We start from the raw sequence: 144,179 nt of genomic DNA, 5'->3' as shown, positions 1-144,179 counted from the left end.
AGAGAGAGAGAGAGAGAGAGAGAGAGAGAGAGAGAGAGAGAGAGAGAGAGAGAGAGAGAGAGAGAGAGGGGGGTTATCCTTATTTAAGACTGAAATGGATAGATTATTGTACTCTTTAAAATACTATCACATATGAATTTTGAAATTAGTTATATTACTATTATTATTATGCAAAAATATTAATAAACATACACATGTACCATAGAAATTCTCTCAATCAGTAAAAGAGAGAGATGAGAGAGAGAGAGAGAGAGAGAGAGAGAGAGAGAGAGAGAGAGAGAGAGAGAGAGAGAGAGAGAGAGAGAGAATTTACATGATCCTAAGAGGGCAACACAGTTGTTGGACCCCAGCCAATTCAGCTTGGCTACTTGGAGTTCAAAGAACAAGACACGGGGTAAAATGCAATGTCTTTCATTCTTACATAATTTTTTTTTTATTTATAAACTAAAATCTTGCTAATTCACCCTAGTATTTTTTTTAATGAATTTATATTATTGCTGTTTACATTAATATTGATATTTGAAAATTAGTAAATCATTTATCATCCAAAAAACATACATCTCTGTAAGAGAGAGAGAGAGAGAGAGAGAGAGAGAGAGACGGAGAAGAGAGAGACGAGAGAGAGAGAGAGAGAGAGAGAGATTATCGTAGAATTTGTAAAATACTTTCACATATGATTTTTCTAATTACAGTTGTTATTATTATTATTATTATTATTATTATTATTACTATTAGTATTATTATTATCATATGAAAATATTAGTAAACATATTATACATATGTGTACCATAAAAATCTCTCATCTCAGTAAAGAGAGAGAGAGAGAGAGAGACCTGGAGTTTGAAAGAAAGATGTGTGAAGACTTTGATTTCCTTCATTCTTATATAATTTTTAAAATTTATAAACTAAAATCTTACTAATTCACTGTAGTATTCTTTATTGAAGTGATTGCTCTTTACATTAATATTAATATTTGAAAATTAGTAAATCATTTATCATACAAAAAGCATACATCTCTGTAAGAGAGAGAGAGAGAGAGAGAGAGAGAGAGAGAATTATTATTATTATGTGATATCATTTAATCTTATTAAACTTACTAATACAGATTTGATCAATATTAGTATTTTGAAATTAGTAAATCATTTTTGTATCATAAAAATGTATTTAGGCATGAAAATAACATCAAAATACACTAATTAGTGATTATTTATCATCGGAAAATCCCACGATTAGGCAAATTCACCGCAAATGATGGGTAGATATGGTCCAGAGAAAAATCCGCTAAACAGTGAGTCCGCGAATACGGGGGGCCCACTGTATTTGATTCTTGATAATTCCGCTGCTGAGACTGTGCAGGCTAGAGCATGAGACTTCAGGGGTATTGGTCCCTCTCTGGCTTTCCAGAAAAATTTGGCTGTTCATAGAGTTAGGAGCGCTGGTACTTGTTTACGCCAGACCACGTTCACCTCTTTCTATCTTAAGGATGTTGCCCACAGATCTATGGACACTTTCCTTGGGTCCTGTAGTGGCTGCCCAACAGATCATGTAAACTCATTGTTGCCCTTAACCAGGCACATTTGTATCTTACCTAAGATGATTGTGTGGAAGAGAGCATGAGTGAGTTGGCTGGTCTCTTTCTTTCTCTTGTTCCTTTCCTTCCTCCTGCGGGCGGGTTGAAGAATAGACACATCATTTGCTGGACTGGTCTGGTACGGGTGAGTAATGTAGTCATACTGGTAGTTTTGTTTTGTGTTAAAATAGTCAAACCCTTTGTTCAGTAGCAGGCAGTCCCCAGGTTATGATGGTCTCGCCTTACGATGTTCCGAGGTTAAGGCGCTTTTCAATTATATTAATCAGAAATTATTTCCAGGGTTACGACGCCCACAACAGTGATCTGGCAGATGAAATATGACACCAAAAATGCAAAATAATCAATATTTGAAGTTTTTTTGATGAAAAATGCAATAAGAATGCAGTTTACATAGTTTTCAATGCACCCAAAGCATTAAAAGTAAGGTTTTCTTAGGATTTTTGACGATGTTCCGGCTTACAACGATTTTCGGGTTATGACGCGTCTCAAGAACAGAACCCCCGTCGTAACCCGGGGACTGCCTGTACTCCACTCTCTAGCAAGGGGGAGTGGAGAGTGATAACGAATCCTGATGCATTGGTGTGTTATCGAACAGTTGGAATTTCTCTGTAGTTCCCCACTGCAATGAATCTTCTCATATATCATTGTATGTGACTCAGTTGGCTGAGTTGGTGTATATCAGTTTATCTAGCTTCTCATGGGCATTAGTCCCTCTCCTGTAGATATTTCTTTTGGAGTTGGATTGGTAGGTTGGCCCCAGCCAGTTTAGGATGTCTGTACATCCCACCAAGTATAAGTCTATCCTATTGTTAGGACCGAAAGTTTGTTCGCATATGGCAAATGAGAGATTTTGTAAGACAATTTGTATTTTTCATAGCTACAAACCTGAGGTCTTAATGTTTACTGCCCACCTCTAGCCGCTCCTCTGTCATCTTCTGACATCCTGGGTTGGGAAAGACTAAACGTGATAGTATGGGTGCGTGGTCTTTGACCAGTTTTCACCCAATATACGCACGCGTTGCCAAATTTCACAGATTCCTTGCTTTTTAATCTCTGATTGTTTAACCGGATGCAGCTAGGTGCTAGAAAATTATCCTATTGTTAAGACCTCAGGTTTGTAGCTATGAAAAATAGAAATTGTCTTAGAAAATGGCATTTTTCAATCCCTTGTAGGGTCTCTTTTACAAGACAATCGTAAATTTTACTAATTTATACATGTTTTTTCTAATAAATAAATTTATTTTATTTTGTAAAATTATAATTACATCTCATACAGTATCAAAACATGTAAGAACTAAAATCAGTAACAAATTCTGAATATATTTGTTGTAAAATATTTACATAAATTTACTGAAGTTGAAGCTGCAGCTGGACTTTTTATCAAAGGCGAGGCCCACCATCAATAATAACTGGGTTTGATGACAGCAAGGGCATGCGGTTGTAAAACCCCCTTTGCCAAACAATAAACCATGCTTAATGTTTTAAGGCACATCAGGCAACCGAACCCTTAATGTAAGGATAACAGTGGGGAAGAAGATGCCGTAGTAATTTTGGGTTATATATGTCTTTTATATTTCTTTGCACATTTCATTGCAAAATTACAGTTGTAACTGACATACTATGATAAAAGATAAGAACTAAAACGAACAGCAACCCCTGGGTATATTTATGAGCAATTATATAATAAAACGTCATGTGAGAGAGAGGCAGTATTTACTCCCTTGAAGTCAAGACCACAACTAGCTCATGAGCCACCTGCTTCTTGATTTTAGCCAGTCTTAAAAGTTGCCAATATATAGTGAATTTATGGGCTATAGAAATAATGGGAACTCTTAACTGCCTGATTCCTTCAAGTCGATGGTGCTTAAGGTTGATGCTCACCATGAGTGGATCCATCCACCACCCAAAACCTGTTATTGCTACTCATATAACGGGATCCATCCATTAAGGGTTAACAGACATCATTGGCTCTGAAGGATAGAAAACCCTTTGTCCAGCTGCAGCTTTCGGGTTTTACCTGAACAGGGTCGGATTAAGATCATTCTCTGAGAGGGGTTATTTTTGGTATGCTCAAGAACATTTGCTTTTTATGGGAAAGCTAAGGACATCAGGCCAGCCTCTTCTTTAGCTTTCAGGCTTAATGTCTTACTTCCATTCTGAATCATCTTGTGGCACCCAACTCGTCTGGAGCCAACTAAATTCTGGCTTCCAGTGATAGGGCTTTACAGTGCCTTTAGGTTCTAACTTGTCTGATAACCAGTTCTCTGGGCAAGAGCTACAATCTGGTGTCGGCTACTGTCTGACACCAGCTATAGAGCTTCCAGAGCCACAAGCCTCGAGCTTGCTCTGAGTTCCTGCTAGCTCTCACGAGTGCCCTCTAGCCCTGAGCTCCTAACACGAGTAGAGTACAGCACTTCTGGCAATAGCTACAGCCTGACACCAGATCGTTGTCTGAGTGTCCAAAGTGCTCTCCAGCTCTGTGGGAGAATAGGGAGGTCACTGTTAATTTGGAGATTACATATAGCAATGTGGCAAGATCCATTTCATTCACTGGCTAGAACATATAACCCTTATTGACTTTTACCTTGAGGAACACTCAGAATTAGGAGGGCAGTTTGCCTTCTAAGTAAAGCTAAGGATGACAGAATAACCTCTACCCCTTTAGCTTATAATTTTGCCTCATACGTCCATTCTGCCTTCAAACTACTACTTGGAATGTAGTCGTTCTTAGTTTCTCAATGATTTTATGGAAGTTAAGTGTTCAGACCATTTCTAGTGACTGGCATGGTATAGCAGAGGGAAGCATAGGATTTTTTCCTACTATCTTTTCACCTAGTAATAAGGTATCAAGTTTGTGGAGCTTGGGCGTGTAATGCATCTGAAGCACCCGCCACTCTCGGTGGATGGGTTGTGGTTTATCTCGGTGTAGTTGACAATATTGTATGGTTGTTTTAATTTGGTGCTGCACCCAGGGCAAGGGCAGACACCTATCATGCTTTACCAGCATATGTACGTGAATTTTGCTGTAAAGCTGCCTCTTATGTAGTAGGTGACACTTGGCAATACCGCCACACCTTTACAGGTTAAGATGACCAACTAGAGGCAGTATCCCAGTAGCTTTCTGAACTGATAAGGAAACAACAAGCATTGTATTCAGTGTTGGCAACTTTTTTTATTACTATTTATTATATGTAATATTTTGGAGTAGTATATGTCCATGTCTCCCACCTTCTATCAATGTGGGAATCAGCTATGTAATTACTTGGTAAGTTACTTATATACAAAAGATGTTTTTATAAAAAATAATGTTTAATATATATACTTACCAAGTAATTATTTCATTGGAGCCCACCCTACTCCCTGCTGATGGACATTAGGCATGAACAAACAGTTTTCTGCTTACTGTCGTTCCTATTTTCCTGCTAGTTGAAATATGAACCCATACAGTTGTTTGAAGTATTACATGCAAAATTTTGAATTCCAGCTGTTTTATAAGTGGAACTTGTGTAGTTATTTGGTAAGTATATATAAAACTTAATTATGCAAATGTCATGTTTCACAAGATTGCTTGTTAAAGAAAATGTTGAAAATCTACCATGTAAATACGTTTAGTAAAGAATACCCCCACTTTTTCACTCTTTACTTTGGTGCAAATTTTTGTGGAACACATCTTTCAGTTTCACCAATTTGCAAATTTTTCAATGGACTGTATACTATCTCTAAAATTATTACTGATTGTTTTTTTTTTTTTTTTTTTTTTTTTTTTTTTTTTTTTTTGGGGGGGGGGGGGGGGGGTGGATCTTAACAGTTTGCTTAAGCTTTCTCTTCCATATTCTGCTTCTGTACAGGTATTTGATGCGTGTGGAAGAGATGCGTCAGTCACTCCATATCGTTGAGCAATGCTTGAACCAAATGCCCCCAGGAGAGGTGCGTGTTGACGATGCCAAGGTGACCCCTCCCAACAGAAGTGAAATGAAGGTCAGTATGAACAGATTTATAATAGAATTGAAGTGGTCAGTATAAGCAGATATATATGAGAATGATAAAATTATATTTCTGGGCTCAGCTCGTGTCGGCCTATGAAAGGATCCTTAATATCATTCTTTCTAGGTAAAATTAATTCTAAAAATTACCAGAGAAAAACAAAATTAAGGAAAAATGGTCAGTGAAAAACTGACTCGCTCACTCTTAAAAAGAAGTGTCGGTATGGCAATAGGGGCGAGTGGGAACACTACCACGAGACATTCACCAATTAGACCTTCCAATCAGAATACTAGAGGATGCCACGGACAGCAGCGCCCCTAGCGGTCATCCTTAATTATTAGCGCCAGCGTTCGTACGCATTTTCTTGCTTGTGCTCTTTTCTCGGGATTTATCTCATCATCCGTCATGGAACGTGCTGCCATCGCAACGGCTAAGTTAAGTGCCTCATAAGTAGTGTTTTACTGTATTTTAGTCTTCCAGGAACCAGTATTTTCCTTCTAATAGGTCATATACGGTTTCCCGGTCGACTCGTGGCGGCTCCATGCTGCCTCGTTAAGAATTCCCACGGTCTTACCAGACTGGGACTTTCTTTATAACTTATGGGGCTTACTATATCACGTTGCATCGTTTTTTACATCGCTCCTTTAGCTAGGTTAGCCCTATTTACCATTTCTCTTTGTTTGGTATTTTAGGGCATATTCCCCCCTGTTGTTTTCTAGCCCAGCATCCCGGCTCTTGCTCTTTCATCGGCTATCGCTGGCTCCGAGTAGGCTTCTGTTCCTCGGAACAGTTTGCTCCTCCTGGGCTTCTTTTCCTTCTACCTAAAAGTGTCTTTTCATCTTTACGATGTAATTTTAGTTCTATTTAGGGTGTTAGGCTAGCCTAGGGGGTGCATTGTCCCATGTATTGGTACAGCCTGGTTCACGTGGCCCTTCCACGGTTGTGTTGCTATCGCGGCTTAGGCCACTTGCGGTCACGTGTTCCATCGCACCTTACCCTTCCCCTTCCCTCCCTACCAGGTATAGGGAGGGGTCTGGGGGACCCCTTGGTTGCCATGACAACCTCAGTTGCCTTCCTCCCTCCCTCTCTGAGGATGGCCAGGGGTTCTCACCCCAGCGGGGGGGGGGGTATAGGGCGACCACTCATCGGGTACGGCGTCACCGACGCGGGTAGTTGTTGGGACGGAGAGTAGGCCACCCCCCCCCTCTCTCTCTCCCGCCGTGTTACGCCGAGACACTCCTCCCCCCCCCCCCCCCCCATCCCCAGTTGCTCAGCCACCTTCCCTCTCTGTAACGAACGGAGCCTTCCGTTCCGCAGCTGGGGCACTTTGGTTATAGATTACTGGCTCCGCCAGCGGGCGGGGTGGTCCACTACTAGTGGTCGATTGCTTGCCTACTATATCCTTACCTTTCTCCCCGCTACCGGAAGGGAGCTTGCTTCTTACCGGGCACTCTTCTAGTAGACGGGAGGGGAAAGGTTTGATAATTATTGTTATTTTTAAGGATATACCCTAGTTTTACGATGATTTCTATAATTTTATTTATTTTATATGTATACCATCTCCGCCGTTATCCGTCGTGGTTTCATTTCACCACCACACCTGGTTGGATTCTATCTCTTGTCTCCGGCGTAGCCTAGGACAACCAACCATATTACTACCACACGTATTATGGCGGGGCTCTGGTTTAATCTAACTTTCTCGCTCCGGCACCAGCGGAGCAAAATGTTAGGCTGTAAGTGTTCTCCTGATACTTATGTATCTTTCCACTTACAGGCTACCAACTGTCAGGTCCTTGGATGCAACGCGACGTTGTACGACCCCTGCGCCCACGATGAGTGCAGGTCTCACGCTCCGTGTGCCACGCCTTACAACGATATGATCGTCTGGCACCCGGAAGCCTGCGCCATCTGTTACGACCTGGCCAGTCAGCTGGTGGAGGGGGTAAGTCGATTATAGACTTTTTTATCGTCTTACTAACAACTCTTAGACATAAGCTTGTTAACCCCGTCCCGCCATTAGAAGCTCATTTCGCCTTTTCTTTCAGGCTGCTGGTGTGAGGGAGGTCGCTCTAGCAACCCTGAAAGCGTGGGTGGGCGGCTTCGGGAAGAATGCCGCCAAAGGCCAGCCTTACATTTTAGACAAGAAGCTCCGGTCCAGTTCAGATTCATTTTCCCCGGTGGCAAGTCAACAGGGTATGTGACCCCATAGCCGCAGCCCTCTCATAGCCTCCATCCAGCAGGAGATGCAGCAGTCTTCGGGGTCGTGGCCACGCAAGAGTCGGTCCCGGACGTCGCAACCTTGGACCTTAACATTGAGCCTATGGCGGTAGGTGCTGAGGATTTGTTGGTTGAGGTAGTGTGTCGGGTGCCCAAGGTCTTTCCTTGGGCGCTCCTGGATCTTCTCCTGTCCCTTCTTCTACTGCTTCTTTCCAAGGCTTTGTGGGATCTGAGATCCCTACCCGCTCTCCCGCTCTCTCTGTACCCCCAAAGGTGAAGGGACAGAGAGAACCGAAGACCCTGGTTAAGACGACTTCTAAAAAGTCGTCGTCGTCTTCTTCAGCTAAGAAGTCTTCGACTTCCTATGCTGAACGCGGTGAAGGCCAAGCCGAGCTCTTCATACTCAAAGAGCTCTAGAAGCAAGTCTTCTAAGGAGAAGGCTCGCGCTCCCGCCAGAGCCAATGCCTTCTCCGGCCGATCCACCGCATCCACTCCGGTAACGCCGGTTGGAGTAGCGGGACCAATAGCACCTTTGATCCCACTGCTTATCAGCAGTGGTGATGCAACAGTGGGTGAGATGGTTGGCTCTCAAGTCTCCGCCCTAGGAACAAGTTCGAGCAGAAAAATGTTTTCCGCGAACCAACTGTCGGAGCAACAATCCTGTTTCTCAGATTCGGGGCCAGGTCCATCCAAGATCTCTCTAACAGAGTTAGAGAGAATGAGGACCGAGTAGCGGGCTCTCTCAGGTCCCTCTTCCAGTCTCCCCAGTAACAAGTGCTGGTATTTTCCAGCTTCCACCATATGAGTCACTACCAGCTTTCTCCATGGAGAACCCATGGAGAGTGGCCGCTTACGCTCCGTTTAAGGATGTATGATCTCTATCCCGGAAACACCTAATAACATATAGGAGTGGGGAAGATTCCCCCAGATAGACTATTTCTTGTATAAAAGGATAAATCTGGTGGAGGTCAAGAACTGCAAAGTTATTCCAGGCGACCATGTAGCCCCCCAAACACAGGCTGCTATGTATGGACTTGAAGTTGAAAAGGGAAAGAAAAACCAAAGCTAAAGGGATAAGGAAAATTAAATGGTACGAATTACAGAAGGAAGGGGATAAGAAGAGAGAGTTTAAGAGGAGGGTTTTGGAGGATATTGATATAGGGATGAAGATGTTCAAGAATGGTGGCACGAAATGCAGCAGTAATAAGAAGCATGGAAAGGAGCTGCTAGGAGAGACATCTGGTATCATATGGGAAGAAAAAAGGATAGTTGGTGGTGGGATGAAGACATTGAGAAAGTAGTAAAAGATAAGAAGGAGGCAAGAAAAGATGGGAAGAAGTCACAGTCCGTGGAAGACAGAAATAGGTACAGAAGAGAAAAACAAGGTGGTGAAAAAGGTGGTAGCCCAAGCTAAAGCAAGTCGTATGATGATGTGTATAATGAGCTGGGACAAAGGAAGGATTAAAGAAGATGATGAAGCTATCAAAGGCTAGAAATAAGAGCACCAAAGATATAACACACATCAAACAAATAAAGAATCAAGAGTGTAGTGCTAGAAAGGAGGAAGACATTGTGAAGAGATGGAAAGAATATTTCGAACAGTTGTTAAATGAAGAAAATAATAGACTAATAAGAGAGGATGGGCAAGTGAACATTGGCATGGTAATGAGGTTTTCTAGGCAAGAGGTATAAATGCACGAAGAAGATGAAGAATGGGAAGGCAACCGGACCAGACATGATCCCGGTGGAGGCATGGAAAGCATTAGGAGATGAAGGAGTGGATATACTGTACGATCTTATGATAAAGATCCTTGAACAGGAAAAGATACCAAATGAGTGGCGTGGGAGTATATTGATCCCAATTTTTAAAGGGAAAGGCGATGTCCAAGAGTGTGGTAATTATAGGGGCATTAAATTGATGTCCCACACTTGAAGATACTGGAAAGGATGATAGATGCTAGACTGAGAGAAGAAGTACAAATAGGTAAAGAGCAGATGGGATTTATGAAGGGAAGGGGAACAACAGATGGATATTTGTCTGAGGAAACAAAATAATGGAGAAATTCGGGGGAAAGACAAAGGGACCTACATATGGTATTCATTGACCTTGAAAAGGCTTATGACAGAGTCCCGAGACAAGAGGTATGGAGGAGCCTGAGGGAGAAGATGGTGCCAGAGAAGTATGTGCGATTGATACAAGAGATGTACCGGAATGTATTTACCAGAGTGAGGAGCAGTGTTGGGGAGACAGAAGGTTTTGAGGTGAGAGTAGGATTACACCAGGGTCGGCTCTGAGCCCATTTATCTTTAACATAGTGATGGATGTTATAATAGAGGAAGTAAGGGAGGACAGTACCATGGAACATATTGTATGCGGATGATATTGTTCTGTGTGCAGAGAGCAGGGAAGATCTGGAAGTGAAATTGGAAAGATGGAGACAAGTACTGGAGGACAGAGGAATGAGAATAAGTAGATCCAAGACAGAATATATGTGTACCACCACTGAGGGGGGATGATAGAGAAAGTATTCAGCTTGGTGGAGAGCAAATAAAGAGAGTTGATAAGTTTAAGTATTTGGGATCTTTGTTAACGATGGAGGAAGTATGGAAGAAGAAGTAAAAAACATCGGGTACAGGCAGGCTGGAACAACTGGTGGAGAGCGGCCTCGGGAGTTCTTTGTGACAAAAGAGTGCCGCTTAGGTTAAAGGAAAATTTCACAAGGACGGTGGTAAGAACAGCAATGCTGTATGGTACGGAAACAGCAAGCATGAGAAAAGCAGAGCAGAAGAAGATGGATGTGGCAGAAATGAGAATGCTTAGGTGGATGTCTGGGGTAACAAGAGTGGATAGGATCAGAAATGACTACATAAGGGGGTCAAACTAAGGTGGTGAAGTATCAAAGAAAGTGCAGGAGGGGAGGCTGAGATGGTATGGACACTGTTGAGGAGAGATGAGGACCACGCTGGGAGGACATATATGGGAGTGGAGGTGCAAGAAGAAGAAAGAGAGGGAGACCAAGAAAGAGATGGAAGGACTGTGTGAGAGGAGATTTACATGAGAAGGGAATTGATGAGGCAGAAGTGCAAGATAGAAATAGATGGAAACGGCTCATCCGAAACGGCGACCCATATAAAAATGGGTGGGAAAAAGCTAAGAAGAAGAAGAAGAAGATCTCTATCCCGGAGTGTGGAACTCGAAGGATTGAGGACTTCGAGTTTTATCCTCCGGGATTGACGCAGCCTTTTTTCATTGGCTATGCTAGGCTGACCGTAGCGGCGCTTACTAGGGAGGACAAGATCTCAGGGAGAACGTTCTCTACAGTAGAGATCATGCTCAACGCGAATGGGTTCACTGCCTTGAGGACTGGAGTGTACCAACACCAAGCTCCAGGCTTTCAAGAGGTCCTTCAATATTTTTGCGACGGAGGAGGAGGCTTCTCTTTACCGTTCGCTACAAAAAATAGTAGAAACGACTCTTCAGGCAGTCCTCAAGGATGAGCCCATGCCACAGCTAAGGGAAAGCAGAGTCTACTTCTCCGCTCTTCCCAGCTTTCGGAGAATTGTGGGAGAACTTGCCAGCCACGTTCACGCTTGGTAAGCTCAAACCGGACTGCGCCATGGACCAGTTCGGCGGAAAAGCTCCCAAGGCTGCCTGATTCCTTGATTCAGGCGGAGTTCGACGCTCGAACTAGGTTGGCAGGTCCCTCAATTCTCTGATTATCACAGAGATGGCTGCTCTCTCGTATGGCACGGAACCTTTGTTTAAGATTTTGGCCAAGTCCCAGCTTCAGACGGTTCAGAACGGATGCTTTCGACTTCTTCCAAGCTAGGAGGAATTGCCGAAGAAAGCACGTTCTGCAGGAGTGCACTATTAGGCACGAACCTAATAGACTCCTGGCTTCCAGCATGTGGGGAGGCGGATCTCTTCCCAGAGTCCGCTGTAATGAGGTGGGGGGGGAGGCACCACGAGGCTGCTAGGCTCAACCAGAGCCTTAGAGCTAGGTGGGGTATCTCATCTAAGAGGAAAGCAAGAATCCGTCCCCACTGCTGGTAAGAAACCAAAGAAGTCTGGTAAAAGGTTCCAGCCTTACCAGAAACACCAGCAACAGCAGCAATTCGTTCAGGCCGTCCCGGTTACCCAACAGGGACAACCTTCTACATCAAAGCAGAACCAGCCATCCTCCTGCTGTCTCCTCAGTCACAACCTTCGACTCCTACGCACTCTCGCGGCCTTCAACCCTATGTATGAAGGTCAGGCCTACCCTCCCTTTAATAGACAATCGAGAGGTAGGGCGAGAGGCTACTTTCGCCAGCGTGGGCGCAGGGAGGGCGACAAGAGTAAGCAGTTCAGAGGAGGGCGTGGTGGTCAACCCGCCCATCAACAATGATGCTCCCCAGGTAGGAGGGAGGCTGTTCCTCTTCCGTCACAGGTGGGGGTTCAGCAATTGGGCACAGAGCATAGTGTCCAAAGGATTGGGTTGGAGTTGGATCAAAGATCCCCCTCCAATCAAATCATTCCGCCAAGTACCATCAAAGGAATTGACAGATTATGCGGAGGAACTCCTTCAGAAAGGAGCTATTGCGAGAGTCAAGGCATCTAAAATTTCAAGGTCGCTTATTCAGCGCCTGCAAAGAAAGGCTCAACAAAAAGAAGGGTAATCTTAGACTTGTCAAGGCTAAACTCTTCATTCGTTGCGACAAGTTCAAGATGCTTACCCTCTCGCAAGTAAGGACCTTACTTCCTCGTGGAGCCGTCACATGCTCCATCGATCTTACAGACGCATACTATCATATCCCTATAGCCAGACACTTCTGCCCATTCCTAGGATTCAGGCTAGGAAATCAGACATTCTCATTCAAAGTGATGCCCTTCGGTCTGAATGTAGCCCCCAGGGTATTCACGAAAATAGCAGAAGTAGTTGTGCAGCAATTGAGAGCTCAGGGAATAATGATAGCAGCATACCTCGACGATTGGTTGATCTGGGCACCAACAGTCGAGGAATGCCTCAAAGCCACCAAAAAGGTAGTTCACTTTCTGGAAACATCTGGGGTTCCAGATAAACAAAACGAAATCCAGACTTACTCCGGAGTCTCGTTTTCAGTGGCTAGGAATCCAATGGGATTTGTCTTCCCACAATCTGTCAATTCCAGTGGCCAAACGGAAAGAAATAGCAAAGTCTGTCAGACATTTTCTCAAATGCAAGCAAACATCAAGGAGAAGCCAGGAAAGAATCCTAGGGTCCCTTCAGTTTGCTTCAGTGACAGATATCCTCCTGAAAGCAAGGCTAAAAGATATAAATAGAGTTTGGCGATCGAGAGCAAACGCCAAATCTCGAGACAAGTTGTCAGTAATTCCACAGATCCTTCGCAATCAACTCCGTCCATGGTCAAAAGTAAAGAACTTAGCCAAGCGGGTACCCCTTCAATATCCCCTTCCAGTGTTAACCATTCACACGGATGCCTCCCTGTCCGGGTGGGGGGGATATTCTCAGTTCAAACAGGTTCAGGGGACTTGGTCAGTTCAATTACGCCAGCTCCACATAAATGTTCTGGAAGCAATGGCAGTATTTCTTACCTTGAAGAGACTGCTTCCCCCGAAAAAGTCTCATCTAAGACTAGTTTTGGACAGTGCAGTGGTAGTTCATTGCATCAACAGAGGAGGGAGGGTCCAAATCCAAGCATGTGAACCATGTCATGATAGCCATCTTTGCCCTAGCTAACAAACACAAATGGCATCTGTCCGCCACTCACCTGGCGGGGGTAAGAAATGTGATAGCAGACGCTTTGTCCCGGTCAGTCCCTCGGAATCAGAATTGTCCCTAGACGACGGGTCATTCCGGTGGATATGCTGGAGAGTCCCAGGTCTCCAAGTAGATCTCTTCGCCTCACAAGCGAACCACAAGCTCCCTTGCTATGTGGCCCCCAACCTGGACCCTCTGGCTTATGCCACGGACGCCCTGTCGTTAGATTGGGATCAGTGGAGAAAAATTTATGCTTTTCCTCCAGTGAATCTCCTCTTGAAAGTCTTGAGCAAGCTGAGGACTTTCAAGGGAATAGTAGCTCTGATTGCTCCGGACTGGCCCAAGAGCAACTGGTATCCTCTGCTTCTGGAATTGGGTCTCCGACCTCAACGGATTCCCAATCCCAAGCTGTCACAATCAGTACAAATGAGGACTGTGTTCGCTTCCTCAGGAATTCTTCAGACCCTAACTTTATGGACTTCATGAAGTTTGCGGCTAATAAAGATGCTAACATTGATCCACAAAATATCCTCTTCCTAGAATCAGATAAGAGAGAGTCAACTATTAGACCAATATGACTCAGCTGTTAAAAAATTAGCATCCTTCCTGAAAGAATCAAACACTACAACAATGACAGTTAATTTAGCTATATCCTTTTCAGATCCTTGTTTGAAAAAGGTTTTAGCAGCTAGCACTATTACTACTCATAAATCGGCTTTGAAGAAGATCTTTCAGTTAGGTTTCCAGATAGATCTGACTGAATCTTATTTCACGTCTATCCCTAAAGCCTGTGCTAGACTTAGACCTTCTCAAAGGCCTACTGCAGTTTCATGGTTCTTAAATGATGTCCTCAAACTAGCTTCAGATACTGACAACTCGTCTTGTACATTCATAATGCTTCTTAGAAAGACATTATTCTTATTAAGCCTAGCTTCAGGAGCTAGAATTTCAGAACTGTCGGCTCTATCCAGAGATGCGGGTCATGTGGAATTCCTCCCCTCAGGAGAAGTTCTGCTTGCTCCGGATCGTAGTTTTTTGGCTAAAAATGAGGATCCTCTTGCAAGGTGGGCCCCTTGGAAAGTCATCCCACTTCCGCAAGACCCTTCTCTCTGCCCAGTATCAACTTTAAGAGCCTTTCTATCTCGTACATCCTCAAGATCCTCAGGTTCTCTCTCATGAGAGAAAAGGTGGTACTTTTATCAGTAAAAGGTATTAGACAACAAATCCTTTACTTCATTAAACAAGCCAATCCTGATTCATTTCCAAAAGCACATGACATCAGGGGAGTAGCCACCTCAATTAATTACTTTCAACATATGAACTTTGAGGATCTTAAAAAGTATACTGGATGGAAATCTCCGACAGTCTTTAAACGTCATTATCTAAAATCCTTGGAATCTTTAAAATTTCTGCAGTAGCAGCGGGAAACATTGTTTCTCCTGATACTGTATAGTAGTCGTAGTATAGATCCAGGTCTCCTCTCTACCTACCTCATCCAAACATGCCTCACCCTATCGCCATGCTACTCGGATATCCTAGCCCTTAGCCGCTGAGATCAATATTAGTGGATTGTCCCTTATTTTTTTGCTAGGGACATCCACACTATGTACTGATAATGTACTTCAGTGTACCTACCCTTATTTTTATGCTAGGGTAGGACACAATGTGTTTGTATATTTTGTAAATAAGTTCTAAGTAAATCCATTTTGTTAAAATTACACTGCATTATTGTAATTTACTATGTTTACTGTAATTTTAAGTACTTTACATTACTAACTTTCTTTTATGTCATTGTTTAAAATAAGTTAGCCTTAAGTACTTAGTTTATATGCTGTAATAACTGATTTACTTATATTATATCCCTCATTTTACAACTGATTTTCATTTGTCCTTTTTTCCCATCTTGTCTGTTTCTCTGGTACTCTTTCATAGGCCGACACGAGCTGAGCCCAGAAAAGGGATTTTGACGAAGGAAAAATCTATTTCTGGGTGATTGGCTCGTGTCGCCCTATGAAACCCACCCTGTATTGATTGCCCCCCCCCTGCAGGACAAGATGTTCTTAGATTAAGGATGACCGCTAGGGGCGCTGCTGTCCGTGGCGTCCTCTAGTAGTAGTAGTAGCGGCCGCATCGCCCGTTGGTATCAGCTCTCTCTTGTGGGGATTCTGATTGGAAGGTCTAATTGGTGAATGTCTCGTGGTAGTGTTCCCACTCGCCCCTATTGCCATACCGACACTTCTTTTTAAGAGTGAACGAGTCAGTTTTACTGACATTTTCTTAATTTTGTTTTTCTCTGGTAATTTTAGATTAATTTTACCTAGAAAGAATGATATTAAGGATCCTTTCATAGGGCGACACAAGCCAATCACCCAGAAATAGATTTTTCCTTCGTCAAAATCCCTTTTTTGTCTGATATCATGTTGTTGGATACAGGCGGCCCTCGGTTAGCGGCAGGGGTTCCGTTCCTGGCCGCTGACGCTAAGTGATTTTCAATGCTAAGCGATTTTAAAGCCTACGGCCGCTGCACACCCTCTTTCAAAACTCTAGGCCAGTCAAAGGCGCCGTTATCCCACAATGGCGCAATAAGTAAAATTGTATTTATGCAGTATAGTACTATAGAATTTACTGTAAGTAGTACTGTACAGTACATTATAGCATTATAAATACTGTAAAGTGAAAAAAAGCAGAGCTTTAATCCTTTGGGTGCCTAGAGTATGTAAAGATATACTAATAAGGTTTATACAGTGTACAAGTAGCTGTAGTGTTCAAGTTACGATAATTCGTCTTATGATAGTCCAATTTTATGAGAGACCAAATTATACAATAGCCTAACTTTATCCATCTTCTAGTAACATAAGTTCAATAACAGCAAAAGAGAATGATGAAAGTATTGTTTTAACGTTATACTCGTTGCGTGAACGTGTACAGCCATGAACAACCGAACGAGAACCGAACGAGAAACGACCTTTTTTTTTTCCAAGTACAACCGAATTGGATAACATCCGTTTGGCTTGTATTTCAAACATCGTACTACAGTACACTATTACCGTTGGTGTTATAAAAAGCATTATGTATAGAATAGAACCGAGATATCTTAATGTATTAACTATTCGCTATAGATCAAAGATCAATCGGGAAATATATTGTTAAATTTAAACCTAGTTATAACTGAAGCTGAGAAAACTGTTCAAGCTGCTAATGACTATTATCGTACATCGGCACCAAGGATAAAACTCCAGTAAACGTATGCCATCAAACACAACCGTAGATAAAATTGAGATAAAATAATTTTAATCACAACTACTGTGCTTGAAAGAAAACATTTTACTGTGGGTTTCACGCTGATATAAGATAAATAACGTAAAGTTTGTATTATGATAATATAAAGAATTGCGAACGGAATCACAATTTTTTTACACAATAAACATGGCGCCAACGTAATCTGTTAACAAAAAAAAAAGTTAGTTCACATTCACAACGAGACACATTCAATTCATATTTCCACCTAAACACACGTTGTATAAGGAAAAATAACCTTGTCTCATATAAGTCAAGTATCTAGATATTCGTTTATGCTAACCAGAAGCAAGAGAATTCGCTCAGAATTGTGTCATGGCAAAACAAACTCGTATTCGCCATCAGCTGATTTCAGACCACATTGGCCGCTTCCGTGGAATACTGGCTTAGATTTGCTGTAGTATTTTATAATACAATAATGTGAGAATACATACAATGTTATTAGATACAGCGAAGTAATGTATAACTTTTTAAAGGATTTATGGAAAAGATGCATAATTAATAAAATAACACCATGCATTTTTTGGAAGTGGCGGACAAGAACGAACATGAAAAAACATCCCCTGACAACATGGAGCGTAGTTACAAAGGCTGCCTTAATTTGTATCATATTTATGTACAAAAATAAGAATACCCTATACTTAATATATTTTCATACACATTTTAAACATAAAAGCATAAACATTTAAAAAATTGACACATCGATTGCTAAATTTGCACTCTTTTTAACTATATTTTCGGAAGAGTGGCAGACGGCGGCTTACAAGAACGAACATGAAAAAACATCGTATTTGATAACGTGAAGGACAGTTTCAAAAGCTGCCTTTTTATCATATTTCTGCACAGAAATAAAAATACCCTATACGTAATACATTTTCATACACATTTTAATCATAAAAGCATGAACATTTATAAAATCGACACATTGATCGCTAATTTGCACTTTTTTTTAACTATATTTTCGGAAGTGCGGCAGGTGGCAGCTCACAAGAAAGAACGAAAAAACATCGCATTTGATAACGTGAAGGACAGTTTCAAAAGCTGCCTTTGTATCATATTTCTGTGCAGAAATAAAAATACCCTTTACGTAATACATTTTCATACACATTTTAAACATAAAAGCATGAACATTTATAAATCGACACATCCATAGCTAAATTTGCACTTGCGTAACTCAATATTTTCGGTATAGAACAGCATCAGAGGCATATATTTTACCCTAATACGTATGTAGTAACTCTCCATAAAATTTGTTAATATAATTTGCATAACCTTTATGGTCTGAACGGCATTTCTACAAATGTATGAACTCGTTAGACAACGACACTGTTAACTGAAAATTGTGCCGCAAAAATACCTTAAAATGCCTTATTTTTTATGAATATTTGTAATGACAGCCGTAAAACCGATTCGCCGTTGAGCGATTGCTCCGTTAACCGCTGGCCTCCTGTATTCTTGAAATCTATATTTTCCTAAAATAAAAAATTCAATATGAAAAAATCTTGTTGAAATGGATTATGTATAGCAACTTTATCTTAGAATTGAATGTGTACCCACTTGGTGGGCGGTGCTTATGCCTCTACCATTGATAGCTATTGCCATAACCACCTTGCAAAAGTTTAATGGCTGTGTTTCCAGCTCACTGAAAGTTTATCCTATTTATAAAGACCTCAGGTTTTTATGTTAGCAAAAATACAAATTACTTTTAAAAATTGTTGTTTTACATTGCATCCAAGATTGTGGACAATAGATGAAGAGTCATGTAACATCACATTTGAGCATGACTGTACATTACCATCTAAGGCACATACTGCCTCACCATTTCAGTCCATGGATTTGCTACTAGTTTTTATTGGCCAGGTTATTCCTTTAGACATGACAGATTTTGACCCTGGTTATGATGATTCTCCATTGGTTTTTAAGCTCTTGATAGATTGTGCTGCTTAGCTTTACCTGCCTCTATTACCAAGGATGATCCTGTTCATGAGGGCTGTTTCCTGTCTGCTTTTACCTTGCCTGCTCTTCAGGCAAGTAAGATGTTGAAGTGATCTGATACTGTTAAGATGCATTTTGAGGCAATCGCAAAAGTGTTATCCCTTAAAGCAGAATCTGACTGCTTTAGTGTCCATTTTCATGGAACTGCATAGAGCTTCAAGTTATGTAATGGGTACTATGCCACATCTTTATCCTGCTCCAATTCAAGATGCAAGTTTTTTTCAAGCTGTTTGATTAGTGAAGCAGAGAGCTCTTAAAACCTTGGTCTTATGTGAGGTGAAAGTGCTTACGAAGTCATATATAATTATACTGAATTTCTTTCTTTTGCAGAACTTTCTCTTAGCACACCTGCTTATTTACTGCACCTGGTGAAATGTCAGTTCTGAACAGGTGATGGTTTTTGATGAGGCAGAATATTTACCTTGCCTTGATAGAGCTATTTCCAGCACATCTTATGTTCTTACCAACTCAGTTGTAAAGAAACAGAAGCAGTAGAGTTCATTTTTGTCTGAAGTAACTCCAGCTGTTTTTGATGTGCCTCATCAATGTCTGATTAACCTCAAAGTGTTGAAAACCATCACTGAAGGTGTCTCACATCAGGAGAATAGGGAACTTTCAGCACAAACTTTGAAGTCTTCCTTCCGTCATAGTGTGCCTGCACCTGCAGTCAGTCCTGCACCTAAGTCTGCTTGGAATATTGATCCAAACAATCTTCAAGTTCTTCTGCTTATAGTAAGTCCTTTTAGGGTGATAGGGTTCACATTTCAAGGGAATGAATTGCAGAGGCAAGTGTAACAGATGTTACACAAGGAGGTGATCGAGTATTATTTTTTTAACAAGGCACCAGGGTTTTACAATTAACCTTTTCTTGTTCCGGGGGGGAGGGGGGGTGGGGGGGAGACTTGTATTGGATATTTCTATTATCAACAAGTTCATTCATCTGACTTCCTTTATGGTGAATCTATCCAGTTCAGTCTGGCGCCCATCCAGACAGGCGACTGAGTGATTTCTATCAATATGCAGGATGCATACCGCCATGTCTTGGTGTATCTTCAGTCAAGGAAGTATCTTTGAAGGGAAGGTCTTGCAATTCAGAAATCTGTGTTTTGGTCCTAGCATGTTGCCACATTTATTCACCTATGTTTAGCTGCTATTAGCATGATGGAGTCATATGCTAGGAATCTGAGTTCTCAAATTACTTGGCTGATTGGTTAGTTTTTACCATCTTGTTTCAGCCAATTTTGAAGGCAATGGATTGTCCTCTGAATCTTACTTTGATGCTAGGCATGTTGATCATGTTGACAAGTCTGTGTTTCTTCTAAAAGAAGTCAATAGTTTATTTGAGCATGAAGAACAACTCCCTCTTTTTGGGCTTTTGTGGCAGAGAGATTTGTTGTCAATTTTCTATTACTAGTGAGATAGAATTTTCACCTATAGGAAAGCCTCCAGCTAGGAAGTGGCTGTCTCTTGTGGGTTATATGGCCTTGTTATAAAATTTTGTCAACATGGCCTGTCCAAGGAGGAGACTAATTCAGTTTTACTTCAAGGCCTTAGGACAGGTCTTATATTCTGGACTCAACTCTAGTGGTAATTCTTTCAGGTCTTTTGGATTCTTTTCTGTTGGTGGGAAGATCAGTCAAGGCTAATGAAGGGTCTGCCTCTAGACTAAAAGAGTCCAGAGCTGATGTCCTCTGGTGCACTGGGGTCAGGTTGGGAGCCATTTTGGGGATAATTAAAATGTTAAGGAGTTGGACTGTAGAGGAACACAAGATGCACATTGAAGTAACAAGATGCCTTATACGTAATACTGCTGCCTAGTTCCTACAGGTTCTTCTGGTCACAGCATACTTGTCACAGTTTTCAGTTTTCTGGGCACCAGCTTGAAGAGCCCCAATATTTTGGGTTAGATTTTGGGATTAAACTGGCCCAAGAGTCCCCTAGAGTTTTTGGTATGATCATAAACAGTAGTTTTGGTAAAATATGGTCTGTTATTTTGTTATCCATATCCCATGAAAACCAGAGTGGAAAAGTAATTTATTTTCTCTAAACAAAAAAACAAAAACTAAAAAGGACTTCTTTTAAATTAAGGAGAGTATTACTATACAAGTGAAATCCTTCTGTATAAAAATATTTCTTTATTAAACAAAGAAAACAACACTCAATAAGTTCCAATAATCAACAAAAAGGAACACTGGTGCACAATATCTATACAAACATTACTTTCCCAAGAGCTTTCATCCAAAACATTTGAAATTAAATGACTCTGGTCAATTTCATATCAAATTAAACAAAATATTCAGTGTCCAAGTTTCAAGTTTGTAGCTCTTGAATGGGAAGTTCACCTGAATGGCAAGCTTCTACACCTGTGGGGAAGAATCAATTGACAGTTAGAAGTGGAATGAAATACTGACACACATCAAGTACAACAAAACCAAAATTTTAAACACAATTAATTAACAAAATAAAAAAAAAATCAGATAACTTTTGAGTCTCACTTTTTAGTCAATACAACATTAGCAACCTAGAACCTTCAGCAGTTTGGAAGTCTTTTGCAAGCAGAACGTTTTAGGTAGAGACAAAATAATTGCAGTCTACTCCAATAATTAAAACCTCCTTCCTACACAAGGAGGGAAGGATGCACACAATCAAAAGATCTGCTCAGGCTAGTAGAGAAACTTCTTAAAACAGTCCAAAACATCATTCTTCTACCATAGTTCATTCCAGGAAGAAAGAGTCGTATTGCAGATGAGGTTAGCAGGAAAGGGCAAAGTCTTTATCAGAATGGTCTCTTATCTGCTTTTTGGTCAGGTGTTGTGGAACTTTCTGGGGACTCAAACATTCATCTGTTCACAACTGTCCAATATGAAGAACTCCTAGTTTACTGCTGTTGCCATGGGCAGTCAATGCTTTTCATAGAATGGTTGAATCAAGACCTTTATGATTTTCCTTTATTTGCAATTGTTGGAGAACTCAAAGATAACATTGATACCTCTGATGGTCTTTTAAGGGAATGGAGTAGATGTTCCTTGCCTTTTGCCATTCAAGAAAGATCTCGGAGGGCCTCATTTGAGGAGATTCAATCAAAGCCTCAACAGGCTTATACTAACCATGTGGAGACTATAAACCATATTTTATAAGCCAGAGGCTTTTTGAGATTGGCTAAGGAATCAATCCTTAAGTCTTGAAGACTCTACACTCTTTGATTGTATTACCAACTGCGGTCTGTTTATTAGGTTTGGTGCTTTCTGTTACAGTGATTCCAGGTTATCGCATGTCTTAATTTCTGTGACATGCTAACTTGAATGTTGCTCATGACTTAAATGTGAAAGAGGTTTTCCAGTCTATTGAGCTGGAATTCCTAAAATATTCATGTTTTAGTGTAGGATCAAATTTGTAAGTAGCCCTAAATTTTTTTTGTTACCTCAGTTTGAGCTTTGGATAAAGTTTCCCTTGAGAACTTTACTTTAGTTTTTCTTTTATTATGCCTTGATCTTGAGTTGCTAGATGTCCTACAATGAGATCTCCAAAAAAAGCTTGAAAAATAACCTGCCAAAGTCAGTATGAGGTAGAATACATTGAAACAAAGGTTCCGGCAACTTGTGAAAAACAGCCGAGAAAGAGAATGGCATTATGGCTGTAGCAGGACAGAAAAAGTTATTCTATGGTGTTTAATGGATGATAGTGGTGCGACAATGAAATCTAGGACAAAGGAAACAGTTGACCTGACATGGAATGGAACAATGAAGATTGCAAAGTGAGTCGACTTATCCATACACAAGTCTAAGTGCAGTCATTGCAGAAAATGGTCCTGGAGTATAGAGATACCCTCTTGTTGAACTTGGTCTGGCAGGGTCTTCTGAATTAATGGTCTTCATCAAGTAAACGGTAAACCCTTAGTGGACGGGTAAAAAAAAATCAATATGCAGCTACTCAGGCCGGGTAAACTTTGAGGTCGGCCAATTTATGAAAAAAGACCTCATTGGAAAGAAGATATGCAAATGCACTTGGTGAAAGAAAATTTTATTTTTAAATTGTCCCCACCTTCCACAAGAATTTGAAAATGACTATTTACAAACCCTTGTGGGGCCTCTTTTACAAGGCAGTTGTAAATTTTACCAGCTTCTATATGTTTTTTCTAATAAATAATTTTTTATTTTATTTTGCAAAATTATAATTACAGTTCACACAATATCAAAACATAAGAAATAAAATCAGTAACAAATTCTTAGCATTTTTGTTGAAAATTATTTGCGTAAATTGATATTTCTCTGCACTTTTCTTTGCAAAGTTACATTTACAACTGACATACTATCGTAAAAGACAAGAACTAAAACCAACAGCAGCCCTTTGGTATATTTATGAGCAAATTTATAAATAGACAGAGAAGCAGTACATTCCCCCTGGAAGTCAAAATCAATACTAAGTTTGCATGAGCTACCAAATCTTGATTTTGGCCAGTGTAAAAGTTGCCATTAGTGAATTTATGGGCTATAGAAGTATTGGCTCCTCTCCCCCCCTCCCATTTTTTTCAAATCAATGGCGCTTAATACAGGCAGCCCTCAGTTAATGACAGGGGTTCCATTCCTGGGGGCCTGATGCTAAGCAAAAATTGATGCTAACCAAAATTCAAAAGTCTACAGGTGCCATAATCCCCCTTGCAGTGCCCTAGACTTGTTAATGATGCCTTGGCAGTGTCACGGCCACATATTTATATGCCCGAATAGGTAATAACTAATGAAAATGTGGAATTTTATTTGCCTAATCATTTACCATGGTCAGGTTCATGAACTTACTGGTAAATCTTGGCCTCGTATGAGAGAAAAAGTCACCTTTTCATACTGCCAACGTTTCCTCCATCTCTTCATTTATCATATCTTCTAGTTAAGTTAAAAAAGCAAAAGAGAATGATAAAAGTATCGTTAGTAGCATTATAATCATTGCTTAAATGCTACAGCCATACACAACTGAATAAAATCACCTCAGTGGCGTGGTCGGTATGGTTTTGGCGTACCACCTCGGTAGCCACGAGTTCAATTCTTGGGCATTACATTGAGTTGTGTGAGATGTATATTTCTGGTGACAGAAGTTAACTCTAACCATGGTTCGGAAGTCACATAAAGCCGTTGGTCCCTTGGCTGAATAACCACTGGTTCCATGCAACGTAAAAACACTATACAAACAAACACAACTGAATGAAAACAGTTGTTTTGCTACAACAACCAAACTGAATTTGATAACGGTTTGCTTGCATTTCAGCTATCATATGATAGTTAAAAATTACCGTAGTTATGTTACAAATGACGTTAAGTAGAACAGGACTTGAATATTTTTGCATTATACATTTATTTGCTGTGGAGAAAATATTGGCAAGCAAAATATAGTACAGTGCTGTACTGCTAAATTTAAGCTGCAGTTGTAGCTGAACCTGGAGAAAAAAAAAAATGCTGGCAATTACTATAAATTATCATGCATCAGCAACATGGATGCAACTCTCCGCAAATAATAGGAGGAAAAAGTATTTTAAAAAAATACTGGTCATCAAAGAACACATTTTACTGCTTTCACGCTGATATAAGATAAATACGTAAATCTCGTATTATTATAAAAATAGTAGAACAAGAGTAACAAACGGAATCTGTTTTTCACACAAAAAAATGCTCCTGACACTGCCTAGGATTAATGAAAAAATACAGTCGAATTCACAAAAAGAAGTATTTAAGTCATAGTTCAACTTGAAAGCACTTTGGTAACTAAAAATAACAAACCCAGAGAGACATAAAAATACTACTACAAAGGCAAGAAACACACAAAGGAAATATAAACTATTGCAAAGTAATAAGGCTAGCAAGCTATTCATCCCAAAATGTAACAAGCATACAGAGAAGTGTGTGGGCACCTGCTGTCTTTCTGGCAGCCCAAGAAGTGAGCAACAAGGTAGGGCAGGTAAGGGGTGTACTCATTCTTTTCTCCAACATCCACCAGTTAACTGAAGGAGACTCCTCAGTGTACAAGGTCATGGTTGTATGCACATAGAAACAAATTATGAATGTTAGGTGAATTATTCAAGAGAAACTTTTCTTAAAAACATTGTTTTCATTTCAGTCTTCTATGGAGGCGTTGATTCATCATTTCAAAGTATTTACCCAAGGATATCAGGTTCCCCCAGGTGCTACATATACAGCAGTGGAGGCTCCTAAAGGAGAGTTTGGTGTTTACTTGGTGTCTGATGGAACTTCAAAACCTTACAGGTAATGTTTTCTTTCCAAAGTGTTTATCCTCATAACCCAAAATTTTGCATGAAATATTGGAAATACCTTTAAAACTGAAGTGTTAAGAGATTGTGATAGAGGTATAGTTGAATTACAATGCTATATGCAATTTAGGCATAATTTACCCTTGGAAACAGTATATCATTGCACAACCATCCCTTTTTTGAGTTTTTGTCATTCATCAGAGATTAGCAAAACTACAAAATGATAAGAGCTCAGCACTCAGGTTTTGCAGACTTTAGTGTAATGATACCTTGTGGGTATGGGTCTGATTCACCTCTTCTTTTCAGATGTAAGATCAAGGCCCCAGGATTTGCTCATTTGGCAGCTACAGATTTGGTTGGCAAAAACCATATGTTGGCAGATATTGTAGCTATTATTGGTACCCTGGATATTGTGTTCGGAGAAGTTGATCGTTAACTTTTAGCAGGAGACTATTCTGTAGTTTATGATGCACTATAATGGTGAAAGAAGTGTTTATGTCAACATGAAAGTAATTTTATTTTTAGAAGTGCATGCAAAATGAAAATGTCTAGGAAGTGACAAGTGTATCAGATCTATGCAGGGAACCAGTGTAGTTTTCTTGGAAAACACTATTGGTTGTGTAGAAATCATTGTCACTTCATTATTTGTTAAATTTCTCTCTAAGCGTGTTGTATATATAATATTTAATATGCTTTATTGTTAATAAAGCAAGTTTTTTAATGCGTATATTTGTTTACTTACCTTCAAAATAACTTACTTTTTTCCTGGATTGTATCACTGTCGTTTTACCGGGTATATTTTTATCTGCTCAAAATGATGAAAAGTTTTGTGTATTAATCAAGAACAATACACAGCCTGGATTGTGTGAAACCGGACACTTTGTAATTGCAAAATTGTGATTGTTAACAACTATAAGGTGTAATTATTAACCATTAAACGCCGAGCCGCTATTTACCAGTGTCTCTCGTATGCCGGAGGCGTTCGGCATGCTTAGTTTTTAAGATTAAGAGTTCATTTTTGGCTCCTTATTTTGTCATTGCCTGAAGTTTAGTATGCAACCATCAGAAATGAAAAAAATGTAATTATATATAAATATTGGAATATATGACAGCGCGAAAAAAAAAATTTCATATATAGTTGTATACAATCGCGCTGTGAGCAAAACGGTTAAAGTTAGTTAATTTTTTTCGTTGTATTGTACACTAAATTGCGATGATTTTGGTATATAACAAATTGTAAAACGATCAAAGCAACACGGAAAATATCACAAAATGATGTACGAATTCGTAACGAGCGGACTTAAAAAAAGTTTTTATAAAAAATTTACCCTAAATCGAAATATTTTGCTAGATTTTTCTAGTTTGCTGCAAAATGAAGTTAATTGATTGAATATTACTAGACTGTAAGTGTTTTAGCTTACAACTGTAGTTTTCGACCATTGCGGTAGTTAAAGCTGACCGAAGGTCAAATTTTTTCTATTTGTCGTGATTTATGTATTCCACATGAAATTGTGCACATTTTCATATATAAAACTTTATGTAACAGCTAATATAAAATGGTGCAAACATTACGACAAAGTGACGAAAGAATTTCTATTGAGATTTTCGGCAGTTACCCGCACGGATGTAAGGAGTGTTTTTCAAAAATTCACCATAAATCGAAATATTGTGCTAGAGACTTCCAATTTGTTGCAAAATGAAGGTAAATGATTGAGTATTACTAGAATGTAAGAGTTTTAGCTTACAATTGCGTGGTCGAGTCAAAGTTGACAGAAGGTTGAAATTTTGGCACTTATCGTGATTTATATGAAAATATTTCAAAACTGATAAAAGCTACAACCATGGGTTGTTTTTCGTTGTATTCTACATGAAATTACACACATTTTTATTCAAAACTCTATAACGGTTAATATAAAACGGTGCAAAAATTACAACAAAGTGACAAAAGAATTTCTGAGATGCGTCGCTGGTGCTTTTTAGTGCAAGAAGAAAGAAATTCGCGCATGGATAACGCTTGTAAACAAAACAACTTGATCCGTGAACTCCCAGCATCCATCAAGGCGTGTGATTTCAAATTTTTCGCAAACTAGGCCTAAAACTTTTTCCGTGAATATTTAAAAAAACTTTTTGTGGTCGACGTACCGTACGTCCGATTAGCACCCGACAGACAATTTTAGTCAACGTATAATAGGTGTTTAAGGATTAATGAAAAGGAAAGTGGAAACCTTAAAATTACAAATGCAACTCTCAGGAATAAAAAAAAACTACTAATATTTCTTGTGTATTATTTACAAGATCATAAATACATCACTTATATACAATAATTCAATAGCTGAATAAGTTTAGGTAGGCAATTTCTTTTCATATGGAATCCACTGGTTCAAGTGCATATCATAACTGTGCAACAGGTAACCATGTAAATCTTTTACTATAAAACTGGAAAAAAAAAATACATATAAGCTAAATTTCTCGAACTAGAAGGCCCTCAATTCTAAGTCTTTGAGAAAAAATGTTATTGATTTGTTGAGAAAAATAAGAAATCTTGTATATGAAATGTAATACTAAGAACTGTACATATTTCAACTCCTTGCAAAACTAAGAGAAACACTATTATCAAAAGTAACCTAGTGAGTAACAGACAGCCACCAGGGCTGCAAAATGAAGGGAGAATACTAGAGCTGAAATAGGGAACCCTATCAAACACTGTAACAACTGAACTTCCCTACCTTCTAGTGAGATCACAAGCTCCTTCAAAAAAAAAGCTTATAAATTTACCTTTTATAAAAAAATATATGGTTACATCAATAACCTCATTCCTGCCAAGAAAACTGTAATTACTACCACTTCCCACATTTAGATAACTCAACAAAGAAATTATTTCTAAGTTTTAAACTTTTATTGCCCTAAATTTACTACCAGTAGTACTACTTTCTCAATATTTTTATGACAGTGGTTAAAAAAATTACGCAATCCACATTACTCGGAATGGGCTTCAATTTTTTTACAAATTTCATCTGTAAATTCAGAGCATTTTGCTTTGCCTCCTAGATCTCCTGTGCGATAAATACCTTCCTTTATTGTGTCAAAACAAGCTTTTTCAATAACCTCTGCATGCTTGTAGAGATTCATATAACGAAGCATCATAACGGCAGACAGGAGAAGTGCTGTTGGATTAGCCTTGTCTTGGCCAGCAATATCAGGGGCAGTGCCATGGACTGACTCAAAGACCGCTCCCCCTTCACCAATGTTTCCTGATGGAGTTAAACCTAGGCCGCCAACTAAACCTGCACACAAATCTGACAGAATATCACCATACAGATTTGGCATAACTAAAACATCATACTGGGAAGGATCTTGTACCATATTTAGACAGACAGTATCCAGATACTTCTCTTCAAACCTGATGTCAGGATTCTTCTCCGCAGCTTCACGGCAGCAACGTAAAAACAAGCCGTCTGACATTCTCATAATATTTGCTTTGTGTACAGCCGTGACTTTAGACCTGAGGTAAAGAAAGGAATTACTTTAAAGCAGTGTACTATGGTATTATAGGTATTCCTAAAAAATAATAAAATAAATTTTTAAGTACTTACCCTCTTATTAATTGCTTTATCTGCGACTACAGTACATACTTGGTGCGGGTTTGACAAGTGCTAAAATTGAAATGTTGACAAATGCTCCCAATTGTTACCCCGAATCTTTGAAGGATAGGGTTTTAAGACAGCAACTGATTTGGTTTTCATTCTTCTCTGAATCTCTTAGGCTCTTGGGGGAAGGGGGAGGTATGTCAATGATAGAGGGTTAGTACCTAAATTATTTTATCATAGTCACAACTTTTTATTTGATACTTGCCCTATTATTATTTGTGAACTCCAATATTTGTGTGCTGGAGGTGGTAAGAGATTTTCCTATAACCAAATTATCAGATATGCTAGAAATATACCCATCACTGCTTACCTGATGAATACGATCCCTTGACAAGTACTTGTCAGATGAGGATCTTCATCAGATTAGGTTCACTACTATAAGAGGTGGAACGTGGACACTAAATATGAAAAATTTGTAATCAATTTGTATTTTTCATAGCTAACAAACCTGAGGTGTTAACAATAGGATAATCTTCTGGGGCCAGCTGGAAACCGGTTAAAAACAGATTGTAAAGCAACAAATCTGTGGCATCTGGCAACTCGTGCGTATATGAGGTGGATGCTGGTCACCAACCGGGCTTGGAACCTTGTGAACGCACCAGTCTTTCTTCCAACCCAGGATATGAGAGGGGCAGATAGAGGTGGGCAGTTAGCGTTAAGACCTCAGGTTTGTTTGCTATAAAAAATATAAATTGATTAAAACTTTGTCATTTGTTCATATGCACAACAAACCTTTGGCCTTAACAATAGGATACACTTATAATTAGAAGGAGGTACAAGTACCCCTGAACTGGCCGGGGGTTAAGCCCACCTGACCACCCTTCCTAAAAGATCGAGTTCTAAACAAGGGGGTCTGAGCCTTTGAGAGAATAGATATGCGAGTATCTAAAAACTCAACCTGCTGGGATTAAACACAATGAGACATATCCAGATTCACTGTATTTGTGCAAGGTAAAGACAGCTGGTGCAAGAAGATTATCCTTTTGTCAAGACCAAAGGTTTCTTCCACGTATGAACATGAACAACTCTACTTGCATTTCACTTGCTCTTTTGTCCAAGACCACCAGAAAAATTTTTCCAAAGAAAGAACCTTGAGAGAAACCTCTCATGGGTTTGAATGGGAGGACTCTAAGGTGTTTTGAGACAATGTCCAGGTTTCATAAAAGTGGCGCTTCAGCAGTGCCTTCAACTTTTCAGCTGAAATGAGTGAATAGCTTCACACCATTCAATCTCTTTTGAAATAATCAATCAAGAATGATAAGAGCATAGATATATATATAACCTTTGATAGAGGACAAAAGACAAAACTGAGGCATCTTTAAAGAAGTGCAGAAACTTTATTAGTATATTGTTAATGTTGTGCAAAGCTCCTGCTGTTCTGATCAAGCAATTAGTTGACTTCCCTCTTGTCATTAGGATATAGAGTTCCTAGACAACTTAGAAAAGTCTCCAGACCTGAGGAGCTTGTCAACAGTTCCCATGTAGTTAGACAAAGCATGTTGATTGATCCATGAAGCTTACCTGTCACCACCTAGCACATCAGTGGTGTGATCGGTATGGTCTTGGCCTGTCACCTCGGTGGCTGTGAGTTCAAGTCTTAGGCATTCCACTGAGGGGTCAGAGATGTGTATTTCTGGTGATAGAAGTCACTCTCAACGTGGTTTAAAGTCACGTAAAGCTGTTGGTTCCCATTGCTGAATAACCACTGGTTCCATGCAACATAAAAACACCATACAAAGAAACCAACCTGTCACTACCTGACAACAGAGGATTCAAGATCAATCGTGGGAGAGTACTTGCCCTGGAGAACTTAACATGTCAGCCAGACATTCAGTCAACCAGGCACAACTGGGGCATCAAGACAATATTCCTCTCACTATCCAGAGGCTAAATCCCTGGTGATGGCTACCAAGGTTTCCAACTTTATGCCTTTGATTTCTTAGATAAGCTTGAGGCATCGCATCTGATAAGATGGCTTAGTTCTTGGCTCCACAGCACCAACTCATGGTCTGGCTGACTTTCTGTGACAGTGCTTCTCAACTACAAATGAAGCGGTATCATCCACAGTCGAGCACTCAGAATCAGCTTTCCCAGAGATGTGGCCCAAGATACAGCCAGCATTGGCAGGCATGCTCCCTGAGGCAGCAAATTCTCTCGTGATTAACAGATTATCTACGCGAGTTACATCTGAAAAACCTTAAAAAATAAACGAATCAATCACCATGACCAGGTAGGTCACTCTTTATGTATGTTTCAGAGATGACTTTGCAACATTTATTAATATGACCATGTGTAATGTATTGAGAAACACTACTCTCTCATTCTACTATGTTGAACCTTCTGGGAGTTGTTGGGCGATCTCCCACCATCCACGAACCGTGACGTCAGCAGAAGCATGGGTCTGCATACTTGTAACTGATATACCAGAATAAAGTACGTGAATTACCAACCTGTCTTCTTGGGACCTAAGTACTAAAAGTCGAGGATGCAACAGTGGCGATGAGGCCCAGTGTACAAAGAGGTATGTCATATTGAAAGAGAGTTAGTGTACCAACGACAGCCGGCCGTATCTAGCCTAGCATACTAGTTTAGGCCTGGTCAACGTCCAGACTCCAGTAATCGAGTAGCCTGAGTTCAACTGTATTTGTTGGGGACTACCGAAGTTCCATACGCTGTCAGGAAGGATGGCAGCAGCAAGGAGACCGACAATTCCCGAGTTTAACCCAGATAAGTCGGAATTATCTTGTTGGCTGGATCTATTTTCCATGAATTGTGAAGTAAATGAAGTAACAGGCGACAGCAAAAAGGGCTTGTTGCTTTCTTCAGTTGGAGTAGAGACATTTTCCACGATCTGTAAGTTAACAGCACCGAAATTGCCGTCTGCAGTTCCATTTGATGACCTAGTGAATCAACTAGTCTCATTTCATCCAAACCTAGTTATCATAGAGCATTATGTGATTTACTACAGAGAAAGAAGAAAAGTAGTGAGTCACTGAGGGAATATAGTGCAGAACTAAAATTGTTAGCTCAGCAGTGTGAATTTAATAGTGATTTTGACCGAAGGTTGAAGGAACAACTATTAGCTGGTATTGATAATGAAGTTTATCTTAAGGTTTTATTAGCTGATCCTTTGAGTTTAAATCAATCTCCTCTCGTGAATTACTTGCCAAGGTTACCAATTTAGAAACTGCCTATGTTACTGAATGTAGTCCTACTTCAAGTTCTTTTACAGATAATAAGCCTACAGGTACTGTTAACAAGGTTAGGCATAAGGTAACTAGGCCTAGGTCTAATTCTAGTGCAGACTCTAAAGGGAGAGGTAATAAGTGATTATTGTAAAGCTAGAAGTAAATGCATTCATTTTAGGCGTGATAACCATTTAGTTAATAGTTGTAAATTTAAGAATGCTAAATGTTATTCCTGTGGCAAAGAAGGCCAAGTGAATACAGTGTTCTAATAAAAAGGCTAGAAATAAATCTAGAAATGTTAATACAGTGCATGATGTAGACGAGTCTACTAGTAAGCATATTACTATTAATGAAAATTTCCATGATTCTTATGATTTATTGAAACTTTTTGATGTGAATTCTATTGATTTTGTCGATGATTATGAGAAACTATAAAGAGAAATTTTAATGTTAAATGGGTTTCCCCCAGAATTAGAATTAGACACTGGCAGTGGTGCATCCACTATTTCACGCATGATGCTAATAAATTGAATTTAACACCATTACCAACAAGGAAATGCTTAGCAAATTATGATAAAGCTGAAATGCAAGTGTACAGTGAAATAAATTGTGATGTTTCTTTTAAAAGCCAAATGGTCAAGGGACAAAAGTTTTTTGTTGTAGATAATGATTTAAATTTGGCTGGCAGGTCTTTGATGAAGAAATTGAAATATCAGTGGGTACAAATTGATAATGTGTGTGATGATAAATTTAAAGGTCCTCTTATTACCCCCAAGTAGTGCATCTAGGCCCAAGCTTGATTGTGTAAAATTGTTCAATGAGTATCAGGTGGTGGAAGGATCACCCATTACAATTTATGAATGTCAATTAATGTTAAAAGAAAATGCAGTGTCCAAGTATTTTAAAGCTAGATCTGTTCCTTATCATTATAAATGTAAAATTGAGAATAGTTTGAAAGAACTAGAAAGTAAAAATATAGTGAGCAAGGTTGAGCATGCTGGAGATTGGGCCAGTCCTATTGTTCCTGTAATGAAGCCTAATGGTGAAATAAGGATTTGTGTAGATTTTAAGTATCTCAATACCCAAACCAGTGTTAATACCTTTCCATTACCCAGATTGGATGATATTTTGGCAAATGTAAGTTCTTGTCAGTATTTTTCAAAATTGGATTTGAAAAATGCATATTTACAGGTATCTGTGAGTGAAAATTCTCAACAATATTTAATTATAAGTTTCATAGATTGCCTTTTGGGTTGTTGTCAGCACCAGGTATATTTCAGAGGTTTATCTATGAATTATTAGCAAATACTGAGGGTGTTCATGTATTTTTAGATGACATATTGATTGTCAGAGCTACCAAGGAGGAACATGACAAGAGTTTATTTAAGGTTTTACCAATTTTGCAACAGAGAAATGTTAAACTGAATAAGGATAAATGTATTATTGGTTCTAGGGAAGTACCTTATTTAGGATACATTTTAAGTTGTGATGGAATTAAACCTGACCCAAAGAAAATAGAGGCAATTTTGGAAGCTCCAACCCCTCAGTCTGTTCAGTCTTTAATATCATTTTGGGGGTTATGCACTTATTACAATAGGTTTGTACCTCAGTTCAGCTCTATTTTATGTACTTTATATAATTTAACCCAAAAGAATGTGGAGTTTCATTGGTCAGTAGTTCATGAGGAAGCTTTTCAGAGTAACAAGGAAACTTTGGGAAGAGCTGATATTTTGGATAATTTTAACCCCATGCTACCATGATTTTAGAGGTTGATGCTAGCCCTGTAGGAGTGGGAGCTATTCTTAAGCAAGAAATAAAGATAGAATTTCTACCATTTCTTGCAAAAGTAGAAAATTATCTAATGTTGAATGTAATTATTCTCAAATTGATAGAGAGAGTCTATCCATTATTTTTGGAGTCAAGAAGTTTTCTGATTTCCTTTTAGGTAGGAAGTTTGTTATCAGGACGGACCATCATAAACCCTTGACTCTTCTATTTAATCCTAGTAAGAGTATCCCACAATTATCTAATGCTCGTATTCAAAGGTGGGCATTATTTCTATCAGGTCTTGATTTTAAAATTGAGCATATTAAGGCATATTAAGGGAGTACATAATACAGTGGCAGATGCTCTTAGTAGGCTACCATTGTGTAGAGATGATGCTGATTTTCATGTACCAGGAGAATATGTAAATTTGATTAATATTTTGGATAAGAATTCTTTTGATGTTACAATGGTAAAAGAATGTATATAAGAGACAATGTTTTATGCAGAGTAAGAGATTATGTAAGGAAGGGGTTCCCCAAGGAAAATGTGATGGAAAATAGTATGTTACCTTTCTATAAATTGAGAAATGATCTTTCTTTGCATGCAAATGTATTACTGTATAGAAATCATATTTTGGTTCCTGAGATGTTGAGAAAGCGTGTTATGGAAATACAAACCCAATTTTCATAGCACTAGTCCACACAACTGGCTGGTTTCATCAAGACAAGAATGACAACCAAAACTGTCATTGATTAGCCCCATCCCCCAAAGAGTGGAGGTAACTACCAGGAATGTTAATTAACAACTATTTCAATTTCAACAATTGTTGAACCCCTGCTAATTAGTCACAAATAATGGAGGGTAAATTTTACCTAAAAAATATATGTAGTGGAAATGAAAGAAAAATAGTTTACAACTGAACATATACAAAAGAACTAATGTATATATGTACACCTGAACTGGAATGTTTAAAAACAATAAAAATGCCTTTTCCCAATACTTAACTGAGAATTATATGCCAAAAACTTGGATACAATGCTCAGGATAAGTTCCAGTCTAATGTCCTATGATCAGGTCACAAAGCCAGGGCCTAACAACTATACTATGCAAAACCATCTACTTATCCACAATTTTAAAAGTTTACAAATGAGACATGATAATTATCTCCTGATGGAAACATTAAAAAGTATACTTTAAAATGTTTCTGGCACAAATATCTTTCTTTATACAATAACTTGAAAAAAATATTCAAAACCTACCTTCCATTGTTGCGAGCATACTGGAAGGCATATTCTGCCACACGACGAGACGCTGGTTCTGTGATCAGCTTAATACTTTGAACAACACCGTCCACAATTTCGTGTTCTATCCCAGAGTATTCTCCTTCGGTGTTTTCACGAATAGTTACAACATCTACATCATTATACAACGTCTCATACCCTTCAATACTCCTGCATGGACGAACATTGGCATAAAGGCTGAATTCTTTACGAATAGCTAAATTGAGAGAGCGATGGCCTTTGCCAACGGGAGTCATGAGTGGCCCTTTCAGTCCAATTCCATTGCGATTAACAGATTCAATTGCAGCAGGAGGAATTCCAAATTTACCATCTGGTCCCTTGACTGGGGTTACATCGACTTCTTCCCACTGAATTGGAACCTAGAAGGAAAAGAATTAATGAAGAGTCTCAAGAAAAAGAAATAACACTTTGTTAAGATCTAGTATATTTGCAATCAATGAAGCATGATAATTACTGTTATGCAATTGTGAACTCACAAAGAAGTGACAAGATGAAAAAAATAGGAGACAACTAAAGAACAAAAGTCTATAAAGTTACATCAGACAAAACATAACATTTTGTTTTAGTAGATTTTGGAGTAGAAACTGTCCCAACAAAATACTACTCTAGTGTTATTACTTACTGGAAAGTATAACATTCATAAAGACAAACCATATTTTACTTTGCCACATGAAAGATTTCATTACATAACTTCTCTGTCACTGTGATCAGTCTGTTACAAAATCTTTAACAGTGCATACAGTAACATATTACCAAAACCATACTAATGCACTCAACCCTACTATAACAACTATTAAGTATATATACAAACCCTCAACAAAGTTTTATCAAAATCTTTATACAATCTTACATACACTAAGATCTCATTTAGGAGTCGATAGAGACAATAATTGCTGCTAAAAAGATATGCTGAATCATTAATCAACAATAGTTACATGACTTGCATGCATGTAGTATCACTTGGAAAATGCTCAGAACTGAGCAGCCATTATGAGGATATATGTGTGGCAATACTACTCCAATCTTTTTCTATATAACACTTTTGGTGACTAGTTGAGCCATTTAAGAAATTTATGCATGGGAATAAACAATTCTGAACCACATATGTGATTGTATTCAAATTACTCAAAGTGATGTGCAAGATATCGGGAGTTTTGTTCAATGATCTGTGAAACAACAGGTATTCATTCAGTTGCTGTATATGGAAAAACTTTGTGTATAGGCTACTGGGACAAACTGGTTACTATTCCTTGGAACTTGAACCTTTTTATATACCTTCTAAACAAAGCCCATAAAAATGCCAAAATGCAGAAATGGAATTTTTATAATAAAATTAGTATTAATAATACTTTGTATAATTTATCTACCCCTAAAACCCCTAAAAATTGTGCCAAAATTTAACCACACTGGCAACCCTGTTACCTCCTATTTTGTTTGCCAGTTGGCAACACTATTGTTTGACAGGTGCAAAACCTTCCCTTGAAAATCAGTTGTGTTAGGCAGATTGTGAGGTAGGATGGGTGGGACTAGATACATTATACAGGTAAGTATAAATAATATTAATTTTATTATAAAACTTCCATACGTATTAATAAACATTGCCTTAATATAAGTCATCTAGCCTGATTAACCAAATTGAAAAGGAGGCAATCTGAATAAAATTTCCCTTTCAGACAGAATAGAAGGAATCAACATAATCCAATTAATCGAATAGAAAAATGGACATAAAACAACAAAGAAATATAAATCTTATGCCGAGTTAATAACTTCCCCCAAAGTCTAAGATACTAATAACTCTTTAAGTCTTCTACTGTAATGCCAGTGAACTGTGGTAAGTAAAGGACAAGGAGTAAGTGCATAGTCAGTCAGTCAGTACAAAAGTCAGGTGACCAACCAGGTGACAAGTCATATGACATTGGAGAAAGAAAGAAAAACTGCATCCCGATGACTTCATAAAACACTAAAACCACCAGGCGACAACCGCTCTCTCACGAATGTCTGGCACAGAGAGAGAGAGAGAGAGAGAGAGAGAGAGAGAGAGAGAGAGAGAGAGAGAGAGAGAGAGAGGAGCACGGGGAAATTGACGACTCTGTCCCAAAAGATGAGCGCTTGAGTCGTCCGAGAGCTTCAACACTAAGCGACCATTGGGAATGTAACAACACAACCCAACATCAGTGACTGAAAAGGCATAAGCAAGTCCTTACTCGCACTGTCTGGTGCAGAGAGAGAAGAGAGTGGGTCTATTGGTGACTCTTTCTCGAAGGATGAGCGCCTGCACTGTCTGAGCGATTCAATGCTAAGCGAACATTGGGAGTGTATCAATGCAACCCAACATTGCCGCCAGCAGCGATATTGTCTCATGAGCAACTCCTAACTCAGCTTTTCTGGCACCAAGAGAAAGGAGCGCGGAGCAAAAGGCGACTCGGTCCCGGAGGATGAGTGTCTGACAGTCCAAACTGGTCTCATGTTAAGCTATCATCGGAGGATGTAACAAAACAACCGATGTTGTCACCAAAAACCTCAGTGCTACTGAATTTTGCCTGATCTCGTGTGAGTGTCTGATTCCAAGAAAACAGGTGGGACAAAAAGTAGATGGAGAACGAGTCGCCAGATGACAGCAGATGACCCATTGACTAATTCCATGTCCAGGCAGACATTGGGAGAAGCGTGAGTCGTCAGGACAGGCGAACCAGTGGCTAGTTCCAAGTCAGAATTGACTTTGGGAATAGCATAGTCGCCAGCACCGACGACCCAGCGACTAGTCTAATGTCAGGAATGACAATGGAAACAGCGTGAGTCGTCAAAGCGGCCAGTCCCTATGCCATCAACAAAACTTATAACTGCCCAACTGCCTAATTCCCATTATAACTAAACCAAACACAGCCCACAAAAGTTATAATGCAAAAAACAAAATACAAATGCAAAAAAAAAATAAGATATGGGTAGCGACTAAACGTAACACAGGAAGACTACCTAATTCTTATGTCTGACGACCTGTCCTGTCGTCACCAATGGGCCCAAAGAACGAAGGTTGCTTAGAACTAGAGATACATCCCTCAAATAAAAAGATGCAAAAACAGAATTAGAACGTCAAGTCGCCGCCTCAAGCACCTTGGTAACAGAGACGTTTTTCATAAAAGCCACTATGTAGCAACCACTCTAATACTGTACACTCTCAGTCCCTGGCCTTCACGGGCAACCGAACCGCCAGTTTTAAACATAAGATATCTGAGGAAAAAGGATACACCATTCTTTGACATAGGTCTCTTGACATTTCGGGGTGAAACAAACAGATGACAGGGATGACCCTGGACGTTCTTTGTGCGATGTAAGAACTAATTCCTCAATCAAATTACCGACAAAGTCAACTAGCGACTTCAGAATGAAAGATCTGGGAATGGGATTATCAGACGATTCGGTCTTTGCAACAAATTCGGGAAGGTATGATAAAATCACTCTTGGCTGTTGCCCAAGAGACAAGGAAAAGTGTCTTTGAAGAGAGGTCTTCAAAATTGGCTGTATTCAAAGGCTCAAACGGAGGAAACCTCAAGACCTGAAGGACTTTATTCACGTCCCATGTCGGAGGAGACAACCGCGGACTGGGTTGAGACCAAGAAAAAGATAGAATTAAATCTCTAATGACATAAGAAGAAGAGATTTCAGGGAGCCTCACCTTAACCCTGGATAGGTTTCGCTATTGTGGTGCCCCTTTAAAGGTTTGTGGGGTCAAGCTCGACCTGAGCGCCCAGAAAAATTTGTGAAAATTCAAAAACTGTAGCTATGCTGTACATTTTAATTTATAAAATCAATTTCATCATTGCCGAACACTACTAGAAGATAAATCATACCCATCTGCAAATCAAATATTAATTACAAATATATTTAAAAAATAAGTATGTACAAAAAAATAATTTACGAAAATTAAAAAAAAATACAAAATATGCTATATACACAAAAAAATTGAGGGAATCCTTCCTAAGACTATTATTTACAATATGTGATGGCCAGAAAAGGTGTCAGACCCACAGAGGTCAAAATATAAAAAGAGAAAAAAAGGGCGAGTTGTTTTGGCAAAAAAAAAAAAAAAAAAAAAAAAAAAAAAAAAAAAAAAAAAAAAAAAAAAATCCACAAATTTTTTTGGTACCTAAATGAAATAGGAAGTGGCTAATTTTTTTAAAAGAATAAACTCATATTATCCTAGAACTGAACTATGTAAAATGATCTGCACTAAGATGTAATTTACTGTTATATCATAAATGTTTCTCTCTCTCTCTCTGTCTCTCAATCAATAATTTACAAAAATATTTACAAAAAAATACAAAATACACTATGTATATACACACAAAAATTGAGGGAATCCTTCCTGAAACTATTTACAATATGTGACTGCCAGAAAAGGTGTCAGACCCATAGAGGTCAAAGTCAGAAAAGAGAAAAAAATATCTGACATATCAGAAATGCTATTCTCTCTCTCTCTCTCTCTCTACACTGTGTCATGATTTATTGACATAAGCTCATGTAATCTGTCACCACAAAAGGCAGAGACCCACTACTTCCCACCCCTTCTCTCCCCCTCGTGTCATAATCATTTCAAGGTCATCACTCTCACCTACAACCCTTCGTTACACAAACTTGGCTTCTTGCCATATAGTTGGCAGCAACCTCTAAATTATCATCAACAAGACTTTATAATTCCATTAGAAGTAAGTTGATGACATCCATGCCCAGAGAATACTGCCTGCTGGCCATTGTTGATGGAAAAAAAAAAAAAAAAAAAAAAAAAAAAAAAAAAAAAAAAAAAAAAAAAAAAAAAAAAAAAAAAAAAAAAAATTGGCATTCAAAGGAAATTGGACCAAATAGGAATATAAGGCACCTCAGCCACAACCAATGGCAAGCATAAGCTACCTACAGTTTCCAACAATATAAAACTATCCCAGAGTCAACAGTGTTAAACAGACCTTCTGTCTGGCCAGTTCCTCTGTCTTTTAGAAAAGTCATTTCCTCCTCCCTGCACTATGACTGCACTTTTTCTATTATTTACCTTGATTTTTTTTACTGCCTCAGCTATCTTCTTTGCCCCTGCACCTGGGTAAGAATTAACTTTTCTCTTACTTCTTAAGCCCCGCTCATTTACTAATGAGTCTCCGATTGAGATCGTTCCCTATTTTGCTTCTGAGAGAACAGCAAATCTATTCATTGTGTTGATTCCTTTTGGGGGACAATTGTGTTTTCTGGCTGCTTTCACTTTTCTACCAACAGCTCTCTTGAATTTATCATTTTTATTATTGTAAGCTCCTTTCTTTGTAAGTAGTTTAGTGCTTGTTTCTGTTCCATTTCTGATTCTGGTCTTAAGAAATTGTTTTCAAATCTCCACTACATATACTCTCTCTGTTTTCTACTGTGTCGCTGTTCACTTCCTGTTTTTCTTTCTTAAGGTTTGTAACTCCTCTTCGTAGGTCTCCAATTTACTTTTCCATCCTGTCTTCTCTTCTCTTACCTTTGAGTTTGTCCTTTGTCAACTCCTTTTGTTCCTTTGCTATTTCTACTTCTCTCCTCAATTTAGCTATCTCTTGTTCTTGTTGACAGGAGAGACAGACACAGACTACCTAGCTTTGATGCGCATGCCGCTTTGTAGTCTACGCACCACTTGTTAACACTGCATTTCGCACGTGTGCTTTAATTTTGACTTTTCTTGAATCATCTTTCTTTGTGTCTTGGTTTCAATATTTCTACCTGTGCTTTTAATTCAGTATTCTTTCTATTGTAACCAGTTGAAAAGGAAAAAGGGGAGGTGGTTGAGTACTCCCAGTCACCGCATCCGCTTATCCATGGAGTTTTCCATAGTTCGTCGCCAAGATACCTTTTAACGCTGCCATACTAACATACGGTCTCCCTGTTGTTAGACTATCCCAAATGTGTCGCAGCTCCCAACTGAGCAACACAATTAACCTAAGCAAATAATTTTTTGCCAGGGGTGAACAGCAGCATCCCTTAAATTACTCAACTTTCAACAGCCATGAACAGCCAGAATCTCATGACCTGAATGCTTCTCCTCCAACCATGAAAATCCCCAAGGAATGGCCACACCAACAGGCCCCATGGGTAGGAAGTTCCACAATCAATGTCACAGAAGCTTATCTTGGGTTTTTAGTTGGCTAGGACTCCAACAAGGCACAAAAGCTCTGCAACCTCAGAGCAGTTTAGCCTTCACTCACAGGGTAGTGGTTGCAGGGGTGGTCACTCACAAGGTAGTGGTTGCAGGGGTGGTCATTCATTACATGAAGGAGTGAGCTTAATGGGGCACAATAGCAACACTCCATTTCTGCATCCCTAGTTACCCCAGGATCCCTCCAATCCTGGTCTTTGGAAACCTGCTAGCATCTGCCCTGTGTTATTTAAAGAGGCTCCAAAGCCTCTGTTCTGACACATGAGGTAGCTGTCAGCTCCTTACACTAATCTTATGTCTTAAGTTTTATATATACAATTTCTTTTATCTGTTTTTTAAGCTTTTTTTTTATTCATTTTATTTTTTTTAAAGATGCACAAGGAAGAAATCCTTGCAGTCACAAGATGAAATAAATTAAAGAGAGAGTGGGATGGCAAGGTGGTAGAAAGGCAGTTTGAACAGAAGTAAAGTAGAAGGTTTATAAGAACCCTTCCTGCTTGGAGAATCTCCTGACAGTTTCCAGGCATGAAGATGAAGCATGTGGAGACTGATGGAAACGATGAAAATGAGCTTGTTTGAGAAGATCTAGTCTCTCTGGCAGATGAATGGGGGGCTCCACTAGTGCTTCTAGTTGGTCAGGAAACCACTCCTTCTGCAACCAGAAGGGAGCGATCAGGGTGAGATCCAGACGCTTAGTCACACTCACTCTGTTGAGGACTGCCCTCGTTAGAGCAAACAGAGGAAAAGCATATGTTGAAGGCCTCTCAGTCCTGCAATAGAGCATCAGTCGCAGCACTCTGAGGAGACTGGTAAGGGGCGAAGAAGATCTGCCACCAAAAATTCAATGGGGTGACAAACAGATTGACTGTGACAGGCCACTTCTTTCTGAGGCTGTCAAAGACTTCCTGGCAAAGTGTCCATTCCGACCCTTGAACTTCGTTTGGTCTCGACAAGGTGTCTGCTAAAGATATTGTGATGACCACCCAGGATAAACTGAGGAACCAACGTAATTCTCCTTTCTTCCGCTCAACACAGGATTGATTGTAGTACTTCCTTAGGTATGAGACTGCTGCAGTGCTGTCAACAAAGATCACGACAACCGACTTCGACAGCTGATCCTGAAATGAAAGAAGGCCTAGGTACACTGCTCTTGATTCCCTCCAATTTATTGACATGATCCTCTCCTCCTCTGACCAAAGGCCCGAAGCGACTTCAGAGCCCAGATGCAGGCCCCAACCTTGATCCGAGGCATCTGATGAAAACATTAGGTTTGGCAGAACTGAAAGAAGAGATGTCCCTGACTCGAGGTGGTGAACTTGCATCCACCAACGGAGATCCTATTGACACTGTGGAGAGGAGGCGACTATCGTGTCCTCGGACACGAAATCCCATGACTGGCGAAGGGTCAACTCAAAGGACTTCATTCTGAGACGTCCTCCGGGAACCAGTTGGATAAGGGATGACAAGTGGCCCAGAGGAGTCCTCCAAAGAGACTGACTGTATTACAGAGGACAGAAATTTTTCGACCAGACTTATAAGCTTGTCTATCCATTTCTGAGAGGGAGAAGCCCTCAAAATCTGGAAATTCAAAACAATCCCCAGATAAGTCATGATCTGGCAAGGGATTTGATTGGACTCGTCAAAGTTGACTTGAATGCCCAACTTGACACAAAGAGACAGAACTATCTCCCTTGACCAGAGACATTTCTCTAGAGAGTCGGCCTGGACTAGCCAATCGTCCAGATACCGAAGCATCCTTACTCCTAACCAATGCAGAATGGCCAACACAGGACTCATCACCCATGGAAGACCTGCGGAGCATTGGTGAGGCCAAAACAAAGAGACTTAAACTGGAAAACTCAGTCCATGAAAAACCGAAGGTAATGTCTGTTCTTTGGATGGATGGGGATTTGCAGGTAAGCATCCTGCAGATCAATGGAAATCGTCCAGACCCCATTTCTGACAGATGAAAAAAACGTCTGAACTGTCTCCATCTGGAACTTGGACTTTAGAATGAACTTGTTCAGGACTGAAAGATCTATGATGGGGCACCATGTGCCAGAGGCCTTTAGAACCACAAACACCGGCAGGTAAAACCTGGGAGGAGGAGCAGCTCACTCTATGGCATCCTTCTCCAAGAGGGCCAAAAGCTTCTCCAAGGCTTGACCCCTGATGGAATGAGGGGCATAACTGCTGAACTCGAGAGGGCGATTGGAAAGTGGGGGTCTCGAAACAAAAGGGATCACGTAACCTACCTTCAGGACCTCCACTACCCAACCATCCAATGCTCTCTCCTGGACTCCTACTTTCAAAAATTTTTATGCCCAGACAAGGAAGAAGAAGAAGAAGAAGAAGAAGAAGAAGAAGAAGAAGAAGAAGGACCTCCCAGAGGTTGAGCTCTTCCTCTGCCCTTAAATCTGCGCCAAGAAGCTCTCCCACATTTCTAAGGGTGAGCGCCAGACGAGGAAGCCGAGGCACCAGAAATCTAAGAGGATGTACTCAGTAAATTTTGGTGCAGATTTGGGGATTTAGGGCTAAATAAATTATATTATGGTAATGTTTATTAATACATGTATAACTTGGTAAAATTTACGATTGTCTTGTAAAAGAGGCCCTGCAAGGGGTTGTAAACCATATTCAACTTCTCGTGGAAGGTAGGGAAAATTTTTTATAGTTTTCCATTCTTACACCATGTGCAATTGCATATCTTCTTCTTTTTTCTTATAAACTGGCCAACCTCAGAGTTTCCCCAGCCTGTGGGTCTACATATTAATTTTTACCCCGCCTCCTAAGGTTAAAGGGGCTTTACATTTTCATAAGATTATTTTACACTGATCATCACAATCAGTACCTGTATATACCAAAAACTATACTACTTACATTTGCTGCACCAAATATTTTTTGCACTGCTGCAGAGATCTCTGGTCCAATACCATCACCGGGGATGAGTGTTACTGTGCGTAAGTCACTACTAAATGCCCTCACCCCACTTACACGGACTTTGGTAAGCTGTAAAAAAGATAACATCACTACATAAGACTATGACAATCTTTATATATATATACAAATATAGACAAAATCAATCAACACTGCACATTACTTACAATGTAAAGGTAAAGTTTTTGGTTATCAACTTCAAAATAAAGTCAAAACACCACAGCAGCCTACTAGAATTGATAACTTTGGAACTGTTCACATCACCTCATAATATATCGTTAAGTCTTCTATGCTTATCAAAACTTATCACAGCTTAAGTTATATATATATATCTATATATATATATATATTTATATATATATATATATATATATATATATATATTATATATTATATATGTATATGAATAATTATCACATCACCATGATCCATATAGATCATTCGAGCTACAAATGTCCTTTAATATCTAATTCACCCTACCTCAGAATTGATATATTTTCATATATAGTACTGGCGTTCCTGATTTCGTTCCCGTCCAATGGACAGTGGTTCGATCCCATGAGGGGATGAAATTATTATCAACTAAAAAAATCCCTTCGGTACATATATGAAAATATATCAATTCCAAGGTAGAGCAAATTAGATATTAAAGGACATTTGTAGCTAGAATGCTATATATATATATATATATATATATATATATATATATATATATATATATATATATATATATACATATATATATATGAGGTAGGTAAGTCTCCATTACTACTGGAGTGGATTAAATACTGATTTTTAAACAAAGGTATGCATTATATTCAGTATATTAATGTTATTGAAATCATCGCAGAGAATGAAGTTAGAGGACTATGAAAAAATAAATTATATATATATATAATATATATATATATATATATTATATATAACGTATATATATATATGCTATATTACACATGTGTAAATAGTCAAGTGGGGTATAAAAATGCCTAGTTTTTGAAAAAAAAAAAAAAAAAAAAAATCCCATTTTTCCCTTTACTTACTACATATTGACCTGGAGTTGATATGAATAGACAGGCCTGCTTGTGATCTCTCCCTCAGCGGTAAAATTTGCAACCGATCTGGATTTGGTCAGTGAAGATTGACAGTTCAACTCAAAAAGGTGAAAGTCATTGCAAAAAAGTTTTCAAGTGACTAATACAACACTTATGCAGTAGTAAATCTGTAAGAAATCCACGGTGGGACAGTTAAAATATTTTTTTTTTTCACCCAAGAATAGGTCAGTTTAAGCCCATTGTGGTTTTTGGCCTCCCAATCTTTTTTTGCGTTCAGGTGCCATTTTTAGTTTTCACATCTTCAATACATCTGTGAGCATAGCTTCACTTATTTTCAGGTAGCTGTGAGGATTTTCAATGGCATTTTTTTTTACCCCTGTTTTTAACCCAAGACATGTTTTTATTTCACTGTTTTCTCTATTAATTTATATTTATGGCTTATAAATGACATTATATTTAAAATATATTGTTATATTATGATTAGCTATATTATATACTATTAATATTAATTTTCTTTTATGCTTTGCAAAAATATATGTTTCTCCAATAAATTATGAAAGAAAATCTGATGACCACAGAAAGCTGGTTCATTTGTTTACAATGTGCCAGTAGCCCTCTATATGCTTTGGTTACAAGAGATTGACGTTGTTCCACAGGAACAGGAGTTTTTTTTTTTTCCAATATGCAAACATGGTCCGGAATTATGCACCCACACCGAAGTTACATATACACACCAGCATCCATTTCAAAAGCAGTTGAAGAGGTATTGGCAGCTGCGTCTGTTAAAAAGACAGCCAAGAAATACTTTATGCCTACATCAATGCTACGACGAGTTCTGGCTTCCAAGGGAGAAGTTGTGTTAAAGAAACAGGTAGTTATTATATATTTATATATATATATGAATAATTATCACATCGAACCGTGATCCATTTATATATCAATTCAAGCTACAAATGTCCTTTAATATCTAAATTCACTTTACCTCCCAAATGATATATTTTCATATATGTACCGAAGGGGAATTTTTTAATTGATAATAATTTCGTCCCCCCATGGGATCGAACCACCGTCCAAGTGGACGGGGACGAAATCAGGACAGTCAGTGACGCTATCCAATCTGACTGACTGTCCTGATTTCGTCCCCGTCCACTTGGATGGTGGTTCGATCCCATGGGGGGACGAAATTATTATCAATTAAAAAATTCCCCTTCGGTACATATATGAAAATGTTATTGTTAGTATACAATAAGGTTTTGTACATACTTACCTGGCAGATATATACTTAGCTTTACGTCTCTGACGTCACGACAGAATTCAAAAACTCGCGGCACACGCGACAGGTAGGTCAGGTGATCTACCTTACCCGCTGCTGGGTGGCGGCTGTAAGAACCAATCTCCCTTTCCAGCCAGAATTTTTCTCTTCCACCTGTCTCCTGAGGGGAGGCTGGGCAGGCCATCAATCGTATATATCTGCCAGGTAAGTATGTACAAAACCTTATTGTATACTAACAATAACATTTTTGTACATGAACTTTCCTGTCAGATATATACTTAGCTGATTGACACCCTTGGTGGAGGGAAAGAGACAGCAATATAAATATGGAAAAAGGGGAAAACAACACTTGTTGTAGGATGTAAAATACAACCTTGGTTCTTACCTGTTTGGGCAGAAGACTTCGTAGTTACTGTCTATGAGTCTGCGTTGCCTGAAGAGCTTCAGCGAGGGCGTGACCTACAGCTGACAGACTCTTTGGGTCTATCAAAGGGATTTGGATATCCGCTTACTTGATAGAATCCGAGCAGGATCTTGTCAAAGGGGATTCGCCCACTTATATGACAGAACCTAACCACTATCATTGCAAGGAGCTCAAACATAAACGATCACCTAACCAATCTAATCATTGTTAGACATACGACATAAAGACATGCCTACCCGCATGCTCTTTCAAACAACCAAAAACTTACAACCTAAACAAGGGGAAAATATATACTACAAAGGATATGTCTCAGCTCCCTGCCCCAGCACCGAATCCGCCGATACGTACGGGCCTAACGCGAAGCACTTTTCATACGTAATTTTGACGTCTCTCAGATAGTGGTTTGCGAAGACTGAGTTGCAACGCCAGAATGTTGCCTTCATAATATTACTCAGGGATATGTTTTTGTTGAAAGTTAATGACGTGGCAATAGCTCTTACCTCATGAGCTTTGACCAATTAAGAAGTTTGAATTGACTTTCATCACATATCGCATGTGCTTCTTTCACCAGGCTTCTGATAAAGAAAGAAAGCGCATTCTTCGAAAGAGTCCTCCTTGGATCTCTTACAGAGCACCAAAGGTTGACATCATTGTCCTTAAGTTTTTTCTTTCTCTGCAGATAAAACTTTAAACTTCGTACTGGGCAAAGTGACCTCTCTGCTTCCTCGCCTACTAAGGCAGACAAACCTTGGACTTCAAAACTCCTAGGCCAAGGATTTGAGGGGTTCTCGTTCTTAGCCAAGAACGAAGGTAGGAATGCACAGATAGCTGCATCTCCTCTGAATCCCACATTTCCTTCTAATGCATGGAGTTCACTAATCCTCTTTGCGGAAGCCAATGCCATGAGAAAAAGTGTCTTCCTCGTGAGGTCTCTAAAAGAGGCAGACTGAGGCGGTTCGAACTTAGGGGACCTCAGGAAATGTAGCACTACATCCAGATTCCAACTCGGAATCTCTTTTTGGATGTTTCAAAAAGGCGAAACCTTTTTGGATGTTTCAAAAGATCTTATTAGATCATGAAGGACTTTGTCTTCTGAAATGTTTAAGTTTCTGTGCCTAAACACTGCAGACAGCATGCTACGATAACCTTTAATGGTTGATACCGCCAGTCCACTTTTCTCCCTAAGGAAAAGTAAGAAGTCTGCTATTTGGGTTACAGAGGTACTGGAAGAGGAAAAGTGATGGTTCCTACACCACCGTCGAAAGACGTCCCACTTCGATTGGTAGACTCTAAGGGTAGAAGGCCTTCTTGCTGCTGCGATAGCCGTTGCAACTCTTGCAGAAAACCCTCTCGTTCTGACCAAACTTTTGACAGTCTGAAGCCAGTCAGATCTAGAGCGGGGAGGTTTTTGTGATACCTGTCGAAGTGGGGTTGTCTGAGCAGATCGATCCTCTGTGGTAATGTTCTCGGAAAATCTACTAACCATTCCAGTACCTCTGTGAACCATACTTGTGGGGGCCAGAACGGGGCTACCAGCGTCATCCTTGCTGCCTCCGATTCTGCAAATTTCTTGAGAGTCTCTCCCAGTATCTTGAATGGAGGAAAAGCATACATGTCTAGGCCCTTCCAATCTAGGAGAAAAGCGTCTATCGACACTGCCCTCGGGTCCGATATCGGAGAGCAGTAGTTGGCTATCCTCGCATTCTTGGCTGTGGCGAAGAGGTCTATATGAGGCCTGCCCCAAAGATTCCACAGGTCCTGGCAAACATCCTCGTGAAGAGTCCACTCTGCAGGCAGGACTTGATCTTTCCTGCTTAGGAGGTCTGCTCTGACGTTCTTTTCTCCCTGTACGAACCTGGTAAGGAGACAAATCTTCCTTTCCTCTGCCCACAGCAGAAGTTCTTTTGCTGTCTCGTACAGGGAGAAGGAGTGAGTCCTCCCTTGCTTCCTGATGTATGCCAGGGCCGTGGTGTTGTCCGAGTTGATCTGTACTGCCGAAGCTAGGACGTAGGGCTCGAATGCTTTCAAAGCTAGCCAAACAGCCATCAGCTCTTTCTTGTTGATGTGCCAGGTCACCTGTTCTTTCTTCCAGGTGCCTGACACTTCTCTTGAGCCTAGCGTTGCTCCCCAACCTGTTTCCGACGTGTCGGAATACAACACTTGGTTGGGGTTCGGAATGTGAAGGGACATCCCTTCTGCAAACCTGAGAGGGTTCGCCCACCAAGAGAGGTCCTTCTTGATTTCTCTTGAGATCTCGAAGGAGAACTCTAGGTTTTGCGAACGACACCTCCAGTTTCGATGTAGAAAGAAGAGGTCTGAGGTGCAACCTTCCTAGAGAAAGGAATTGCTCCAACGAGGAGAGTCCCCCCAACAAACTCATCCACTCCCTCGCTGTGCATACGTCTTTCTCTAGGAAGGCTTTGACTTTCTCTGACCCTCAGGCTATCCTTTCTGGAGAAGGAAAAGCCCGAAAATCCAGAGAAACCATCCGAATCCCCAGATAGATACGATCTTGACTGGAGATCAACTGAGACTTTTGAAAGTTCACCAAAAGTCCCAGAGAACTCGCCATGAAAAGGGTCTTTTGTAGGTCCTCCAAACATCTTTTCTGTGACTTGGCTCTGATTAGCCAGTCGTCCAAGTAAAGGGACACCCTGACTCCCTCCAAATGTAGCCATCTTGCTACATTTTTCATTAGTCCTGTGAAGACCTGAGGAGCTGTTGAAAGGCCGAAACACAAGGCCCTGAACTGGAATATCCTTCCTCCCATCATGAACCTGAGGTATTTCCTTGAAGAAGGATGGATAGGCACATGGAAGTAAGCGTCCTGAAGATCTAGGGACACCATTCAATCCCCTGGACGAAGAGCCGCCAACACTGAGGATGTCGTCTCCATGGCGAACTTCCTCTTTCTAACAAAGAAATTCAGGGCGCTTACATCCAGAACCGGTCTCCATCCTCCTGAGGCTTTTGGAACTAGAAATAGGCGGTTGTAAAAGCCCGCTGAGCATGGGTCGCTCACTAGCTCTATAGCCTCTTTCTCTAACATTTGTTCCACTGCCTGTGTTAGAGCGAGGCTCATGATGGGATCCCTGTACCTGGCCACCAACCCCCTCGGAGTCGTCGTCAAAGGTGGTCTTTCCGTAAAGGGAATCAGGTATCCTTTCCGGATAATCGAGAGGGACCAGTTGTCCGCTCCTCTCTTTGCAGGCTTCCGAGAATCTTAGAAGCCTGGCACCTACTGATGTCTGGAGGACTACTTCCTACTTCTTAGCTCTGGAAGAGCGTGAGAAGGATCTACCTCTCTTGAAGGGTCTATTACCTCTAGAGGTAGAGGCTCTAGAAGGAGGGCCCCCCTCGAAAGGGCTCCTGTCTAGCTGGAGTCTCCTTATTAGTCTTCGTCTGGAAGGAGGAGGCCTAGGTTTCCGTGCCGACTGAGCGAGCATGTCTTGAGTAGCCTTCGCAGAGATAGATCCTGAGATATCCTGGATTATCTTCTTCGGAAAGAGAAGAGGCGAGAGCTGCGAATATAGAAGCGAGGCTCTTTGAGCATGCGAGACGGACTTTGTAAGAAAAGAGCAGAAGACTGATCTCTTCTTAAGAACCCCTGCTCCAAAACAGGGAGGCTACTTCGCTCGATCCATCTCTAACTGCCTTATCTATGCACGTCAGAACACTGTTGAGATCCTCTGGCGAAATGGAATCCGGGTTCTGAGTCTTTTTAGCCAAGACCCCCAAAGACCAGTCAAGGAAGTTGAAGAAACTTCCAAGACTGACATTCCCTTCAACAGGTGGTCGAGCTCGTTCATAGCCCAGGTAGTCTTAGCAAGACAAGAGAGCCGAGCGTCGTGCTGCATCCACCAGTGAAGAGAAGTCCGCGTCTGCCAGATGACGGAAGACCCAGGCCTAGGGGTTCTCCAGACTCATACCAAAAACCTAGTCTGCCCGTAAGCTTGGACGGAGAAAGAAAACCAGGCTTCCCTTTCCCTCCTTAGAGAAAGCAGCCAATCACCAAAACCTCTCAAAGCCTTTTTCATTGAGATGGTGGCTTCATCCTAACACAAGAGGAAACCTTCGTCTTCTTAGAAGTCGAGAATAACGAGAGAGGAGACGGAGGAGCGACAGGAGTAAGGGAGTCTCCAAACTCTTGAAGAAGGAGATCTGTAAGGATCTTATAGGACGATACCGAAGAAATCCTTAACTAAATCCTCTTCTGAAGGTTTCCACTTCATCCACCGAAGAACCCTCGGCTTCTTTACGAGAGCAGTTGGACTTCTCTAAAGAAGTGCGTCTATCTAGGGAGTGTCTGGCAGCCGTCTGGCGCCTATCAGGGGAAGCCAAAGCTTCGGGAGAGCTCCTCTCGAATGCGTCCTTCCTACTCTGATGAGTGCGTCCTCTTTCATCCTTAAGTCTACTCCTAGATTCCCGGGAGTCCAAACGGGGAGCGCCTGCTAGGAGAGGAGAGATACTATGCTCAGGTCGCCTAACAGGATCCATGCGCCTGTCCAAAGGAGAGCGGCTGCCTGGCGAACTGCGCCTACAATGAGGAGAACACCTACTAGGCTCTTGGCGCCTACCTACAGGAGCGAATCCCTGGAGAAGATCGCCTACTCGGAGACCGGCGTTCTACCATGCTCCACAACCTTAGATCGAGACGCGTGGTCTGCAAAAGGTAGTCTCTCAGCCGAGACATATCTTTCAGGCTCTTTACGCCTGTCTTGAACATAGCGGCTAATAGGAGAGTCGCGCCTATCAGGAGAAAAGCGCCTATCTTCCGCACCGCGCTTGGAAGCGGGAGAGCGTCTACTTGGGGAGTAGCGCCTACCAGGCTCTAGGCGCCTAACATAAGGAGAGATCCTGTCTCTTGAAGAATCCATGAAAGAGGAGGCTCTCTTATCCGGAGATTGAAGGATCTTCGGAAAGGAGCGAGAAGACGAAGCTGTACGCTTATCTTTAGACGAGCGCCTACTAGGCGCTAGATCCCTTTCTACTGGAGAAATGAAGTCGCCAGGAGAAAGCTTCTTGGGCGATTGTCGCCTGGAAGACGACAAGCGTCTGTTAGGTTCGATGCAGGGCGCAGGAGCTGAAACTGGAGAAGGATCTAATGCTACAACAGGATTGTCTACTTCTACCTCGCTAATACGAGACTTACTAGAACTTCTAGACGAAGCTTTTCTCACCCTGTCTTTCTCCAACATCCTCAAGTAGGAAGAAAGAGCCTTCCATTCACCCTCATCCAACTTCTCACACTCATTACACGGGTTAACAAAAGAACATTCTTTTCCTCTACATTTCAAGCATACTGTGTGAGGATCTACCGTAGCTTTCGGTAGCCTCACCTTGCATTCATCCATAGAACACACCCTAAACATAGAAGATTTCTTAACCTCTACATCAGACATCTTGAAATCAAAGAAAAATCCAAACCAATATCAAAAAACAATCCACAAGTGCGTATGCCAAGCCAACAAGATCAGGTACTTCACCGAAAGTCAGTCCAAATAAATCCAAGGCAATGAGAATCGAATAAAGCTGTCAGGAGGTAACAACACAGGTATAGTCGTCACCGGCGACAGAAAAATTCTGGCTGGAAAGGGAGATTGGTTCTTACAGCCGCCACCCAGCGGCGGGTAAGGTAGATCACCTGACCTACCTGTCGCGTGTGCCGCGAGTTTTGAATTCTGTCGTGACGTCAGAGACGTAAAGCTAAGTATATATCTGACAGGAAAGTTCATGTACAAAAATATATCATTTTGGAGGTAAAGTGAATTTAGATATTAAAGGACATTTGTAGCGTGATTTATTATATATATATATAATATATGATATATAGTATATATATATATATATATATATATATATATATATATATATATATATATATATATATATATATATATATATCTATATATATTATATATATATTATAATATTAATAATATATATTAATATAGATATATATATATAAAACTGTATCACCTGTGTACTAGTTATGGTGCATATACTGTACATACAAACACATAGGTATAATAGAGTACCGTACATACGTACAGAGCTATATATATATGGTATATACATACGTATACATACTGTGCAGTATGTATTTTCAGGGCCGTGGAACAGCTCTGTCTCGGGATGTGGAAGAGAAGTTGGCAGGATACATTCACCGGATGGTGGAACTAGGATTTGGACTGACTGCTTGAACTGCCATATATTGTGCATGACTATGTGGTTGCAAATGTTATACCTTGTGTTTTCTCAGAGGACATGCCTGGGCATGAATGGGCAAAGGAATATATGAAGAGACATCGCTTGAACTTAAAAAGTCAGGGTTGATGCAAATTGTTAGGAAAAATGTGACCTCAGACCCCTTTGTAATATATGATGGCTTTTATGAGTTGCTGCTGGAAGTTGAGAGACTAGGTATTGGTGATAGGCCTAAGTGTTTGTGGAACTTGGATGAGAGTGATTTCCCATCTGACCCATCAAAATGTAAAACTATTGGGCCTATAGGTAAGGAAAGGCTGAGTGTCATGTGGTGAAAACAGGGAAAACAGCACAGTTTTAGCCATTGCCTGTGCTGATGGGACAGCCCTCGATCCTGTGATAGTGTTCAAGGACAAGAACATGCTTGATATTTGGAGGGGTGATAATGCACCACTGAAACCCAGTATGCTGTCAGTGACTCTGGCTGGATGACAACTAAGATATTCCATTCCACACCTGATTTGAAGGGTTTACAGAGAAGACAAAACATATTCGCCCATTACTGCTCTTGTTCGACAGTCATTTGACCCACACCTCTGCCCCAACTATTGAACTTGCAATAAAGGAGAACATTTCCATATTAAAGTTGCCTGCACATACTACTGACATCTTTCAACCACTGGATGTAGCTTGTTCTGGACCTATGAAGCCCTTCTATGAAAAGGCTCTGACAGAACATGTGCACCAGACAGGAGCACGACAGCCACTGCGTCGAGCAAACTTTGTTAATCTGGTTGCAGGAATTTGGAGAAATGGTTTGAGTGCAAGAAACATTAAGGTAGGATTTGAGGCAACTGGAGTTTACCCTGTCAACTCTGCAAGTACAAAATCCTGCAGCTTGACAAGGTGAAACTGAAGACATATGAACAGTGGAGGTCAGCTGGGTCACCAGTTGACAGTGACAGACTACCTAAGCTTGATGAACTTCAGCCAGAACAGTATAGAGAAGCACACCCACCACACCACTGTCAAGTTCTGTAGGGACAACACCAAGCTCTGCATCAACTTCTTCTGAGGATGGAGTGAAAACGCCTGGAAGAAGAGCTTTGTGGAATGGCAGCCCCCAGAGTGCTGAAAGTGATGCACGAGGCATTGGCTACGGTGTACCAGACAATACGAAATCACTAATGAGAGCTCTGCAAAAGTATGCCCCGCCAGGGATGCATCATTCAATAATGCTAATGAATAAAGAAGATGAATCAACGTTCGATGCAGTTATAAAATCTTGTGGCCGTCCAAGCATTGCACCACCACAGACAAAAAGACAAAATTTCTATGCATGGTGCCCTTGTTACTGATGCAGAAGTGTGAAGGCAAACCACGGAAAGGAAACAAGATGAGAAAAAAATGTGTCCAACACAATCACGATAGAAAGGAAAGACAGTACTAGTGCATGAGTCGTCAGATTTCGAGGAAAGTGATTCTGATGAACCTGAAGAATGAAATAAAGGAAAGATGGTGCATGAAGCATCAGTTTCTGAGGGAAGTGATCTTGTTGAACCAGAAGTTATGTCATCAGATGAGTTAGATGTTTCTAACAGAGAAAAACTGGAAACCAGTGTAAGTGGGTCAGTGCAGTGTTCTTATATAGCACAAAAATTACCAGACTGTGACAAGATTGCTGTAGATGAATTTATGCTTGTAGCTACAGCCTTCAATGTACTACTGGAGTAAAGTCCTCAGAATGTTTAGGGAAGATGTGTCAAGCCACATTATAGATGTTGAATTTAAATTTATGCACAAAAAAAAATCACATCAACCCCAAAAAAGGTTACATGGGACTGGCCAAATAAGGATGACATATGTACTGTATAAGTAACCCAGATATTTGCAAGGCCAAGCAAGCCAAATCTTCACAAATCTGGAGTTTTATTTAAAGATGAACCAGAGACATATGATTGGTACTAACCCATCAGTAGATATAGCATCCCCTCTCCCAAAAAATTTAATAAATGATATTGTTATGATACAATAAAGTTTTATGCATACTTACCTGGCAGGTATATATATAGCTGTATTTTCTGAAGTCCGACAGAATTTAAAAAACTTCCGACACACGCAGTGGTCGGCCAGGTGGTTAGTACCCATTCCCGCCGCTGGGAGGCGGGTATCAGGAACCATTCCCATTTTCTATTCATAATTTTTATTTCCACTGTCCCCTGAGGGGAGGTGGGTGGGTACTTGAATATATATATATCTGCCAGTTAAGTATGAACAAACTTTATTGTATCATAACAATATCATTTTGCTCATGAACTTACCTGTCAGATATATATATATAGTTGAACCCCACCGTTGGAGGTGGGAAGGGACAGAATAGAAGGATTTTGGGACACAAATGCATGCAGATGATTTACATCTTGGTTCCACCTGTTAGCATAGCCGACTTCGTGATTACTGTCACCCAAGTCTGCTTCTGCTTTACTAGAGTTGCCAGCGAGGTAGAGACCTATAAAGCTGGTGCACTCCAGATGATCTGTCAACAGGGGCGTGACCACAATGTGACTAGACCATATTGACCATACCATGAGGGCTAAGAAGTAAAATAAATATATATATATAATTATATATATCACCACCTGACCAACCTAGCCAAAGTTAATGTGTGTTAACTAAGGCTTCAGAGTTAAGAAGTCGCCGTTGTCAGCGACTCCACAACTAAATTAAGAGCTCTTCCTAACCATTTTCTACAGGATAGGATGAGTAGTACTTCTTGCCCCCAAGCCCCCAAGATTGTGTCTGCAGACACGTATGGCCCTAGCGAGCAGCAGATCTCATATGCCATCTTCACATCTCGCAGGGAGTGTGAAGTGAACCCAGAGTTGCTTCGCTAAAATATGGTACTCAGGATGTTGCTGAGTGCCATGCTCTGTTGAAATGCTTCCGAGGCCGCGCCCTCACCTCGTGAGCATTCAGATAAAAAGATTTCAAATCTTTTTTTGAAAGAACTCCTTAACCCTAAAACCAGGGTGTACTTCGATATGGGCAAGTCTGGTCTTTTTCGGAACACTGCAGATTGCTCGACTGACTTCGATTTCTTTTGATTTTTAAGTAGATAAAACTTGAGAGACCTGACAGGGCACAGGACTCTCTCTGGGCTCCTCCCCCCTAAACTTGTGCCATCCTTGCTTCCAAGATCCTGGCCCAAGGACAAAAAGGGTTTCCATTAGGCCATAACGAAAGGCTTAGAGAGCACACCTCCTTGTGTTCTCTAAAGCCAAAACTTGTGACGATGGCTTAAAATCTCACTAACCCTCTTTGTCGTATCTAGGGTGGTTAGAAGAAGGCCTTCCTGATCACATACAAGAAGTTAACAGGCAGGAGAGGTTCGAATGCTTTGACATCAAGAACTTCAGACTACGTCTGTACTAAAGTCAGGTGAACGACCAGTTGACCAGTCAGACGAATCAAGGACAGCAAGGCTGTACCCTGAAGACCAAAAGGCACTATTCTTAGCTGAAGGATGAGTGTCTGGACTGCCTGGGCGATTCAATCTAAGCAAACCTTGGGGGTGTATCAACGCAACCCAACGTCGTCCGCAATCAACTTCGTCAATAAGAAACTCAGGGCTACTATATGTCGCCTGATCTCGCACGAGTGTCTGACTCCGAGAAAACAGGCGAGACAAAAAGTAGATGGTGAGCTAGAATCGAGATTCCACAGACCTCAATGATCGTGAAGGTCTTTGTTGTTTGACAGATGCAAAATCTGTCAAACAACATTCTCTGTTGTCTGTTCGCACTGGCAGAATTTTCAAAACTCTCGGCAACCGCTAGACCACTGGTAGTTCAGGTGATCTCCCCCACGTTCCCGGTGTGGCGTTGGTACTTGGAACTAGTATTCCCTAGTATTCCCGTTTTCCTCAGATTTTCTCTGAACCCTGTCTCCTGAGGGGAGGAGGGTGGGAATTTAATTATATATACCTGCCAGGTAAGTATGCATAAAACTTTATTGTATCATAACAATATCATTTTTATGCATGACACTTACCTGGCAGGTATATATAGCTGATTGACACATTTGGAGGTGGGTCACAGACAGCAATATCGTTATAATTCAAAAATTAACTAATTTAAAATTATTTATTAAGTTCCTTACCTGCTAAGGTAGCTGACTTCGTAGGTCCTGCCTCTTAGCCTGCTAAACCTTAGTAGCTCTCAACTAGGATGTGACCTGTTTGTTGAGAAAGCTAACAACAAGGGTCTGACAACTGGACGTGACCAATTTGTTGACAGGAAACCCTAGCCCTCTCTTACCAGGGGCATTCATGCTAGGATAAGTTAGACCACCTGAACCACACACAAAGCTAACGAAACAACATTACACTTCACATACTGAAGAGGAAATAACCCTCTCAGACAACCATAAAAAGAACACCACTTAATTAAAATACCTAGCATGTTAGTAATCTATCGAGACGATTCGTACGGACTTTTGCAATCCTGTAACGAACCTCTAGATGATCGTTACATTCTACGCCTGTTGTTATAATAGGCTCTTTCTCGTAAACTCGAGCAGGGACCGAGAGAAGATACTTCTTAAGATATGAGAGAGCTGTGGAATATCAGAGTTGATGTGGACCACTGGTTCCAAAAACTCGTTTCGAGGACTGGAGGGACGACGGCCGATTGCATTTACTTCTTTCAGATTAAGACCCAGGACATCTGAAACACTATCCAGATGTCCCGCACCTCCTTTCTATCATGACGCACTGAGAGATGTTCAGAATAATTCCTAGATCTTGAATAATATTTCAGTTTCCCGGTAGTAAAAAAACTGTGGTCTGAATTGCAGTCTATTCGGGGAAACAACTTCTTCAGGAAGGAAATGGTCCCCAGCAAGCTCATCCATTCCCTCCCCGAGTATGCTTACTTCCCTATAAGGCTGCGCTTTGCCTAAGCAGGAGAGGAATATAAAGTGCAATGTTGCGGTAGACTCGTAGTTCTATACCGTGCGGTAACGAGCACCGAAAGGATTAAGAGATAACTCTGTTGAACATAGTAAGGCAAAACTAATGCACGTTTATTCATTCACGTAAGAAATCCCCTCAATCTTAGGCTAAAGTCCGTGATTGTAGGACAGAGATACAGTTAGTCAGTCAATCCCGCAGGAGAGACGTAACCGCCAGCACAGAGATACGGTTAGTCAGTCAACCCCGCAGGAGAGAGAGACGTAACCTAACCGCGGATGACCCCCCGCACGATCTTGTTACTGGCTCGGTTGGAAGTTTGGAACTTGGACAGTCAGACACAGCAGCAGCCAGCAGCTTACGAACGTCGTCTCTTAACTTTATGTCTGGGTTGCCAGCTACCCTATTCTACGAAGAAATAGGTCCGTTATTTTTTGAACAAAAAGAGACTCTCAAGCTGGTATATTTAAGCGAAACAGCAAACGCTTAATATATATGTGCGTTTGTGTCGTCAGAACACTACCATACAACGGTAAAAGATAAATCGGAAACTCCTGGAAGGCTGCAGGGAGTGACGATTAAATGTCCTTAAAATAGTAGACAATAGACCTCTCGGTTGCCATCCGAAGAGGTAACTACAGCAAGCGTGTATGACTTGAACCAACCAGTAGTAAAATAACGCAAGGCAAAAAAAAAAAAATTTTTATTATACACAATAAAGTTTGTTCATACTTACCTGGCAGACATATATATAGCTGAATTCGGAAATACAGCTACATACATATCTGACAGGCAAGTTTCATGAACAAAACTTAGAGAATCGAAGCAGACAGCTCAAGCTTCTTAAGATACTGGACATAAGCGTTCATTGACGTAGTCTACCAGTCTATTTCTTTCTTGTACGAGTCTGCGAATGAGGAAGGAGAGCTCTTCCGAACCTTGTCCTTATTCGCTTACGCAATATCAAGTTAATGAGATGTTTTGTCAATGAGAACTAACCCATTAACGGTACAGAGAGATATTTTGTCAATGAGGGGAGACCCACTTACTTGACAAAACGATAGTATATTGTCAATGGGGGAAAGTCACTGAATTGACAAAACGTAATCCAGGAAGTCGAGCCTTTTATTTTTCGATTCCCGTCTCAAACAAGGAAGGGACAAGAATCCTGTTAAGAGACTGGGCTTACGGTAGGTAGAACGACGATGCTCAATCGGCATGGAAGTCTCCGACTAGAAACTAACAAAATCTATCATCTGAAAACCCTTTCAGATGGTCTAAAAAGCTTAAATTTATTGGCAGTATGGCAAAGGAAGTCCTGTCTTGCGCTTTCCTGAAGAGCGTCCTTTTGATGAGTGCCTTTGCAAGAATCCTACTGAACGTTGCCGAAAATCCTGACGTTCAGGACGTCGAGCCTTTACATAACCCGTAACTGTCTTATCTCAAAGTCTTGACTGAGGTAGAGAAAACGAGATCTTCCCTTGAGCTTTCCTTAACTCCATCCACCTTTGCGAAAAGCAATATAATATTGACAGAGACCTCTTGAATTCACGAAACCCGAGGTCTTGCTGGTTTCGAAGACGAAGTTCTGTTCACTTTCTTGAGGCTCAAATCTTAAACAAGAGCTTGAAGAGTTCAACAGAAACATTCTGGTGCGCGCTCGGCGGCCACTGGCGAGGACGCTCGGCGTCCTGGTGCGCGCTCGGCGTCCACTGGCGAGGACGCTCGCGTCCTGGTGCGCGCCCTCGGCGGCCACTGGCGAGGACGCTCGGCGTCCCACTGGTGAGTGCGTCCATCCGAGCGTCCTGTTCAAGCCGATCGTCCAAATAAGCGTGCAGAAAAGCGTCACGCTCCTGACAGGCGTCAAAACAAGCGAGAGAAACTGCCTTCTTTTTTCCTATTTCTTGGTGGAAAGAAGTACACGTGATCAGGCAACTTTCGCCTTCTTACTTCTCACTGAAACACATAACGAGGGAGAAGGGACGTGAAGCGTCCTCTTCTATAAAGCTTCTTAGAGGGCGCGAGTCCTTCCGAGAGCTCCAACCCTTGTGCGGGGAGGACGCCTCGGAGGGACGGAGAAGCAATCCTTCAGGATTCGTGCATGTGCACGCACTTTGGCAGTCTGGGGATTTTCATCAGAAACTGCCGAAGGCACGCCAGATCGGTGGGGTTCCCTGTAACCCTCCTTCGGCTTTCGACATGCCTCTCCCTTGGTTCTGGGAGTTCGACAGAGGTCTAGACCTAGAGGCGTTATAAGGCCGATCTGACGCACCCTCCACTACACAAGGGGCACTGTCACTGCACTTAGCCACTTCACTATTGCTCTCTAAAGCAAGCACTTTCGATTCTAAGTTACGAATCGAAATAGTATAAGAGAAAGGGCAATAACCTCTACAGACACTGTTTTAGGGCCCGAAGGCAACATTACAGGGTTAGGCGTAACAAAAACAGAAGTAGAACTCTTCACAACAATGAAGGAGAGCGATCACCTCCCGCAGACATAGTCATAACCGTAGGCCATACTACAGCGTTAGGCAAAATAAAGTCTACCGGAAGGTTAGCAGTATCACTACCCTGACTTTCGTAATTGATTAATTGCGTACATACTAAACAAACTTTTTCCTTACGGAATTAGACACGTTTACTGATTAATTGCGTACATACGAATCATACTTTTTCCTTACGGAAATAGACATGTTTACTGATTAATTGCGCCCCCAAGTGCGGAACTACCGAAGCTTTCGGTAGCCACAACCCTAATCTTTGCAGACAACACCCTCTGAAACTAGCCTAACTAGATTCAGATATCTTATGCAAAAATGAATCAAATTCAAATCAATTTAAGATAGCGTAATGCCTAGCCACAAATCCACCAAGTAAAATAAATTAAAGACAATTAGGATACTTAGCGGCAAATGAAGTTTCCAAAATCCTAAGCGGAGTACTGAAAACTGGTGTTTTCAGTACCAGCGACAGAAAATTTATGAATAGAAAATGGGAATGGTTCCTGATACCCGCCTCCCAGCGGCGGGAATGGGTACTAACACCTGGCCGACCACTGCGTGTGTCGGAAGTTTTTTAAATTCTGTCGGACTTCAGAAAATACAGCTATATATATATACCTGCCAGGTAAGTGTCATGCATAAAAATGATATTGTTAAGATACAATAAAGTTTTGTACATACTTACCTGGCAGATATATACTTAGCTATAGACTCGTCGTCCCGACAGAATTTCAAAACTCGCGGCACACGCGACAGGTAGGTCAGGTGATCCACCATTCCCGCCGCTGGGTGGCGGGGTCTGGAACTATTCCCGTTTTCTAAGCCATCTTTCTCTTACACCTGTCTCCTGAGGGGAGGCGGTTGGGTGGGCCATTAATCGTATATTTTTCTATGATGCCAGGTAAGTATGTACAAAACTTTATTGTATCTTAACAATATCATTTTTGTACAAGTAACTTACCAGCAGATATATACTTAGCTGATTGGCACCCTTGGTGGAGGGCAAGAGACAGCTAAAAACCAAATAATACTTAACTAAATACATTAAAAAACAGGGCAGGGAAAACAACCTATGTTTCTTGGATAACATAATCCATAGTTCCTACCTTATTGGGCTGAAGACTTCATGACTACTGTCGATGAGTCTGCTTGCCTCAAGAGTTTCAACGAGGAATGAACCTATGGTTGAATAACTCTTTGGATCGTGTCAATGGGGGCTAGCCCGCTTACGCGACAGAGCCTATACTTGGATCGTACCAATGGGGGGTCTGACCACCCCTTGACATGTAGAGCCTTGACTTTTGTCATATCAATGGAGACTCGCCCTCTTACATGACAGAGTTAAGGTTATTAAAACAAATCACAAAAGAGCACTGAAGCCAATCCCGATCACCTGACCATGTTAGTCTTGTTACAATCTATGAATTGTAAGAGGGTCCCTATTCCCTCTGACAATTAACCAATAAAAACAACCACCAATAAACAGTAATTTAAGCCTTAAACTAAATAGGAAGGATTATGCCCCCTCAGCCCCTTCTCCCAGCACTGAATTCGCCGAAACATACGCTCCCAGAGCAAAGCACTTTTCGTACGAAATTTTAACATCTCTTAGGTCAATTCGAGGTCGAACACCGAATTACATCTCCAAAATGTCGACTCTATAAGAGCCTGAAGCGACCATGTTTTGTGAAAAGCCATCGACGTAGCTATGGCTCTCACTTCATGAGCTCTCACTCTGAGAACCTTGAAATGCTCTTCTTCGCATTTGGTTTAAGGTGAGCTTCCCTTATTACATCTTTTATGAAGAATGTAAGGGCGTTCTTAGAAATCGCTCTTTTCGGATCTCTTACAGAGCACCAAAGACTTTCTTCTGTACCTTTCAGCAACTTCTTCTTCTCCAGGTAGAACTTGAGTGCCCTGACTGGACACAAAGTCCTTTCTAGTTTCTCTCCCTGTTAATGAAGATATTCCTTTTATCTCAAAGCTTCTTGGCCAAGGCTTTTGAGGGATTTTCATTTTTCGCTAGAAAAAATGGTTGAAAGGAGCAAATCGTTTCTGAATCTTTCTTAAACCCCACTTTACCTTCAAAGCTTGCAACTCGCTCACTCTCTTGGCTGTTGCTAACGCAAAAAGGAATAAAGACTTTCTTGTTAATGTCCTAAACGAAGCTGCGTGAGACGGTACGAATTTTTCCGACATTAGGAACTTGAGGACCACATCCAAGTTTCCAGCTAGGCTTCTTGATTACATGTTCTTTCGTGGTCTCAAAAGACCTTATAAGGTCATGAAGATCTTTATTGTTTGTCAGATCTATTCCTCTATGTCGAAAAAACTGAGGCCAGCATACTTCTGTAACTTCACTGTTGAAACTGCCAGGTTACAGTCTTTTCTCAAATATAGGAGAAAATCTGCGATTTCAGTTACAGAGGTACTGGAGGAGGATATTTTCGTTTTTTTTTTCTTTTTCTTTTTTTTTTTTTTTTTTTTCTTTTTTTTTTTTTTTTTTTTTTTTTTCGTTTTCTTTTTTTTTTTTTTTTTTTTTTTTTTCCCTTTATTTCTCCTTTTTTTTTTTTTTTTTTTTTTTTTTTTTTTTTTTTTTTTTTTTTTTTTTTTTTTTTTTTTCTTTTTTTCTACTACAACCATCCTTTCTAAACAACTCCCAACTTCGACTGATATACCTTTAGAAGTTGGGAGACTCTTCTGGCTCTTGCAATAGCCTTCGCCACTTCTCGTGAAAAGCCCCTTGCTCTGACAAGTCCTTCGACAGTCTGAAGGCGGTCAGACTTAGAGCGGGGAGGTTTTTGTGAAAACCTGTCGAAGTGGGGTTGTTTGAGAAGATCGTTCCTTAGTGGAAGCGATCTTTGGAAAATCCACTAAACCACTCCAGCACCTCTGTGAACCAATCGAGAGCCGGCCAAAAAGGGAGCGATGAGGGTCATTCTTGTTCCTTCCGAGCAAGCGAACTTCCTCAACACTTCTCCTACTATCTTGAAAGGAGGGAAGGCGTACGCGTCCAAGCCCGTCCAATCTAGCAGAAAGCTGTCTACTGCTACTGCTTGAGGATCCGAGATCGGGGAGCAATAGGTTTCTAATCTGTGGTTCTTGTTGGTCGCGAACAGGTCTATATTGGGCCTTCCCCACAGATGCCACAGTTGTTGGCAAATCTGAGGATTGAGAGTCCATTCCGTGGGTAGGACTTGTTCTTTTCTGCTTAACAGATCTGCCCGGACATTTTTCTCTCCCTGCACAAACCTTGTGAGGAGAGAGATCTTCCTTTCCTGTGCCCAAATCAGCAGATCCTTTGCTGATTCGTACAGGGAAAAGGAATGCGTCCCCCCTTGCTTCTTTATATAAGCGAGGGCTGTTGTGTTGTCCGAGTGAATCTGATCCCCTCCCCAGACCTGAGACCTATTCCTCGCGAAAATGAACCAAAAGCTAGATGAATGGCTGTTAGCTCTTTCTTGTTGATGTGCCAGGACACTTGTTCTCCTTCCCAAATGCCTGACACTTCTTGCGAACCTAGGGTCGCTCCCCACCCTGAATCTGAGGCGTCTGCAAACAACGCTAGGCGCGGGTTCTGTAAGCGAAGGGAGATTCCTTTGCTTAGTTTCTGTGGATCTAACCACCAACGGATATTCTCCTTGATCCGTTTCGAGATTGGAAAAGTCTCTCCCAGATAAAATTGAAGGGGTCGTAGGTGAAGTCTTCCTAAGGAAACGAACTGTTCCATCGAGGAGAGGGTCCCCAGCAAGCTCATCCATTCCCTCGCGGAACAATGTTCTTTCCTTAAGAAGACTGACACCTTTTCTAGGCAGCGTTCTCTCCTTTTCCTTGCGAAGGATACGCTAGAAAATCCCGAGAATCCATCTGAATCCCCAGATAGACAATACTTTGCTGGGGAGTCAACATGGATTTCTCGTGATTTACTAAAAGTCCTAAGGACTTTGTCAACTTTAGAGTCACTAAAAGGTCCTCCAGACATTTTTTCTCCGATTGGGCTCTTATTAGCCAATCGTCCAGATATAACGAGATCCTGATCCCTTCCAGATGTAGCCAATAAGCTACATTCTTCATGATGTCCGTAAAGACTTGAGGGGCAGTCGAAAGTCCGAAGCACATCGCTCGGAACTGGAACACTTTCCCTTGGAACATGAACCTCAGATATTTCCTTGCTGCCGGATGAATTGGCACATGGAAATACGCATCCTGAAGGTCCAGGGACACCATCCAGTCCCCTGGACGAAGAGCAGATAGAACAGAGGAAGACGTCTCCATTGAAAATTTCTTCTTCAAGACAAAGAAATTCAGGGCACTGACGTCTAGAACTGGTCTCCATCCCCCCGATGCTTTCGGTACCAGGAATAGCCGATTGTAGAATCCTGGGGACTGGAGATCTTGAACCAGTTCTACCGCTTCCTTGGAAATCATCTGTTCCACTGCTTGCAACATAGCAAGCTTTCGGACCGGATCCGAGTATCTGGCGGTTTAACTCCCTTGGAGTTGTCGTCAAGGAGGATTTTCCCTGAAGGGGATCAAGTATCCTTTTTTCAGGATAGAGAGGGACCAGGAGTCCGCTCCCTTCTGCGCCCAGACTTTGGCAAAGTGGAGTAGCCTGGCGCCTACTTTCGTCTGGAGGACTTGCTGTTCATCTAGACTTCCCGAAGGACCTTCTAGATGGTCTACTCTTTCTCTCTGGTCTTCGACCTCTAAGAGGGGTCCTAGAAGAGGAGGCCCCTCTGAAAGGGCTGAACAAAAGAGGGTCTCTCTTTCTTCTCTATCGGCACTGCCGGCCTAAACTTCTTGGCTGAGTGCGTGAGTAGATCTTGAGTTGCCTTCTCTGTAAGAGATTTCGAAACCTCTCTAACCGTCTCTTGTGGAAAAAGGTGCGGGGATAAAGGAGCAAAAAGAAGAGATGTCCTTTGCAAGGGTGATACTGCTCTTGCTAAGAAAGAGCTAAAGACAGATCTCTTCTTCAAAACTCCCGTCCCAAAAAGAGAGGCAACTTCCACAGAACCGTCCATGACCGCTCTGTCAGGCAAGCCAGGACGCGCGAAAGTTCCTCCCCATGGAAACAAAGTCCGTGTCCTGAGCTCTCTTCGCTAATGCTCCTAACGCCCAGTCCATAAAGTTGAAGACTTCAAGGGTTTTAAAGAGGCCCTTTAGAAGGTGGTCCAGCTCACACATGCCCCAAGTCGCCTTAGCAGAAAGCAACGACTTCCTCCTAGCAGAGTCCACTAAGGAAGCAAAATCCGCATCCGCGGAAGAAGGCAGGCCTAACCCCATCGGCTCTTTGGTCTCGTACCACCTTCCTGGTTTGCCTGTTAACTTGGAAGGAGGGCAGGAAAAAACTGTCTTGCCCGCTTCCCTTCTGGAAGTCAACCACTCTGAAAAAGTTTTCAATGCCTTTTTCATACAAAGAGCGGGGCGCATCTTAACGAAGGAAGACGATTTAAGAGCTTTAGTGCTGGACATCAACGATCCTGGTGAAGGAGGGTCCGCAGGATGAAGGGAGTCTCCGAACTCCTTTAGCAGCAAAAGAGAAAGTCTCTTGTAGTCCGAAACCGCTACATCTACAGGCTCTTCGTCTTCCGATACCTGGTCCAACTGATCTACAGAAGGAGATCGTTTTGGAGTGATCTGGCTCTTCCCGGGAGAAGAACTCCTTTCCCGAGAAGGGGAGTGCGGAACATTAGCACTCCTATACGAAGAGTGAGGCTCCTGTCTGTCGGCAACACTCTTGTGCCTACTAGACTCTTGTTGTCTAGGTTCGTCGGGTTCGTGGCGCTTGCTAGGCTCCTGGCGTCCTGATTCAGGGCGCTTGAACAGATCCCCGCGTCCTGATTCCTGACGCTTAACAGGCTCTTGGCGCCCTAACACTTGACGCCTAACGTACTCCTGGCGTCCTGTTTTCTGGCCCCTAACTCCTGGCGCCCTGACTCCTGGCGCCCTGACTCCTGGCGCCCTGACTCCTGGCGCCCTGACTCATGGCGTCCTGGCTCATAGCGTCCTGATTCCTGCCGTCTAGCAGAAATCCTGACGTCCTGAATCCAGCGTTCTAAGAGGCTCTTGACGTCCTTTTCTTGCGTCTTGCTGCCTCTTTGCGCCTGTCTGGCTCCTGGTCCTGAAGACCCAAGGGATCCTGATACCTAAATCGGTTTTTCCGGTTCCTTGTAGCTAAACCGCTCGAGACTTCTGCTCGATGCGCTGTGTCTAAGAGGGCGCTTCGGGGAAGCCAGCCTATAGGGCGAAAGGGCTCTTCTCTCAGGAGAACAACTCCTATCCGACGAGTCCCTTGACGAAGGCGATAAACGCCCTGGAGATCGTGAGAGTTCTCTCCTATACGAAGAAGGACGCTTAGCGGAACTCTTCACAGGGAGCGAGACATCCTTCCTCCTTGTAGAGTCCTTAGCAAAAGAGCCTACTAGCGACGCTAACTGCTCTTGCAGATTAACCAAAAACTTCTTGGTCGGATCCTGAAGAGCAGCTCCTCTTGTCTAGTCCTCTTAGGTCCGAAGGCCAATCCCTCGGAGGGAAAAACGCTCTGGGCTGGAGTCAGCAGCGTCTCCTTTAGGAGCCTTCCAGCTCTCTTCAAAGGGCGCGAACGGGAGGCCGAACTCCATCCTCGTTTAGGAAGGAAGAGTCTGAGGCCGAAAAACACTCCTTTAGGACGCCTTTTCTGCGGCAATCCGAGGCAGCCTGGGACTTAACAACAGGATCTGCCGAAGGGACGCCTGACCGTTGGGGATGTTCTGCATCCTCCCTGCGGCTTTCGACATTCTCCTCCCTGGTCCTGGGAGTTTGGAAGAGGTCTAGGGCCTAGGAGCAATGAGGAACCGGTCAGACGCCCCCTCCACTGCACTGGGGACTGCACAAGTCACTATCACCACTCTTACCTTGGTTTAGAGCTCGTAGCTGAGCTTGAAGTTTCTTAATAGAAGCTTTTACATTTTCCCTCTCTGATGAAGAATCTTTGGATTCAGAACAGGGAGAAGCAGCTGAAGCTAAGGGAAAATTGTTAGAAGGAGAGTTAATTTCTTGTTCTAAGGAGCAAGATCTACTAGATGACCTAGCTGAAGCCTTCCTCACTCTATCTCTCTCAAGCTTCCTAACATATGATGATAATTCCTTCCATTCAAGCTCCGTAAGGTTCTCGCATTCCACACAGGTGTTAATAAAAGAACATTCATTCTCCCTGCATTTAGCGCAAATACTATGCGGATCTAATGCCGATTTAGGCAGCCTAACCTTACAGTCTTCCCTACTTGCAAACTCTAAACATAGGTGAAGCCTTAGCGTCAGACATCGTGAAAGAGTAGTCAAACCAAAGTCGAAAAACAGTCCACAATAAGCGTATGCCAAGCCAGAGAAAAACAGAATACGTCACCAAAAAAACCAATCCAAATTCTCGGCAAACGAGTTGAAATCCAAGATGGAGGAACGAACAATAGGTGTTGTCCGTTCAACCGACAGAGAAATTATGGCTTAGAAAACGGGAATAGTTCCAGACCCCGCCACCCAGCGGCGGGAATGGTGGATCACCTGACCTACCTGTCGCGTGTGCCGCGAGTTTTGAAATTCTGTCGGGACGACCGAGTCTATAGCTAAGTATATATCTGCTGGGTAAGTTACTTGTACAAAAATAATGGTTCCATGTACCAGTATCCGCCCCCCCACACACATTATGTATGTGTGATCTTATTTGGAATGAAGAATTTTCTGATGTTTGAAGGAGGTGTTACATACCAGTATACATAGAACCACACTGTATTTTTGTCCCCCCATTTCAAGAAGTTTTATACTTTTATACATTTTGAGTGGCTGAAGCAGCTGTGTGCGTGTCATATATGAGTTAAGCTGAAGGCAACAGTGATCTAGGTAGTACTACCCAAATGAGTAAATAAGTGCTTATTTTTTCCCCTTGTGTTGTTGTTTTTTCCCCCCATAATCCAGGAATTTAAAATTTTCATTTATTTCCATTTATAGCATATAAACATGTTTATAAACATAAATTACTTTAATATTATACATAAAGGGTAAAATACAAAATGGCTGGTCTCTACCGTTGCACGACCATCTTCCTGAAAAAGTACTTCAAAACGTCACCTAACCCAGGATAGACATTAGTGAAGAGCCAGCATCTGTTTATGCAACACCTCAAGACCTCTACTTTCCTCTCGAAGTAAGTTTTTTCTCCCAAGTCACAAATTAATGCCATAATTTCTGATTTTTGGGAAGGTGGTGCCGCAATAGATAGATGGGAGATTGGACAGACAAGTGATGATCGCATGCACGTAAGGTGTCACTGTTATAGGATTGTAGTTAGAGATGGCATCAGTATCAACTGCGGAGACCAGCAGCAAAAAAGCTACTTCTGGCACCTAATACTGGGTCATTAACTGTGTCAATTACAGGAACAAGTTCAAAAAAGAACAGGGGATCACATTTTACAAGAAAGAGACCTTTTTTCATTCATGAGAATCTTTATGACTGTTGAAATAACCTCAAGTAAATGTGTTTGATCGCAGTCAACTTCACTACTGCTTTTATATCTAATAAAATACATAAGGAACGTTATAACAAGCTTGTTATTAAAGCTGGGGTGTTGTTTATCCATGTTATGTTCCTACACCTCGTTAAAATACTATTCTAAATGATGAATTGCATAAAATAAAAGTGGTTCAGTGTGCTGAAATCAACCTCAAAAGTCACTGGCATTTAGGGTTACCATCAGTCCATATAACCATAATTACGCCTGACTATTTTCCCTACTAGTAGTACTACAACAATGTATATAGGATAGTATCATGAGGTCTGGAGCCAGGCCTGCTGCAGTTTTAAGCGTTAATGAAATGTTATGGTAGTGTTATTTACATGTTACCAACAATTTCTCAAACCTGGTATGGAGAGGACTCTGCTGAATTTGATCTCTCAGAACACTTAAAGGTAGTACAGGCAGTCCCCGGTTATCAACGATCCGGTTTTATGAAAACTGGCAATTTATGGCGCCACAATGGGCAGAATTCCAGCACATAACGTTGACAAATTGGTCAACTATATTGCTCAAGTGTATACAAACTACAGCAGACAGAATTAAAATTTTTATTTCTACATGATGTAAACATTGTCCTTGGTAAATGATGCAAAGATAATTTACCAATCATTAAAGACTGTTGAGAAAATAACCATATCCAAAGACTATATACTACTGAAGTATATACACAGTCTTTGGGCATATCAGTGACAGCAAGAAAAATGGTGACGGAACAGCATGAACCGCGGAATAATACATTAGTTTTCGCCGAAAAACAGATGTTTTCAGGCTTTAACGAGCTGAAGAAAGCCATAGACATCTATGAAGACTCAAACTTTAAAAAATTGGGTAATTCATGGTATATACTACGTAGGTCACGAATGATCGAATCGGCCCTGAAAAGAATTCCGAAGAGGAGATTCAAAGAAGATTATATATAAATATATACACTACCATCGTACCTTTGTTGACTTTCTCGGCCCTTTATTCTGCCCGACATCGGCAGTTGCAAGGGCCGTTATACACTTTACAATATTCTTTTGATTCACTTCATTGGGTATATTGCAGCTGTCGGAGAAGACGATAGAATTTACCAGGTAGTGAAATGGCAAAGTTAAACCAAATTTCAGCAATATTCCATTAAAATCGGGATAGTGTTGTTTTTGTAGTACAAAAAAGCGGGACAAAATTCACAAAAGCTAAAAAAAAAAAAAATAAAAAAAAAAAAAAAAAAAAAAAAAAAAAAAAAAAAACGGGGGGGGGGGGGGAAAAAAAAAAAAAGGGGGGGGGGGGGGGGGGGGGGGGGAAAGGGACATTTTGCTAACTGAAAAAAGGGGGACAGATGTTCAAAAAGAGTGACTGTCCCACCTAAGAGCCGAACTCTGGTTTACATAATACAGTATGATCAGCAAACTGGTAAACGGATACAGCTAACTGCCGTATCTACAGCAAGTCAAGAGCGCAATTCACTGCCGTACCAATATCTACCACGATCGGGATACGGCTGCCGTACCTATATCCTGTGCCTAAATCATTTGACAGTCTTGATGGACATCCGAGAAAACAAGTTTTAAAGAGTACAGGGTTTCCCATAGGACTGTATGGGCATGTCACTGACTGCTTTGGCTACTAGGTAGCTAGGTATGTGCTGTCCAATCTCTCCTCTCTATGCCTATCTAAGGGTCTCACTGGTAGAGGTGGCCGCCAGGTGGCCACTCGGTATTTTAAATATAGGCTATATAGCTACTAGAATTGCCATATAATGCATAAATATTACGAGTTAGGTGTATAATAATTATGTACCTACAGTATTTAGCCTAGTGTATAGTAGCCATTCATGATAGCTATATAGCTAACTAAATCACGAAAGTTAGGAACGTGATAAATCCATAAATAAAGATATATGCCACGAAGGAAAAATAAATGAAGGAGGATCTGCAAGATCTTTCAACGTTGAACTTCCTTTACTGAGCAGAGAGACTGATCAGTAAAGGACGTTTAACGTCGAAAGATCATGCAGATCCTCCTTCGTTTATTTTTCCTTTGTGGCATATATCTTTATTGATAGCTATATGTGCATCATTAGGTATAACATATTGATAATGCTTTATAATTTCTTTTACTATGCTATAATGACCATACTACCCACCTTCACATTTACGACGTTCTTAGACACCCATTCTTTCACACTTAAGACACTGGAAATCTGGAAGATTGTCCAAGAAGGGAAAAATATAACTTAGGTATATACTACAAATATGACATACCCCAATAGCCTAAGGCTGCAACAAGTAATATTACATGTACCTATATTTTGAGCCAGATGCTTTTTTTTTGTAAAGATTAATCCAAGATACGGGGTGAGATCTCTAGCAGTCTTCAAGGCAATTAGGCTACAGAGTACCTTATCAGTGCAGCTAGAGTGATTCTGCTATCTAGGTAGCTAGGTATTACCTAACCTACTAGGTATACTAGCTAACTACTACCTAAAATCTTGACGATAAAATTTCCAATGAAAACACAAGTCATTATAAACAAAATAAAAAAATATATAAATCATTCAAGATATTTAGGTAACAATGTCCAGCCTAAATCTGCCCTACCTAGCCAGTACCTACTAGGTAGGTAGGTATGACGAAATCTAACAACTGACAGGCAACGGGTTCCTTGGTTAGCTCCTAGCTACACAGAAATAACCAAAGTTACGGCCTCATCAATGGTTGCATTCGGCTATAATTATCTTGCTTCCAGAGTTCAGAAGCATCACACCTTAAAAATTTGACTTGTAAAGTCATTTTTAGTGAATTCACCTCCTACGGTGATGTACTACCTAGGTATACGACCACTACACCCTAACATAACTAGGCAATTTCCTTCATTACCACAATATCCCTACACTGCAACACAACAATAGGCGGTTTATAAAGATTTTTGGCTTCCAAAGTCAACTAGTAAATTTAGACAGAACTAAAATAGATGGACACTCACCAAAGAACGGCAAACGCGACCGGCCATCCTGTTGTTTCCTTTCCTGTGACCTTTCGGTGCGTGTCGTCGGCTGCTCGATCGGCCGACGTCAGTCGATGAAGAATCAAAAGTAACACTCAGTGAAATACAAAATAAAAGTCACGGTTCATTATCTAAGAAATCTTTGCCATGAATTATTTGATACATTAATATAACTAACGGCCTTAGTTCAAAATACGAACGAGGTTTTGCATTTACAATAAAGTTATTTAAAAGTACGGTAACCGGATTGTGTACAAGTTTGGATTAAAACCAATATCTATCAGAATGACGGGAATAGTTACATATAAGCACCAAAATTCTGGATGGATATATATATATATATATATATATATATATATATATATATATATATATATAATATATATATATGTGTGTGTGTGTGTGTGTGTGTGTGTGTGTGTGTGTGTGTAATATAATTGCAAGATGATTCTTTAGCATAGACCGGTATTTTACCATGCATATGAATATGTAGCTGATGCAAGAAGTATTATTGCCTTCCTTAGTTCTCGAAAAAAATGAAACAAGCAAGTTAATGTTAAATCACAAGTGATCAAAAGGGATATTTACTTCCATGATTTAAATCCATTTCGTACAGGGAGGCTACAAATAAATTAAGGAAACCGCCTTATTATTCAGTTCACACATTTAATTTCCTCTTTATTAATGTAATGGAATCGGACAAAATATAGATCAGGGGATATAGCAAATGAGATTAAAAATCCACAAAACTAAATAAAAAAGTTAATGATATACATCTAAACTATATTGAAAGAACTAAAATAAATTTAATATTTTAAACTAACATATTTTTTGTAAATATAACAAAATTGCAAAATTCATGAATGACTCCGTACGATTTGACGGCAGACGCTGAATCCACACTAGCAGTCGAAGAAAAGAAATTGGCCAATTCTAACCCCGTTAAGTCTACTCCTCGTACTTTCTAGTCCATCGAAAATGTCCGACTCTGAGCAAAATCCCGATGCTCCAACTCAGGAGAAAGTGAAGGAGAAGCAAGAAGACACTGAAGAAGAAAAGAAAGAGGTAAGGTTCATGAAAAATAGCTACTACCTTAAGTTATATTACCGTAGGAGTCCAGCCAGACAATTGGTAAGGATGTAAACAAACAAATTTTGGTGGACAAGTCCGACCTTTCGAGAGACATCATATTTAGGGTGCAGATATGTCATTTATTGCATGAGTTGTTGAATAAATCAAATGTTCAGGGCTATTCTAAAGATTATATCCCAGGCTCGGTTGGCTGCAGGAAAGATTAGTGGAATGCAGGGGAAACAACCGAGTGGACTAGTTGATTCAGTCTTGGCCGCTTGTTGATCCACCCTCCGAAAAAGTACTTTAACACCTCCTGACACCGGAGATGGGCACCAGTCACGAGTCATTGGTGGTGAGAACAACACCTTGAGACCTCTACTCTCCTCTCGAAGTAATTATTTTCTCCAAAGTTAGAAATTAAGGTCATATTTTCAGATTAATCATGGGTTAATGAATGTCTAGTCATGAGCAGTGCAAAAATACCTCCATGACACTTTCGAAATTTTAACTTAAAACACCAAAAATGTAGAAGATTGACTCCATCTCGATGTTTGCGGAGTCACTTGTGTCCGTAAACTTGACATTCCATGTGCTAGGGGGAAACACTGCGGTGGATTCATTGTCATTGCGTGGATCAGCCTTATTCACTTGATATTTAATTGGTGAAACAAGAATACGGTATTTCTACAGAAGCAATCCACGGTTGCCTAGACTATGGCAATTGACGTTTTCCTACGTTATTTTAGTTGCTGTACAAGATTTGAAACTAATATTTATTTGGATGACTGTAACTAGGGTGAAACATCACGACAGGCCAACCCTCATCACGGTAGACGGGTCTTATTCACTCGATATTTAATTGGTGAAACATGAATACAATTGCAACTCTAAGCATACCATTTAAAAGACTGAAGTTTCGTCAACATATTGTGATATATGAAAGCCCCATACAAACTAAAATAAGCATGTGAGCTCTTCGTAAAATATGTTTTCAAGGCAGTTTTGAAATCCAATATGGCGGCTACGTTTTGCATGGACTGTTCTCATCAGTGACGGCCACCATCTTTCCCCAGCCTTCCCAGCACTCATTTGAACAATGTTAGCGTATGTATGTAACGTTTATGATCTTACTCAAAAAAAAGATTGCAGTTGTATCAGCACAATAAAACAACATTTTGTTGCCTATATAAGTGAAAGTATGAAACTTGTTATTCCCGGGGTTATGGTTGGAACTGAATTCATTCTTACCTTGTAATCGGCGGTTTTTATCCTTACTGCCATCACAACTGAAACTTCCACAGTGCTTATTGATTGTTATTATACACATTTTTTGGTCTCAGTTCACTCCACATTGCACTTTAAACCAGTTGCTGTTCCTGGTTTTCTAAGCGCACGCGACCATAAACACAATTTCGAACAGCAGACGACGACAGACTACGAAACTGCAAAAGTTTTATTCCCTAAAACTGTTTACTTTACTCGTTATTTAGTTTAAATTTACTTTGTTATTTAAAAATTTTGATTTAATTCATGTATATTATCCTTTTTGCAACCAAATTACCCCGAAAAATTACAGATATTTCTAAAGTAGATAAAATCAAATGTTTCTAACGTTTCGTACATCTGGCTGCCGAAAACCATAGAGGAACGAATACGGAAAAGTGCACGAGGAACGACTACGTTTTTTTTTTTTTTTTTTTGCTTTTTTGTTTTTGCTAGCACTTTTCATTGATTTCAGTCTTTATTAGTATTTTGAATTTCTTTAATAATGAGTTATGCCAGAAATAAATGTAACCTTTAATGTTTGCATGCTAAGAATGGCAAAATCATCGTTGCCACATTAGTGGAGGCTTCACACATACGCCGTTCCATTATCATCCTGTTAAGCGTCACCGCCCTGATGAGCTCGCTGCTAACGTACCGTCACGCTTTTTTTGTAATCAGCGATCATAGCACTGATGATAGTTTTTCAAAGTTAATATTGATTTTTATTGCTTTTTTATTTTTAATTCATACTGTAATTAACTGTAGGAAATTCTCTCTCTCTCTCTCTCTCTCTCTCTCTCTCTCTCTCTCTCTCTCTCTCTCTCTCTCTCTCGGAGTCCAGTCACTCGGCAAAGAAAAGTCATCTTCACTCCGCAAATTGGAAGAAAAAAAAAGTTTGTATCATCACTGGAGGATTCAGAACTAGAGCTCTCATCATCAAATAGGTTATCAATATCACTCCTCATCTAGTATTTGATTGATCTCACCTGAAGAAATATGCCTCCTCTTTGGACATTCATTGTGAAAAGACGCGAAATCCAATTTGTTCGATAAACGCCCGAAGCGTATTGAAAGAAACCAACAGGGACAGGCAGTTTTCTAGCATAAGCGACCACCAGGAAAGAGTTGCCAGGCTGGCAATAAGTTTTCCCATGTGCTGAGAGTGTTTAACAATGATGTTCCTACAATTTCTATACGAGTAAACGTATTATTACGGGGCTGACAGCTTGACAAGCACAGTTAAAGTCTTTGAACGTAATATCCCGTTGAAGCGGCTACCGAGTAGATCGCGGTTGAACGTATTATTACGTGGGTGACGCTTAACAGGTTATAAAAACTGTTTCCATGAATTCTAGTTGTCCTTAGTAATGCAATAATGATAAAACTTGCTTTAATATTTATGTATATATACTTCCAAATACATAGCCTAATTTCACCAATTTCAACGTTTTGTGTGTAGTCTTATACCCCACCAGTTTTTGGAGGGTCACACATACCGAATGGCAAACAGAGAGAGAGAGAGAGAAGAGAGAGAAAGGAGGCGGAAAGGAGGAGGCAAACGAAGAAAAGGGACGGATGGGGGGGGGGGGGGGGGAGGGGGGGGGGGGGGTTGGGGAGAGGGTAGGTGGAGCTTTATACGCGTGTTCGTATCCATTTCTGCATAATGGAGTTTTTGTCTCTTGGTACAAGGACAAGTCGTTATTCTTTACGATTAGTGATTCACGATACCCTTATAAATTACGGCACTGGGTGTAATGCACTATAGCAAAATCTCGTTCTGTTAAGAGTGTTCGTTACAGAAATAGGTATTGCCCAAAAACGTGCTTGCACTGTCTCTGAAACCCATAGTAGACATGCTGCTTTGTTGTCAATCAAGTTTTTATAACCAAGTATTTTTTACAAGCTAGCTATTGAATAAATTTGTATTTTTCTCAGTCAAAACATATGCCCCTTAATGCTAACTTTCCTCTTTTAACGACTTTCTGGTCATTGCAAATTCGGCCCCATAATTTCTTTATGGTGCGAAAACAGACAGAGGCCCATGGACCGAAACGATTGCGTCACACTACGGCGATAATCCAGCAGTAAAACATCTTCATATATCCAAAAAGTAAATATAAAGATATATATGCGCATTACGATTATAACAATTACATGTATAGCTGATAACAATCTGCATGAATAACTGGTAAACTGTTCTGCAATGACAGTTGAGTATAGCAATTATTTACAATAGGTACGAAAGTCAAGATGTCGTGACGTCATAATACAGAACGTAAAAGAACGTTCTAATTCCAAAAAATAATTACTTAATTTGAGTCAGAGTCGGAGTTACTTTTTCAATAACGAATATTTTCAAATTAATCATCATAAATATGTAAAATATTGATGTTTTACTACTTATTTAAAAATTAGCTAAGAGCACGCTTCTCGTCATCTTCTACCTAAACAGCTGTTTACTCCTGGCTTGTTGTTGGTGAGAAATCGTGTTTCGATTGTTGTGATAAAAGTGCTCCAGCGTCTGTGGGTACAAGTGGTGTGCGGATTTATCACAGGAAATGGAAAGTTTGTTGACACAAGCGACTCCGTAAACATCGAGATGGCGTCAATCTTCGAAACATTTTTAGTTGTAAGTAAAAATTTCTAAAGCGTTTTGGTGAGATTTCCACTGCCGTGGGCGCCCATTTTCAGTACCCTCTGTTTAAATCTTAAAATTGGCCTTAATTTCTAACTTTGGAGAAAATACTTACTTCGAAAGGAGAGTGGAGGTCTTTAGCTCCGTTTCTCACCAACAACAAGTCGCGACTGATGCCCATCTCGGGTGTCAGGACGCGTTATAATGTACTTTTTCGGAGGGTGGCTAGGTGTTGATTGTAGGTGGCCTGCTTGGCCTGCTGTGATGTTTCACCCTAAGCAGTAATTTACCTTTGAAGACTAATACATGACGGTATCAATGGGTCGACGTACGAGTTCAAAGGTAAATTAATGTCAAGTTCCAGTAGAACGGAAAAAATAGGGGGAAAAACCAGCGACTACCAACCCTTATCACGGTTTTCAGGTCTTATTCACTTGATATTTAAATGGTGAAACAAGAATACAATTACAACTCCAAGCATACCATTCAAAAGATTGAAGTTTCTTCAACATAATGTGATATATGAAAGCCCCATATGAACTAAAATAAGCATGTGACGCTCTTCGTAAAATATGTTTTCTAGGCAGTTTTGAAATCCAATATGGCGGCTACCGTGGGATGTACGTACAGGTTTTGATCAGTGACGAAAATCATCTTTCCCAGCCTTCCCAGCAATCATTTGAACAATGTTAGCTTATGCATGTAACGTTTATTGATCTTACTCAAGATTGCAGTTGTAATCAGCACAAGAAAACAACATTTTGTTGCCCATATTACTAAAAGTATGAAACTTTTTATTCCCGGGGTCATGGTTTGAACTAAATTCATTCTTACCTTGTAATCGGTGGTTTTTATCCTTACTGCCATCACGACTGAAACTTCACAGTGCTTATTTGATTGTTATTATACACATTTTGGTCTCAATTCACTCCACATTGCACTTTAAACCAGTTGCTGTTCCTGGTTCCTAAGCGCGCGCGCCTCAAACACAGTTACGAACAGCAGACGACGAAACTGCAAAGTTTTATTCCCTAAATTGTTTACTTTACTCGTTATTTAGTTCAAATTTACTTTGTTATTTAAAAATTTTAATTTCATGTATATTATCCCTTTTTTTGCAACCAAATTATCCCGAAAAATTACATATATTTCTAAAGTAGATACAATCAATCAAATGTTTTTAACGTTTTCGTACATCTGGCTGCTGAAAACCATAGAGGAATGACTACAAATAAGTGAATTATAGACTTTTTTTTTTTTTTTTTTTTTTTTTTTTTTTTTTTTTTTCTTTTTTACCACTTTTCATTGATTTCAGTCATTATTAGTATTTTGAATTTCTTTAATAACCGTATGCCAGAAATAAATGTAACTTTTAATGTTTGCATGCTAAGAATGGCAAAATCATCGTTGCCACATTAGTGGAGGCTTCTCACATACGCCGATTCATTATTATAAACTGTTTCCATGAATTCTAGTTGTCATAGTAATGCAATAACAATAAAATTTCTTTATTTATGTATATGTACGTATATGCTTCCAATACATAGCCTAATTTCACCAATTTCAATTTGTGTGTAGTCTTATACCCAGTTTGGAGGGTGAACACATACCGAATGGTAACAGAGAGAGAGAGAGAGAAAGGAAGGCGCAGGAACGAAGAAGTTAAGGGGTGGCGGTGGAGGGGGGGGGGGGTAGGTGGAGCTTTTTACGCGTGTTCGTATCCATTTCTGCATAATGGAGTTTTTGTCTCTTGGTACAAGGACAAGTGTCGTTATTCTTTACGATTAGTGATTCACGATACCCTTATAAATTACGGCACTGGGTGTAATGCACTATAGCAAAATCTCGTTCTGATAAGAGTGTTCGGTACAGAAATAGGTATTGCCCAAAAACGTGCTTGCACTGTCTCTGAAACCCATGGTAGGTATGCTGCTTAGTTGTCAATCAAGTTTTTTATAATCATGTATTTTTTACAAGCTAGCTATTGAATAAATTTGTATTTTTCTCAATCAAAACATATGCCCCTCAATGCTAACTTTCCTCTTTTAATGACTTTCTGGTCATTGCAAATTCGGCCCTATAATTTCTTATGGTGCGAAAACAGAGGCCCAGGGACCGAAAACGATTGCGTCGCACTACGGCGATAATCCAGCAGTAAAACATCTTCATATATCCAAAAAGTAAATAATAAAGATATATATGCGCATTACAATTATAAGTTACATGAAGAGCTGATAATCTGTATGAATATTCAACTGGTAAACTGTTCTGCAAGAAAGTTGAGTAAAGCAATTATTTACAATAGGTACAAAAGTCAAGATGTCATGACGTCATAATAGAGGACTTGAAAGAACGTTCTAATTCCAAAAAATAATTACTTAAATTTGAGTCAGAATCGAGTTACTTTTTCAATATCAAATATTTTCAAATCAATCATCATAAATATGTAAAATATCGATGTTTTACTATTTATTTAAAAAATTATCGAAGTGCACTCTTCGTCGTCGTCTTCTACCAAAACAGTTGTTTACCAACAAACAAGCCGGTGAGGGACCGTTTTCTGATTGTTGTGATGAAAGTGCCCCAGCGTCTGTGGGTACAAGTGGTGTGCGGATTTATCACAGGAAATGGTTAGTTTATTGACACAAGCGACTCCGCAAACATCGAGATGGCGTCAATATTCTAAAATATTCAAGCGTAAGTCAAAATTTCGAAAGCGTTTTGGTGAGATTTCCACTGCCGTGGACACCCTTTTCACTACCCTCTGTTTAATGCTTTAAATTTGGCCTTAATTTCTAACTTTGGAGAAAATACTTACTTCGAAAGGAGAGTAGAGGTCTTTAGCTCCGTTTCTCACCAACAAGAAGTCGCGACTGATGCTCATCTCCGATGTCAGGACGCGTTATAATGTACAAAAAAAAAAGGGGGGGGGGGATTGTTCACGCTGATCGTACATGGTACACTATGTACCCTGCTGTTTTTTTACCCTAAAAGACCGCGACGTACGCGTGTACGTCTTTCATCCTTCCTCGAAAACAAAGCGTTTTCTTCAGCTTGAATGGTTTCCAGACACAGTATTGTTTACGAGAGAGGTGCTGAAGCTCCACCCACAATTCATTCTAACCAATGAGCGTCTGATGGACGTCGTGACGTCATTTTCGTATGGGATATTAGGAGGGGTACTAGCCAACATATGCCAGTGCGTCTCAGGCTATTATCTGAGAAGGATGATTACGATTTTGTCCACAAACCATGTAGATTTGAATTCTAAACCTTTTTCCCTTTTGATTGCAGTTATTTTATATTTTTTTTTTTTTCAGTATCATGTCAGATGATAGTGTTTCAGAGTCAGGGTCTGAGTACCTGCCAAATCTATCAGATGATGATTATAGTGATAATTTCTTAGAGGTTGACAGTGACAGCAAGTGTTTGGAAGACATTGAACCTCTTGTCGATGAAGGTTGGCGATTCATGACTGATCCATCTTGTGACTTGTGCCCAGACCCAGTCCCCCCTGATTCACGGAGGGTGACAATGGGATTCCTGCTTACACACCAGTTTGTTCATGAAACTTACCTGTCAGATATATATATAGCTGTATTTTCTGAAGTCCGACAGAAATTCAAAAAACTTCCGGCACACACAGTGGTCGGCCAGGTGGTTAGTACCCATTCCCGCCGCTGGGAGGCGGGTATCAGGAAACCAGTCCCATTTTCTATTCATAATTTTTCTGTCGCGGTGCTGGGAAACACCTGTTTTCAGTACCTCCGTCTTAGGATTTGGAAACTTCATGGCCGCTAAATATCCTAATTGTCTTTTGATTTATTGACTTGGATTTGTGGCTAGGCATACGCTATCTTAAATTGTTTTGAATATGATTCATTTTTGTATATCTGAATCTAGTTAGGCTAGTTTCAGAGGGTGTTGTCTGCTAATGATAGGGTGTGGCTACCGAAAGCTTCGGTAGTTCCGCACTCGATATGCAACGATGGGCTATGTGTCTTGCTTCTTTGTTGAGATTTGTCATGTAAGGAGTGTGAGACTTTGTCTAATTCCATAAGGAAGACGTATGATTCATATGTACGCAATTAATCAGTAAACAAAGTCAGGGTAGGCTACCTACTGTAGACTATTTTGCCTAACCCTGTAGTATGGCCTACGGGCTATAATATGTCTCGTGAGGTAATGCCCTTTACGTTATAGATTCCATCTGTATCTTGGAATCTAAGGTGCTCGCTCTCCTATCATTGTGGTGAAAAGTGCTACTTCTGTAGTTGTTACTCCTAACCCTGTAATGTTGCCTTCGGGCCCTAAACAGTTTCTGTAGAGGGTATTGACCTTTTCTCTGATACTCTATCGATTCGTAACTTAGAATGAAAGTGCTGGCTTTGGAGAGCAAAAGTGAAGTGGCTAAGTGCAGACAGTGCCCCTGTGTAGTAGTGGAGGGGTGCGTCAGATCGGCCTTTATTTCGCTCTAGGCCGGGGACCTCTGCTTGACTACCAAGGAACAGGGAGAGAGCATGTCGAAAGCCGAAGGAGGGTTACGAGGAACTTCCCACCGATCTGACGTGCATTCGGCAGACCTGAAGTTTACTACCCAGGCTGCCAAAGTGTGCCACGAATCCTGGAAGGATTGCTTCTCGTCCTCCGAAGCGTCCTCCTGCGCAGGGTTGGAGCTTTCGGAAGACTCGCGCCTCTAAATAGAAGCTTTATAGAAGAGGACGTTTCACGTCCTCTCTCTCTCTCTCGTCATGCGTTGCAGTGAGAAGTAAGAAGGCAAACGTCGCCTGAACTCGTGTACGTCTTTCCACCGAAGAGAAAAGGGAAAGCAAGTCATATTAGCAGGACGCTTTTGAGCGCGGACGTCCTAGCTTTGTTGCTGTGAGAATAAGAAGGCGTTCCCTCGCCCCGCGTATTCTACACGATCAAACCCTTCACCTGAGACTGCTTCGTGCAGTCGGTTTTCTCTCGAGATGTCTAATGCTCTTCCCTGAAGGCAGTTTCGCTTGCATTGACGCCTGTCAGGAGCGTGACGCTTTTCTGCACGCTTTTTTTTGACGCTCGGCTTGGACGGGACGTTCGGATGGACGCCAGGCGCGCGCGCGGGTGCACGCCAAGCGCGCACCAGTAGACGCCGAGGCCGAGCGCACGCCAGTGGATACCGAGAGCGCGAGGCGCGCGAGAGTGCTCGCGGCTCGACCAGTGGACGCCGATGGCGGGCGCGCCGAGAGAGTGCTCGCTGCTCGCCAATGGACGCGAGCGTGCTCGCTGCTAGTCAGTGGACGCCGAGCGCGCACGCCAGGTGTGTCGCCTGGCTGAACGTTTCTGTTGAAGTCTTCAAGCTGATTTGGGCCTAAAGATTTTTTACCTAACTTCGGTGTATCCCTTCTACATCGCCTGCGAAGAATGTGAAGTAAGCAGTGCTTCGGAGGAAGCTTAAAGTGAAAACGGCAACTTCGGTTTTTTCGAAACCCAGCAAGACCACGGGTTTCGTGAATTATAGAGGTCTTTGTCAGTAATATTGCTTTTCGTTAAAGTCCAGGATTGGATGGAGTTATGGAAAGCTCAAGGAAAGATCTCTTTTGCTCTTACCGCAGTCAAGACTTTGCGGAAGGCAGCTATGGGTTATGGTAAAAGCTCGACGTCCTGCGCGTCAGGACTCTCGGCAACGTTCAGTAGGATTCTTGCAAAGGCACTCATCAAAAGGAGGAAAGCGCAAGACAGGACTTCCTTTGCCCTACTGCCAACAAATTTGATACGGGAGAGGAAGCTGGTTGGAGAGTTTCTTCCTTCTTCCCAGGATAATTTTGGCAAGCTTTTTAGCCCATCTGAAAGGGCTTTTCAGATGATAGATTTTGTTAGTTCCTAGTCGGGACTTACGCTGCCGAATTGAACATCGTCGTTCTACCTGTCGTAAGCCGTCTCTTAACAGGATTCTTGCCCCTTCCTCGTTTGAGAGGGAATCGGAAATAAAATGCTCGACTTCCTGGATTACGTTTTGTCAATTCAGTGAATTTCCCCCACCCATTGACAATATACTATCGTTTTGTCAAGTAAGTGGGTATCCCCTCATTGACAAATTATCTCTTTGTCCCGTAAATGGGTTAGTTCTCATTGACAAACTTCTCATTAACTTTATATTGCGTAAGCGGATAAGCTCTTATTGACAAGATTCGGAAGAGCTCTCATTCATCATTCGCAGACTCGTACAAGAAATAGACTTGTAGACTACGTCAATGAACGCTATGTCCAATAACATAAGAAGCTTGAGCTGTCCGCTTCAATTCTCTTGAGTTTTGTTTATGAAACTTGCCTGTCAGATATGTATGTAGCTGTATTTCCGAATTCAGCTATAGTATATATATCTGCCAGGTAAGTATGAAAAAACTTTATTGCAATATAATATCATATTTTGCCTTGCGTTATTTTACTACTGGTTGGCTCAAGTCATATACGCTTGCTGTAGTTACCTCTTCGGATGGCAACCGAGAGGTCTATTGTCTATTAATTTTAAGGACATTTAATCGTATCTCCCTGCAGCCTTCCAGGAGTTTCCGATTTATCTTTTACCGTTGTATGGTAGTGTTATGACGACACAAACGCATCTATATATTTAGCGTTTTCTGTTTCGCTTAAATATACCAGCTTGAGAGTCTCTTTATGCTAAAAATTACGGACCTATTTCTTCGTAGAATAGGGTAGCTGGCAACCCAGGCATAAAGTTAAGAGACGACGATCGTAAGCTGCTGCTGTCACTGTCCTCTCCGCCAGTCCAAACGAGGCAGTACCAGCTCGTTCGCTGTCATGCGCTGTAGGTTACGTCTCTCTCTCCTGCGGGATGACTGACTAACCGTATCTCTGTGCTGGCAGTTACGTCTCTCTCTCTCCTGCGGGATTGACTGACTAACTGTATCTCTGCCCTACAATCACGGACTTTAGCCTAAGATTGAGGGGATTTCTTACATGAATGAATAACATTGCATTCGTTTTGCCTTACTATGTTCTCAGAGATATCGCTTACTCCTTTCGGTGCTCGTTACCGCACGGTATAGGACTACGAGTCTACCGCAACATTTCACTATTATATGCTCTCCTGCTTAGGCAAAGCGCAGCCTTTTTAGGGAAGTAAACATACTGTGTGAGGGAATGGATGAGCTTGCTGGGGACCATTTCCTTCCTAAAGAAGTTTGTTTCCCTGAATAGACTGCAATTCAGACCTCTACAGTTTTTTCCTACCGGGAAACTGAAATTTTATTAAAGATCTAGGAATGATTCTGAACATCTCTCGGTGCGTTAAGTATCACTTGAGGTGATAGAAAGAAGGTGCCGGACATCTGGAGAGGGTTTCAGATGTCCTGGATCATAATCTGAAAGAAGTGGAAGCAATTCTGTCGTCCCTCCAGTCCTGGAAACGAGTTTTTGGAACCAGTGGTCCATATCAACTCTGATCTTCCACAGCTCTCTCATATCTTAGGAAGTATCTTCTCTCGGTCCCTGTTCGGGTTTACGAGAAAGAGCCTATTATAACAAGCAGACGTAGAATGTAACGATCCTCTAGAGGTTCGTTACAGGATTGCAAAAGTCCGTACGAATCGTCTCGATCGACGGCAGCAACTACTGACTTCCGAGTGGAATCTTTCTTTAGAAGTATGGTGAGAGTTATGGAGACTTTAGGGACGTCCTTTCATACATCTCTTCGCTATGATATTGAACAGGGCATGGGATGGTTTAGTCTTTTTTCCCCTTTTTCAAACGCTTAGGAAATGTAATAAGATGATTTATACCATCACAGGGAGCGACAATGACGCTAATCGCCCCATGTTGGCCTTCAAGATCCTAGATTCACAGAGGTCACGTCCTTCCAAGGACCTTTTCCGAGAGAGTCGGTCTACTTTAACACGAAAGGTACCTATAACCTCTCCGCTCTGAGTCTTGACTACGTTCAGACTATCGAGATGTTGACAGCATAAGATTGCCGTCTCTTCCCTTTCCATTTGAAGAATGGGATAAGCTGGCAGTCACAACTATTAAAGAATACGCAAATATGTTGTTTGACGGCCTTTGGGCTCAGAGATTTTGCTTCTTGTCAAACAACAAAGCCCTTCACGATCTTTGAGTTCTGTGGAATCTCGAAACTCGCTCACCATCTACTTTTTGTCTCACCTGTTTTCTCGGAGTCAGACACTCGTGCGAGATCAGGAGACACATAGTAGCCCTAGTTTCTTGTTGACGAAAGTCGGTTGCGTTTACACACCCCCGATGATCGTTTAACATGAGACCAGGTTGGACTGTCAGGCATTCGTCCTTCGGGGGGGGGACTGAATCGCCTTTTTGCTCCTCGCTCCTTTCTCCTGGCACCAGAAGCTCGAGTCAGGAGTGGCTAAGGAGTTGATTCACTAACGACGTTGGGTTGCGTTCATACCACAAGGTTTGCTTAGCTTGAATCGCCCAGGCAGTCCAGACACTCATCCTTCAGCGAAGAATAGTGCCTTATGGTCTTCAGGGTACAGCCTTGCTGTCCTTGATGCGTCTGACTGGTCAACTGGTCGGTCACCTGACTTTAGTACAGACTGACTGACTGTGCATGTCCAGATCGAAGCTTTCAATATGGAACTTAGACATAGTCTGAAGTTCTTGATGTCAAAGCATTCGAACATCTCCTACCTGTTAACTTCTTGCACGTGATCAGGAAGGCCCTTTTCTAACCACCCTAGATACGACAAAGAGGGTTAGTGAGGTTTTCAGCCATCGTCAGAAGTTTTGGCATTAGAGAACACAGGGGTGCGTTCTCTAAGCCTTCCGTTGTGGCCTAAGAATGGAAACCCGTCTTGTTCTTGGGCCAGGAGCTTGGAATCAAAGGATGGCACAAGTTATTGGGCAGGAGCCAGAGAGAGTCCTGTGCCCTGTCAGGTCTCTCAAGTTTTATCTACATAAAACTCAAGAAAGTCGAAGTCGTACGGACAATCTGCAGTGTTCCGAAAAGACCAGACTTGCCCATATCGAAGAACACCCTGGCTTTATTGTTAAGGAGTTCTTTCAAAAAAGCTCCTTCATTGTGTTGGCACAAAGATTTGAAATCTTTTGATTTGAAATGCTCACGAGGTGAGGGCGCGGCCTCGGAAGCATTTCAACAGAGCATGGCACTCAGCAACATCCTGAGTACCATGTTTTAGCGAAGCAACTCTGTGTTCAATTACACTCCCTGCGAGATGTGAAGATGACTATGAGATCTGCTGCTCGCTAGGGCCATACGTCTGCAGACACAATCTTGGGGGCAAGTAGTACCACTCATCCTATCCTGTAGAAAATGGTTAGGAAGAGCTCTTAATTTAGTAGTGAGTCGCCGACAACGGTGACTTCTTAACTCTTAAGCCTTAGTTAACACACCTTAACTTTGGCTAGGTTGGTCAGGTGTGATATATATATATATATTTTATTTACTTCTTAGTCCCTCATGGTATGGTCAATATGGTCTAGTCACGTCTGGGTCTCGCCCCTGTTGACAGATCATCTTGGAGTGCACCAGCTATATAGGTCTCTACCTCGCTGGCAACTCTAGTAGCACAAGCAGACTTACGTGGCAATAACCACGAAGCCAGCAATGCTAACAGGTGGAACCAAGATGTAAATCATCTGCATGCATTTGTTTCCCAAAATCCTTCTATTCTGTCCCTTCCCACCTCCAACGGTGGGATTCAGCTATATATATATCTGACAGGTAAGTTTCATGAACAAAATGATATTGTTATGATACAATAAAGTTTGTTCATACTTACCTGGCAGATATATATAATTAAAGTACCCACCCACCTCCCTCAGGGGGACAGTGGAAATAAAAATTATGAATGAGAAAATGGGACTGGTTCCTGATACCCGCCTCCCAGCGGCGGGAATGGGTACTAACCACCTGGCCGACCACTGTGTGTGCCGGAAGTTTTTGAATTTCTGTCGGACTTCAGAAAATACAGCTATATATATATCTGCCAGGTAAGTATGAACAAACTTTATTGTATCATAACAATATCATATTTCACCTTTTTATGTGATGCATTTTTTTTTCTTTTTTGTGGTGATGTAATTGACAAATTATGTGAATGGATGAATGCTCGGGCAGAGTAGTACTTTCATTCAACAGGAAAGCGTAAGGTGAAAGGACTTCTATGGAGGCCTGTTACTCGTGAATCGATGTATGTTTTTTATAGCTTGCTGATGATAATGGAGGTGAATAAACTGCTCCATATTGGTCACAAGATGCTGTTGCTTTTATTATTATTATTATTACTGTTTTATTGTTATTATTATTATTACCAGTGCCCTAAACATTCATTGATGTATACGCTGTTTCTGTATGAAACCTAGGAATAACTGTTTCAGTAAGAAAACTAGTACTGCTATTACCACTAATATTTTACTAATACTTTACTACTTTTTCTGCTACTTTATTTCTACTACTTTACTACTATTTCTGCTACTTTATAACAGTTCCTACTTCTGCGATTACTTTTTCCACTGAATACATAATCCTATTTTTTCCGATATTCTTACTATACTTTTTGTAATTTTTTTACAATGGGGTAAAAAATATTTATTGATATCCCTACACACAATGTTTTCACATTAGAATATAAAGGAAAAATATGAATAACATAAAATTTATTGGGAGCAAGTAATGATTGATACTCGCGGTCGACAGGGGGTCTCATGCGGTATGCAGGCATTTGCAGCAATGCAGCAGGCCGGTGGCAAAGGGGTTAAAAGGGGCAGGTGGTACAATTCAGATACGCACTTAGGCATGCCGAATCTCGTCCTTGTCTCCGATTCTTGAAAGTCTGCCCATCTTGAATCTTGAACAGATTTCCGGCCAAATGCCAAACAAATCACAAACACAGATAGGTTTCCCAAAATTATATTACGATGTCTTTATATCGTAACAGAATATTTAACACCATTACTGGTGAAACCGGTCACTCTGAGAGTATTGGGTGTGGGGTGTTAACACTGTGAATGTTTCTTGCTAAATGATTTTAAAACGCAAATTACACAATCTGTTGAATGTAGGTATCGGCAGCGCATTGGTGACAAGGCCTCTGATTGGTCAGAAGTATTGTGGGCGGGTACATTGAGGGGGGTGATTTCATATGTATGTGGAAACTAACATCGTATTTTCAGAAAAGGAAAAAAAAATTTTGCAATAATGCGTAACACATACGTGAACAGGATATTATAATGAACGGTCAGTGCAAGAAATCAGAGGGGCCAGTTGAAGAGACAATGAGAACTGTAAAATCGTAAAACGTAGTGTCTTTAATTTCTATGAAACCTAAAGTATTGTGTATATTATTAAAGGAAATAATATTGCAATAAAATGTTGTATAACCTAACCTAGTAGAACATATTAAAAGAAGACAAATTTGAAGGTAGACTAAGATATAACCAAGCTAACTTTACCAACCTAACCTATCCTAGTAGAATGTTACCTGACTGGGGGGCAGAGCCCCCCTGTACCCCCCTTGAAGAAAGGCCAACATATAGGTTACCATACTAACCTAACCTAGTAGAACATATTACCTGACCTGGGGGGCGGAGGTCGACTAAGATATAACCAGCCTAACTTCACCAACCTAACCTAACCTAACAGAACATATTACCTGACCCCCCCCCCCCCCCCCCCCCCCCCCCCCCCCCCCCCCCCCCCCTTCCCATAAAGGAAGACAAACTTGAAGGTAGACTAAGATATAACCAGCCTAACTTCACCGACCCAACCTAACCTAGTAGAACGTGTTACCTGACCGCGGGGGCGGACCCCCCCTTCAAGAAAGACAGACTTGAATGAAGACCAACATATAGGTTAACATACTAACCTAACCTAGTAGAACATATCATCTGACCACCGTAAAGGAAGACAAACTTGAAGGTAGCCTAAGATATAACCAATGAAAATGTTCTAATAATTAGTAAAATTTTATCCAAAAATTTTTTATGGGTAAGAAAAGATTGTAAAATTATGAGTGTAAATAGACAGAGGTGGATAATGGAAAGAGAAGGGAGAAAAAGGTGTAAATTGAAATGTGTGTAAAATGATATAATGGAATATATATAAGTAGATGTTCCAGTAAGGTCAAATTTTAACAAAGAAATTGTTATGGGTATGAAATGTATTCTTAATGATGAAACACAAACAGTCAGACGTGAATACTGGAAAGGGGAGGGAGTGAGTTGTGTATAAATAATGTATGGAATATCCCAAGCAACTTGCAATTTCATGTAACCGACAGGTAGGTAGGTATCGAATCGTCCTAACACCCACTTCTAGTCCAACCATGTAGGCATTTTCAGGTGTCTGTCCTCAATTATAACTAAATATTTCAAGGTATTTATGGCAAAATTATTAGGTGAGGACAAAACAAAACAAATACTATTATACAAATACTATGATAAAGGAAACAGGAATAAACACTAGAATTCATATAACATGATTAAAAATCAAATTAGGAAAATGGATTTATGTAACTCAATGTATGGATACCCCCCAATTCTTCACTCGGTCCTATAGCAATGTAGGGGTCATACTGCAATGTGATTGGCTAAATACATGTACACCCCCATTTTTTTCCTCACTAAGAAGTTGCATTTAGAACAAAAGCTCACTTACAACTAGCACATGCGCAGTAGAATTGGCGCATGCGTAGTAGGATTCGGTGTTGTAATAGTAGTAGTAGTAGATGGGATTTGGATGTGAAACGGCTCCACTATCGATGCTTTTGTTATCTCTTATTTTCGATTGTATTTCGTGTTTTAAATGTCATAAATAATGGGAAATACCACAATAACACGGCAAAACCTCCCCCCAATTGGTTTCGCCCCACCCAAAACCCCGGTTCCCACTGGGGGTCCACCTTACCATAGGATTAGAGTAGAACGGCATAATTCTCCCCAGTGTTTTGTACCCACCCAAAACCCCAGTTCCCAATGGGGGTCCCCTTTACCGTAGGATAGAGTTCAAAGGTAAATTACTTCAAGTTCTTGTTCAGTAGGTAAAACTGCATAGAAAAACAGCAACTGCCATAGTCTGGTCCGCTGCGGATAGGTACCCTACATCTACCAAGAATACAATTACTTCTTTAAGCATACCATTCAAAAGATTGAAGTTTCATCAACATAATGTGATATAATGAAAGCGCCATATGAACTAAAATAAGCATGTGCAGTCTTTGTAAAATATGTTTTCAAGGCAGTTTTGAAATCCAATATGGTGGCACCCGCGTGAGGTGCCATTCGTAAGCGCAGCGGAGCCACCATCTTTCCCAGCACTCATTTGAACAATGTTAGCGTATAGGGTAAACAACCGACTGGACTGGCCAACTCACTGACTACTGCGTTTTTGGCCACCCTCCGAAAAAGTACTTTAACACATCCTGACACCGGAGATGGTCATCAGTCATGAGTAGTTGGTGGTGATAGCAGGAGCTCAAGACCTCGACTCTCCTTTCGAAGTACATAAGCATTTTCTCCAAAGATAGAAATTAAGGCCATATTTTAAGGTTTGTTCATGCCACTTACCTGACAGATATATATATAGCTGTATTTTCTGAAGTCCGACAGAATTTCAAAACTCGCGGCACACGCAGTGGGCGGCCAGGTGGTAGTACCCATTCCCGCCGCTGGGAGGCGGATATCAGGAACCATTCCCATTTTCTATTCATATTTTTTTTCTGTCGCCGGTTGGTAAACAACTGTTTACAGACCTCTGCTCAGGATTTTTTGGATTTGACTCGCTTTTAAGTATCTGATTGGTTTTTTGGTATTGAATTGGATTGTTGAATTGGCATGCGCGATAGTGGGACCGTTTTTGACTTTGGATTGGCTTTTCTGTAAAACGTGATGTCTGGATCAAGTGCTGTGAGTTTCAGAGTGTGTGTGAGGACTGATTGTAAGGTGAGGCTACCGAAAGCATCGGTTAGACCCCCACACAGTATGTATGAGTTGTAGGGGGTGGGCATAATTGTTTGGTGGATAATCGGTGCAATGAATGTGAGAGATTGACCGATGATGATTGGAGAGTATATGAGTCCTATCGCCCTTAAATTGGAACGCGATAGGATCAGGGAGGTCTTCCTCCAGAAGAGATCTACCAAAGGTAAGGCTAACATCTCTCCTGTATTAACACCTGTAGAGTTTGCATCTCCTAAACCTCTGTTGCCTTCGGGCTCTGATTCTGTGTCGGGAGAAGCTAATGCGCTCTCTCTTATTTTGGAGTCTACGCACTCTGGAGACCAAAGTGAAAGCCTTGGAAACTGGCTCGGTGCAAGTGTGTGATCGTGCCCCTAGTGTTGTGGAGGGGGCGTCAGATCGGCACATAATGCCTCTAGGCCTAGACCTCTATCGGACTCCCAAGACTCAGGGAGAGGGTATGTCGAAAGCCGCAAGAGGGTTACGGGGCTCCCCACCGATCTGGCGTCCCTTCGGCAGGCCTTGTTGCAAAGTCCCAGGCTGCCAAGGAGCACGCACGAGCGCGCGTCCTGAAGGAGTGCTTTTTCGTCCTCCGAAGAGTTCCTCCCCGCGCAAGTGGGGTGGAGCGCTCGGAGAGACTCTCGTCCTCTGAAAAAGGAGTTTCGTGTTGAGGACGCTTCAGTCCTGTATCGCCGCTTTCGTCGGAGGATGCGTATGACGCTTTTCCGCTCAGAAAAAGGGGTAAGATCTCCTCCGATGAGGACGCTGGGTTGCGTGGCACAGGCGCGTCTCCCTGGAGAAGCAGGTAGCTGTACCTGTGAGAAGGAAGGAGGCGTCCCCTCGCCCCTTGTCTTCTCGCAGGATCAGTCCTGCTTCCTCTGTTCGTTCCTCTCCAACGAAGAACATTCTTTTGTCCCTTCAGGACCAGCTATCGACGCTTATGGCTCAGAGGACTCGCCCAGCAGCTGTCGAGCCTAAGCGGAGGAAGGACCTTAGACTGCCCGTCAAGAGGACGAAAGCAGTCTCTCTTCCCTCTCCTACTTCGTCTCGTTCGCCGATCGCGTCTCCTTCGGCGATTCGCCGATCTCGTTCGTCCTCTAGGAAGGACATTGCCGTCAAGACGCTTTTGAGGACGCTCGGCAGGACGCTCAGCACGACGTTCGACAGGACGCTCGTCAGGACGCTAGGCAGGACGCTAGGCAGGACGTTCGTCAGGACGCTCGGCAGGACGCTCGACAGGACGCTCTTCAAGACGCTTTTGGGGACTCCGACCAAGAAGTTGTACCCCAAGACGCTAGTTTGCGCGCACATGCACGTATTACGGCTAACATGTCTCCCTTTCGTGTAAGAACGTAAGGACGCTTCTCTGGCAAGTGAGGGCTGCCTCGGGTGTCGCTAAGGACGCTCGTCCTCGTCAGGACGCTCTACCTGCTTCAAGTGGTAAGCGCCATAAAGAAGACAGCCGAAATAAGGCTTCATCCAGTAAGGATAGGGGTCCTTTGATTAAGACAAGACCCGACATTAGTACGCCCTCTGCCGGACAGGCGGTCTCCTCTTCCGTTTAGAGAAGAAGGAGAGCTGAGTAGTTCGGCAGACTCGGTTGAAGAGGAACCTTCTGCTGCCCCTTCAATCTCAGATTATAAAGTTCTCGTGCGGCTGTTGCGTTCGTCCTTCGAGGACAAGTTTCAGCCTGCAGCTCCAAGTCTCCTCCTTCGCAGCTTTCATCCTCTAAGACGGTGGAAAACCCCGGAGTTTGTTGAGATGAAAACTTCGCTCTCCACTAAACGGGCGTTCTAGAAACTCCAAGATTGGATGGTACGAAGGAGAGATCAAGGCAAGACGACTTTCGCTTGCCTCCAGCTAGACTCAGCGGAAAAGGGGGTATTTGGTATAGAACCAAAGAAGAAGTAGGGGTTCGTATCCCTTCTTCAGCTCAAGGAGATTTCTCCAGCTTGGTGGGGATTCGCAGAGGTCTCTTTTATCCACTGCTAAAGTGACCTGGACCTCTACGGAGACGGACCATCAATTTGAAGGGTCTGCTCCGGACTCTTGAAGTTTTCAACTTCCTTGACTGGTGCTTGGGAGTTCTGGATCTGCAAGCGAGAAGCCCAGAAGCTCTCAGTCTGGGGGAGCTGTCCAGCGTGTTAGCATGTATGGACAAAGCCGTCAGGGATGGTTCGGAGGAGATCGTCTCTCATTTGGAACGGCCTTATTGAAGAAGAGAGCTTTGCTGTGCAATTTCAATGCTCGTTCAGTGGACTCCAGCTCAGAAAGCGGATTTGCTTTTTTCTCCTCTTTCGAACCATCTCTTCCCCCAGACTTTAGTAAAGGACCTGACTAGCAGTTTGCAAGAGAAGGCAACGCAGGACCTCTTAGCCCAGTCTACAAGACGTTCGGCAGTACCTTCAACTTCTTCAGCTTCGGTTCGACCGCCGAAGAAGGTTAAGCCTTTCGTGGGGCTCCCCCTCGAGAGCAGCTCCTCGAGGGAGAGGGTTTTCACGAGGAAGAGCTTCCTTTAAGTCAAAGCCTTCCAAGTGAGAAGCAGTCCTTCAGACACCAGTCGGAGCCAGACTGAAGTTTTTTGCGGGAGCGTGGACGAGAGAGGGACACGGACTCTTGGTCCCTCAAGATCGTGGAGCAGGGGTACAAGATCCCCTTTTTAGATCTTCCTCCTCTTTCTACGACTCCCAGAGACCTTTCTCCATCCTATCAGGGAGAGAAGAAGCAAGTGTTATTCGATCTTCTTCAACAAATGATCGAGAAAAGAGCGGTGGAACAAGTCGCGGACCTGGGGGTCTCCAGGTTTTTACAACAGGATTTTCCTAGTACCGAAGCAGTCGTCAGGTTGGCGTCCAGTTCTAGATGTAAGCAGGCTCAATCTTTCGTGGAAAAGACCAAATTCACGATGGAGACGCCTCATTCTGTTCTGGGAGCCTTGAGACCGGGCGACTGGATGGTGTCCTTAGACTTGCAGGACGCGTACCTTTCACAATCAACCCCGATCCACCTCTTTCAAGAAAAGTATCTAAGGTTTGTCTTAGAACAAAAAGTGTGTGGCAGTTCAGAGCTATGTGTTTCGGCCTGACCACGGCTCCAATGGTGTTCACTGTTAGTCATGAAGAATGTGGCGAGGTGGCTACACTCTTCGGGGATAAGAGTTTCCCTGTACCTCGACGACCTGGCTGATCAGAGCGTCGTCGAGAGAAAAGTGTCTGAAGGACTTGCAGTTCACTTTAGCCCTAGCAAAGTCCCTGGGATTCTTGTCAACCTCGAAAAGTCGCATCTGACCCGACACAGTCCATCGTGTATCTGGGGATTCAGATGGATTCAGTGGGCTTTTTCGAGCGTTTTCCGGAACGTCAGCGGCTAGGTTTAGAAAAGATCTCGGCCTTCTTAGGGAAAGAGACTTGCTCGGCGAGGGGACGGATGAGTCTGCTGGGGAACCATTTCCTCGCTAGAAAGGTTTGTTTCCTGGGAAGACTGCACCTCAGGCCTCTCCAGTTTTTCCTTGCGGACGAGTGGAAGGCCAAGGACGATCTCAATGCCATATTGAGATATCTCTTCCGATAAAGAACCATCTAAGATGGTGGTTCGACCCTCAGAAGCTACAGGAGGGCGTGTCCCTAAGTCTTCTGAGCCCCGAACCTAGTGTTGTTCTCCGACGCTTCCATCACGGGCATGGGGAGCAACACTAGGAGGGAAGGAAGTGTCACCAGGCTGGAGAGGGGAACAGGTAGCCTGGCACATAAATGTCAAAGAGCTTGCAGCAATATTTCTGTCTCTGCAGTTCTTCGAAAGGAGTTTGAAGAACAAGATTGTTCAGGTAAACTCAGACAATACCACAGCACTCGCTTATTTGAAAAATCAGGGAGGAACACACTCCAGAACTTTGTTTTCCTGGCGAGGGAGATTCTGCTGTGGGCGAAGAGAAGAAAGGTGACAATCCTGACGAGGTTCATTGCAGGAGTGCAAAAACGTCAGGGCCGATCTTCTCAGTCGTCGGGAACAAATCCTACCGACGGAATGGACCTTGAACAAAGACGTGTGTCGAGACCTTTGGAGGTTGTGGGGACGTCCTCTGGTCGACTTATTCGCGACGTCAAGTTCCAAGAGACTTCCTCTTTATTGTCCCCGGTCCTGGATCCAGAAGCGATCGCTGTAGACGCGTTGCTTTGGAATTGGACGGGTCTAGATCTGTACGCCTTCCCACCATTCAAGATTTTGGGAAAGTCATGAGGAAGTTTGCGGCCTCAGAAGGGACGAGGTTGACCCTGATCGCTCCGATGTGGGCCAGCGAGAGAATGGTTCACAGAGGTCATGTCTTTCCTTGTAGACTTTCCAAGGACATTGCCCTGGAGGAAAGATCTACTCAAACAGCCTCACTTCGAAAGGTTTCACCAAAACCTCTCGCTCTGGGTCTGACTGTGTTCAGACTATCGAAAAGTGGCCAGAGCGAGAGGTTTTTCGAAAGCAGCTGCGAGAGCAATCGCAAATGCAAGGACGTGCTTCCACAAGAGCTGTTTACCAATCGAAGTGGGCTTCCTTCAGGGCATGGTATAAAAAGGAGGGAGTTTCCTCTTCCTCGACCTCTGTGAACCAGATAGCTGATTTTCTGCTCTTTCTCAGGGAATGTGCAGAAATTAGCTGGTCCCTACCATCAAGGGATATAAAAAGCATGTTGTCAGCGGTTTTTAGGCACAGAGGCCTTGACCTTTCTGACAACAAGGACATTCATGATCTTTTAAAATCTTTCGAGACTTCGAAGATTCCTCAAATGAGACCTCCGTCATGGAACCTTGACGTGGTTCTTTTAAGTTCCTTATGTCAAGCCCTTTCGAACCGCTTCAGGCAGCGTCTCTTCGAAACTTGACAAGGAAGGCTCTTTTCCTAACTTCTCTTGCGACGGCTAAGAGGAGTTAGTGAGATTCAAGCGTTTAGTAATTTAGTGGGATTCAAAGGAGACAATGCTGTCTGCTCTTTGAACCCAACTTTCTTGGCGAAAGAATGAAAATCCTTCGAATCCTTGGCCGAAACTTTCGAGATCAAGGGTATGTCAAGTCTGGTGGGCCAAGAACCAGAGAGAGCGCTGTGCCCGGTCAGGGCTCTCAAGTTCTATGTACATAGAACAAAAGAGGTAAGAGGTCCCTCAGGTAATCTCTGGTGCTCTGTGGGAAGAGACCAGAGTTACCTTTATCTAAGAATGCTTGTGCTTTCTTTCTGAGGGACGTCATTAAGGAGGCTCATTCATCTTTCCAGAAGACTGATTTGAGCCTCTTACGAGTGAAAGCTCACGAAGTTCGAGCTGTCGCTACCTCTCTTGCCTTCCAAAAGAATATGTCAATCAAGGACATTCTTGATTGCACCTTTTGGAGGAGTAACTCCGTCTTCGCCTCACATTACCTAAGGGATGTGAGAACGATTTATGACGGACTAATTCACTGGGGCCATACGTTTCTGCGGACACAGTCTTGGGGTCCGGAAGGTAGCTCTTTCCCTATCCCTTAGTTAGGCTTAGGTTAGTTTTATTGTTGTTGTTTTTAGGTGTGGTGAGTCTTATGTGAAGATCTCCATCCTTTAGTTAGTTTTGTTTTAGGGGTTTTTTGGAATAGTGGTCATGTGGTGGTCAGTTGCTTCGTTGCCCTCATATGTATGGCTCGATGGTCTTGTCACGTGAAGGTCTCGTACCCGTGACAGATCATCCAGAGCGCACCAGCACTACAGGTCTCCACCTGGCTGGCAACTCTGATTTAAGCAAAAAGCAGCCTTAAGTGACAGTAATCACAGAGTCTACTTTGCTAACAGGTGAGGAACCAAGATGTATATCATCTACTTAATTTAAGTTTCCTAAAAAATCCTATTCTGTCTCTTCCCACCATCCGAAGTGGGATTCAGCTATATATTATCTGTCAGGTAAGTGGCATGAACAAAAGTTATTGTTATATACAATTAAGTTTGTTCATACTTACTGGCAGATATATATAATTAAATTGCCCGCCCTCCTCCCCTCAGGAGACAGTGGCATTAATAAAATATGAATAGAAAATGGGAATGGTTCCTGATATCCGCCTCCCAGCGGCGGGAATGGGTACTACCACCTGCCGCCCACTGCGTGTGCCCGCGAGTTTTGAAATTCTGTCGGACTTCAGAAAATACAGCTATATATATATCTGCCAGGTAAGTATGAACAAACTTAATTGTATAATAACAATAACATTTTAAACAGAGGGTAATGAAAAGTGTGGCCAACGCAGTGCACGCTACCCCCATGACGCTTTCAAAATTTTTACTTATATTTAAAAATGTTTAGAAGATTGACGCCATCTCGATGTTTGCGGAGTCGCTTGTGTCAACAAACTTCCCATTTTCCGTGCTAAATCCACACACCATTTGTACCCATAGATGCTGGGGCACTTTCTTCTCAACAATCGTAAACATGACTCTGAACCACTATTTATCCAAGGGAATTACGGCATTCTCTGTGACGTTTCGTACTTCAATTGTTTATCAGTGTTGTCAATTAGTATCTTTACCCTCCATACTGGGAATAAGACTTACACATAACCGGGGAAATAAGTGAAATTAGCATATCTATTTGTAGTTTATATACATATTATAGTAATTTTATCATTACTGTTTTACTATAACAACTAGAATTCATGGAAACTTTGTAAATGCATCGGCGGATGTGTGAAGCTCCACTAGATTGGCAACGATGAGTCATTTTTCGTCCCGTCGTCTGCTTGTAAGTACCGTATATACTCGAGTAACGTGCGATCTCGCATATCATGCGACCCCAAAATTTTCACCAATAAACAGTGGTTTTGTCATGTATCTCATGTATCATGCGAGTTCCATTTCCGAGGTCAGTTCATAAGGTTGGTGGTTTAGCGTGCTAATGGCCGAGTCGTTCAGATGTGTGCTGCTGCTAGTGAAGTTACGGTAATTTTCTTACTAATCTCGAGAATTGAATAGAAGATCTCAAGATTAAAAAAGAATACCAAGATAATAAAATAATTGTAAAAATAACACGCCTTGGAGTCCTAAATCATTCTCTCTCTCTCTCTCTCTCTCTCTCTCTCTCTCTCTCTCTCTCTCTCTCTCTCTCTCTCTCTCTCTCTCTCTCTCTCTCTCTCTCAGAAATAAATACTGTAATTTGAGTCTTTCACCAACGGGTATCAGTAAATGTGTAGACATTGTGTGCGTGTTTAAAAAAGTGTAGTACACACACACATTCCGATGTTTCGGTTTTTGGAATTTTTCAATTTCGGAAATGTGAGGTCAGATGCATAATCAAACAAACATCACTACTGCAGAAAAAAAAAATTTCCCTTTATTGTTTTTCATTATTGTTATTTATTAATTACTGTTATTTATAAATATTAATATAATTACTGTTACATGAATGTGAGATAATTAAGATCACCTATAATAAAATAGTGGGACAATTAATATCATATGTTCACTAATAGCTATTATTTTCAAAACAAACATTCCGTAAAAACACAAAAAAATATATGTACATAACAATCAAAATCTAATGTTTTGCAAGTTCAACTTGTGAATTTCAACAATAAGTATGACTATATAATATATTCACCATATCGATCTTGCAGTTGAAGAGTCGTAAAATGTTGAGGATGGTCCGGGAAAAGGATTTGTACTTTGTGATTACGTATCGCTACAACACCATGCGGTATTTTCATACCACTATATTGATGACGCATCGCTACGACACACTGGTATTTTTCATACCACTATACAATAGTAAAATGATCATATTATATTATTGTTTTCACGAAGAAATAATATATAAAGAAAATTATAGAGTAATTTTTTTGCCGTCAGCAGTCAGAAAATCACGAACATGGTAACGTTCAAACCTAGTGTCATCTACGGCATATGTCTATAAATAGAACAGAAGCAGAGGGCAGTCATTGGATAACAGATCTCCATGGCTACCAACCAGCCAATCAGTGTTAGTTATACTACTCTGTGAATTTCTTAGAATGAACGTTTACACGTAACACACGGGAAGCTAACGATGATGTGTGTGCTTTGCATACAGTACGTAGTTTTTGTTTTTATTAGTGTATTTTACTGATTACATGAATACTCTCTCTCTCTCTCCTCTCTCTCTCTCTCTCTCTCTCTCTCTCTACTCTCTCTCTCTCTCTCTCAGGAAAGATACCGTCAATTCAATTTATCAGTATCTTCCTGATAGACAGAGTAAATATTTAGGACTCCAAAGCTTGGCATATGTCAATTATTTTATTATCTTGGGATTTTGGTTAATCTTGGGATTTACCATGGTCAACTCTTGGGATTAGTAAGAAAAATGCGATTATTTGAGTAGCGCACACCCAAACGAATCGGGGTAAGCCTAGCACGCCAAACAATAGTATTTACAAAATGAGCGAAGCTCTCTGGCTGCTGGGCTGTTTTGGTCCAACCCACGTGTTTGATCGCATATCTGCCCAAACCAAAAATTTATAAACAACAACAGAGATATAAAACCATTTCTCCCATTACAGATATCAAATATTATCTTTTCCGTTGCGCAGAATTCTAAATAAATTACATAGGTTCACGACTGATAAAGTTTTTTTTATGCAATAACAAGAAAAACGGAGTCAGATTCTATCAACAGGGCATCTCATTTTGGTGCTGTTGCGAATATTTCAACCAGTTTCACGTGCGTTTAAATCCATACTGACTGTATAGTCTGGAGGCATTTCTCCCTTCTACACACATCTTGATTTCTTAATATCGTAGGTATAGAATAAATTGGTGAGCAAGGAAATATGAAATAAAGCATAACAGTAAGTTTGACGAGTGAGAAAATAAACAATCGTATACAGACAGACTCTCTCTCTCTCTCTCTCTCTCTCTCTGAGAAAATAATAGATAGGAAACAATGACTGAATATTGCTTGAATGCGATATGGCAAAGTTTTGGCCTGATGAAGAGTGGAGTGACTTTGACACCGACTTACAAGTTATTCCTGGTCATCTCACAACCATAGGTAGACATCAACTTCACAGCCGAGAAAGGGCAATCGTATACGAAATAAATAGGTATGGAAAATGCGAAATGCGGGCCTATGTTGTCCCATAAAAAAAGCTCTCGCTCGGACAGCTGTAAGATTTAGGAGAGAGAGAGAGAGAGAGAGAGGCCGAATAGGAAGGAGATTAAAGTACCTGGGAAGGAAAAACCCTTATAATCTTATAATTATAGCCTCGGGGTTTGTCTCAAGGACATTCAAAGGTCTGTCACACACGGGCAGTTGTTGTTTTTGTAAAATTAGCATAAGATGAGGAGATGAGGATGAAATGATCAAAGATCTGGAAGATGACGAATATGACGACTGCCTTGATGGCAAAGAATTCAGAGCAGTATTTGATGATACGGACACGGAGAGCGACTCTGGAGGATTTTAGTTTATTAATTTTATGCATTTTTTTTACTTTAATAAATTTTCACTTACCTGCATATACTAAAAGGAAAATAATAGTTCAAGTAACAAATGTTTCTTTTACTGAGTAAAACAAAAAGTAAAAAATCCTTCGGTGTTGTGCCTTAACTGATTTGGAAATTATAGATGGTTAGTCTAGAACAGCTAAACATGTTGTATAAACCAAAATAATGCAAATGGCGCACGATCGCTCTTTTGTATTTTAAAATATAATAGTAATATGAGAATGCATACAATATTATTGGATATGGTGAAGTACAAGTAAAACATAACTTTTTAAAAGATCTACTGTTTTCCTCCGGTAGTAACTATCGCGATCTGCCGATTTGGGAAAGCATAGACGGTACGCTAATTTTATACCGCGTGTATGATGCGACCCCTTTAAAATTAGCTTCAAAATTAGGTTTCAAAAGTCGCATAATATGCGAGTATATACGGTACATCAGACATATCTGTAATTTTTCGGGGTTAATTTGGTTGCAAAAAAGGTATAATAGACATGAATTAAATAAACTTTTTGAAGTAACAAAGTAAAGTTAAACTAAATAGGGTAAAACACCGCATGGCCTGCATCAACTCAATGACGATCATAGCATGCCACCTTCCGAAAAAGTACTTACAACGCGTCCTGACACCAGAGATGGGCATCAGTCGCGACTTCTTCTCGGTTTTCTCCAAAGTTAGAAATTAAGGCCAAATTTAAAGCATTAAACAAAGGGTAGTAAAAAGGGTGTCCACGGCAGTGAAAATCTCTCCAAAAGGCTTTCAAAATTTTTACTTACAACGCTTCTTTTTTTTAGAAGATTGACGCCATCTTGATGTTTACGGAGTCGCTTCTGTCAACAAACTTCCCATTTCCTGTGATAAATCCGCACACCACTTGTACCCACAGAAGCTGGGGCACTTTCATCACAACAATCGGAACACGGTCCCTTACCAAGACGTTTTTAAGTAAACAAATGTTTTGGTAGAAGACAACGACGAAGCGTGCACTTAGATAATTTTTTAAATAAATAGTAAAACATCAATATTTTACATATTTATGATTATTAATTTGAAAATATTCATTATTGAAAAAGTAACGCGATTCCGACTTAAATTTAAGTAATTATTTTTCGGAGTTAGAACGTTCTTTTAAGTCCTGTATTATGACGTCACGACATCTTGACTTTCGTACCTATTGTAAATAATTGCTATACATAAATTTCTTGCAGAACAGTTTACCAGTTATTCATGCAGATTGTTATCAGCTATTCATGTAATTGTTATAATCGTAATGCGCATATATATCTCTATTATTTACTTTTTGGATATATGAAGATGTTTTACTGCCGGATTACCACCAGTGTGACGCAATCGTTTCCAGTCCCTGGGCCTCTTGTCTGTTTTCACACCATAAGGAGCAGTAGAGATCATGCAAGATCAGTCTCCAGGTTTCTACAGCCGACTTTTCCTGGTGGAGAAGTCTACTGGAGGCTGGAGACCGGTGATAGATCTCTCCCTTGAACCATTTCGTTCGCCAGACTCGGTTCATGATGGAAACAGCACGCTCAGTGCTCTACTCCACCAGGGAGATTGATTTCTTGCTTTCGGTGGACCTGAAGGATGCGTATTTTCAAATACCCATCCACCAGTCCTCCAGGAAGTACCTCCGCTTTATCCTCGATGGGACAGTGTACCACACTTTGTTTCGTTCTCTCAACCGCCCCACAGATGTTCACACGAGTGTTCATTCTGGTGTCGGCTTGGGCCCATTCAGTCGGGATACGTCTGATGAGGTATCTTGACGATTGGCTGGTCCTGGCGAGCATTGCTACAGGACAGAGATAGACTCCTCAACTTATGCCGCGATCTGGGGATTGTAGTAAATGTCGAGAAGTCAGATCTTGAACCCAAGCAGAGGGTAATGTACCTGGGCATGCTGATCGATATAGTAAGAGCACTAGTCTTCCCCTCAGACTCGCGGATCATCAAGTTCAGGGAGGCAGCCAGACTGTTCCTTTCATGACAGGAACAGTCAGCACAGCAGTAGCAAGTCGTGATCGGTCGCCTGTCGTCACTAGACAAGTTAGTCCCTCACAGGCATCATCACCTGCGGTCGTTTCAACGGAGACTAAAGGAGTGCTGGTCACAGGCACAAGAGCCACAGTCCTTCCTGGTTCCTCTCACGGAGGAAGTGAGGGAGGACCTGGCCTGGTGGCTAGACAACAGGAACCTCTTAATAGGAGTGCCCCTGTGCACTCCCCCTTCAGAGATGCTTCTGTTCTCAGACGCATCAACCGATGGTTGGGGTGCAAACCTGGAAGAGGTGCTGGTTGCAGGAGTGTGGAACCATCATGACAGACACCTTCACATCAACTTCCTGGAACTCAAGGCTGTGTTTCTCGTGCTTCAAGAGTTCCGTGAACGACTGATGAAACGCTCATTGGTGTTGATGGGCGACAACACCACGTTAGTGGCATACATCAACAAACAGTGTCCGTCTCGTTGCACCAGTTGACGATGCAGGTGCACGAGTGGACCATAGCTCACTCGGTAGAACTGTCGGCCAGATACATTCCAGGCAAGAGGAATGTAGTGGCAGACAAGCTCAGCCGCCAGAATTAGGTGATTGGGACCGAATAGTCTCTTCACCCAGATGTGGCGGGAGGCTCTTCGACCTGCGGGGGCGTCCAGTAGTGGATCTATTCGCCACCTGGCACAACAGAAAACTTCAGGTTTTCTTCTCAGTGGTGCCGGACCCATGGGTAGCTGCAGAGGACGCGTTCCAACACCTGTGGGACAACCTCGTAGTCTACGCCTTTCCCCCGTTCTGCCTGATTTGCAAGGTGATCAGCAGGATGCTGGTCACCAGCAATCTTCGAATGATTCTGGTGGCACCCCCTCAGGCCATTTGGTATCCGGACCTGCTGGCCCTTCTCTCGGAGGCACCACGAGAGATTCCCCCATGGCACAACCTGCTGTGTTAACCGCATGTAGAACAGTACCACCAGACAGTACATTCCCTGTGGCTTCATGGCTGGCGGTTATCCACCACCTCTTGCAAACGAGAAGCTTTTCTCGCCGAGCAGCAACATAGATGGCTGGGTACCTCAGACAGTCCTCTGCAGCAGTATGCCAGGGAAAGTGGTCCATCTTCTGTGGTTAGTGTTGTAGGCGGGGTCTCTCTCTGCTCAGAGCCACTCTTATGCTCAGCAGGTAGCATATTTCCTCATCTTTCTTCGCCAAGAGAAGCTCCTCTCTGTCTCTGCAGTCAAAGGATACAGAGCCACCCTGGCCCTAGTCCTTAAGCTGCAAGGAGTTGATATTTCCTCCTCCATGGAAATATCTCTCCTAATGAGGAGCTTCGAGAGGTCTTGCCCACCCAGGGAACTCAGGCCCCCGGGGTGGGTTGTGACTGTTGTCTTAAGGAGTTTGACTCATAGACCTTACGAGCCTCTCCCTGGCATCGACGAAGAGAGTAGAACTTCACGGTCTTTCCTTCTGTGTCATACATTGAGGGGATGGGGATCATTTACGCTCTGTTTCATCCCGGATTTCATAGCGAAGACTCAGAACCCTTCGGTCCCTGATGCCAGGTTCGAGTCCTTCACGATCCTCTCCCTAGAGGACTTCACCGGAATATGGAAGAGATGCTGCTTTGTCCTTTGAGGGTGCTGAGTGTCGACGCCTCTTCATTAGCACCGGGGAGACCAAGAAAGAAGTGTCCAAGAGCACTGTTTCTTTCTGGCTTCGTGAGGTAATCAGGAAAGTGTACGACTCCGAAGAGTGCCGACACCAGTACCTTTCGTTTGAGAGCCTACAAAGTTAAAGGCATTGGTTCAGCCCTTTCATTCTGCAAGAACTAGTCTGTCGCACAGGTGCTGAAGGCAGGGGTGTGGTCCAACCAGACCACCTTCACCTCCTCCTAACTTCAGGATATTGCCCATAGGTCCTCGGACACTTTTTCCTTGGGACCTGTGGTGGCTGTTCAACAAGTTGTGTAGCTTACCCAGCTCCTTAGCAGGACAAGGTAGCATCTTGTCCTTGTGATATCGCATGAATGGAGAGTGAATGAGAGTGGGACTGGCTCCTCTTCCTTCTCTTTTCTTCCCTCTCCCTGCGGGCAGAGGGTAGCAGTCATCACAATCCTGGACAGGACAATGGTGCAGGTAAGCTATGTAACAGAGCTCCATTCTATCCCTTTCATTAGGAATAGAAGCGTTTATTCGTCCCTTCCGTAGCAAGGGGGAAGCGGACAGCAGTAAGAAACAAACCCAATACTTTAATTTGTCTTCTTATTTAGGACATTAGTTCTTGCTTGCTATTCATAAGAGGTACGCTTGCCTTCCTCTTATGAATTGGTCCAGAGGTCTGGCCACTGATCCTGCAGTTCTCACTCCGATCAGTTGGACAGAGGCTAGGTTCCCCCCTCTTTGCTCTTACAACCAGGGAGGGAACCAAGGTTGGGCGAACACCAGTCTGTTCACAAGACTCAGATTCCTCCCACCAATAAGTGAGTCTTCCTTATGTAAAGGACCGATGGTTTGTATAACGTGTCGGAACAAATCACAATTTTTGAAAGTAAATTCTATTTTTCCTAAATATACAAACCTGAGGTCCTTTACATATAGTCCCACCTCATGTCACCCCTCACTCTGTTCCTGGGCCTAAAGCAAAGTGGTATGTTTACCTCCAGTCAGGCAGGATTCCCGAGCATGGGACAAGCAGTTACTGCCGAATTACCTTGTTAGTAAATCTTACGACCGGTCCAGCTGGTGCTGAATAGTAATTCCTTATGTAAAAGACCTCAGGTTTGTATAGTTAGGAAAAATACAATTTACTTTCAAAAATTGTGATTTTTATTATGAAACGTGATAATTTATATCCATGCCATGGTCCTGTATATTGTATAAACCTAGTAATGCTGCAGACTTTCATAAGTTCATGTTTTATAATTGATAATTTTGCTTTTGTTTACAGTCTGGTACACCAGCCATGACAGCAGCTGGAATAGAGGCAGCTGAAGAAGCCAAGCTACGCTCAAAATATCCTATTGTAGGTCGACCAATGGCAGGACACTCCGCATTTTTGCAAAAAAGATTGGCTAAAGGGGTAAGACTTTTTATTTACTGTTATGTTTATGATTAGTAGAATTTTAATATTTTTCTTGAGTTCTAGGCAGTATGAAGAGTGTTGGCTTCAGCATGGGACTTAATATATATAAAAAATGACCTGGAAATTAAGTCAATACAGTATAGTGATAGAGCTTGTTGGCTTCAACATGGGACTTGCTATACAAAAATGACATAGGGAAATGAAGTCCATATAGTATAGTGATAGAGCTTACTTGGACTTGATTTATGTCCATTTACAGGTAAGAGAATGGGATGGTTTTCTGTTTTTTATATGGATGGTAATGCATGAAGCCCTTGAATAGCAGTAGTTCTATAAAAGACAAGTAGATTAAACCAATTGTGTAGTGCAGCAGACAGATTCATTTCACAGCAGGTAAAATGGGATTGTTCATGTACTTCTGTGATAAGTTCACTGACCATATGTGTACTAGTAGCATTATTGAATGTTGACAGATTTCAATTTTTGAGGTGAAACTTGCCGTCTGTTGTTTACTCTATCTGTGACTACTTGGCATGGGTTTGACATGTTAAATTAAAACAATTGTTAATGCACACTTGCAATAGTTACCCCGACTTTCAGAGGGAGGTGGTAAGACAGCGATCGTTTCAGTTGTTTCGTCTCTTGTTGATGAAACTGGCCAGTTGTGTAGATAGGTGCTCTGAATTTGGGTTTGTTTTTCTTGGTTAAGAGTTGGATCATCTGGATTTGGTTTTTGACAATCATCCCTATCAAAATCTGTTGGATTTTGTAAGGGTAATGGTTGTGTGCAGTGATCATCGAGGAGTGAATTTTGATTCAGACAAGCTTTGTGATCATTGCAAGGCTTGGTCTTTGGAAGAGAGAGAGTAGATAGTAAATTGCCAAATAAGAAAAGAATATGATAAACTTAGAGTTCAGTGAACAGGTAATCTTGAAACTATGTCGTCTGTAGAATGAACACCTGGTCAAGAAGATAGAGATTGGTCTGTAGATTCTTCTCTAGTGGATATAGATCCTTCTACACCCACTAAGTCAGTTCAGGGTAGTAGGTTAGATTTGATGCAGTCAGATATTGATTTGTTTAAATCTGTACATACAATAGTACCTCAGACTTCGAACATAATCCGTTCCAGAAGGCTGTTCAAAGTATGAAAAGTTCTAAATATGAAACAATTTTTCCCATAAGAAAGAAATAAAGGGAATCAGGATAATTTGTTTCAGCCCACCCAAAAAGTCCCCCTTTTAAATTTTTTCTATTATCAATATGTTCAGAAGTTAAGAGTGTAAAGTAATAAAACAGTACACTATAAGAAGTAAAATTTTAACATGTACAAACTAAAAAGTTTGATTTACAAACTTCTGGTGAAAATGGCACGTGCCGCTGGATGGGACTGATGGAGATGAGATGGGCTCCACTCAAGGAAACCAAAATGGTTGCAGTAGGCAAAGGGTGATTCATATTTTGCAAGGATAATCAAAGGAATTGATAGTGTCCAGCAGATGTTAAAACAATCCCTCACATGTGAACAATTGTCGACGTGTTTACGTACACTTGGATCTTGAGTGCAAGAGGGTTAACTATGCTGCAACACTAACTGTTGAAAATGACAGAATTTATAATTACCGTCCAATAACCAACAGGATTTTGCAAACAAATATGTAGTAAGTAAAGAATGCCAGTAAGAAAAGGAGTAAAATTATAGCTTTTCACAAAGTCGTCATTTAAACAAACAAAGGCGCGCAGAAGCTGAATGTGGCCCCAGTTCGTTTCATGATGTGGGGATGAGTTACTTTTACAGTGCTAAAAAATCATAAAAAGCAAGTGTCACTCAGTAGGTATTTTAACATAACAAATAGAAGTGATTTGTGCGAATTGGGTAATGGAAAAGAAAAATCATTCAAGCCCAGCTCGGAAGTTGGCAGGAAGCAAACCCCAGCTCCCACCCAATAACCCACAACTATCCCATCCCTCTCCTCCACCATTTCCTCAACACTTGCTCAAATAGACTGTCGGTTGTTTATTGTTACTGTATTGCTTTTGATTGTTTTCATATTGTATCATATTAAATTTATTGTGAAATTCCCCTCTTCTATTTTTATTGTTAATTGTTACAGCTTTTACGTACATACAGTATTGTCTTTACTGCCTCTTCTCCTCTCCTCCTCTCTTCAACAATTTCTACACACCCTCCCTCCACGTGTCTCATGATCCCTCACTCTATTCGTCTCAAATCAGCTGTACTCACTGCGGTGACACATTTATGATTTTGTTCATCTTTTATGTTAAATTTTGTGAGATGCTTTATTTTATTTTATTTTTTTTTAATATGGTTATCATTAAATTAGTATATATTGTGCTTGTGGTCTATGTACCTGTAAATGAAAAAACATGTTGAAACAGTGCCTTATATGAGAATCTGGATTAGATGAGATGGAGGAGGAGGAGGGGAGGGATGGGGAAGGCGTCATTGTTTGGAAGGGGAGTCCCCTTCCATAATAACCTCAGACAGACTACGTTCTGGGATTTTTCATGCCCAGATCTCTTCATTCCACTGGTACCAGGCTGTGGTTCACTGGGAGCCCTCCTCACTAAAAACATGTCCATTGAGGTCTGTTTTTGTCACTACTTCAACATCTATTTGAAGTGGTGCACTGCTCGGGCATTGCACAATAACTCCTCCTCCGTCCTCCTCCGCCTCCTCCTCCTCCTCCTCCTCCTCCTCCTCCTCCTCCTCCTCCTCCTCCTCCTCACAGTCCATCCTCCTCCTCCTCACTAGTCATCCTCCTCCTCACTAGTCCTCTTCCACATGTCTCCCATTCATTTTCTAGATCTTGGAGCTCTTCTGTTGTCAGCTCCTCCCTGTGGCCCTGCACCAACTCCTCTACATCATCCTCATTCACTTAGCTATAGAGGAAATTTCATCTACCGTGTTGGAAGCCCTCAAGGTCTTTCCTGGGCTGATGAAGGCCACAGAGGTATCCAAGCTGACCGAAGTGTCTTATGGAGACATCCCTCCATGCTTTTCAGTGAGCCTCAAGCATTGGAGGATGTCAAAATGATCTTTCCAGAATTCCCTGAGGGTAAGGTCAGTTCCATTAGTGACATCGAAACATTTTTGAAACAGCTTTCTTGTAATGTTTTTTGGAAATTTGCGATCACCTGGTGGTCCATGGGCTGGATGATAGAGGTGGTGCGAGGTGGCAGAAACTTCACTGTCAGCCAGTGAAACACAGATACTAACTGTTCCTCTATATTAGGTGAGTTAGCAGGTGTGTTATCCATTATCAAAAGTGCCTTGAGAGGCAAATTTTTCTCCTTAACTTGAGGTACTTTTTAACATTTGGTTCAAAGATTTCTCTAATCCACTCCATGAAGAATTGCCTGGTCATTTTCTATTATTCTATTAGATCTCCACATAACATCCTATTTATTTTTCATTACATCATGTCTTTTGAAAACTTGGGTTTTTAGAATGATAGACCAATAGGTGTTTTATTTTTAAGTCGCCACTAGCATTGCTACACAAAATTAAAGTAAGCCTATCTTTCATAGACTTATGACCATGCAATTTTTGTTCCTCCCTTGTGATATAAGGCCTGCTTGGGAAACAAACCCACTCTTTTCCAGGAAAACTTCAAATTCTTTTACATATTCTTCTGCTGCCTTTTTATTGCCACTAGCTGCCTCCCCATGCCTAACTACACTATGAATACCACTTCTTTTTTTGATATTTCAAAGCATCCATGTTGCCCTGAATTCATTGTCTCTACTGGGACCAGGCCTATCTTTCAACAGATCGCTATGCAATGACCTGGCTTTTTCGCATATTATAGCTTCAGAAACACTGTCATCCACTACTTTTTCTTTTATCCAAATTAGCAACAACTTTTCTACTTAATCAATAATTAAAGGACGTTTTTTGATTCCATAAACCACCTAAGTTACGTCGAGTTTCTTAATTTCGTCCTCATGTTTAAGGGATGTACTGATTGTTGATTTCACCATGCTGTACTGGATAGCCAAATCGGACACACGAACGCCACTTTCATATTTTGCCGTTATTTCCTTATTCAATTCTACAGTCAATCTCAAAATTTTCCTTTTCTGCTTCATTTCCTTACCAGCTTTCTTAGGACCCATGATGATAGTTATTAACTTATAAAATTCACTAAAAACCACTAACAAAAAGGTTTTTTTAGTATCACAAAACTGTTTTAGCTCAAACTGATCGTTGCTGGTTATATTGCCCTTGTTTTTCTCGTTCACGGTAGGAGGTCCAGTAAAAGTATAAACAAGAAAATCTGCTTGGTACACCAGGCAGTCTTGAAGGCTTCTGGGCAGCCTCGAGCAACTGCGGCCAAGCCTCGGAGCTCTGCTAGCTCTTCCTCTGCCAAGACATCAGCTGCGTCAAGGTCTAGAGGAAAGACCCAGCCTTTGACTTCTGCTTCGAAGAGTGAGCGTCAGCCCTCCTCCCAGACCTCCCACTCCCGTGGGGGTTCTGCCAAGTGGGAGTCGAAAAAGGGGAAACGCTAGGGATGGCGTTCCCCCTCACCTGCTGCAGGAAGTTGGGGGGTGGTTGCCTGGCGAGCCATTGGGCAACTTGGCAGTGCTAAGGAGCCGAGACCTGGGTAGTAGATGCCCTTCGGGAGGGATATCTACTACTCTTCAAGTCACGGCCACCCCTCACTTCACACCCGGTCCACCATCAGACGTATGTTCCCGGTTCTGCCAGGGACGTAGCGCTTCGGGAAGAAGTCAAGTCCATGCTGAGCAAGGGAGCTGAGGTCGTACGAGATCAGTCACCGGGCTTTTACAGCCAACTCTTCCTAGTGGAGAAGTCATGGGGGGGCTGGCGACCAGTGATAGATCTCTCCCTTGAACCGATTCGTTCGCCAGACTCGGTTACAATGGAGACGGCACGCTCAGTGCCTGACAACATCAGGAAGAACAACTTTATGCTTTCAGTAGACTTGAAGGATGCTTATTTCCAAATACCCATCCATCAGTCCTCCAGGAAGTACCTCCGCTTCATCCTCTAGCCTGGTGGCTAGACGACAGGAACCTTGTAATAGGAGTGCCCCTGCGCACTCGCCCTTTGGAGATGTTGCTGTTCTTAGATGCATCAACCGAGGGTTGGGGCGCACACCTGGAAGAATTGCTGGTTGCAGGCGTGAGGAACCATCATGACAAACACCTTCACATCAACGTCCTGGAACTCAAGGCTGTGTTTCTTGCACTCCAAGAGTTCCGGGAACAAGTGATGGGGCACTCAGTGGTGTTGATGAGCAACAACACCACAGTAGTGGCATACGTCAACAAATGGGGGCTTAGTGTCCCTCTCGTTGCACCAGTTGATGATGCAGGTGTGCGAGTGGGCTGTACCTCACTCGGTAGAGCTGTCAGCCAGATACATTCCAGGCGAGAGGAATGTAGTGGCGGACAAGCTCAGCCACCGGAATCAGGTGATAGGGACTGAATGGTCGCTTCACCCAGACGTGGTGGAAAGGCTCTTTGACCTGTGGGGGGCGTCCAGTCGTGTATCTGTTCGCCACCTGGTACAACAGAAAACTCAAGGTTTTCTTCTCTGTCGTGTCTGACCCATGGGCAGCTGCAGAGGATGCGTTCCAGCACCCGTGGGACAATCTCCTAGTTTACGCCTTTCCCCCGTTTTGCCTGATTCGCAAGGTGATCAGCAGGGTGCTGGTCACCAGCTATCTTCGGATGATTCTGGTGGCACCCAAATGGCCTCAGGCCATTTGATATCCGGACCTGCTGGCTCTTCTCTCCAAGGCACCGCAAGAGATTCCCCCCGGCACAACCTCCTGTGCCAACCACATGTGGAACGGTACCACTCAGCAGTTCGGTCCCTGGGTCTTCACGGCTGTGGTTATCCACCATCTCTTGCGAGCGAGAGGCTTTTCTCGCCGAGCAGCAACAGAGATGGCAAGGTACCTCAGACAGTCCTCTGTAGCAGTGTACCAGGGGAAGTGGTCCGTCTTCTGTGGTCAATGTTGTGGACGGGGTCTCTCTCCACTCAGAGCCACTCTTCAGGAGGTAGCAGATTTCCTCGTCTTTCTTTGCCGAGAGGAGCTCCTCTCCGTCTCTGCAGTTAAAGGCTACAGAGCCGTCCTGGCCCCAGTCCTTGAACTGCTAGGAGTCGATCTTTCCACCTCAATGGAAATTTCGCTCGTAATGAAGAGCTTCGAGAGGTCTTGCCCACCCAGGGAACTCAGGCCCCCTGGGTGGGATGTGACACTCGTACTTAGGAGTTTGATTCGCAGACCCTTTGAGCTGCTCCGAGAGTTGTCAGACAGGGATCTGACCCTCAAGACCGTCTTCTTGCTCGCACAAACCACTGAAATCCCCAAATAGGCCGATTTTCATTAAATATATAATTAGGGAACGTTCATCACAACACAAAAGCACGTTGTCCTACATAGTGACGGGAACGGCGGCAGCGAATTCCACGTGTGCGGGACACGAGAAAGAAACGGCAGAAGCAGACATGATTGCACTGAACAAGCTGAGATGTAGGAACAGACTAAGGGCGAAGAAGGGTTGGACTACTTATCTTGGCGGAGGGATTAAGGGCCAAGTAGAAGGTTTTGTGACGGAACAGGTGATATATATGAATAAAAGAGGCCTAGCATAAAAATAGGCATTGGTAGGATTCATAAAAAAAGGAAATTGGTAGGAATCATACAAAAATTGGAAATAAATACCGTAGATTGTACGGAAATTAAAAAATGGAGCTCCTACAGATTAGTTGGGCAAGGGTAACATGTGGTAGGTAATGAGCAGTAGGTTTCGTGTCCGTATAGGTGGTAGAAATTAATAAAAGAGGCCTAGCCTAAAATCGAGAATTGGTGGGATTCTTATAAATAACAGTTCCTACAGTTTATTTGGGCACGGGTTTCGTCTGCTAGGGAATCGGCGGACTAATACAAACAAGATGGCTGCCGTTTGTTTTGGCTTATAAGTCGCGGCATGTTCGAGTTCGGGCCGGGTCGGTTCCGTGGGTTCGAGTTCGGGTCGGCTGCGTGAACTTACCTTGGCGGAGTGATTAATGACCGGGCAAAATGGTGTTACGCGGCCTGGGCAACTAAACTGTAAACTACCCACTTTCTTATTTCCTCTTTTTCTTTTTCGATTAACCCATTACTCTATTGTGCTTCCTCTGTTAGCTTCCATATTTTACCTCCACTTCCATGACCAAACTGTAAATGTAATTTCTTCATTGTGTTCTTAATTTCCCTCAGATTCTTTCCCTTCCAACCCTCCAATAATAATTCTTCTATCTTGCTCATCCTTATAGGTACTCTTAAATGACCCTGTTCGTCTTCTCTTAACTCTACTTTCATTCCCCCTAATACTTCTATTATGACACAATTTTCTTTCAAATTTAGGGTCATACCCATTTTACTCATGGTTTGCTTACCTATCAGCCAGGGTATATCACCCTGCAGAATTTCTGTCTTCAAATAAAACTTTCTGTTTTTTAGTATCACAGGTATTTCTATTATTCCTTTGGACTTAAAAGATGTCTCACCAAAATTAAACACTTTATTAGACTCTGTCCTAGTGTCCCTCATTTTCCTCAACTCTTCCTGACTCAAATCCATGACAGTACATGCTAGTCACAATTCCCCGCAAACTGTTGATTTACACCCTGTGTCCAAAATTACATCAACCACCTCCCACGATGCTTCCACTATTTTATTAACTTCTACATAAACCTCTTCTTCTGTCCCAGTTTCTGTTTTCAGCTTATTTTCTTTTAGTCTTGTTTCAGTTTTCTTCCTATTATGAAAATTCTGAGGACAATCCCTAGCCCAATGCCATTCTGAGCTGCATATTGCACATACTGTCACCTTCCCTTCTTTGTTTATAGGATTTCTACCACCCCTTCCTCGGTTCCATCTTCCCCGATATCTCTGGTTTACCCTCCCTCTCCCAGAACTGGCATTGCCTTCTGACGACCCCCACCATTCCCGTTCCTCTGTAGTCCCTAATCCCTCAAATAGTCTTTTCATTGTTTGCGACACTGTTCCGTACTCTAGCTTTTCTCCCCCACAAGCTGATAATACCATTTGTGTTGATTTTCCGTGAGATTTGCTTGCTCTATTACATGATAACCCTCGACTTCCCCTTCAAGCGCGCCTTTCCCCATTGCTCTTTCACACTCAGATGCTGCCTTCTCGTATCTAATTAAATAGCCCGCCATCTTTTCACTAGATTCTCTTCTTATTAGAAGGTATCTTTTTATTCTGCCGCAATGCTCCATTACTGAGTCTTTTAGATAGGCTTTATCTAGTTTCTTTAGGATTAACTTTGGACCCTCTGTACCAGTAAGTTTATCTCTATCTAATGCTTCCACTAGCTCTCGGGGCTTTCCCTTTTAAGCTCATTCTCATTTCTATCGCCGGGTATTTTGTATCTTCTCCATACAACAATAGCCAATCTTTGGCTTGACCTTTCCATTCTTTGTATTCTTCTTGTATCCCGCTAAACCTAGGACATTCCCTTCTCCATCTAGTAGTCTCCCTTTGTTCTCTGTTAGATCCAGGCATCTTTGATCAACCACGCTCTGCTACCAGTTTGAATTTTAGCTTAGCCTAACCCCTTTTATGTACACAAATGAATAATCTACCCACCTGTACGTTTTCTCTAACTCCAGTATACTCCAGAAATCACCTTAGAACAACAGCACAACAAGACTTATGACCCAAAAACTCCTACCAGACAGAGAGCTCTCCCCTACCAACCACACAACACCAGCACGTGCTTTCAACTCCTGTCCCGTCACTGTGTTATTGTTTACATCCCCCCCCACGCCGCTGCCATCTTGTCTATGACGTCACAGCCTATGACGTCACAACACAACTTAAATACATCAACAGACACCTTCTAGAATCAACCATATGCTGTCCATATATAGGACACCCACCATATTTCAACACTGCATAAAATACCAATAACAATTATACAATATATAATCAGAGTGAAGTTCTTAAAAACAAGGTCGAGATGTCAAAAAATAGAACAGTTGGAGGGAGAGATCTAGAATCCCTCCAACTCTCCATTTATGTGATATTATAAAGAAAACAGAATGTATGAACCAAACACCCAGAAGAAAGATGTTAAATGTGTGTTTATAAGAAAAGGCAAAAAAGAAAGCAAGTATGTAAAGTGAAATTTTGAGGAGAAAGGCTTCAAGACCTAATACTGGCTAAAACTATTCAATAAGTGTACATAGCAAGAATAAGTGAATATAGTATCATTAGGGAGATAGAAAAACAATTTGAAATGTTTCAATATACACAAAGTACATATAAACAAAATATATAAACAATATATCATAAAAATTTAGGTTTAAATGTAACACTAGTGTTAATTCTGCATTACTGTTTCTCCTAAATCAGTAATTCCTGTATAGTAAATAGTATAATTAGTTAATCTACATAATTAATTTACATTGTATAAAAAATTTAATTTGTAAAAAAGTCATTTTTATATTGCTCTTATAACCTCTGGGAAGTACTTGCATAGGGTCTATGTATTCAGTATTAATTCTATGAATACATATAATGTTTCTGAATATAATTTCTTGTTTTGGATGGTTTAAGTCAAATTAAAAATATTACTTTTTGTTTCATTAAAAGTTTAGTCGACTCCAATTGTGATTATGACAAATCATGACAGCACACAAGAGAATGAATATCATATATTGACCTCTCTCTTCTCTCTCTCTCTCTCTTCTCTCTCTCTCTCTCTTCTCTCTCTCTCTCTCTCTCTCTCTCTCTCTCTCAGTTGATATGCATAACAACATGAAACAAAACAAGCTGTATAAAGTCTGCTTCTCCACAGCTCCACCCATCTTCCAAAACAACCCCTTCTCTACACAGCCTTACTGCCCCTCTTCTCCTTTGGCACCCTGTCATCTAAAAATAAAATAACGTAACTTTATTAAACAATTGTAGTAAACGTCGGAAAACAAGCGGAATAAATTTTATAAAAATAAGGGATAAAAATACAGCTTGAAATGGGTGTGGCTCAATAAATTGAAATTGAAAGTTCCATTTAAACAATTGCATATGAACAGGAAAGAAACTGTGCCTTTGTAGTAATGACTGCGACGTTTCCAACATACCATGACAAATTGCTTGTACTGTTAAAGTATTTGTTAATTATTTTAAGGTAATTTTTTATCTTTGCAGCAAAAATATTTTGACTCTGGTGATTATCAAATGGCCAAACAAAAGCCAGCGAATGTGAACAAATCCCGGATGCCTCCTCTGTTAGCTCAGCCAACTGGAGAAGCCATTCCCACTCCAGAATCTGTCCCTGTCAGGAAAACTTCGATTATCCAGCACAGCAAATTGACTACTGCATCTTAAGTTATAAACTTTCCCTGTCATCATCATTTTTTTGCCAGTTGTTAAATATTTTAGGAGGTTTTGGAAGGCCTGTTACCTAAAAATATAAAGTGATAATTTGCCATAGCACATGTTAGTTTATTGGAATTGGTGGTATTTGTTTTTGTGAGGATATGTTGTTACAAAGGGTTAAAATAAAAATGTGCTTTACACAAAATGTTTAGGTAATAAGATTAGACTTGCCTCCAGCATGAAATACAAGTTCTCCCCTTTTCCAGATGCAGGTTTTGTCTGCTCTGGCTCATATCATGAATGATAATCTTATTTAAGGGCTCATCAGGACTTGTGTGGAGACATGATTCATTTAAACCAGTATATCTTTTTTTTACTCTATATTGTCCTGTGTCACTGGATGAGGCTGTTGTGAGTGGCTGGCCGGTTATTAAAACTTTAGCATCAGGAAACCTAGTACAGCATACAAGTGTGATCGAGATTCCCCAAAAGAGTTTTTAAAACAGCTTTAGCTGAAAGCAGATTATATTATATTAAAATCTACTTTTAGATATAAACTTTTATAATAGCCAATATATATATACACACACTCATATACAAAACTATGCTTGCCAAACAGTTTTACAATTAATACTTGTGTTTACAGAATCAATATTGAGCTGTTTTTGCCCATCTCTGTTTTGTGGAATATTCAGGGAATATTTTAACCATGCTTCAGTTTGAACTTCAGGATTTATAATTTTGGATAGTTTCATATTTTTATTTGGGGAAGTGTAGGTGCCATTTTTGATTATGCTTTATTCTTACTTTAGTATGGTGGTATTTGTGTGAATAGGATTCTTTGATACTCCTGTAGAACTGTGTAATATGATACCCTTATAAATCTTGTTTACTCTGTTAAAGCCTGTGGATGGTGGAAGAGAAGTCAAGGTTTGTTTTTATTATAACTTGTGAAATTCCTTCTTTTTATTTAAAGAGTCTTGTTATATAATAAAACCAAATAAGCCTTTTTTATTTACATTTTTCCATTATTCGTGTATTTTTAGTTGTCAAGTGGATACCTAATGATAGAAAGCAGATAATGGTGTAAATTTTGCCAATTGCTAATGGTCTTGGAAGGAAATTTGTGCTGTGTCAAATGATATCATTATGTTATAGAAAGAAAGCATTTTTTCAATCTGTAAAGTTTAGCAACTTTTCTTACATTCGCATGATTGTGCAGACAGCTCGCTCATTTTTCCTTCCAGAGCTCATTTTGTTGTGTGATGCTGTTCTATATTTTTATCTGTCAGAAGAACAGTGTTCATTGGTGTAACAAAAAGTGTACCCAAGATGTAAATTTTCATTGTAAATCATTATAAAATTTGTAATATTTTCATTTCTGACATGTTAAATTTGTTTCATGTAACTTCCATAAAGACCAAAACAACAAAATAAACTGATCTTTATTAAACATGAGTTTACCTTTAAATGTAATAGTAGTTTGTCCTTGAACTTGTGATAGTGAATTTTGAGTTCTGTAAAATTACTTTGTAAACCTATGTATAATGTATCTTGATAGGATACACACAGTAGAGGTTCTAGAGATTATAATAAGCCAGTGATCCTTAATGCACAAATTGCTTGGGGCCTCTTTGTATTTGTTTACTTATTGCAGGTATTTAGCACATAAAAGTTGACAATTGATCTTAAGAATGGCCAGAAAATTTTGTTCCGAAACATTTGTTCATAAGAAGATTAGCAGGAAGCTGTTTTTTATATTATAGAGAAGTTTTTTGCTGCAAGTGGAAGCTTTTCATATTGCAGTACACTCCCTTAACACATGAATTAGCCTTGGTCACTGACCAGACCGAACTATATCCCCACAGATTTACCCACTAAGTGGGTAATTTTAACTTAGCGTTACCAATGCTGCAGGTAAATCTCTTAAAATGAGTTACCTGTGTTACCGTTGGCAACGCTGCTGCAAATACCGGCCACCAGAGGCCTGAGGCTGCTGCAAATACCGGCCACCAGAGGCCTGTGACCTCAATTGTTCTTTGTTTGGAGGGGAAGCCGGACGGGGTCCTGCTCCTAGCGAACTTTTGGTTATTTAGCACGACCCTCGGTGTTTACCGAGGTCTTGATAGGGTTTTGATATCCTTGCCTTTCGTTTACTTTTTGGAACTTTTATCATCATCGGGAGGAGATGGTCGAGCCTCGTCAAGAAAATCCTTACCTCAACTCTGCTTCATCAGCTTCGCCTCCAACAGCTGCTGGTTGAGGTGGCACACTTCGTTCCTGTGCTAGTGCAACGAAGGATGAGTACCCTCAAATGACAGGCATTCCTTTTGTTTTAGCTGTAGGGAAGTGCAATGTATGTCATACAGAGGTGTATAGAATGTAAGGAATTAGTTCATTAGATCACTTAAGACTACCAAGGGCATTTAGAAGATAGCGGTAAAACCTCGAGAGTTAAGCAAGGAAGAGCTAAGTAGGAACGCTTCAAAATTGGAAGATAGAATATGCCTAACTTGTTTGCTAATTTCATGACAAAGTTAATTGAAATAAAGATAGCAGTAGTAGTGTAGGTGATACTAATCGATTTCTTTCAGCTCCCCTGCCTGTTTCAGAACCGGTCCTAACGGGTGGCGGGGGTTATGGAGAACTTCTTGTTCCTGGTAGGATCTGCCGGTCGCCCTGCCGCGGAGCAGGCAGTGTTTAGCAGCAGATTCCCCCTTAAGCTGGTATCACACTAGTCATTTCTTGCTCGCGGTTTTGGCCAGCATCCAGCCGATGGTCGCAAGCAAAAGTGTTGTATCGTCACACTAGGACCTCGTGGTTTCGAGGAGCAGTAGGAAAAAGTAAAAACTGATCAGCAGATATCATCATGGCGCCCAGAAATCGTCGGACTGTTGCAAGATGTGCTGCAGTGATGTGTTTTCTCAGAATCTTACGTGAATGCAAGAGTAACAAAAAACTTTTGTGGGTTTGAGAGTGGCTCAGGAGAAAAGAAGCCAAAGGTCTGAGAGTACGTCCAATCAGCAGCAGCCATCTTGTTTGTTTACACTACGCGGTCGCTCGCGGTTCGTGGCTTGCTGCTTCCCATCCAGTCAGGAAGCAAAAATCTCGAGCTAAAAGCTCCTGGTTTTCCTTTTTTGGCAGCAACGTCTCGCTGCTGGAGAAAAAAAGGCCTAATGTGAGCCACCTTAAAGGTGTAAGTTCTAAGGTTAATATAAGTTAGGCCAGGGACAGACTAGTAATGGTAATAGGTTAAGTAGTGATTAGGGAGAGAAAAGCAGGTTAGGTTGCCTAGGGTTTGGACTTCTAGTCCATGGTTGGTCGTTTGCATGTGATTTCTGGTTTGTCTGGTTCTGAAGTTTTGGATAGCACTCAGTCTTCAAAAGTTCCTCTTTTTGTCTGTGTGTAAATTTGGTTTGTCTTGCGGTAGTGGTAATCCTGGTGATCAGGTTGTCGAGTTGACTATTCATATACGGCACGGTATTTATCATCAGTTAAATCTCTAGGCAATGCATATTGACTTGAGATAATTCAGTACAGAGAAATTGAATAACATTAACAACAGTAGTGCAGCCTAAAGTATACTCTATACCACTTATCTTTATAGTAATTACAAATATTGGCCAGTCATGGAGGTTCAATCTACTCTGACTTATGACGACTTGGTACCGGAGTAACTGAACATGGAACGGGAATCGAATCGTATGATATTCGGTACAAGAATGTAATTGAACGAGAATCAGATTCGGTTGGACTAAAGCATTGTTGGACTGTGGAGGCTTACCAGCTGCATAATCCAATATTGTATGCTTCCTCATATTATTGTATTGTGAATACTAATATAGCGGTCATATTTTGTTACGGGATTCACTCATTCAGCTGATGGCTTATGCGAGTTACCTTGCCTTCTTTAACTCATTCTTGGCCGAGGTAAATAGAGGAAGTATCGTTATTCCCATAGCGTTACTTGGCCCTGATTGGCTGGCTCGGTCTGACTAACTAAGCTCCTCCCCACATATACCTTGCTTTCGTTTTGCAGTGGTCAAGCGGGAAGACGGTCTTTTAACTATGTTGACATTTTAACATCGCTAATAGTGGTATCTTGTATCATATAAATCAGAAATCATAAGAAATATGTACATTTCATTGCTTTCCAAGAATATTCCTTCTGGTAACGAAATTCGGTAGGATGACTTCTTCATCAGTGTAGCAGACGAATTTCCGTCTGTAATTACATGATGCCTCGTGTCAATTACAGTTACGAATATAATTACCAGTCGGATCGTCAAATTACGTCTGAAATTTGATATTAGATAAATTAAAGATTTACACTTAAATTTACGTACCTTGAAAATGTGTAATTTATTACAATAATATGAAATTGGGGATGTTGATGAATGGTGGAACAGAACGATGGAAATAATACTGAGGGTTACTAGAGAAATAGTGGGTGAGAGTAGTGGCAAGATGTTCGAAAATAGGAAACGGTGGTTCAGTGAAGAATTGAAGGATGCAACAAAGCAAAAGAGAGAAGCAAAGAAAAGGTGGGAGGGGACCCAAATGGAAGAGGACTGGATGGCCTATAAGGAAGCAAATAAGTTAGCAAAGAAAACTGTAGCAATTGCTAAGGATAGAGCATAAAGTTAGCAAAGAAAACTGTAGCAATTGCTAAGGATAGAGCATATGATCAGCTTTACAAAGAGCTAGATACCAAGGAAGGGCAAGGAAAGATCTTTAAACTAGCACACATGAGAAATAAGAATACCAAGGATATAACACACATAAGACAGATTAAGGATAAGGATGGAAATATACTGAGAAATGAGAGAGACAATGAGATGGGAAGAATATTTTGAGGCCTTATTGAAAGAAGAAAATGAAAGATTTCTAAGAGGAGACTGACACACAAATTGTGGACCAGTCACAGAAATAACAAAAGCGGAGGTTAGTGGGGCACTGGGAAAGATGAAAAATAGTAAAGCGGTGGGACCAGATGGCATACCTGCAGAAGCCTGGAAGGCTCTAGATGAGGAAGGAATTGACATATTGTGGCAGTTAATGAAAAAGATTATGGAAAGTGAGACGATACCCGTAAAATGGAGAGAAAGTATGTTAATCCCAATATTCAAAGAGAAAGGGGACATAGTGTTGTGAAAATTACCGAGGAATAAAGCTCATGTCACACACTGAAGGCATTTGAAAGAATTATGGATGAAAGATTACGGCAGTAAGTTTTCATCGGTAGACAGCAACTAAGATTCATGAAGGGGCTTAGTACTGTGGATGGTATTTTCGCTCTGAGACAAATTATGGAAAAGTACAGAGAGAAGCAAAAGGTCTTGCATATGGCCTTTATAGACCTTGAGAAGGCATATGACAGAGTACCACGACAGGAAATGTGGAGATGTCTCAGGGAGAGAGGAGTGATGGAGAAGTATGTCAGAATGACCAGGGAGATGTATAGAAATGTAAAGACCAGCGTCAGATCCACAGTTGGAAGAACAGAAAATTTCCAAGTTGGAGTCAGGCTACATCAGGGATCTGCTCTAAGCCCACTTCTGTTTAACATCGTCTTGGATGTGTTAACAGAGGATGTCAGGGAGGAGCCACCATGGTGTCTGCTCTATGCAGATGACATAGTATTGGTAGCCGAGAACGGGGAAGAAATGGAGGGGAAACTTGAAAGATAGAGATATGCCTTGGAGAGTAGAGTTTTAAGAATAAGCAGGAAAAAGACAGAATATATGACAACCGAATTGGATGGCGACCAGCAAACAACAATCAAATTAGGCGGAGGAAACATCAAAAGGATTCATAAATTCAAGTACCTTGGCTCAGTGATTGACAATGAGGGAGAACATGGAAGAGGAAATTAACAACCGGATTCAGTGTGGTTGGAACAACTGGAGGAAGGTGTCTGGTGTCATGTAATAGGAAAGTCCCTATAAGATTAAAGGGCAGAGTGCACAAGGCAGTGGTCAGACCAGTAATGACATGGATTGGAAGTAGCACCTCTAAAGAAAACAGAGGGTAAAAAGTTGAACGTAACCGAGATGGGGATGCTTAGGTGGATGAGTGGAGTAACCAAAAAGGACAGGGTTAGAAATGAACACATTAGGGGTACAGTAAAAGTCACTGATGTATCAAAGAAAGTGCAAGAGGCAAGGTTAAGATGGTATGGCCACCTGATGAGAAGAGAAGAGCAACACATGGCAAGAGAAGTGATGGACGTGGAGGTGGATGGAACACAAAGGAGAGGAAGACCTAAGAACAGGTGGAGAGATTGCATTAGAGATGATATAAGGGAGCATGGGAGGAAATGACACGGGACAGAGGTAGATGGAAGAGACTCATTAGGAACGGCAACCCCGAATAGGGATAAAGCTGGGAAGAAGAAGATTACAATAATATTGAATTATGATTGCAAGCTTGCCGTTAACGCATAGCCCCACTTATTTAGGGGGGGGGGGGGGTTGTTTGTCGAAGACAAGGCCTAGACAGGCAGAGATCAGAGATGCCGACTAGTCAATTCCTTCACTCCAGATGCAACCATTTCATTGGGTCTCGGCAAGTGTTCTTGTTCCTAGTTAACATAAAGAATATCTGGATACTTTACTTATATGGAACGAAATCATATTGTTCGTCTCATGAAGTAATTTTAAGTACAAATTTGACTAATACGTCTCATTGGAAACTAGGTTTGTTCCGATACGTAATACAAACCATCGGTCCTTTAACAATAGGAAGTAGCTAGCGGCAGCTGGAACGGTCGTAAGCTTCGAACAAGGGGAGAACGGTAGTTAACTGCTTGTCCGACAGTCGCGCGCCGCGCGAGGTAAACAAATCACTTTTGCTTTCGGCCGCGGGTGTGAAGGACGTGTTCGTCATCGCTCTCTGCCCGCTTCATCGTCGTATGCTTTGTTTATATTGTGTTTTCTACTAATGGTTTTGTTTGACTTGAAAATGAAACTGTAAGTACACTGTTTTCATTTTCATACTTGAATTATTGAACCAACATGGAGTTATCGCCGTAGATGCGGCGATTTCCTCTCTTTTCATGAATTGAACCCTTGAATTATGCCTCGGTGCCGAGGGCGGGCGCGCTCGCGCCGAGTCATGTATTTTGGGCGAAAGTGTGTAATTGAAAAATGTAAGTACTCTTTTCATTATAGTTTGCCCTGTGCGTTCGTTACCACCGAGAGTTGTTTGCGCTCGGCACGAGCCTTTTAATTTTGTATAATAGAATGCAATGAAAGTGGATTCGCAATTGCAATATTCTTTTTCATTTTCATTTATTTTATTTGCATGAAATTTAAATTTGGATCAATTTTCGTTCTTACCCGGGAATTGATCCTTACGATTTTTTTTTTTTTATGTGAAATGAAATCGCAAGTGCAGTATTCCTTTGTTTCATTTCATATATATTTTATGATAGCATCATATTATTGGATCAAGTTTCCGTTCTTACCCGGGAATTGATCTTTTCCTCTTTAAGTTCTATGAAGTGAATCGCAAGGGCAGTATTCTGTTTCATTTTCATATTACTTTTCACTGCTGTGCGGGGGTAGGGGAAGCGAAGGTCTGCCTAGGAAGTCGTCGGAAAGCTCTCCCGCGACTCCCTTGGTATCCGATTCTTCGTCTTCCTTCCTGCCCCCCGCTCAGCTTCTTCGTTGTATTTTGTATTTGGGGTCTTCCTTGCGTTCGGGGTGGGGCATGTCTTCCCCCCATGCGTGAGGGAACCCCTCTTACTAATATCTTCTATGTTACCGCGTGCTACATCCGTGGGAGACGACCTTGGACAGGTATGGACCACCGCGGAGGCAGGGCGTGCCTAGCATCCACGGGCTGCTGCAGCATCTAGCGAGGTCTGGGGCGGTCTCCACTACAACCACGGCCGCTTATGCTGCTCCCCCCCCTCCTGGTCTACACTCCCCATGCTGTGTCGATGACGCCGTCTGCCGCTACTAGGGCCGCAGCCGTACCGAGGTGGGGTTGCCGCCGCCCGCCTGTTTTCTTCGTGTTGCCTGCCCCAGACTTCCGCTGTTCCAGCAGCTCGCCCCGGGACCGGGCGCCAGGACCCAGGTTCCGCTGGCTGCCGATGATTCTACGAGGCGATCGCTGGCCTGCCGTACCTGCCGCTGATGTGATTTCCCGCTGTTGGCCTTGGCTGTCCCTTCTGGGTCTACCTGCTGCCGCTGTTCCTGCCGCTCCTGAGCTGGTTGCTGTTCCTGTCGCTCCTGGTTCCTGTGCCTGTCCATGCTGGTCCTGCCCACGGTGTGTCTTCCCCAGTCCCAGGTCCTTCCGGACAGGTGCAGTCGGGCCGTGTTGCTTCGGCAATAGCCCCGGCTCCGGCCTGGATGGAGGACCTGACGACTGTCCTGCGTGAGCTGACGAGGAAGAGGAGAAGAGGAAGCTGTCATCTTCGTCTTCATCGTCTGCTGCTGCCTCTTCCCCTTCGACTTCTAAGGCCCATAAGCCGAAGAAGAAGAAGGCTGCCTTCCCCCCTAAGAAGTCTCCTTCGGGAACTTCTAAGGGCCCGTCCCACCGAGGTCCTTCTGCTGGTCCTCCTGCTCCTTCGGGAGCGTGGCCCGTCTCCCCTTCCGTAAGGAAGAGATAGACGGGGACCAGAGGAGTATCGGTTAGCTCTGGTACTTCCTCGCCTGGTGCTAGCGGCGATGCCGCTACGCCAGGTTCCGGCTCGGTCTCTCGTTCGCGAGAGATCCCGAGTGTACGTTCTCCCTCGGGAGACCGTGCAGCCAAGTTTCGGCGCCAAGACGCGGCACGGAGCAGAAGGCTGGTGAGAGACGCTCAGGTGACTCTTGCCAGGCCAGCGGCCGCTCTTGCAGCGACCAGCTGGTAACCCGGGTTTTCCCCCCTAAGAAGGCTCCTTCGGGACCTTCTAAGGGCCCGTCTCGCTCCGGCGATTCGGAGCTCTTCTGCTGGTCCTCCTGCTCCCTCGGGAACAGGGTCCGGGCCCGTCTTTTCTTTCACTACCAAGGAGAAGAAGACGGGGACCAGAGGAGTACCAGCTTCGGCTGGCACTTCCTTGCCTGGTTCTAGCGTTTCTGCCGCTAAACCAGGATCCCCTCCGCCTCGGCTTCTCGTTAGCGAGAAGTACCGAGTGGACGGTCTCCCGCGGGAGACCGTCCAGCCAAAGTCTTGACGCCCGAGCTCGCTCGCCGTCAAGACCGAAGCGCGGAGCAGAAGACTGGCGAAGAGTCGTGCAGACGACTCTCGTCAGGCCAGTGGACGCTCTCGCAGCGACCAGCTGGCTGCTTGGGTTGACGTGACGGTCGCTGACCAGCCACGAGTTGAGGCGAGGAAGGGGTCCCGCGGCCGTCGGTACCAGCCACGGCTGGTACCAGCGGCTCGACGCGCCGAGAGGACGCTCGCCGGTCTCACCGCGACAGCGAACCTAGCAGGTCACCTGACGCCGCTCCCATCGGGACCGGGCGAAGATGGTAACCAGCAACAGCTCGCCTGACGCTAGAGATCAGCGTCGACGTTCTCAGCCGAGCCTCTCGCCCCAGGCGAGCGGCAAGGCTAGGCCTGCTGCTCGATCGCCACCGCGGGTTGACGATCAGCAGCAGCCCTCCAAGCACGCTGGTCCTGCCAGCGAGCTAGGGGGGGGGCGTCAGGTCTGCCTCTCCTGTACCTTCAACCTCCTCGGGCTACACCTGGAGGAGCGAGGTACCTATGAGTGATCGCGAGAGGTGCGCCGCTCGCGATCCCGCTATGACGCCGTATGGACCAGGCACGGTTCTAGGACCGACCAGGACATACGTGCAAGTAGCTGGAGGCGACCGTCAGGGTCTGCCGCTATTCCTCCTTCAAGAGGAGGAGTATCTCGGGATCTGTTCTTGTTGGAAGGACTGGACGGTCCTACTCCGCAAGACGCGGTTACTCCCGAGATACAGAGGAAATTGCAGAAGTCATTAAGCTGATTCGTCAGCATAATGACCTTGCGGAAGGATTGCCGCTCCCACCAGCAGAGCCCACGTCTCTGCTCGAGTCGTTTTGGGGCCCGAGAGGGAACCCAAACCGACGGTGGGTCTGCCGCGATCGGAGCTTGCCGATTCTGTCTCGAACCAGAGTCTCTCGTCTCCGGACTGGAAGAAGGCTCGCTCAGTTCTGGCCGGTCGATCAAGCTACTTCCACCTCCTCTACTGCGACAGCGGCGTTTCTACGTGTCTTCGGACACCGTATTTAAATACTCCTTCGGTCCTCCTGAGAGGTTTCGACCTCGACGAGGACTGGAATGAGTCGGAGGACGGTATCGGCTCTCCCCTGTCAGGTGTCGATCAGCCCCACCCAGACGACGTTCACAGTGGCGGCAGACCCTTACCTACAGTGAGAGTTCGTAACCCTCCGCGGGAAAACGTTTTCTCCTGACGATACGTTTTCCCAGACTCGAGAGACCATCGCCGCAAGGCGATGGCTGCTCCTATTCTTCTCCAACTGCTAGTTCCACTGGAGGCGAGCGAGTATCCAATTCCTCCCCCATTCCTCTCTCCTTACGGCTACGAGGGAAAGGGAGGGATCCTACAGAGATTTCTCTGTAGGATCCCACGTTCGGGACTGCGCTACCGGGGGGACCTTCGGGTCCTACCTGACGTAAGCCCCGTCGTTTGAGGAGGGATCCTGCCCCATTCTCGATTTCTACGGGAATCGAGAGGACCACCAGCCGATATCGTTTGACGAATTCGGTGGGGGTTTCGCAGACTGCTTAGAATTCTAAGGAATTTCTAGCGCATTCAGAGTGTTTCGAGTTTTTTACGATCTCCAAACACTTAGGCGAGAATACGGTCTAAAGTGAGCGAGACGAGAATCCCCGATGTTACATGATAATCGGGAACCTCGCCTATGCTCGAATTCCTGGAATTTCTAGCATTGGGAAGAAGACTGCTGCTGAAAGAAACTATCTTACAGTAGGCGACCAACCTGGAATAGAGAAGATCGGACGGGAATATCCAGTTTGGCTTGAACTATCGTCTTAGTATTCTGTTCACCATTGAAGCTTTCCTTCGAGGAAGACTTCTCCTTCACTCTTTGATAGAGATCGAAGGTGTCGATCTCCAATCCTTATTTTGTTTTCTTGAAGGAAAGAATTTAGGATGGAGATCGTTGTTCAGAATCCTACAAATATACTACGTATATTAACCTCGCGACATGATTCTACTAAGCAGTTGAATTGTCCGAGGGGTAGGCGCATATCCTAGTTTATCTACGGATTGCGACTTAGAAGAGAAGTATTCTAATTGAACTGCAACTCGGGGTTGCCTGCAACCTCCCAGGAGTTTTCAGTTTCAATTTTATATACTTATGGTTTTGTCACAGACAACACCATTTCAACTTTTATATTTACCGAAATTCGTTTCGCCTAAATATAATTGCTCGAGCATATCTTTTATGCTCGTAGTTCTAGCCGAACGCATTCCCTTCATGGAATAATGGATTACATGGCAACTCAGGATGACGAGTCGGCGAGAGCTCAGGCTCAACTACTGCGTATTGAACTGCCTGACAGCAGCTCAGTATCAGCTGGGCCTCCGAGATTCACGGTCAGTTATGTCTCTCTCTCCCCTGGTTTGATTGACTACCGAACCGTATCTCTGCCCAACAATCATGGACTTAGGTCTCTGATTAATGGGGATTCTCGCAATAATGAAGGACCATCTACTGCTGTGAAGCTAGATTCCATCGCCTTCGACATTGCGAGAATTTTCAATAGAGATATCTCTTGGACTTTCATCTTTCTGTTTACCGCACGGTAACAGAAGTCTGTACAAGTCTCCCGCTGCATCGCACTGCGATAATGCGAATGATTTTGCAGACATCTGAGTTTGTCTTCAAAATATCTCGTATTCGTAGGTGTACAATTGTTCATTGTTCAACCCGAATTACGAGATGTGTCAGAAGACATCGCCTACTCTCCGACCTGACAAGCTCTACTTCCAAAATGGTTCAGCCCATGAGAAGCAGTTCTTCAGGCGGCTTTCCCCTGTGTTTTCATTACTGAAGAACGCCCCGCTTTCATTGCAACTACGACTTCTCACCGGACAGCAATGAAATAGCGGTTAGCGTTTTCAGTCATTTGTAAGCACAGGTTATGAATCTTGAGAATCCTTCTCTTGATTCGTCTGTGAAGACGTAGGTTGCATTCAATATCTACCTTCGTCTTCAACGGTACATAGTGTTGTTTCTCCTTAGCTGAGATTCAACAACCATGAGATGTTTTGCCTTCAGGGACCTCGGTCTCTAGAAGGCAATTGACTTTCGCCTGTTGGGCACATGCCTTAAGAGAATCATCACCTCGCTGTCCGGCATTGGTGACAAACAAATACATTATTTGTTTGGTCTCTCGACACCCCTTTAAAGGCGAAGGTCACGTGACTTACTCGATGCTTTGACAACTTGCCTCCTACCAAACGCAGTCAGTCGGCAGCTGTCAGAGCGGCCGAGTCAGTTACGAACTACGCTGTTGACTAGTTCGGTTGTTACAGAGCAATCATTACTTCGTTTTAATAGCTTGTCACAGTACCCATACCATTGACACCCACCATGGAGTGTCGGTGTCCTATCCACTACCGAGAACTTCGCTGCATGGGGATAGGAGGATGCGAGAGACTTCGTGGCAAACGGACAGACCAGTATGGGTACTGGACATCACCGAAGTAGAGAAGAGGAATAGGTCATGCGACTATTTCCTTCTTTTCCTCTGAGGAACTGCATGACTTCTCCTGCGAAGTCAAGCATCCAGGGATGGGGATCCGTGATGCTCGATTTCGTACCGAAACTTTCGTAGCGAAGACTTCAGAACTTCGGTCCCTGACGATTGGTTTGAGTCGTTCACAATCCCCTCCCTAATGGACTTCACCGCCTTCGATGCGAAGGAGATGCTGCCTTGTCAGCAAGAACTTCTCCGTGGCGCAGGTACTGAAGGCAGGGGTCTGGTCCAACCAGACCACATGCCCTTCCTTCTACCTTCGGGATATTGCCCACAGGTCCTTGGATCTTTTCCTTGGGACCCGTGGATGGCTGCTCAACACGTTGTGTAGCGAACCCAGACCCTCGCAGGCTGAACAGCATCGAGTCCTGGTGTGACCGTAAGAATGGATGAGTGAATGAGAGTGTGACTGGCTCCTCTTCCCATCTTTTTCTTCCCCTCTACCTGTGGTTAGAGGGACACGGTCGTCACCCTGCTGGATTAGGACAAGATGCAAGGTGAGCTACTCAACAGAGCCCCCCAGCCTATCCCTTTTTCACTAGGGGGGGGTGGGGGATAGGAGCGTATATCCACACTTCTCCAACAAGGGGGAGGAAGTGGATGCCAGCTTGAGACAACCCATACTTTATGTTGCCTCTTGCAAACAGGAACAAGTTCTTGCTTGCTGGTACGAAGAGATACGCTTGCCTCTCTCTTAGTACTCGGCCCAGAGGTCTGACCATTGATCCTGCGGTGCACACCCCGATCAATCGGACAGAGGCTTGGATCCCTCCCTCGCTCTTACGACCAGGGAGGCATTCCAGGGATGGACGAACACCAGTCTGTTCATCAAAGACTCAGATTCCTCCCACCAAGAAGTGAGTCTTCCTATTGTTAAAGGACCGATGGTTTGTATTACGTATCGGAACAAATGACAATTTGTCGAAAATTGCATTTTTCCTAACTATACAAACCTGAGGTCCTTTAACAATAGGAAGTAGCTAGCGGCAGCTGGAACGGTCGTAAGCTTCGAACAAGGGGAGAACGGTAGTTAACTGCTTGTCCGACAGTCGCGCGCCGCGCAACTGGGAGGTAAACAAATCACTTTTGCTTTTGGCCCATGCAAAATACGCAGAGTGAGGGGTGGCATGAGGAGGGACTATATGTAAAGGACCTCAGGTTTGTATAGTTAGGAAAAATGCAATTTTCGACAAATTGTCATTTTTTTCCCCTGTTAATAATTTTCGTAAATTTCATTGATTCCGTTCGTTTTGTTAGTGTGAAAACACCAGAAAATGAGCTCTTTCATGCTAGTAGTTTTCTTTTTTACCACAGCTGTTTTGAATTCACATAAAAGCTTGGAGAGTTTTATTCATGTTGCCGATACACGTAGTATTACCTTATCAGCTTCAGCTACATTTATAACAAATGGAGTAAGTGTTAACCGCCATACGCGTGTGAGGTGTGGACAAAAGGGCAGGTAGTAGAGTACTGACTTTATTACAGGTAAGGGAAAATTCAAATATACAGTATGCGGGCAGAAATATGGTTACCGACCCGCGAGAGAATAAAAGTGGGTCGGCGAGACCCGATTTGTGTTTCTTGAGAGACATATAATACAAAATACAAAAGTACATAAAATATGATTTCACAAGATATATACATTGGCGGAAAACCCGCTGAACGCTCTCGCGGAGGGAAGTAAGAACAACGCGAATGTTGAACAACATACAGAAAATTGTGAATAAGCGTTGTCCTTACAAATACTCCCCCCCAAGACAATAATTAGGCATAATTGTTGGCTGATTTCTTTGTAATTCCGACTGTTACTCGCGGAAGCGAGCGGGCCGGTGGAGGCGCCCTCAGGTGCGCGAAATCAGCTGCTGTGGTAGATCCTCGGGGATTTCAGGGGACAGGATGCCTCCCCTGAGGTGACCCTTGGGGGGTTCGACCGTCCTCCGAGGGCGGCCGCAGCTACGACTGGGAGGTTTGGCGACCGATGGAGCTGCTTCTTTCCGAGGAAGATTGAGGCGCCCTATGGAATCCGCGTCGGCGGACTCTTCGTCCATAAGGAAGGCTAGTTTCAGGCGATCGATTGTGACCCAGTCCTCGCGACTGTTTATGGCTATGAGGTACGCCTTGTCGGTGCATCGTAGGACGCGGAAGGGACCTCGGTAGGGTTTCGTTAGCGGCGGGCGTCGTCCCTGATGAAGACGTTTTCGTATGATGATAGGGCCTTCGGGAGGAAGTGTTTGGTCCTGTCAGAGAAGGTTTTGATACAGGGCGTGAATCTCCCGGCGGATTCCCGAAGTCTGGCGATGGAGACGTCAGCGTCGTCAGCATTGGTCGAGAGAAACTCACCAGGGACTGTCAGTGGTTCCCCGTATACCTTCTCCACGGGTGATGCCTCGCCGTTCGCCCGCGGGGCGGTCCTGAGGCCGAGGAGGACCCATGGTAGCTGGCTCTTCCAATCTTCGCTGGTGCAGCGTGCCATTAGGGAAGCCTTGAGTGATCGGTGGACTCTCTCCACCATGCCGTTAGCTGCCGGGTTGTAGGCGGTGGTGGTGTGTAACGATGTCCCTATTAGGCGGGCCAGGGCGGTCCACAACTCCGACAGGAAAACAGGTCCGCGGTCCATCGTGATCTCCTCTGGCACTCCAAATCGACTGATCCAGCTGGCGAGAAGGGCTTCGGCGCACGCTTTGTTGATTGCCTCCGACATCGGCGTTGCCTCAGGCCATCTGGTGGAGCGATCGATTATCGTCAGGAGGTATCTGGCGCCTCCCGACGGGGGCAGGGGGCTCACGACGTCTATGTGAATGTGGCCGAATCTTTGTTATGGCTGCGGGAATTCCCCCACGCCTGATTCTGTATGCCGACTGACTTTACTAGTTTGGCAAGGCACGCAGGTCCTGGCTCACTCAAGGGAGTCCTTCCGAATTCCGTGCCAGATGAACTTCTCTGTCAGGAGGCGCATCGTCGTCCGGCCCGAGGGGTGCGAGAGTCCATGTATGATGTCGAATACGGCTTTCTTTCGGGAGGCTGGGATCAGCAGCCGCGGGCGGCCTGTGCTGATTTCGCAGAGGAGCGTCGTGCCCGCGTGTCCAAAGGGCACGTCTTCCCACCTGAGGGCGGTGATAGCTGTGCAATATGCGGCGGTCTCCGGGTCGGCGACCTGTTCCCGGGCGAGGTCTTCGTAGTCGATCCCGAGGTGCACAGTGTTGATTTCTATCCTCGAAAGGGCGTCCGCCATGGGGTTCTTCTTGCCAGGCACGTACTGGATGGTGCAGCCGAACTCCGCGATGGCTGCCAGGTGCCTCTGCTGCCTAGCTGACTAGGCGTCGCCCGCCTTGGTGAAGGCGTGCACCGATGGGCGGTGGTCTGTTCTGATCATGAAAGGGGGCGCCCTCGAGGAGGTAGCGGAAGTGGCGCACTGCTTGGTACACTGCCAGGAGCTCGGGGTCGAACGTGCTGTATCTCGTCTCGGCGGGTGACATTTTTTTATTGTAGAAGGCGAGTGGCTGGGGACCGCCCTGGACCATCTGCTCGAGGACAGCCCCGCAGGCGACGTTGCTGGCGTCAGTGGTGAGGCGTAAGGGTGCAGTAGGGTCTTGGTGGCATAAGGTCATGGCTCTGTCGAGGACCCTCTTCGTCTCGTTGAAGGCCTGCTCTTGTTCAGCTTCCCACGCCAGGTTCTTTGGTTTCCCCTTCAGGACCTTCGTTAGAGGGGACATGGTGCGGGCGGCGTAGGGGGTGAACTGGCAGTAGTAGTTGACCATGCCGATGAACTCCTGCAGGGACTTGACCGTGGTTGGGGTTGGGAACTTCTGCACCGCGCCTACCTTCGAGGCCATGGGGCGCACGCCTGCCGCGGAGATCTCGTGGCCGAGGAAGTCCACCCTCTCGGCACCGAAGGTGCATTTGTCGAATCGGACGACCAGCCCGTTTTCCTGCAGGCGCTTCAGGACCGCTCGGACATGGTGTAGGTGCTCCTCCGGGGACCTGGAAAAAATTAAGATATCGTCGACGTAGCAGACGCAGAAAGGCAGGTCCCCCAGGATGCTGTCCATCAGGCGCTGGAAGGTGGCCCCTACGTTTCTCAGGCCGAAGGTGGAGTAATGGAAGACGTAGGAGCCAAAAGGCGTGATTATGGCGGTCTTGGGGACATCCTCGGGGTGCACTGGAACCTGAAAATAAGATTTTAAGAGGTCCATTTTCGTGAAGACTTTCGCTCCATGGAGGGCCCCGGTCAAATCCTGCATGTTTGGCAAGGGGTAGTGGTTGGGGACCGTAGCGAGGTTGAGTCTCCTGTAGTCTCCGCAGGGCCTCCAGGTGCCGTCAGGTTTCCGTACCATGTGTAGGGGCGAAGCCCAAGGGCTTGACGCTTTCTTGCAGATGCCCATTCGTTCCATTTCCGAGAACGCCCGTTTTGCATCCTGGAGGCGGCCCGGAGGGAGTCGTCGGAACTTCGCGTGTGTCGGGGGGCCCGTGGTGGTGATGTGGTTGAATATTCCGTGCTTGGGCGGCGTTCCTGCCGCCTGATGAAGTTCCGGTTTGAAGACTTCAGGGAATTCCTGTAGGAGGTTGCCGTGCTTGTGGGGGGTGACGGTGCAAATTGTGGGGGCGACCAGGCCCGCTGCGAGTGGTAGGGAATGGCATGTCCCCGTGTCGAGGAGGCGTTTGCGGCCCACGTCAACCAGGAGGCCGTTCTGCGCCAGGAGATCTGCCCCCAGTAGTGGAATCCTGATGTCTGCAATGGTGAACTTCCAGACGTAGTTGCGCCCCAAGATGGATATCTCGAGGGACTTCGTTCCGTAGGAGTGGATGGGGGTCCCGTTTGGGGTGACGAGGGCGGTTGTTTCATCAGGTTTGCGGCTACGGTCTTTTCCTGACAGCGGGAATATCAAGTGCATTGCCCCTGTGTCCACCAGCATCCTCCGGCCGGAGATCGCGTCGTGGACATAGAACCCTATGCCACGGGCGGCTTTGGTTTTGTCTGCCATCGCCGTTTTTTGACTGCTGGAAGGTGCAAGGGCTTTTGCACCTCTTGAAGTATCTCCCGAACCTCTGGTGGTAGCGGCACCAGGAGTTTTCACCACGCTGCATGTGGGAGGACTTCCCCTGGGATACGACGCCGATGTATTGCGTTGGGTTGTCGTCTTCTTCTTCTCCCTTCTCTGTGGCTAGACACACGGAGGATCGGGGGCCGGCGAGCTTTGCAACTTTGCTCGACAACGTCCTTTTTTTTTTCTTTCTCCAGTAGTTCGTCGTTGTGGAGGGTATATGCATCCATCAGCTGTTTTCAGACGTCTGGCTTGAGTTGCCGCAAAAATATTTCGCGGCTCAGGCAGATTTCTTTCTTTTTCCCGTCGGAACCTACTTCGGGCAATTGGACGAGGCCCATCACCGTGTTCCAGGCATCCTGAGGGTTGGCGCCGCGCATGGGGTTCGTAACTAGGTCGAGGGCGCGGGCGGCCTTTTCAGCGATGGGCGTGGGGTAGGCTGTCACGAGCCTTGTCTTTATCTCATCGAGTGTGACAGGTTTGGTTTGTGCTCGACCGGTCAGCCAGGGAGTTATTCGCTCGAACACCTCTGTCGGGAGGGCTGCTGCGATGAGGTCAGCCTGCAGTACCTTGTCCGTGAGTCCCATGATCCAGAATTGCCCTTCAGAGCTCGGAAGAACCAGGCAGTTGGGTTCGCTGTTGTGAAGGGGGGTAATTTGACAGCTTGAGCAGCAGCTGTGTGCGAGACTGTCGTTGGGGCAGGGGAGGCCTGGGTTTTTTGCTCGCTACTGTCTGCGCCCATTGTCCTTTCTCACAAAAACGGTCAACAGAGTCGTGAATGGCGAGCCAAACCGTTTGAGGAACGCCTGAACACACCTTGGGAAGGTATGCCGTATTTAGTTCGTTAGAGGCGTTGGTTTTTTCCACGGTAGGAACTTTCAGAGATCTATACTGAGTCACTGTGTGAGTCCGTTAAAGATCTCTGAAGGTGAGCGGCGGTAGTTAGTCCCTTAATTTTTAAAGGGAATGATAGTGGTCTTTACCACTCTAAGTTTGTTATTTTCAAGTGATAACCATTGGTCTTCCCAGATTTTGTCTAAAATAAATTTAAAATAATTTTTAGTGTCTTTATAATATGTTTTGTACATTTTACTTCTATCAATTAATGCTGCTTCCTTTGCATTTTTATCAGCAATTTCATTGCCTTCAATTCCAACATGACCTGGTGTCCAGCACAAGGATATCTTGATATTTCGAAGGCTAAAAAAATGAATATTTTCTTGTATTGCACTAATAGCAGGGTGATGATGATTAAAAGAATCTATTGCTTGAATAGCACTTTTTGAATCACTATATATAGTGTAATGTTTGCTGGGAGTTCTAGGGATTTTATACAGAGCCAATGAAATTCCTGCCAATTCAGCGGAATATATTGAGCTATAAACAGGCATTCTTCCATGATAGTATTTTTCGTCTGTAATAACTGCGAACCCCACAGCAGCATCAGTTTTTAAGCCATCTGTATAAATGGAGATAGTATTTACATGGATTTCTTGGTGTTCCAAAAAGATTTGTTTGACAGCGTAACTTGGAATTTCATCTTTTTTTTTTAAATCGAATAACTCATGGCATACATGAGGCTTATTCCATTTCCAAAAAAGGTGTTGAATTTGGTAAATGGTTCTGGAATTTTAATGGTGGAATATTATAGTTTTCTATGTATATTTTCAGTCGTATTACAAATGGATAATATGATCGTTGTCCAATTCTTTATGGAATGATGGTATTATTTATAATTCTACTCAGTTTTGATCGGTATCTTAATGTCCGCTAATAGAAGTTTAAACTAAATTCGACCCTTCTTTGATCAAGTGAACACAGACCTGTTTCATTACACAGAGAAATAACAGGTGTAGATTTAAATGCACCCGTAGCATATCTCAAAACCTGCATAGTGTAAAGGATCTAATTTCCCCAATGTGCTGGAAGATGCAGAAGCATATAGATGCGACCCGTAATCAATTTTACTCAGTATCAAAGTCTTGTGTAAATAGAGTAATGTACTTCTATCTGAGCCCCATATGGTCTGTGACAATTTCTTCAATAGATGAAGTACTTTACTACAGCTTTCACGTAGGTAATTAATGTGAAATTTCCAAGTCATTCGTTGGTCAAAATGCAACCCAAGAAATTTAGTATGCGTAACAAAATTAATTGGTTTGTCATACAGTAGCAATTTCATTTTTGGTACATTTTTCTTATTTGTAAAAGTAATGGCTACAGTTTTACTAGCTGATATAGTGAATCGATGCGCAGTAGTCCACGATACGATAAGATCAAGAGATTTTTGTAGTATGATTTGTCCTGTATAGATATCAGAGTGAATGATCCAAATGGCAAAATCATCTACATATAATGAACACTGTACACCAGTTGGTAGTTGTTTTGTAATATCATTAATAGCCATGATAAAAGGGGGGTGCTCAAAACACTACCTTGTGGAACTCCTTCATATTGTGGATACTCCTTAGGTAAAACACCATTTATCTTAACTTTAAAAGTTCTTTCCTTTAAAAATTGTACTATGTTTAAGGGTAAAAATCTTCTCAGTCCAGAATAATGCATTTCTTTTAAAATCTGATGATTCCATGTCTTGTCATAGGCCTTCTCCATATCAAAGAAGATGGCTGTGGCATAGCTGTTTGAAGCAAATGCTTTCCCAATATCGGTGTTAAGTAACGTTAAAGGATCTAGGGTAGATCTTAGTTTCCTATATCCATATTGTGAAACGGAAAAGTATCCTGTTTTTTCAAGATACCAGATTAATCTGTTGTTAATCATTTTCTCAAACAATTTACATAAACAGCTTGTTAATGCTATTGGTCTGTAGCTATCTGTGTCATAAGGATCTTTGCCTGCCTTCAAGAATGGAAGGTCCAGTGCTTTCCGCCAATCTTGTGGGAAATATATTTCAATCCATATTTTGTTATATAGCTTTAATAAATATTGTAAACTGTTTGGGTGAAGGTGTTCCAACATTTCAAAAGTGATCATATCTTCACCAGGGGCTGTATTGGAGCATTTTGACAATGCCGATAAAAGTTCATCTATGGTAAAGCAATCATTGTATGAATAATATTGAAGAGTCTCAAAATTAATTGGAATTTTTTCTTCTTTTTCTTTAATGGTGCGAAAAGATTTTATTGACGAACCTTTGGAAATATTACTTAAATGTTCTGCTAGGCAAGTTTCTACCTCTTAAGGATCACATATCTTGTGGCGTTAGGCCCTGTGATGTAGGCATATAGTACATATTGGGTTGTTGTCTCGTAGGATTCTTTGTAATTCACCCAGACGTAGCTGGGTTAAGAGGCCATTTATATTTCATTATTGGAAGGAACTGGTGTTAAATTCTGTAAATTGATAGCAGATTTTACCGTCTCGAAGTTTATATGCATTTGAATTGATTTGTGGTTTTAATTGTTGTATTTGTATGTTGGTTATTAGATTCAGCAGTTGCTTGATTTTCATAATTAAATATAAAGTATTTTTGATTTTATAATTTCCTTTCTGCATTTTAAGGATTCAGAACATAATTCATTCTCATGTTGGTGTGTTAAAGGGCATTTCCTTAATTTAATAAAATTGTCTATACAAATTTGTAATGCGTCTTCTGTCTTGGTGGTTAGCTGGTTATATCTACCTACGAAGCACTTATAACAACCACTAGAAGAAGCATGTTTGGTGATGTTAGTTATTGGTTCAGAAGTATTTGATCTTCTAACTTTAGAATTTTTTTTTTTTTTTTTTTTTTTTAAATTCTATTGGTCCTTTTGTGTAGTGATAAGGAATGATGGTTTGAGGGGTTATTTGACTTATTGTCTTTAGTGGAATATTTGGGTCTTGTGGATGGTTGGGGAGTGACAAGTTATATTTTGGTTTGATTTAATGGTATGATTTTTATTAGTATTATCAGTTGGGAATTGTAAAAGTGATTAATTGATTCTTTACTACCCAGATGTTGGTTGTTTAATTGGGATTGAGGGTAATTGTGTAGTATTTCCATTTGTGATGACTCCGTCACTGATGAGGTTAGTACAATCTCTTTTCTAAAATGTTCTCCTGGTGTAGTTGGAGTTTCTTTGGATTGATTGTAATTTTCAATATTTACTTTTTTTCCCCCTTAGGTGGGGTTCGTTCCAGTATTTCTTTCTTTTTGTCAGTTCGATTATTATTATTATTTGACTCCACTTCCATTGGAAGTTATTTTCCATGGATATCTCAATCTTCAATGTTAGTAGTGGTACTGATGGATAGATCATCATCGTATGGAGCTGTGTGTTGTGTTGATAAAAGGAGCATTCTTTAGATTTAGCGTGATGGGATTATCCACAGTTAACACATTTAGAGGATTTACGTTTCCAATTAGTAATTTGGGAGTCCGATGCGCGCACTGCTTTATTATGCCATTTTGTGTGCCCATACTTTGAACACAGTGCACTGAAGTGGTTTTGATATAAATGGACGCACTAATCTATTTCGTCCAAGAATTTTGATTTTGAGTGGGCTTCTGTAAATTTTATTTTTGAAATATCAATTTGTTTATTTTTATCTTTCCTACCTGGAACTGAGAACTTCTAAATCATGCATATTACTGTATCTAAACTTAAGGGAGTCAAGTATTAAGTGTTTTGAGGGTATTCTTCCTTCAATGCTAGGTAAAATGACTTGTGTCCTGCATATAATGTTTCACGACTTATTATTTATATTTTCGTGCATTTACTTATTTAAAAAGGTGAGAGATTGTTTTTTCGTTACTTGGAGTAACCATTCATTTTCTTTAATATATCGGCATTCCATTTCTTGTGTTTGACATATGTTCAATAATTTTTTTCAGTATTATCTGTGTATCAGATTTGTTTCTTTTCTCTGTAACAGAAGGTTCCAATGTTATGATATTTGAATCTTCTGATTGGTTTTTACTTTTTTTGTAGAATTTCTATGGGCCCTGACGGGTGTTTTGGATCATATAATTTATTTGGAACTGGATGTTCCTTTGCTGCAGTATTTTTCTTTAGTGACTGAGGGAGATTCGGGATAAACTTCCAATGGTCATCAACTGTGTCGAATTTTATCCATCAAGGGGCCCAGGGGTACTAAAAGCTTTAGGCACGTTTATCATAGAAATGAGAACAAAAAATACATTTTGAAAAGATATCATTGGCTTTTCGTTAGGTTAAATCTTCCGCCATCGGCACAAGTGAGAAATGAGTCCCAAATGTCCGCAATACCTGCTTGGCAGGACTAAGAGTATTATGATTAATCACGTCATGGGCAAACCGGACAATGTCGAGAGTTCCATCCCTAGAATCAGGTCCCCCTGGAATCCGTGGTCCAGCTCCACAGAATAGTTCCGACTAGCAAACCAGGTCCGAACATTGTCGGGTAGATGATGGATCTACCTCATTTCCCACTATTTAGCTTCGGATTTAACTTCAATCCAAGTTATTAACCCCAAAATATATAATGTTATATGGGACTCTTGGGTTCGAACCTAGGGAGAAAATTCCTGAGGTTCTATAGCCCTCCCCCATTGTCAAGGTGGTCCCAAAATGAAGGGGCTCAATAAACAAAGTGCACCGATTGTTCATATGTAAATGTAAAAGAACCTTTTATGCAAAGGCAATACTGAATTTTCAACTTGCACAAAATCCTGCCACTGTTAAGTTAAAAAAGGAAAAAAAAAAAAAATTGCTTAGAGGATAAACACATTTAACATGAATCAACCACACTACCTGGATAAAAATTAATTCCATACTCATAACTTATGAGCAAAGAATGTTGACCTCTTGGGCTTAACATAACGTAAGGGATTTAAATGAGGGCAAACATGAAGACTACGTAAAGGGGAAATGACCTAGGTTGAACTACAAATTTATTATCCTATAAACCCGGTCCACTGAAAGTTTTCTTGTCATTAACTACTTACTATATACCAATGGAAGGATAATTTTTCAGGCAGACAAGTTTAGTAAAGCAACTGTAATGAAAACGATCTTTTAGCACTATACATTGAAAAAAAAATTAGAATATAGTTGTGTGAAGTTTAGTTTCACGACTTCGAAGGTCATAACCATCATGAGAATGCCATACTATTGACAGTCATGCATTTACAGAATTTCTTAACACCTTTAAGGCAGTGAAACATTTCAGTATCAAGGCAAGCTAATTCATCTTCACAGAATTTCAGCTGTATAAAAATTTGAACTTATGAATTATTACTTCCTAAAATACATCCTAGACTTGTGAATTACATCCAAAAATACATCTACGGGAGGGGGAAAAAAGGGGTAGAGAAATCTTACATATCCTATGGTTACGAGGGAAACTTGGAATACATTTCTGAACACAACTATCATAATGGGATGAAGTCATCCAGTTTCCAACATGCATTTGGATGTATAGTTACCAATACATATCTGGAATTCCTTCTCTGGGCCAATACTTACTATAAACTTTTATGATGCCATTCATATGTCACATTTTATGCAGTGCACTTCCCCACACTAAAAAGAGAAGTACGAAAGTGCTCACATTATGATTGTGCTGTCCAATTATCAGTCTGGATGGAGATGTAAACAAATAAAAACGCCTTTACTTAGCTACGGGTAGTGGGAAATTTGCATGCCGAAACTGCCTTGGTTTCTCTCTTTAACTGTGGTGCTGTACTGCAATCTATGGAGTATAGTGTTGCAACATCGAGAGCTGTTCCCTTTACTTTTCGTTACATTTTGCTAGGGGTGATGATTTAGGGACATCTATTGATGATACTGCTGCCCGCTTGGCAACAACAAAACTACTAGAAAAGCTTGATCATTGGATGGTCTAGGTCGTAGGTGACTGCTGGATATAGAATGCTGTAGGCCACATTAGCTGTATTCTTCTGTGCTTTTATGTTAACAATTTTTTTTTTTTTTCACTCAGTACTGAAGGTAGGAAGCTCTTACATGTACACAAAGCTGGCTTATTCAAGTTTTGTTTTGTTTGTTTGTATGTTGCATGGAACCAGTGGTTATTCAGCAACGGGTGCTTATGCATGTTGTACTGTACTACTTTGTGAATAAAACTAGACTAAAAAAAAATGTGAACGGATAGAATCCAATGAACATGTAGTGGTAGCATCTTTCTTGTGCAAGTTTGCCTTACTTGTTCTTCTGACCTTTGGGTTTTCTTAATTGTTACCCGTTTGTTGGTTTGTATAGTTTTTACGTTGAATGGAACCAATGGCTTTACGTGACTTCCGAACCACGTGAGAGTGAACTTCCATCACCAGAAATAGCCCGTGAATCGAACTCGCGGTGGCAGGTCAAGACCATACCGACCACGGCACTGAGGCACTTTCTTGTTACTTGTACATACGTACACAACATTGACAATACCTCGGGCCCTCCTAGATTTGATGAATAGGTAATAACTTTCATTATCCACAAGCAATACCTTTGAACTTCCAGGATTTTATGAATAGGTACTTTGTAATGAATGTGGGATTTGGGCAAGCTAGGCTCTTGTGATGAGGTTGAGAAAAATACTTTGCTGGTTTAATTGTTAGTTTTAGGCAGTTGAAAAATGTATACCAAGAAATAACTATTCTTAATTGCTTGGATTGTATACACTAATAATTTTTTAAATTAATGTTTTCATATAGTAACCATGGTTTTGGCTAGGATTTTAAGGTAGGCTACACACAGCTTGTCACTAATTTCTAGGATTTTAAGGTAGGCTACACACAGCTTAAGTCACTCATTTCTAGACTGCACTGTCAAAACATTCACACGTCCCCCTCCCCCCGCCTCCCATATCGACAATAACCATGGGGTTACTGTACAGCATGCTTTACTGTATGCAATTCACTGCACTGTATTATATTATCCATTAGTATTTTATGAATACTGTAATGACTTACATTTACTTAGATTGTTTCATCGCTATATATGGCCTATTAAAATCTAGTATACTTATAATAGTTTTGGCAGAGTATTGGTCCTAGTAGGTACTTAGTGGGGTATATTTAGTATAGGGAAGTGCTTCCAAAATTCTATAGAGAAGGTACTTACATTGTGGTCAGGAGAGAAGTCAATGGATATAACTCTGGTGAAATAAGTTCACCATAACAGCAAGACAATTGAGGTAGCAGAAACTTTATTTAAAATTACATTACACATCCCCTGACAAGTGGCCAAGAGGCGAGAGGAGTGTGCTGGAGGAAAATGAGCCTTGGCTGCCAGAAAATCCTTGAGAATACATTTGAGTATTTCTTAAGAGGGTGAGATCCTTCCTTCCCACAGTGACCACAATAGGAACTTGTCGTCTGCGGTTGATGCCAAACTCTCTTTTTGCCGCTGATCCAACCATCCTGGCTTGTATGGCAGTGCAAGTTTCTTTCCCCCTTCCCCACAACCCCACTTCATGAGTTTCTCTCTTCTCTCTTGCACAGTGTTTTCACATGTGATGTGCAGAATGGTATTCATCTCGCCTCTGTTTTCTATGCACAGGCTCTTGTTCACTTATTTTCTACATTTACAGTGGCACTACCCATGATCTTGTTTCTTCCCCCATTCTATAATTATCTTGAGTACACTCTAACAAGACTGTACAATCAATTGTTGTATCAAGCTGTGCATCATATCATTCTCCACATTCTTTATCATATTCTGCAAAGCTTAAAAATGTTCATTCTATATGCTAGAGGTACCAGCAAAAAAGAGGCCAGGTTTTTTCAGAAGCTGGCTTTTTATTGTGATGAATTTACCAAGTCTGCATACCAATACATTTCAAAGTATTACATCAGAACTGATCTACCAATCGACTTTAATAATTTAAAGAGTCAATCAATAGCTTTTTAAAAAACCAAGCACTTCCAAAACTGACGTCTCTCATGCTGCAACCTAGACATCAAAAAATACCAATCTAAATGTAAAACAATATCTCATAAATCGGTCCATCTAAATAGACTTAATAAAACTTCTTCACTTATCTATAGTAACAAGCAAGTACAGTAAAAGACAAAATACCTTTGCATAATAAGATGTCAACTGAAATATAACTCAGATCTGAATTAAACACTAGTAAAAACATGAAGAGAGAGAGAGAGAGAACACTTTTAGAACTTAAAAATAAATTCCCATTTCATACAGGTGATGTCCCTGATATCAACAGATCTGAGCCTAATACACTGCCTACAAAGGGCATCACATGACGCTACACTCCACCTAAACTCTTAAAAGACATCCATATTAAATTCTTGAAAAATTTAATCAAAACATGAAAACTGCAATACATCATAACATTTAACCAATATAAATATAATTACTTTTTTTCTAGGTCAAGGGGGACGTAGCGAGTCTGCCCTGTATGTAGGCATTTGAAGCTGACCCCAAGTGTAACGCACATACCCTTAGTGCTGTGACAAACTGACTTTGTTTCATTCACCTTGACAATCCAGCCTAGGATATAATACAATGAGTATGCAAAAAGGGGTTTTAAGTGATATTTTCAAGGTGGCAAGTAAGAAGTTAACACTATTACAGAATATGGAACATCCTCTGACCTGCACTATCATGAAACTATGACCTCGTGAGTGAGGTGATGACTATTCTGATATGGCGAATGACGTTGTAATACATAAATGAATGCATGAGTTTTGTGAATGATTACTATTGTACATAGAATGAATAAACCTGCAATACATATCTGTGTGAATGATACGAGTGGATGAATATTGTACGAACTTAGTTGCCTGAGATAAAACAAGCAGGAGGGCACAGCCCCTACTTGTACCAATGACTTGATCGTGCTGAAATGACACAAATGAGAAATTGTACCTGATGTTCAACCTGACCTGACCTGACCTGACCAGTATAACTGTAATGAGGTAATGAGATGAAGGTGTGGGCCAGTGCTGACATATTGCCAATATCGAATATCTGTCAGTGCTTGTTTTTCTTCCTGCCAATCTAATTTCTAAAACAAGAGGAAGAACAACAAATCAACTGACATTTTCAAATATGATAAGGCTCAATGACACAGTTGCCTGGCTAGGAAAGGTGTATGCGACTGCTGCTATTGCTGCTGCGACTGCTGCTTCAGTGGCAAAGGTACGAAACAGCAAGGAATGCAATTTCTGTGTTCAATAATAAGCAACCACTTCCTGCTGTAGCTTTAGGCAGGGTTTGCATTATTTTCATACCATCCTAGTCTTGGTGCTAACCACTATTACCTTAGTTGATGAGACATAAAACACACACATACACACTCATGATAACCTGTTTGTATAACATGTACCTGAAGGGGTTAAATACAATATTCTGTTAATAAAGTTAAACGTGTAGTTCCTATATTAATAGGTTAAAGAAAAGTATGTTTTAATTTATGCAAAACTTAAGAGGAAACACTAGAACATCCTTGAGAGACTTACATACTAATTTATGCAAGCTAAAGAAGGAAAAACAATACTGTCCGCACCCAACTGAAGGCAG

At 42.0% G+C, this 144,179-nt stretch overlaps 3 protein-coding genes across 4 annotated transcripts in view; 2 read left to right on the top strand and 1 right to left on the bottom strand.

The window, feature by feature from the left end:
• Positions 1 to 25,803, top strand: part of LOC135215529 (NADH-ubiquinone oxidoreductase 49 kDa subunit-like) — a 198,304-nt gene extending 172,501 nt beyond the window's left edge. The window contains 3 exon segments of the mRNA XM_064250359.1: positions 5,440 to 5,569; positions 24,928 to 25,073; positions 25,385 to 25,803. Of these exon segments, the coding sequence (XP_064106429.1) occupies positions 5,440 to 5,569; positions 24,928 to 25,073; positions 25,385 to 25,514 (406 nt within the window). The 3' untranslated portion in view covers positions 25,515 to 25,803.
• A 1,543-nt stretch (positions 25,804 to 27,346) lies between these two features.
• LOC135215537 (probable isocitrate dehydrogenase [NAD] subunit alpha, mitochondrial) lies at positions 27,347 to 72,188 on the bottom strand. Of its 2 annotated transcripts, XM_064250371.1 has the most exons (5): positions 72,032 to 72,121; positions 71,193 to 71,249; positions 44,028 to 44,156; positions 34,940 to 35,340; positions 27,347 to 28,580 (listed from the first exon to the last, which is right to left on the bottom strand). In XM_064250371.1, exons 1-5 carry the CDS (start codon positions 72,056 to 72,058, stop codon positions 28,055 to 28,057), a joined length of 1,140 nt encoding a protein of 379 aa, XP_064106441.1. In that variant the 5' UTR covers positions 72,059 to 72,121; the 3' UTR covers positions 27,347 to 28,054. The 2 variants fall into 2 exon arrangements, with proteins under 2 accessions (XP_064106441.1, XP_064106446.1); XM_064250376.1 differs by lacking the exon at positions 71,193 to 71,249 and having other exon boundaries at positions 72,032 to 72,188.
• A 757-nt stretch (positions 72,189 to 72,945) lies between these two features.
• On the top strand, positions 72,946 to 116,027 carry LOC135215522 (cAMP-regulated phosphoprotein 19-B-like). Its single transcript, XM_064250346.1, has 3 exons — positions 72,946 to 73,117; positions 105,412 to 105,543; positions 115,765 to 116,027. The coding sequence occupies exons 1-3, from the start codon at positions 73,031 to 73,033 to the stop codon at positions 115,942 to 115,944; spliced, it is 399 nt and encodes a 132-aa protein (XP_064106416.1). The 5' UTR covers positions 72,946 to 73,030; the 3' UTR covers positions 115,945 to 116,027.
• Positions 116,028 to 144,179: the final 28,152 nt, after the last annotated feature.

This window comes from Macrobrachium nipponense, chromosome 19 (genome assembly GCF_015104395.2).
Source record: "Macrobrachium nipponense isolate FS-2020 chromosome 19, ASM1510439v2, whole genome shotgun sequence".
Taxonomy (NCBI): domain Eukaryota; kingdom Metazoa; phylum Arthropoda; class Malacostraca; order Decapoda; family Palaemonidae; genus Macrobrachium; species Macrobrachium nipponense.
Note: the sequence above shows the minus strand (reverse complement) of the source record. Positions and strands in the feature narration are given on the sequence as shown.

Excerpts from the sequence above, each read along its gene's own strand:
- LOC135215522 (XM_064250346.1), top strand. The coding sequence starts at position 73,031 with ATGTCCGACTCTGAGCAAAATCCCGATGCTCCAACTCAGGAGAAAGTG. Across the intron at positions 73,118-105,411 it reads CTGAAGAAGAAAAGAAAGAG|TCTGGTACACCAGCCATGAC; the intron begins GTAAGGTTCATG and ends TTTTGTTTACAG. Across the intron at positions 105,544-115,764 it reads AAAAAAGATTGGCTAAAGGG|CAAAAATATTTTGACTCTGG; the intron begins GTAAGACTTTTT and ends TTATCTTTGCAG.
- LOC135215537 (XM_064250371.1), bottom strand. The coding sequence starts at position 72,058 with ATGGCCGGTCGCGTTTGCCGTTCTTTG. Across the intron at positions 44,157-71,192 it reads AGAACGTCGTAAATGTGAAG|CTTACCAAAGTCCGTGTAAG; the intron begins GTGGGTAGTATG and ends TCTTTTTTACAG. Across the intron at positions 35,341-44,027 it reads AAATATTTGGTGCAGCAAAT|GTTCCAATTCAGTGGGAAGA; the intron begins GTAAGTAGTATA and ends TTTTCCTTCTAG.